General features: G+C 43.9%; 1 pseudogene; it reads right to left on the bottom strand.

Annotated features, from left to right (window-relative positions):
- Positions 1 to 34,895: 34,895 nt before the first annotated feature.
- On the bottom strand, positions 34,896 to 35,013 carry LOC126110083 (5S ribosomal RNA; annotated as a pseudogene).
- Positions 35,014 to 144,179: the final 109,166 nt, after the last annotated feature.

The raw sequence follows: 144,179 nt of genomic DNA, 5'->3' as shown, positions 1-144,179 counted from the left end.
GACGTTGGCGTCATTTGGACCGCAGATGCAACACGGCGAACGGAAACCCGAGGCCGCCGTCGGATCACCTGCTGCTCTAGCTGCGCGTTGCCCTCTGTGGTTGCCGTACGCGGTCGCCCTGCCTTTCCAGCACATTCATCCGTCACGTTCCCAGTCCATTGAAATTTTTCAAACAGATCCTTTATTGTATCGCTTTTCGGTCCTTTGGTTACATTAAACCTCCGTTGAAAACTTCGTCTTGTTGCAACAACACTGTGTTCTAGGCGGTGGAATTCCAACACCAGAAAAATCCTCTGTTCTAAGGAATAAAGCATGTTGTCTACAGCACACTTGCACGTTGTGAACAGCACACGCTTACAGCAGAAAGACGACGTACAGAATGGCGCACCCACAGACTGCGTTGTCTTCTATATCTTGCACATCACTTGCAGCGCCATCTGTTGTTGAAAATTGTAACTACTGTAATTTCGAAAGTTTGTCCGCCTGAAAATGTACTGTTGTCCCAAGCATATTGCAACAAACGGTGTATTTCTATCGCTGCTCGTTTAGTTTTTATTGCCGTTTCAAATATACCGGTCATTTTTGAAACACCATGTAGGTGTTCAATATGCCCCCCATTGAGATGCATGGCTTATGTCAAATGCGATATCAAATTATTCTCACACTGCAGCGAGCATGTCTTCAGTTACAGCTTCCACATCTGCTATTAAGCAATATCTCAGTTCATTGACTGTTGTTCGTAACGGAGGCATATAAATAGAGTGTTTTATAAACCCCCATAAGAAATGATCACATAGTCAAGTCCGATGACCTTGGAGGTCAGTATTGTAAGGCTGAATCATTTGGTCCAGTGCGACTGATCCGTCTTTCAGTAAACCTTTGATTTAAAAATTCCCGTACTTCCAAATGCCAGTGTGGCGGTGCCCCATCCTGTTGGTAATCAGTGTCCAACTGTGGGAAAAGTAAGCTCTATGGCACATCGAGGTATGTGCTTCACGTAACCAGAGCTCTCGCCAAATAAAAACGGATCACACACCTTTTCCCGTGTAAGTTCACAAAACACATAAAATTTTGGAGAGTCCCTCTCATATTATACGACATGTCGTTGTTTCGTACTCCATATTTCCACATTATGAGGGTTCACCTTTCCATTTAAATGGAATTTTGCCTCATCACTAAACACTAAGCAAACACAAAACTAGCTCTTTATTTACATTGAGTGCTATTGACAAGGGACTTCAGATCCATTCCGTATTTATGGATTTCCGGAAGGCTTTTGACACTGTACCACACAAGCGGCTCAGTGAAATAGCGTGCTTATGGAATATCGTGTCAGTTATGTGACTGGATTTGTGATTTCCTATCAGGGAGTTTAAAGTTAGTAGTAATTGACGGCAAGTCATCGAGTAAAACAGTAGTGTTGTAGGCCCTTTGCTGTTCCTTATCTATATAAACGATGTGGGAGACAATCTGAGCAGCCGTCTTCGGTTGTTTGCAGATGATGTTTTCTACTATCGGCTAATAAAGTCATCATAAGATCAAAACAAACTGCAAAACGATTTAGAAAAGATATCTGAATGGTGAGAAAAGTGGCAGTTGACCCTAAACAACGAAAAGTGTGACGTCATCCACATAAGTGCTGAAAGGAACTCGCTAAACTTCGATTACATGATAAATCAGACTAATCTGAAAGCCGTAAATTCAAATAAATACCTAGGTATTACAATTACGAACAACTTAAATTGGAAGGAACATACAGAAAATGTTGTGGGGAAGGCTAACCAAAGACTGCGTTTTATTGGCAGGACACTTGGAAAATGTAACAGATCTACTAAGAAGAGTGCCTACACTACGCTTGTCCGTCCTCTTTTAGAATACTGCTGCGCGGTGTTGGATCCTTACCAGATAGGACTGACGGAGTACATCGAAAAAGTTCAATGAATGGCATCACGCTTTGTATTATCGCGAAATATGGGAGACAGTGTCACAGAAATGATACAGGATTTGGGCTCGACATCATTAAAAGCAAGCCGTTTATCGTTGCGACGGAATCTTCTCACGAAATTCCAATCACCAACTTTCTTCTCCGATTGCGAATATATTTTGTTGATACCGAGATACATAGGGAGGAACGATCAACGCGATAAAATAATGGAAATCAGAGCTCGTACGGAAAGATATAGGCTGTTTAGGTTTTTATATTGGTAACGCCTCATAGCCCTCTGTATGAAAATCACTGGCTGTGCTGTGTGCAGTCTGTGGTTAGTTCGCATTGTTGTCTGCCATTGTAGTGTTGGGCAGCTGGATGTGAACAGCGCCTAGCGTTGTGCAGTTGGAGGTGAGCCGCCAGCAGTGGTGGATGTGGGGAGAGAGATGGCGGAGTTTTGAAATTTGTAAGACTGGATGTCATGAACTGCTATGTATATTATGATTTTTCAACACTATTAAGGTAAATACATTGTTTGTTCTCTATTAAAATCTTTCATTTGCTAACTATGCCTATCAGTAGTTAGTGCCTTCCGTAGTTTGAATCTTTTATTTAGCTGGCAGTAGTGGCGCTCGCTGTATTGCAGTAGTTCGAGTAACGAAGATTTTTGTGAGGTAAGTGATTTGTGAAAGGTATAGGTTAATGTTAGTCAGGGCCATTCTTTTGTAGGGATTATTGAAAGTCAGATTGCGTTGCGCTAAAAATATTGTGTGTCAGTTTAAGAACAGTCATGTATAATTGTTCTAAGGGGATGTTTCAAGGTGTTCGTTCTTTCCGCACGGTTACGAGATTGGAATAATAGAGAATTGTGAAGATGGTTCGATGAACCTTCTGCCAGGCACTTAAATGTGATTCGCAGAGTATCCATGTGATGTAGAAGCGTGGAAGAAAACTGTCATCCCCCATCTTGTTACCTTCAGGAAGAGCTTTGAGTAGGTAATTTTGTCTGATTTCATGTGCCAACGTCGACGCAACACACGCCGGGCGGACATCGGGGTCATGCTGTCGAGCTGCACGGCGAACGGATTTCTGCGGACTTCTTGTGAAACTATGGCGGATGCGTTCGACGTCTGTGTCAGACACTCGGGGACGGCCCGGCGATTTGCCTTCACACAAACAACCTGTTTATCGGAATTGTTCATGCCACCGTCTAATGCTGTGTGCTGTAGGAGGATCTACGCTATACATAACACGAAATTGACGCTAAACAGTACAAAAAAACCGTTTTTGTTCTCCAGACACCAGTTTTACTAGAACTGAAGACTGTTGTTACCTAGCGAGAACCACGTAAAACTCGAGAGTTGGCTCTTTCCAGCACTAAGTTGTTCACGCACGTATCTCAAATAACATAATAAATACGACTTTTCTTAAATCGGATGGTTCTTTTCGATACAATTTGTATTTTGGTTCTTACCCAGTTATTACGAGGGTGAGTCAAATGAAAACATTCAATTTGTAATAACAAAACGAAATTTAGCGCTGTTATCCTGTAAATTGGTAAGGGTGCTACAAACAGCGTGCAGAATGGCCTGTAGGTGGCAGCATTGTGCAGATGCACACATACCGTCGCAGTATTAGTATAAAGATGGCCGCCCCACTTGCGACTTGCACCAGGGAAGAACAGCGTTCTGTTATTCGGTTTTTGCGTAGTGAAGGTGTGAAACCTGTTGAAATTCATCGACGAATGACGGTTCTGTACGGGGATCATGTTTGTCACAGCAGCAAGTCTACGAATGGAGTAGGAAGTTCGCGAATGGTGTGACTGCAGTGGAAGATGCTCCTCGTCCAGGTCAGGCACAACGAGTTGTGACTCCACAGAACATTGCCGCAGTTGAAGCCATAGTGAAGGAAAACCGCCAACTGACCCTGAATGACTTTGCAGCATGTTTACAGATTAGTCATGGGTCAGCACACCCCATTGTGCATGATGAGCTCCAGTTACACAAAGAGTCTGCAAGATGGGTGCCACGGCAGCTGGCTCCTGAAATGACAGAACGACGTGTTTGTGAAGAACTTCTTCGGCGCTTTGAACGAGAAGGTGAAGACCTCCTTGCAAGAATCGTTACTGGGGACGAAACGTGGCTTAACTTCCACCAACCGAAAACGAAGAGAGCGAGCAAGGAATGGCGCCATTCCTCACCACCTGAACCAAGAAGTTTCGAACAAAACCATCAGCAGGGAAGGTTATGCTGACTCTCTTTTGCGACGAAAAAGGCGTCATTTTGGAGCATTACATGCCTAGAGGGACGACTGTCACCAGTGCACCACACACAGATCTCCTAAAAAATCATTTGCGGCCTGCAATCAAATCAAAGCGACATGGATTGCTGTCAGCAGGTGTCCTCTTGCAACATGACAATGCAAGGCCCCAAACGCCCCGTAGCAACAATCACAGACCTGAAAATTCCCGGCAGATTAAAAATTAAAACTGTGTGCCCGACCGAGACTCGAACTCGGGACCTTTGCCCTTCGCGGGCAAGTGCTCTACCAAGGGTCCCGAGTTAGAGTCTCGGTCCGGCACACAGTTTTAATCTGGCAGGAAGTTTCATATCAGCGCACACTCCGCTGCAGAGTGAAAACCTCATTCTGGAATCACAGACCTGCATTTTGAGTGTCTTCCTCATCCACCATACTCACCAGACCTTGCCCCAAGTGATTTCCATATGTTTGGACCACTCAAAGACGCAATGGGAGGAAAGAAGTTCCGTTCTGATGAAGAGGTACGCCACGCGGTGCATGAGCGGTTGCGTGGACTACCAAAAGAATTTTTTTCTAAAGGAATTTTTGCACTTTGTAAGCGCTGGAGGACTTGCATTGAGTGTGGGGGAGATTATGTTGAAATGTGATACAGCTTTGTACCACTCCTGCTCAATAAATAATATTTTTAAAAATATTTAATTTTTTATTTGACTCACCCTCGTAGTAAAAATTAAGAAAAAAATTAGTTGTTAGAGCCGAGACGAAACAAAGAAATATTGGTATCGGTATTAACCGGGCCGCGCGGGATTAGCGGAGCGGTCTGAGGCGCTGCAGTCATGGACTATGCGGCTGGTCCCAGTGGAGGTTCAAGTCCTCCATCGGGCATGAGTGTGTGTGTTCGGCCTTAGGATACTTTAGGTTAAGTAGTGCGTAAGCTTAGGGACTGATGACCTTAGCAGTTAAGTCCCATAAGATTTCACACACATTTGGACATCTTTTTGGTATTAACCGGTCGGTTTTTCCCACCACTACTTGTCAGCCGCCTCCACCACTTGTCAGTCGCCTCGGGGTGAGTCACAGTGCGGAGTGCAACCTAGGTCACAGGCGTGGCGCCCGCCCGTCGCTTTCCCACGGCGCGGTTCCAGCCGGCGCCACGCCGTCACCCAGGCACAGGTATGGGTATAGGTATAGCTGGAGGCCGGGTAGGGGTGGGGAGCAGCGCGTCGCGTCGGCTCTCCACGGCGCCAGCTCCGGTGTCGCCGACCGCCTGCCTTGTGCCGGGTCGCTGAACACGACGCGTGCTGCCAGCCGGGGTTCGCCTTCTCACAGACCCCCCCTCTGCTCTACTCACGCGTCCTGTCGCGCCCACGGTGGTCCACACCCGACAGCCACACTCAGTGCTCAAAATTCCCACCCGACACACGCAATGCTACTACAGTGTCCACAGGGACTCCAATAAGGAGTGCAACACATTTTTTTCTCGACCAATTTAGGTGGAAACTACGCGGAATTTGTAGTGGAATATTTCTGCTACTTTGCTATGCGTAACGTTAAAAATTGGCGTCTGTAACGCAGTTGCGTAGATTAAAAATGAAGAAACTACAAAAAGGTGCTAATTTAAGGAGATGGGACCTCGAAAAAACTGACTAAACCAGAGGTTGTAGAGAGTTTCAGGGACAGCATAAGGGAACAATTGACAGGAATGGGGGAAAGAAATACAGTAGAAGAAGAATGGGTAGCTCTGAGGGATGAAGTAGTGAAGGCAGCAGAGGATCAAGCAGGCAAAAAGACGAGGGCTAGTAGAAATAATTGAGTAACTGAAGAAATATTGAATTTAATTGATGAAAGGAGGAAACAAAAAAACGCAGTAAATGAAGCAGGCAGAAAGGAAAACAAACGTCTCAAAAATGAGATCGACAGGAAGTGCAAAATGGCTAAGCAGGGATGGCTAGAGGACGAATGTAAGGATGTAGAGGCTTATCTCACTAGGGGTAAGATAGATACTGCCTACAGGAACATTAAAGAGACCTTTGGAGAAAAGAGAACCACTTGTATGAACATCAAGAGCTCAGATGGAAACCCAGTTCTAAGCAAAGAAGGGAAAGCAGAAAGGTGGAAGGAGTATATAGAGGGTCCATACAAAGGCGATTTCCTTAAGGACAATATTGTGGAAATGGAAGAGGATGTAGATGTAGATGAAATGGGAGATACGATATTGCGTGAAGAGTTTGACAGAGCACTGAAAGACCTGAGTGGAAACAAGGCCCTGGGACTAGACAACATTCCATTAGAACTACTGACAGCCTTTGGAGAGCCAGTCCTGACAAAACTCTACCATCTGGTGAGCAAAATGTATGAAACAGGCGAAATACCCTCAGACTTCAAGAAGAATATAATAATTCCAATCCGAAAGAAAGCAGGTGTTGATAGATGTGAAAATTACCGAACAATCAGTTTAATAAGCCACATCTGCAAAATACTAACCCGAATTCCTTACAGCCGAATGGAAAAACTAGTAGAAGCCAGCCTCGGGGAAGATCAGTTTGGATTCCGTAGAAATATTGGAACACGTGAGGCAATACTGACCCTACGACTTATCTTAGAAGAAAGATTAAGGAAAGGCAAGCCTACGTTTCTAGCATTTGTAGACTTAGAGAAAGCGTTTGACAATGTTGATTGTAATACTCTCTTTCAAATACTGAAGGTGGCAGGGGTAAAATACAGGGAGCGAAAGGCTATTTACAATTTGTGCAGAAACCAGTTGGCGGTTATAGTAGTCGAGGACATGAAAGGGAAGTAGTGGTTGGGAAGGGAGTCAGACAGGGTTGCAGCACATCCCCTATGTTATTCAATCTGTATATTGAGCAAGCAGTGAAGTAAACAAAAGAAAAATTCGGAGTAGGTATTAAAATCCATGGAGAAGAAATAAAAACTTTGAGGTTCGCCGATGATATTGTAATTCTGTCAGAGACAGCAAAGGACTTGGAAGAGCAGTTGAACGGGATGGAGAGTGTCTTGAAAGGAGGATATAAGATGAACATCAACAAAAACAAAACGAGGATAATGGAATGTAGTCGAATTAAGTCGGGTGATGATGAGGGAATTAGGTTAGGAAATGAGACACTTAATGTAGTAAAGGAGTTTTGCTATTTGGGGAGCAAAATAACTGAAGATGGTCGAAGTAGAGACGGTATATAATGTAGACTGGCAATGGCAAGGAAAGCGTTTCTGAAGAAGAGAAATTTGTTAACATCAAGTATAGATTTAAGTGTCAGGAAGTCGTTTCTGAAAGTATTTGTATGGAGTGTAGCCATGTATGGAAGTGAAACATGGACGATAAATAGTATGTATAAGAAGAGAATAGAAGCTTTCGAAGTGTGGTGCTACAGAAGAATGCTGAAGATCAGATGGGTAGATCACATAACTAATCAGGAGGTACTGAATAGGATTGGGGAGACGAGAGGTTTGTGGCACAACTTGACTAGAAGAAGGGGTCGGTTGGTAGGACATGTTCTGAGGCATCAAGGGATCACCAATTTAGTATTGGAGGGCAGCGTGGAGGGTAAACATCGTAGGGGAAGACCAAGAGATCAATACACTAAGCAGATTCTGAAGGATGTAGGTTGCAGTAGGTACTGGGAGATGAAGAGGCTTGCACAGGATAGAGTAGCATGGAGAGCTGCATCAAACCAGTCTCAGGATTGAAGACCACAACGACAACAACAACAATCTGAACAGATAATATTGTGAATCATGTACCGTCAAGACCGACGTTCATCTTTAATGGATTAAAGTTAAGTATCAAACTAATTACGTCCGCTTTCTGAATTCTAATTACGAGGGCAGTTCAATAAGTAATGCAACACATTTTTTTTCTCGGCCAATTTTGGTTGAAAAAACCGGAAATTTCTTGTGAAATATTTTCAAACATTCCCGCTTCGTCTCGTATAGTTTCATTGACTTCCGACAGGTGGCAGCGCTGTACGGAGCTGTTAAAATGGCGTCTGTAACTGATGTGCGTTGCAAACAACGGGCAGTGATCGAGTTTCTTTTGGCGGAAAACCAGGGCATCTCAGATATTCAAAGGCGCTTGCAGAATGTCTACAGTGATCTGGCAGTGGACAAAAGCACGGTGAGTCGTTGGGCAAAGCGTGTGTCATCATCGCCGCAAGGTCAAGCAAGACTGTCTGATGTCCCGCGTGCGGGCCGGCCGTGCACAGCTGTGACTCCTGCAATGGCGGAGCGTGCGAACACACTCGTTCGAGATGATCGACGGATCACCATCAAACAACTCAGTGCTCAACTTGACATCTCTGTTGGTAGTGCTGTCACAATTGTTCACCAGTTGGGATATTCAAAGGTTTGTTCCAGAACCTCTCCTTCTTCATGTCAACGCAAGACCTCACACAAGTCTTCGCACCCGAGAGGAGCTCACAAAACTTCAGTGGACTGTTCTTCCTCATGCACCCTACAGCCCCGATCTCGCAACGTCGGATTTCCTTATGTTTGGCCCAATGAAGGACGCAATCCGTGGGAGGCACTACGCGGATGATGAAGAAGTTATTGATGCAGTACGACGTTGGCTCCGACATCGACCAGTGGAATGGTACCGTGCAGGCATACAGGCTCTCACTTCAAGGTGGCGTAAGGCCGTAGCATTGAATGGAGATTACGTTGAAAAATAGTGTTGTGTAGCTAAAAGATTGGGGAATAACCTGGTGTATTTCAATGCTGAATAAAACAACCCCTATTTCAGAAAAAAATGTGTTGCATTACTTATTGAACTGCCCTCGTACTTGTCATGTTCCAGACCTCACGTCAGTATAGTTCTTTCCTCCTCACGCCAGCCAACGTGAGCTAAAACGCGTGCATTTCGGCCTCAACTAGTAACACGGTGTTGGCTCTTCTGCCAACACAACAGACATGGTGGATTTGGACTAAGAGTGGGATGTGCGGAGGCGGCAGACACAGAAAGCAAGCATTGAGGCGATCCCGGAACACGAGGTAATCCCGCTCTGACACGGCCTTAGCCTTGTGATCCTGTGTGCCGTTGAGGCTGCCGCGCTCTTCAGAACGCCGTACGCGCGCAGCCTCTCCTGGCCCCGGCTGGGCCCCGCAATTAAAAGGATTTCTGTGTCCGCCGTATGGACAGGTAGCGGCGAGCCATCCCAGGGGACTGTGTGCTGTGCCAGCGTAGGAGGGAAGGGTGGGGGGGGGGGGAGAGGGTGGCCCAGCGATATGGCGACGGCGACGGAGACGGCGCCTGCGCCCGCGTGTCCCACGTCAGGGCCCCGTGTCTGCTGTCAGGGCGCAGCCGATAAGCTGAGGGCCTGCCCTCGAGTATCCAGGACGGCTATTAAAAATGACAGCGACCGCCGATCGCCGGTCATCGTGGTACAAACGAGCAAGCTCGGCGATCACCACTGCGGCGTTTGAGAAACAAAAGTTTATAAGAACCTCAGGGTACAATGTGTGGACCACTTTTATTACACCACTGGCCATTAAAATTGATACACCAAGAAGAAATGCAGATGATAAACGGGTATTCACTGGACAAATATATGATACTAGAAATGACATGTGGTTACATTTTCACGAAATTTGGGTGCATAGATCCTGAGAAATCAGTAACCAGAACAACCACCTCTGGTCGTAATGACAGCCTTGATGCGGCTGGGCATTGAGTCAAACAGAGCTTGGATTGCGTGTGCAGGTACAGCTACTCATGCAGCTTCAACACGATAACATACTTCATCAAGAGTAGTGACTGGCGTATCGTGACGAGCCAGTTGTTCGGCCACCATTGACCAGACGTTTTCAATTGGTGAGAGATCTGGAGAATGTGCTGGCCATGGCAGTAGTCAAACATTTTGTGGGTCCAGAAAGGCCCGTACAGGACCTGCAATATGCCGTCGTGCATTATCCTGTTGAAATGTAAGGTTTCGCAGGGATCGAATGAAGGGTAGAGCGACGGGTCGTAACACATCTGAAATGTAACGTCCACTGTTCAAAGTGCCGTCAATGCGAACAAGAGGTGACCGAGACGTGTAACCAATGGCACCCCATACCATCACGCCGGGTGATACGCCAGTATTTCGATGACGAATTCACGCTTCCAATGTGCGTTCACCGCGATGTCGCCAAACACGATTGCGACCATCATGATGGTGTAAACAGAACCTGGATTGATCGGAAAAAATGACGTTTTGCCCTTCGTGCACCCAGGTTCGTCGTTGAATACACCATCGCGGGTGCTCCTGTCTGTGATGCAGCGTCAAGGGTAACCGCAGCCGTGGTCTCCGAGCTGGTAGTCCATGTTGCTGCAAACGTCGTTGAACTGTTGGTGGAGATGGTTGTTGTCTTGCAAACGTTCCCATCTGTTGACTCAGGGATCGAGACGTGGCTGCACGATCCGTTACAGCCGTGCTGATAAGATGCCTGTCATCTCGACTGCTAGTGATACGAGGCCGCTGGAATCCAGCACGGCGTTCCGTATTACCCTCCTGAACCCACCGATTCCATATTCTGCTAACAGTCATTGTATCTCGACCAACGCGAGCAGGAATTCGCGACACGATAAACCGCAATCGCGATAGGCTACAATCCGACCTTTATCAAAGTCGGAAACGTAATGGTATGCATTTCTCCTCCTTACACGAGGCATCACAACAACGTTTCACGAGGCAACGCCGGTCAACTGCTGTTTGTGTATGAGAAATCGGTTGGAAACTTGCCTCATGTCACGTTGTAGGTGTCGCCACCGGCGCCAACCTTGTGTGAATGCTCTGAAAAGCTAATCATTTGCATATCACATCATCTTGTTCCTGTCGGTTGAATTTCGCGTCTGTAGCACGTCATCTTCGTGGTGTAGCAATTTTAATGGCCAGTAGTGTATTGTTATGTTTGTTGTTCAAATAACTTACGGGTTTGATGCCGGGTGACGTCGTCGACCACCGCCGATATTTTGACACCCTGTCATTCTCAAGGCACAACTGCAAGGAGGAAGCAATGTGCAAGGGAATTTAGTGCCTCGGTTCACAGAAACAAGGATGGTACCACACACAGAGCAAGTACCCGCAGAGTCAACACACAACCATATATAACCAGCATCCATCGATAGTAACTATTAATCAACAGGCAAGGTAGCACTGAATCTGTCCCTCTGTCTTTTGATGAGAGACAGAGCCGGATTCCAAGCAGCATTTAAACACAATCTACCATCTCTGTTTATAAGGTTGCTTGATAGTCTGATTTCGACAGCTTCCTTAATAACACTATCCCAATAGCTGGACGTACAAGCCAGACTCTCCGTGTTGTTGTATTCCATAGGATGACCGGTATCAAGGCAATGTTCTGCAATAGCGGATTTGCTCGGCTGTTGTAAGCTTGCGTGGCGCTTATGTTCAATACACCGGTCTTCCACAGTCCTGATTGTCTGACCAATATATGACATGCCACAGCTGCAAGGAATACGATAGACCCAAGCTTTACGCAAACCAAGATCATCTTTTACGGACGCCAACAGGGCCTTAAAAGGTGGTCGAAAAACACATTTCACATCATATTTCCGCAAAATACGGCCAATCCTGTTGGAAATGCTTCCCGCGTAAGGCGAAAAGGCCGTAGACTTAGGTGCCACTTCGTTGCTATCGTCACTGACCCGTTGCACAGAAGGCTGATAGCGCAACGCACGTTTGATCTGCCTCTCACTACAACCATTCTGACGAAAGGTGACTCCGAGATGTGATAGCTCAGCTGCCAAACTTTCAGGGTCTGAGATAACGTGGGCCCTGTGAACCAAGGTGCGAAGTACTCCTTCACGCTGAGCTGGATGGTGACAACTATCAGTTCGCAGGTACAAGTCAGTGTGAGTAGGCTTCCTATAAACAGAACGTGCCAACGTACCACCAGTCTTCGTTCTAACCAACACATCAAGGAAGGGAAGTCATCCATTCTTTTCCACGTCCATTAAGAACTAAATATTCGGGTGGATTGAATTCAGGTATTCCAAATACCGGTTTAAATTCTCAATACCATGAGGCCAAACAACAAAAGTATCATCTACATATCTGAAAAAACACGCAGATTTCAAGGTCGCTGACTCCAGTTCACGTTCCTCAAAGTCCTCCGTAAACAAATTGGCCACAGTAGGTGACAACGGGCTTCCCATTGCAACTCCATCAGTCTGTTCGTAGTACTGACCATTGAATAACAAGTAAGTGGAAGTCAGCACATGTCGAAACAAATTTGTTAACTCGACACCAAACTTAATGTCAATTGTTGTTGTTGTTGTTGTCTTCAGTCCAGGGACTGGTTTGATGCAGCTCTCCATGCTACTCCACCCTGTGCAAGCTTCTTCATCTCCCAGTACCTACTGCAACCTACATCCTGAATCTTTAGTGTATTCATCTCTTGGTCTCCCTCTACGATTCTTCACGCTGCCCTCCAATACTAAATTCGTGATCCCTTGATGCCTCAGAGTATGCCCTACCAGCCGATCCCTTCTTCTAGTCAAGTTGTGCCACAAATTTCTCTTCTCTCCAATTCTATTCAATATCTCCTCATTAGTTATGTGCTCTGCCCATCTAACCTTCAGCATTCTTCTGTAACACCGTATCTCGAAAGCTTCTATTCTCTTCTTGTCCAAGCTATTTACCGTCCACGTTTCACTTCAATACGTGGCTACACTCCATACAAATACTTTCAGAAACGACTTCCTGACACTTAAATCTATACTCGATGTTAACAAATTTCTCTTGTTCAGAAACGCTTTCCTTGCCATTGCCAGTCTACATTTTATATCCTTTCTACTTCGACCATCTTCAGTTATTTTGCTCCCCAAATAGCAAAACTCCTTTACTACTTTAAGTGTCTCATTTCCTAATCTAATTCCCGCAGCATCACCCGATTTAATTCGACTACATTCCATAATCCTCGTTTAGCTTTTGTTGATGTTCATCTTATATCCTGTTATCAAGACACTGTCCATTCTGCTCAGCTGCTCTTCCAGGTCCTTTCTTGTCTCTTGACAGAATTACAATGTCGTCGGCGAACCTCAAAGTTTAGCTGCAACGGATCAGGGAGAGGAACGTGAGTGAAAAGAGAAACCACATCAAAACTGACTAAAATATCAGAGTCATTCAAACGCAATCCCTGCAATCGACGTAAGAATTCTGCAGAGTTCTTAATGTGGTGTTCACACCTACCTACTTGTGGGCTCAACAAATACTGTGGTCGACGACGTACCCGGCAGCAAACCCGTAATTTATTTGAACATTCAATTCGCAGGGTAAAGTTAAGGTCTCATTGTGTTTGTTGCATATGTAAACTTTTCCCATTCTTAAACGTTCGTCTATCTCTGTGCTGCAATCTGAATTTGAATAGGGCAAGTGATGTGATGAAAGGAGATGCTACATTCAACTGAAACTGTACAACTGCACTGCAATAAATTTGTACCACTGAGGTGCCAAAAGTCATGGAATAGCGCTATGCACATATTCAGACGGCAGCAGGATCGATTACACGAGGTATAAAAGGGCAGTGCTTTGCCGGAGCTGCCATTTGTACTCAGGTAATTCGTGTGAAAAGCTTTCCCAACTGATTACCGCCGCACGACGTGAATTAACATGGTAGATGAAGCTACACTACTGGCCATTAAACACCACGAAGATGCCGTGCTACAGACGCGACAGGAAGAAGATGATTTGATATGCAAATGATTAGCTTCTCAGAGCATTCACGTAAGGTTGGCGCCGGTGGCGACACCTACAACGTGCTGACATGAGGAAAGTTTCCAACCGATTTCTCATACACAAACAGCAGCTGACCGGCGTTGCCTGGTGAAACGTTGTTGTGATGCCTCGTGTAAGGAGCAGAAATGCGTACCGTCACGTTTCCGACTTTGATTAAGGTCTGATTGTAGCCTACCGCGATTGCCGTTTATCGTAACGCGACATTGCTGCTCCCATTGGTCGATGTCCAATGACTGTTAGCAGAATATGGAATCGGTGGGTTCACGAGGGTAATACGGAACGCCGTGCTGGATCCCAACGGCCTCGTATCACTAGCAGTCGAGATGACAGGCATCTTATCCGCATGGGTGTAACGGATCGTGCAGCCACGTCTCGATCCCTGAGTCAACAGATGGGGACGTTTGCAAGACAACAATCAACTGCACGAACAGTTCGACGACGTTTGCAGCAGCATGGACTATCAGCTCGGAGACCACGGCTGCGGTTACCCTTGACGCTGCATCACAGACAGGAGCGCCTGAGATGCTGTACTGAACACCGAACCTGGCTGCACGAATGGCAAAATGTCATTTTTTTCGGATGAATCCAGGATCTGTTTACAGCATAATGATGGTCGCATCCATGTTTGGCGACATCGCGGTGAACGCACATTGGAAGAGCGTATTCGTCATTGCCATACTGGCGTATCACCCGGCGTGATGGTACGGCGTGCCATTGGTTACACGTCTCGGTCACCTCTTGTTCGCATTGACGGCACTTTGAACAGTGGACGTTCCATTTCAGATGTGTTACGACCCGCGGCTCTACCCTTCCTTCGATCCCTGCGAAACCCTACATTTCAGCAGGATAATGCACGACCGCTCTTTGCAGGTCCTGTACGGGCCTTTCTGGATACAGAAAATGTTCGACTGCTGCCCTGGACAGCACATTCTCCATATCTCTCACCAATTGAAATAGTCTGGTCAATAGTGGCCGAGCAACTGGCTCGTCACAATACGCCAGTCACTACTCTTGATGAACTGCGGTATTGTGTTGAAGCTGCATGGGCAGCTGTACCTTTACACGCCATCCATGCTCTGTTTGACTCAATGCCCAGGTGTATCAAGGCCGTTATTACGGCCAGAGGTGGTTGTTCTGGGTACTGATTTCTCAGGATCTATGCACCCATAATGTAATCACATGTCAGTTCTAGTATAATATATTTATCGAATGAATACCCGTTTATCATCTGCATTTCTTCGTGGTGTAGCAATTTTAATGGCCAGTAGTGTATGGCACCACGAAGGGGATTAACAGCCTTTGAATGCAGAATGGTAGTTGAAGCTACATGCATGGGACGTTCCATTTCGGAAATTCAGTATTCCGATATTCACTACGTCAAGAGTGTGCCGAGCGTGGTATCGATAGCTACGATGCCACAGCGTAGGTACAAGTTCTTAGGTTGGCACTACGACACCGACGACAGCCTTGGTGCTGACCTTACACGTCGTACACGTTGTAGATTTCCACCGAATGGTCAAAACACGGTCCTGTTGCACTAACTCTGGTCACTCTCTACACGGGTTGCAGAAGGTGGTAGATACAGCTCTCTCTCCCACTTCTGCTTACTTCCTAATTAAATTGGAACGATCACTTGCGCAAAGCTGCAGAAATGGCGGCAGTTGCAAGAGGCATGGGGACTATCTGAAATTTTACTGTAGCTGATAGGTTCGAGAAAGGTGACTCGTTTCGGATATGATTCACTAGCGGCTGTAATCATTAATAGACTTCTCCACAGGATCCAACGCAGGTATGTGGTTGAATGGAAAGACTTGATTCCAAATCATAGACATAATTTCTACCGGAAAGTGTATCACTAGAGATATCGAAAGCTAGTGTACATTTACTTACTACCTCAATCATACGCCATATACTGTAAGCGTAGGCTTCCGCGGCCGTTGTCATCTTCAATAAAATTCTTCAGGGTATCAGACCGCATCGTCATAATTTAAAATGTGCCAACGATGCGGTCTGATACCCTGAAGAATTTTATTGAAGAAGACAACGGCCGCGGAAGCCTACGCTTACATTTAACCAACCTGTATGGGCAGGAAATACACGGAAACATCAAGAAGTTAGAAGCACTGCGTCTGAAAAGATGTAAACTGCTGAATGACCTTGCTTTTTTGAAGAGATGCAGAGACACGAGTGTTGTGCCGTTTTCTTTGCGGTTGACGTCTCACATAAAAACGAACAAGGCGAGGAATATCTGTGCTAAAGCTAGTAAAGCATTGCTACGGGAAAGGATCCGCCACATCCGCACAAGTCTCGATGCTCACAACAGGAATTTGTGTGACTTCCACCTATTTCTGGCCGGAAAACTGCAGATGGAAGACTGGGATAAAGTCGACAGGTTAACCTTTCAGCAAGCATCAAGGACCAGCAATAGTATTACTAACCGCCAGATGAGAAAGTACGACAAACTACAACAGAAAGCCACGAACGAAACATTGACGCTGGATAGGCGACGGACAGTGGTCAACCTCTCCAGCCACACCTTGAGCGAAGCAACCACAGCAGTTCTGGCCAAGGGGATGAATTTCGCAGTCGCACCTAAGCGAGTTCCAAAAGAAGATATCATAGAATCCGTAGAGGCTTCGGTACGTCATCTGCCACAGGCCGAGGCGGAGAAGATCCGGCAGGAAACGGTCAGAGTCCTGAATAAAGCAAAGCCACCGAAGCAAAACATCAACGCTGAGGAATACCATGCCATCAAGGAACTCAGGGACAACCCCCACTTAGTAGTGGTACAGGCAGATAAGGGCAACGCCACTGTAGTCTTGGACACAACTGATTACAACAAACGAATGGAAGATATTCTCGCAGAACCTATCTACAAGAAACTTCAGGGAGATCCGACGGCCAAGGTGATCAAAACGACGCAGGCACTGCTCAAGCACTCTAGAATCAACTTCGACAAGGCCAGAAGATTCATCCCGCAAGTGACACAGGCACCAAGGATATATGGTGTACCGAAGGTACACAAAACCGACTTCCCCTTAAGGCCCATAGTAAACAGTATAAATTCGCCGACCTACTACCTAGCGAAAGAACTGGCACCTAGGCTCCGACACCTAGTGCATCAAACCGAGTCCTACGTTAAGGATTCCACTCACTTCGTGTCTCTCCTAAAGGAAATGCGAGTTACGGACCAAGATCTGATGGTTAGTTTCGACGTCAAATCCCTATTCACGAATGTCCCAGTGTCAGAAACTGTGAACATCCTAGAAGAACGCGTGGCACCTGATATATGTGAGCTTGTGCGCCACTGTCTGACGACCACCTATTTCAAGTGGAGAGGTCAATTTTATGAACAAACTGACGGTGTAGCTATGGGCTCACCCCTATCGCCCATCGCAGCAGAAATCTTCATGGAGGCATTTGAGGAAACAGCCCTCCAGTCCGCACCATTACGTCCAAATTGTTGGCTTCGCTATGTCGATGACACTTTCGTCATTTGGCCCCACGGAGAAGAGGAGCTACAGAACTTCCACAAGCACCTTAACCAACAGCATAGGAAAATTCAGTTTACAATGGAAACAGAGAAGAATGGGGTGCTGCCTTTTCTCGACGTGGAAGTTTATCGAAAACCTGATGGTAAACTTGGCCACAAAGTGTACAGGAAACCAACCAGTACGGACAGGTACCTTCACGCCTCCTCCCATCATCACTCCACGCAGAAGAAGTCCGCCCTGCATACGCTAACGAAGAGAGCGTACAGGATAAGCGACGAAGAACATCTGAAGACAGAACTTGAACGCCTCAGGTCCATCTTCGGAACTAATGGCTATGGGAAGCAGATGATAGACAGCACCATGTCGACAAGGGAGAAGACTAATAGGGAAGAGGAGAAGGAGGCACAGAGTATTGCTGTGTTACCATATTTACAAGGGGTCACCGAACGTATTGGCAAAATCCTACGAAAAGCCGACATCAAACCAATTTTCCGAAGCAGTAACAAAATATCAGACATGCTCGGTTCTACCAAGGATGCAGTTGACAAACTACACACAGCTGGCGTGTATGAAATTGGTTGTGCGTGTGGATTAGTCTACATAGGTGAGACGGGACGTCCGATTAGCACAAGGCTCTCGGAACATGAAAGATATATCCGCCTGAAACAACACACTAAGTCAGCAGTGGCGGAACACCAAGACGAGTGCGGGAAACCAATATTTTTTCAAGAAGCCCGCGTCCTGGCAAAACAGCCTCTCACTTTCAAAAGAAAGATTAGAGAGTCAATAGAAATAGCCAAAAGACCCGCCAACATGAATAGAGAGGACGGGTACAAGCTTCCGAGGTCTTGGCTGCCTGCTATAGCAGGGCTACGGAGCGGCGGCAGAGCCGTGGCGGCCCATGCAGACACGCGGAGAGCCGCAGTAGTGGTCGCGAGCACGCAAAGCAATGGCACGCCGCAGCCGATTTCTGGACAGCATGTAAACAGTGTGACGTCACAGCTATCACCTGTTCGCTATTCGTCCGTCTCCTCCAATGGGGTGGATTAATATAAAGACCAATAGAAAACAGCCATTTCAGCCAATGATAGATAATAAAGGAAACACCAATAAAGCATACCTTTCACCCCTCCTCCTCCCCCCTTCTACAGCCAATCAAGTAACGACACGGTTTTCTCGTGCAGCTATTTAAGGAATCAAGTGTGTTTCATTTAGCAGTTTAACGTAAGGCCCTGATGAAGGCTAGCTGCAACGCTGGCCGAAACGTTGGCACATTTTAAATTATGACGATGCGGTCTGATACCCTGAAGAATTTTATTGAAGACGCCATATACTGTTTGTGATCCGTCTCAATCAACCATTGCCTATAACCTAGTCGATATATCACTGAGCCTCTGTCGTAGCATCGAGAGAGTATGTGTTACAAATACTGGAGAAATATCTAGCGGTGGCATGGGGGAGTTGCAAATACCGGAATCATACCACGTTCCAGAATGAGATTTTCACTATGCAGCGGAGTGTGAGCTGATATGAAACTTCCTGGCAGATTAAAACTGTGTGCCCGAACGAGACTCGAACTCGGGACCTTTGCCTTTCGCGGGGAAGTGCTGTACCATCTGAGCTACCGAACCACGACTTACACCCGGTACTCACAGCCTTACTTCTGCCAGTACCTCGTCTCCTACTTTCCAAACTTTACAGAAGCTCTCCCGCGAACCTTGCAGAACTAGCACTCCTGAAAGAAAGGATATTGCGGAGACATGGCTTAGCCACAGCCTGGGGGATGTTTCCAGAATGAGATTTTCACACTGCAGCGGAGTGTGCGCTGATATGAAAGGCAAAGGTCCCGAGTTCGAGTCTCGTTCGGGCACACAGTTTTAATCTGCCAGGAAGTTTCATATCAGCGCACACTCCGGTGCAGAGTGAAAATCTCATTCTGGAACGTGGTATGATTCCGGTATTTGCAACTCCCTCATGTCACCGCTAGATATTTCTCCAGTATTTGTAACACATTCTCTAAGCCATGTCTCCGCAATATCCTCCGCAATACCGGGCGTGAGTCGTGCTTCGGTAGCTCAGTGGGTAGAGCACTTGCCCGCGAAAGGCAAAGGTCCCGAGTTCGAGTCTCGTTCGGGCACACAGTTTTAATCTGCCAGGAAGTTTCATACCACGTTCATTTACCGAGTCACTTTCCAAATTCGGTAATTTTATTACGAGGTTGCCCTGTCGGCGACGTGTAACTGCACTGTTGGCCAGGTAATACACACTCTGGCGATCACCGTCTATATTCAGTGTCGCGGTATTTGTATGGAAAAAGCACTACATTTGGAGGTAATGCCATACCTCGATTTATAAAGCCAATAAAGCTATTAAGATGGATACTTGTATGCACAACTTGACTAGAAGGAGGGATCGGTTGGTACAGTATATTCTGAGGCATCAAGGGATCACCAATTTGGTATTGGAGGGCAGCGTGGAGGGTAAAAATCGTAGAGGGAGACCAAGAGATGAATACAGTAAGCAGATTCAGAAGGATGTAGGTTGCAGTAGGTACTGGGAGATGATGAAGCTTGCACAGGATAGAGTAGCATGGAGAGCTGCATCAAACCAGTCTCAGGACTGAAGACCACAACAACAACTTGTATCCACCTGGAGAACCAAAAGCGCTTGTGACAGTACCATACAGTAGGTGTTGCGATCGTGTTTTTTAACATCTGGCCTCTCTTTCTAAGACACAGTGGTATCACTAGCAAGAAAAATTTATGAGACATGTCCACCCATAGTCCAGTATTATTTTGCATCGCCAGTAATGAGTTATTGGCGAAGTATTATACCTAGTAGCAGGGGATGCGTGATAGGTTCTCCTTGAGCATCAGGCCTGTAAAGTCTGTGTTTTGTTCCGACATGTGCAGAGGAAATGAGTATATCCAGTCGTAACGAAAGTACGGATCTGACGTGATCTGACTGTGATAGCAAAGGGAAGAGTATGTGAAGTCATAAGAATGGTACAGATATTTCTATTTCCAGAGCCACAGCCGTCAGCAGGGTGTATTTCCGATACTTCGCTCATTGTCGAATGTCGTTCAACTGAGACCACAATCGGAGCATTTAATTGTAAGTATAGCGTTCAAATATACAGGGCTATTACAAATGATTGAAGCGATTCCATAAATTCACTGTAGCTCCATTCATTGACATATGGTCACGACACACTACAGATACGTAGAAAAACTCATAAAGTTTTGTTCGGCTGAAGCCGCACTTCAGGTTTCTGCCGCCAGAGCGCTCGAGAGCGCAGTGAGACAAAATGGCGACAGGAGCCGAGAAAGCGTATGTCGTGCTTGAAATGCACTCACATCAGTCAGTCATAACAGTGCAACGACACTTCAGGACGAAGTTCAACAAAGATCCACCAACTGCTAACTCCATTCGGCGATGGTATGCGCAGTTTAAAGCTTCTGGATGCCTCTGTAAGGTGAAATCAACGGGTCGGCCTGCAGTGAGCGAAGAAACGGTTGAACGCGTGCGGGCAAGTTTCACGCGTAGCCCGCGGAAGTCGACGAATAAAGCAAGCAGGGAGCTAAACGTACCACAGCCGACGGTTTGGAAAATCTAACGGAAAAGGCTAAAGCAGAAGCCTTACCGTTTACAATTGCTACAAGCCCTGACACCCGATGACAAAGTCAAACGCTTTGAATTTTCGGCGCGGTTGCAACAGCTCATGGAAGAGGATGCGTTCAGTGCGAAACTTGTTTTCAGTGATGAAGCAACATTTTTTCTTAATGGTGAAGTAAACAGACACAATGTGCGAATCTGGGCGGTAGAGAATCCTCACGCATTCGTGCAGCAAATTCGCAATTCACCAAAAGTTAACGTGTTTTGTGCAATCTCACGGTTTAAAGTTTACGGCCCCTTTTTCTTCTGCGAAAAAGCGTTACAGGACACGTGTATCTGGACATGCTGGAAAATTGGCTCATGCCACAACTGGAGACCGACAGCGCCGACTTCATCTTTCAACAGGATGGTGCTCCACCGCACTTCCATCATGATGTTCGGCATTTCTTAAACAGGAGATTGGAAAACCGACGGATCGGTCGTGGTGGAGATCACGATCAGCAATTCATGTCATGGCCTCCACGCTCTCCCGACTTAACCCCGTGCGATTTCTTTCTGTGGGGTTATGTGAAAGATTCAGTGTTTAAACCTCCTCTACCGAGAAACGTGCCAGGACTGCGAGCTCGCATCAACGATGCTTTCGAACTCATTGATGGGGACATGCTGCGCCGAGTGTGGGAGGAACTTGATTATCGGCTTGATGTCTGCCGAATCACTAAAGGGGCACATATCGAACATTTATGAATGCCTAAAAAACTTTTTGAGTTTTTGTATGTGTGTGCAAAACATTGTGAAAATATCTCAAATAATAAAGTTACTGTAGAGCTGTGAAATCGCTTCAATCATTTGTAATAACCCTGTACATACATATATGTAAAAGACGCCACTCTGTGTTGGCTGTATTTACAAGTATCGAAAATAGCAGAAGGTTTCTTGGATGTGGTGAAATCGATAAACCGAAAAGACTCTAGGGCTTTTTTAAAATTGTAATTACAGCCTTTATTCATCGAAAAATATGTAATGGGGGGGGGGAGATTTTTTTGCAGTGCGAAAACTACACCCAGCTGGTGCAAGTGTGGACGTATCATAATTTTTTTTATACACCTATAATTGAGAGTCAGAAGTTATATTCTGCTGCTTGAACGTAAAGGCACCGTATCTTCCGACATACGTTTGTGGGAAGTAATCAAACTACTATTCACTTAAAAACAAAAAAACTACCTATGTCTAGTCGTAATGAAAGGACAGATTGGACATTGTGAATTGTGATTTCAAAGCACTGAGGAGTATATCCGAACTAAGTTGTGATATATTCATTTCGTAAACAGCGGCAAAAATAGCAATTCAAGTATTGAACTGTACCTCCTATAGTGTACAAACAGGACAGGCAATACGGCTGTAACAATACGTTACTTCATCGCCACCCCTCAGTGTACCTTCACATTTTCCTTGTCGTTCTATCGCTAGTGATGTTGGTTACAGTACACCAACCCTCGTCGGTGATGTCTTTCCAAGCATTACGTCCACGGGTGCGGTATTCATTATCACACACGGTGCTGGACGCCTGTTATTCCTAACACTTGTTTGAGAGAATCTTGGTAGGATGCAGCACCTTCCAGAAGCGCTGATTCGAAGACTTTGTCAGATAATTTCCTAGGACTGAGGAGATTCAAGACATATAGCCAGTGTGACTGTAGGAATACCATAATCTTTTCGGGCACTGTACAGATATAATTGATAGCTGCACTGTTTGTGTAAAATGTGTATATATTGCTGTGTAATGTTACTGTGGCTTATGTTGTGGCATGACCATTTAAAGTGAGTGTGTGTCCTATCGTGAGGGATTTATAGATTCAGTGCATCGATAACCGCGAGGGTATGACAGAGATTTTTCCGTGGAAGATTATGTGCGCTATAGATACTGGGATTCGTTCCAGAACCTCAGGCGACATTACCTGTACATCGATCGGAGTCAGACTGCAGCAGCAATCGTAATATTTAATTGTAGTTACACTGGTAAATATGTTCCTGGTCCCAATTATTCTTGTGAGTCTTATATGTAATTGATGATCTGCAGAAAACTTTTTCGGGGTTCAACTGTCAGTCCAATGTAGCAATCTGTACAAAGTAATTTTGCTGCTGAAAGTCTCGTGTGCAAAGAACAATTGTTGTAGGTGCTCCCACACCGGCAGCAGCAGGAGTCTGACGGGTAAATTCAGTGACGAACAGGCTGTCCCATTAGGATTGCTAGGAGCAATGCACTCTGTGCTATTCTGGGGAGCACTGGAACATCCCTCTCGGTGCTGGATCCACACCACAGCTGTGCGTCATCATGCCAGCAACAGTGCCTAGGTGAACACGTATTTCGACAGGAATTTCTCAGGTGCCAAGTATGAAAGAGATGCTGCTGCCTCATCCTTGCGGGACCCGAACTGACACCTGCACATCACTTGGCAGCTGATGGCCACATCATCACTTTGCGGGGTCATGTGTGGAGTCGGTGTCAGTGTTGGGTGTCGGGTGTCGGGTGGCAAGATGTGTTTTTAATCTGCGATCTTTTGTTTAAACTATATTACATCCACTTCAGTGACCAATAGGATGCCGTGAATTTAAAAAAAAACATGTGAAGAATATGGATTTAATTAATTTGCATACATTTCTTATATCAATGTCATGTTAATGATACTATAGTTAAGGAGAGGGTGTGTGTGAGTGGATGGCATGGAGTAGAATAGCAGGTTAAGTGCAGAACACTGCCTTAATTTGCATAATTTTAATGTGAAACACAGTACAATAGTTTAAGGGGCTGGATGGCAAAGAAGAATGCGCCATAAATGGCGTTCTAAAGCATGTCAAATTCGAAAAGCATTCCAGAAAATGGTGGGAGGACATAACTAATAGCTTAATTTGGTATCAAAGGCAGTACAATAGTTTAAGGAAATGGGAGTGACATCGTAAACCACTTATCGGAACAATAGGTTAAGTGTCGACAATTGGTTAAGACACCCAGAGTACAGTACTGAACATTGGGTTATTTAACTTGTTTGCCCCAGAGTTGTTTGCGTCTCTGCACATCAGTGTACTGTGTTATTTATGAGCAGTTTGCAGGCCTGTCGACTATTTACTGTGACCTCAAGCATGTCAGGATCAGTGTTTTGTATCAGTGTATTATATATATGCTATGTCTTATCCATCCCTAAATAAATTGTCCCAAAAATAAAGTACCCTCCTTCCTGTCTCCAGCAGCCCAGTACAGGCAGAGTCCTTTTCCCACCATATTTCCACTCCAAACCACCATCTTGGATTATGTCACAGGAGAGGTGATGGTGCCCTCTGGTGGCAGTACTGTATACTAGGTCAGTTGGACTCCACACCTTGTGGTGAACACACTTGATGGCAGTACTGCCTTAAATTGTTTAAATAAAGACTGAAAATACTTATGTTCATCCTATCCAGCACATGCTGAATTCTTATTCCACCAATTCGTAGGAGGAGGTGGTGGTTTGATGACTTAGGTTAGTGGAAGTTGCCCAAGTGACCAATTTTCCCACCATTTTCTTAGGTTAGTGGAGGTAGTCGTGGTGTGTTGTATTGTCCTGCTAGAATTTGGACTTCCTGCCATTTTCTAGAGGAGGGGTGATAAGAGTGAGAGGGGATATTCCAATAACTTGGACCTGAAAGTGTACCTGTAGCAGCGAGGGGGAGGGGTGGGTTGGATGTTTCCTAAGGAGGACCAGAGTGGGAGGGGGTGGGGGAACAATAGGTTAAGTGCCTGTCAAACAAAAGGAAGGATCCTTTTAGAAGAACAATACGTTGAGTACCTGTCAATCAAGGGAGAACAATTGGTTTTCCCCTGAGTGCCTACCCGCCCCTGATGTAGGCAACCCACACTAAAAAAAGGTGCTGAAATGAAGGTAGGTATACTGCTACTATGTGTACCAAATTTGGTTGACATCGTTCCAGGGATTTAGGATGAGCAATTTACCGTTGGGTTTGCTCGTGTACACACATGTGAAATATATTTGACATATATTTGAAATATGTCACCTAAATTTGTACACATATTTCACCTGACTGTCTAGTAAATTTCGCTCTGCAGTTTCATTTTTACGCGGTCAGTGCTTATGCTGTCTTATACTCTTAACTATGTGCTGTACAATGATACAATTTTGCAAGTACATCTAATGGCATATGTGGGTACTGTCTGCAAGATATATTGTGAATACAGTTTGTTGTAAGAAAGTAGTAAATTAAAACGTGATACATGATTCTTTAATTTTTCACACATCTCAGTGTTTACGACGTCATATATTCTGAAATATACATCGTACAATGACATAATTTTGCTGGTGCATTCAGTGGTGCATCTAAATACTGTCTGTAAAATATGTTGCGAATGCAGTTTTTAGTTTAGAAGTAATAAATTAAAACGTCATGTTCCATGCGGCAGATTTACTGCATGAATAGCGGAAATGCAGTAAGTGATGAGCTTCTTACTTTCAGCATTTTGTGGAGACCATCAGCGAGAAAAAGCTTCGTAAAGGCTTGAAAATACGTGAAAAGTTTTTTTTTCAAGTCTCTACGTGCTCTGGTTCTAAAATACTGGATGACAAAACTATGGGCGGTCACGTGTGGTAGGCTAAATTCTTTCTTCGACCCCTGCCCCCACCCCTTAGATAGGTGGGTGACCCCTGTCCCCTCATAAATTCTCTTCACACAGTAAGTGATATGTGTACCAAGTTTCGCTGAAATCGGTCCAGTGATTTCCGGGCAGATGTGAAACATACATACATGTATACACACGTACATCCAATATTATAATACACTCCTGGAAATTGAAATAAGAACACCGTGAATTCATTGTCCCAGGAAGGGGAAACTTTATTGACACATTCCTGGGATCAGATACATCACATGATCACACTGACAGAACCACAGGTACATAGACACAGGCAACAGAGCATGCACAATGTCGGCACTAGTACAGTGTATATCCACCTTTCGCAGCAATGCAGGCTGCTATTCTCCCATGGAGACGATGGTATAGATGCTGGATGTAGTCCTGTGGAACGGCTTGCCATGCCATTTCCACCTGGCGCCTCAGTTGGACCAGCGTTCGTGCTGGACGTGCAGACCGCGTAAGACGACGCTTCATCCAGTCCCAAACATGCTCAATGGGGGACAGATCCGGAGATCTTGCTGGCCAGGGTAGTTGACTTACACCTTCTAGAGCACGTTGGGTGGCACGGGATACATGCGGACGTGCATTGTCCTGTTGGAACAGCAAGTTCCCTTGCCGGTTTAGGAATGGTAGAACGATGGGTTCGATGACGGTTTGGATGTATCGTGCACTATTCAGTATCCCCTCGACGATCACCAGTGGTGTACGGCCAGTGCAGGAGATCGCTCCCCACACCATGATGCCGGGTGTTGGCCATGTGTGCCTCGGTCGTATGCAGTCCTGATTGTGGCGCTTACCTGCACGGCGCCAAACACGCATACGACCATCATTGGCACCAAGGCAGAAGCGACTCTCATCGCTGAAGACGACACGTCTCCATTCGTCCCTCCATTCACGCCTGTCGCGACACCACTGGAGGCGGGCTGCACGATGTTGGGGCGTGAGCGGAAGACGGCCTAACGGTGTGCGGGACCGTAGCCCAGCTTCATGGAGACGGTTGCGAATGGTCCTCGCCGATACCCCAGGAGCAACAGTGTCCCTAATTTGCTGGGAAGTGGCGGTGCGGTCCCCTACGGCACTGCGTAGGATCCTACGGTCTTGGCGTGCATCCGTGCGTCGCTGCGGTCCGGTCCCAGGTCGACGGGCACGTGCACCTTCCGCCGACCACTGGCGACAACATCGATGTACTGTGGAGACCTCACGCCCCACGTGTTGAGCAATTCGGCGGTACGTCCATCCGGCCTCCCGCATGCCCACTATACGCCCTCGCTCAAAGTCCGTCAACTGCACATACGGTTCACGTCCACGCTGTCGCGGCATGCTACCAGTGTTAAAGACTGCGATGGAGCTCCGTATGCCACGGCAAACGGGCTGACACTGACGGCGGCGGTGCACAAATGCTGCGATGCTAGCGCCATTCGACGGCCAACACCGCGGTTCCTGGTGTGTCCGCTGTGCCGTGCGTGTGATCATTGCTTGTACAGCCCTCTCGCAGTGTCCGGAGCAAGTATGGTGGGTCTGACACACCGGTGTCAATGTGTTCTTTTTTCCATTTCCAGGAGTGTATGTATATATTCAAGTAATCGGTAACTCTTAATTCAAAGAAGCTGTAAGGTGTGACACAAGCCGAAACGAAAGAAACTGTTGTACAAACAAAGATAAACTGTTTAATAAGTGTGTCATACAGCAGTGCTAAAGCAGCATTCACCCATATCCACGGATGATTCACGTAACGACAATCAAATCAGATATTTCTGTCGTGTTTGCCCGATACGTAGTAATCCTGGATAGCTGTATGTAAACAACGGCTGACAGAGAAATTAATTATGTGGATTAGTGGAAACCGTACGAACTGGAAAAAAAGTTGGGTCTTCTCTGTAGACTCTCTGTATTTTCATTCTGTCTTCCTTGGTGGTAAAGGAACGACCAACCACGTCACAGACGTGAAGAACGAGATAGTATCCGTCGCTACCACGCATAAACGCTCCAACAACTCCCTGAACTGAATGTGAAGAACATTTAAGACTGCAAAGGGGCACATGGAGGTCATTTTTAGGAGAAATATAGTGGATGCTATTGGTACAATAAACAGCTTTGCAACTTCAGAGCGTTACGACACATTGTCATGAAGTTTTAATTTTATTTCTTCTTTTCTTCAATCTTATGACTGCTTAGATGCGACCCGTCACGAATTTCTTTCGTGCACCAACTTCTCCATCTCATATAGTTGCACCTTACGCCCTGAATTATTTGTTGGGTGTATTTTGGTCTCTGTCTACCTTAGAGTTCGAGTGGTCGGCTTCTGTTTATTGGTAGAATTTTAAGAAAGTGTAGTTCCCTGTACAGCAGACCGCACAGAGGAAGCTAGTGAGACCTATTCTTGAGTACTGCTGAAGTGTTTGGGATCCACACCAGGTTGCATTGAAAGAAGACATCGAAGCAATTCGGAGGCGAGCTACTAGATTTGCTACCGGTAGGTTCGATGCAAGTGCTACGGATATGCTTCGGGAGCTCAAGTGGGAATGTCAGGTGGGAAGAATGTATTCATTTCGAACAACACTATTGACAAACTTTGGAGAACCAGCATTTGAAACTGACTGCAGAGCAAACTGACTGCAGAACATTCCTCTACAGCTTACACCGATTTTTGTAAGAGTTTCGAACAATCCTACTGCCGCAACATACGTTTCACATAGGGACCACGAAGATAAGATACGAGAAAATAGGGCTCACACGGAGGCATATAGATAATCGTTTTTCCTCGCTCTATCTGCGAATGGAATAGGAAAGGTAACGGCTAGTTGTGGTACATGGTACCCTCCGTACGGTGGCTTGAGGAATATGTATGTAGATGTAACATAGATTCAGTTTTTACTGTTTACAGCTCCCTCTAGTGGCATGGTGTGTACTACCTGATGTCTTAACACATGTATCCATTTTCCCCTCTTGTCGGTGTTTTCCATAATTTTAAGCCAACTCTGGAGTCTATCTTTCCGTCACTGCTTCTTCGATGCATAGACACTTGAACACTAGGAGCGAAAGACTACATCCCTGTCTTTCATTCATCCAACCCCTTCATTCTTGGTCTTCGAATCTTTTTGTTCCCTCATTGTTCTTGCAGATATTGCATACTTACCACATTCCTCTACAGCTTACACCTATTTTGGTAAAAATTTCGAACATCTTGCATAATTCAGAATAAGATTTTCACTCTGGAGCGGAGTGTGCGCTGATATGAAACTTCCTGGCAGATTAAAACTGTGTGCCGGACCGAGACTCGCACTTGGGACCTTTGCCCGGGCAAAGGTCCCCAGTTCGAGTCTCGGTCCGGCACACAGTTTTATTCTGCCAGGAAGTTTCAAATTCCAACTAGATGGTACACTCGCAAGAGAGACCCCTAAATTGAACGTCTTTTGTGTCATATCCCGGCGGAAAGTTTACCGGCGTTTCTTTTTCGGTGAAGCAACTGTGAGTGGTGTTTCTTATCTTGGTGTGCTAGAACTATGGGTCTTTCTCAGCTGGAAGAAGCTGAACCACAGAACTTCATTTGTCAGCAAGATGGTGCACCGCCTCGCTGACGTAACTCAGTAAGCGACTGGTTAAATGACGTTGTGCCTGACCGTTCGGCTGGCGCAAGGGCCCGGATGTCAAGAGCTTGTTTTTCATGACCTGCATGTCACACACTCTCTGACGCCATGCGATTTTTAGCTTTGGGTGTTTATAAAGAATCAGGTGTATTTGCCTCCGCGACCAACTGAACTACCCGATTTTACATACAGCGTTGTCGCAACAATTACTCCAGACACACTGATCAAAGTTTGGGAAGAACTCGACTATCGATTCGATGTTTGACGAATGGTGCTCACATGGAACACTCGTAGGAAAAACTGTTTGGATTGCTCTTTAATTTGATGTATTATTTGTAATTGTAAGTTGAATGTAACAAATGCAACGACGTCTTAAAACTCGTATATTTATTTTGAAACACCGTGTATTTTTCTCCGTGATGTATCTGATGTGTTTTGAATAGTATTAGAGCACCTTTGTAATAAATTTGCACTTCTAGTATACGAGAAGTGTGAGGAAAAATAATGAGACTGATTTTCTATGTAGGGAAATTTTTTTTTTTTTTCAAACAAAAATATTATCAAACTTCCTGGCAGATTAAAACTGTGTGCCCGACCGAGACTCGAACTCGGGACCTTTGCCTTTCGCGGGCAAGTGCTCTACCATCTGAGCTACCGAAGCACGACTCACGCCCGGTACTCACAGCTTTACTTCTGCCAGTACCTCGTCTCCTACCTTCCAAACTTTACAGAAGCTCTCCTGCGAACCTTGCAGAACTAGCACTCCTGAAAGAAAGGATATTGCGGAGACATGGCTTAGCCACAGCCTGGGGGACGTTTCCAGAATGATATTTTCACTCTGCAGCGGAGTGTGCGCTGATATGAAACTTCCTGGCAGATTAAAACTGTGTGCCCGACCGAGACTCGAACTCGGGACCTTTGCCTTTCGCGGGCAAGTGCTCTACCATCTGAGCTACCGAAGCACGACTCACGCCCGGTACTCACAGCTTTACTTCTGCCAGTACCTCGTCTCCTACCTTCCAAAGCACTTGCCCGCGAAAGGCAAAGGTCCCGAGTTCGAGTCTCGGTCGGGCACACAGTTTTAATCTGCCAGGAAGTTTCATATCAGCGCACACTCCGCTGCAGAGTGAAAATCTCATTCTAAAAATATTATCCCTTTCAAAGTAGTTCACTTCGACATCTATACACTGGCGGAGTCACTGTTACCAGTCTTGGTAGCACCGCAGAAAGCCTTCACCTGGTACGACCTTCAACATGTCGGACACGTTCTTTTTAATGTTCTCCAGAGTCCCAAAAATTACATATTTTTAAGACTTTTTCAATTTCGCGAAAAGATAAAAGTCACAAGGACTCAGAGCATGTGAATAGCGGGAGGGGGGGGGGGGCTGTAGAACAACAGGAATGCCTTGAGGTCAAAAATTCTGTAACTGAAGTGGGCCTCTAACATAGGGCCTTTTGAGGTCAAAAATTTCTGTCACTAAATTGGGCCTCTAACACTGACAATGATATAGCAGCATCAACTTGTCTGCAATGTCCTGTCTCATCCAATGCCCCCTTGCGCTGAGCCCTTCAAGGACTTCTTTATAAAACACTTGGTTGACAGTTTGTCCTCGAGGAACAGTCTCACAACAGCACGCACGCATTAGGTGTGTTCGTCAGTTTCTGAAGTTGGAGGTTTCTTTGAGTGAGGTTCATCACAACGTGTTCTTGGTCTTCCAAAAAATGATCTGTGGCACCGAAAAACTTGTGGTCTGGATAAGAAATGTTACCTACAGGTCTGTTTCAACTTTTCAGAGCTCACACTCCTAGATTCCCAAAGTTTAAAACATGAGTGCATAACGTAGCACTAAAATCCGCTGTTCCATTTCCGTAACACACGACAGAAACATAACTTCACTGATGGCTCTCTCAAAAATCACGTTATGGCGATGCGCAACTGAAACTCGGACTGAGCATCTGGAAGGGATGAACACACCGTCTGCTCAAGTACCATTACATCTCTAATACACCTCGTATGATCTGCTTTTGGCGTTATTCCTCACATGATCATTTTTTCCTGATGAATTCTGGAAGTTTTTTGATCTGATCCAAGAGATTTTCTTGTCATAAAGAATTCAGAAACGGCTAGTTGCTCCGCTATGCATCATAAACCCTCAAAGAATCAAATGTCACTATGTAGCCGAGGCAGAGACATAGTGGTTTCCGCTGAGCACTCTAAACGGTTCAGTTATTTACGGAGAGCTGTCGATATTTAAGCTGCTACAAATCTTGGCCAGCTTTATGGGACTTGAACGGCACAATTTCTCTAAAGCCTCTGTCCACAGCGATCAATTTCTGCCTCTTAGGATTACGCCTGCTCGGAATCTTATCTCTGTATCGTTACGTCTTCTCGTCACTACACCCTGCTGCCTAACAATCCATATCTACAAGTCCTTATGAAGAGTAAGGCCACATCGTCGGTAACCAGCCATGATCTATGAACAACGAAACAATGACAAACTTTACTATGACCATCTGTCAACATTTCTTTTATGTGAAAGTGGTGCCACTGACGGTAATGAGTGATTTCGATTAGGAAGTGAGATTTGGGCAGCAGAATAAATGACGCCAGTTAGAGGAGATATACACTGAAGCACCAAAGAAACTGGTATAGGCACGCGTATTCAAATACAGAGATATGTAAACAGGCAGAATACGGTTATGCGGTCAGCAACGCATATATAAGTCAGCAAGTGTCTGGCGCAGTTGTTAGAACGGTTACTGCTGCCACAATAGCAGGTTATCAAGAATTAGGTGAGTTTGAACGTGGTGTTATAGTCGGCGCACTAGCGATGGAATACAACATCTCCGAGGTAGCAATAAATGAGAATATTCCCGTACGACAATTTCACGAGTCCTCCGTGAATATCAGGAATCAGGTAAAACATCAAATCTCCGACATCGCTGCAGCCGGAAAAAGATCCTGCAAGAACAGGAAGAGAATCGTTCAACGTGACAAAAGTGCAACCCTTCCGGAAATTGTGCCCCCCCCCTCCCCAATAGTTGAGTGGTCAGCGCGACGGCCTGTCACGCCAAGGGGCCCAGGTTCGACTCCCGGCTATGTCGGAGATTTTCTCCGTTCGGGGACTGCGTGTTGTGTTGTCTTCACTATCATTTCAACATCATCAGTGGAAGGCAACTGGAAACCACCAATGGAATCACTTCCCTAGACGCTCATGCGGTGGACCTCTCTGATGAGGCTTGCATACCTCGAAGATGCTGATAGCCGTACCGCAGATGCAACCACAATCGAGTAAGGCAGAACACAAAGTTGAAGTTCCGCAAATTGCTTCAGATTTCAGTAAAGCGCGCGAACCATTCAATGAACCGTCATCGATATGGGCTTTCGGAACAGAAGGCCCACTCGTGTACCCTTGATGAGTGCACGACACAAAGCTTTACGCTTTGCCTGGGCCATCAACACCGACATTGGACTCCTGATGAAAAATGTTGCGTGGTTGGACGAGTCTCGTTTCAAATCACGGATGCACGTGTACGGGTATGGAGAATCCAGAGGCCTTGCATGTCACCAGCGGAATGTTCAAGCTGGTGGAGGCTCTATAATGGTGTGGGGCGTGTCCAGTTGGAGTGATATGGGACCCCTGATTCATCTAGATACGACTGTGAAAAGTGACAATTGCGTAAGCATCCTGTCTGATCACCTGCATCCGTTTATGTCCAGTGTGCATTCCGACGGACTTGGGCAATTCCAGTAGGACAATGCGACACCCCATACTTCCAGAATTGCTACAGAGTGGCTCCAGGAACACTGTTCTGAGTTTGAACACTTCCACTGGCCACTAAACGTTCCTTACATGAACATTATTGAGTGTATCTGGGATGCCTTGCAACGTGCTGTTCAGAAGAGATCCCCACCCCCTCGTACTCTTACTGATTTATGGACAGCAGTGGAGAATTCATGGTCCATCCAGCACTACTTGAGACATTAGTCGAGTCCATGCCACGTCGTGCAGCGGCACTTCTGCGTGCTACGTGGGACCTACACGATCTTATGCAGGTGTACCAGTTTGTTTGGCCTTTTAGTGTAAAAAAATAACACCGAAGGGACGGCTCCAGGTGTTCCATTTTATGACATAAGTGAGCGGCGGAAATCCCTCAAACCTTCAGTCAGAAGGAGAACATAGAGGAACAGAGTGTGGTGCTGCAGAAGAATGCTCGGGATTAGTTAGGAAGATCGGTTAGCTAATGAAGACGTTTAGCATCGAAGTATAAAGATGTATATGACACAACGTTCATTGTTCTTATCCTAAAGCATCAAGGAATAATCAGATTGGTAATGTGGGGGTTTAAGTTTGTAGAGAGAAACCGAGGTTTGACTGTGGGCTTTCTTTTCATAAGTCTTCTGACAGGTTTGATGTGACCCGCCAAGAGTTTCTTTCCTGTGCCGGCATTTTCATTTCAGAGTAGCAATTCCAACTTACGTCCTCAATTATTTGCTTGATGTTTGTAATCTGTACCTTGCTCTAAAGCTTTTGTCCTATACAGCTCGCTTTGTTACCTTTAGAGGATACTCTCTGAAGTCTTGAAAGATCATCCTGATAGGGTTTTCCGTATATTCCTTACCTTGCCGATTCTATGGAGAACTTCCTCATTACTTACCTTATCAGTTCACCTAACTCCCAACATTCTTCTGTAGCACCACATCTCAAATGCTTCGATCCCCTTTTGTACCGATTTTCCACAGTCCATGTTTCATTGCCATGCTATGCTCCTAGTGCACAGTCACAGAAATTCCTTCCTCAAATCAAAGTGTATCTTTGATACTAGTAAACTTTTTTTCCTTTTTTCCAGTGCTAGAGTGCTTTTTATGTCCTCCTCGCTTCTTTCATCATAGGTTACTTTGCTGCTTAGGTAGCAGCGTTCCTTACCTTCGTATCCTTCGTGACTTCCAATTGTGATGTCAAATTTCTCACTGTTCATGTTTCCGCTAATTGTCATTACTGTGTTTTTTCGATTTACTCTCAATCCTTAATCTGTACTCATTAGACTATGCATTCCATTCAACAGATCCTGTAAGTCTCGGTCACCTTCACACAAGATAGCAATGTTATCAGCGAATCTTATCACTGGTATGCTTTTACCCTAAATTTTTTCACACTGTTTCATCGTTCTGTTATTTCCGTCACAGCTTTTTCTATGTATAGATTGAGCAGTAGGAGAGGGAGGCTACATCCTTGCCTTACACCCTTTTGAATCCTTACATTTCGTGCTTGATCTTCCACTTGGTTACAGGAAGTAGGTCCAAATCGATGCTGCGTGATGTAATAGACTGTGTAATGCCTACATATATAGAAGGATGTGAGTTCGAATGCAGTCAAGTACTCCGTCGTCAGGCCACAAGTGGCCCATCGGCACCATCCGACCGCCGTGTCATCCTCAGCTGAGGATGCGGATAGGAGGGGCATGTGGTTAGCACACCGCTCTCCCGGTCGTTATGATGGTTTTCTTTGACCGGAGCCGCTACTATCCGGTCGAGTAGCTCCTCAATTGGCATCACGAGGCTGAGTGCACCCCGAAAAATGGCAACAGCGCATGGCGGTCCGAGTGGTCACCCATCCAAGTGCCGGCCACGCCCGACAGCGCTTAACTTCGGTGATCTGACGGGAACCGGTGTTACTACTGCGGCAAGGCCGTTGCCAATGCAGTCAAGTACTCTAAATATATTTTTATTTTTAAATTTTTATTGAAATAACTTTTATTGTTATTTTTATCCAATTAATTGGTTTAAATGTAATCTTTTTATTTCTGTTCTTCGGTCACATCATTTTAATCACCATATTAACTTCTTCATCTGCTCTCAATATTTTTCCAGGCGTTCTTTTGACGCTTGAAATATTTCTTCATGTGGTTTTAATTATAGCTATACGTTAATTTAGATTTAATTTCTTTCGTTTTATCCTTCTATTTTTTCATGTATGTCACTGCATTAATTATTTCAATTCTCATTTTGCTTGAATTTCATTATACTTATAATACCTTCTTTCATTTCAATCTTCATCTGCGTTATTTTGTCCATAGCGCAGAAGAAATGTTCAAATGTGTGTGAAATCTTATAGGACTTAACTGCTAAGGTCATCAGTCCCTAAGCTTACACACTACTTAACCTAAATTATCCTAAGGACAAATACACACACCCATGCCGGAGGGAGGACTCGAATCTCAGCCGGGACTAGCCGCACAGAGCGCAGAAGAAATTTAGGATAAATTTTAGAAGTTTCTATGACAATTACCATAAAAAATGCATATCTTGTAATGAGAAATACTTTTTTTGACACTACTGCATAGTCAATTTAGATGGGTTATTTATCTTTTTTAAAAAAAAAATCGAGGGATTGGCTTTTTCAAATATTCAAATATTGTAATAGATAAATACACTGAAATTCACATTCACAAAAACTCCGATTTGAAAAATAACGATAGGAAGAAACTGAGAGCAAATGAAGAAGTTGATCAATGATTAAAATGACGTGGCAATGGAATAGAAATAAAAAAAATACATTTAAATCAACTTAATATAAATAATGATCGAAAAACTTTCGATAAAAAAAAAGTAAGACGCCCAGTGAGATTCGAACCTACAACCTTCCACTCATAAAGCCTTCACTCTATCCATTACACGACACAGTTTGCAAACTCTTTTTTAATACTTTTGAGTGCCACGTAAAATGCCGAATTACTTTTTCGCCAATTGCTCGCAAACGAAAGCCCACCAGGGTGAATGGCTGCAGGATACGATGCCTGGAATCTTAACCTACATCATTGTATAGGAGGTTTCAAAAAGTCGAACCCTCCACTGGTTCCGTGTTGGTCCGACATACTGTAACAACTGATCAGGAAATTTTACTGTGTCCCTTCCCACCAGGAACCACATTCCATCTGCTTCTTTTTAGTCAGGAAAAGCGTTGGAAGTCCACTCAGCTGCCTTTTAATTCTATACGTACCCAGGTTCTTTCTACGACGATGTCCTTTCCTACTGGCGTACTTTCCCATTAGCTACTACTTCCCTTAGAGGAGCAACAACTGTACATGTTTAAGACTGGCTTATATCGACCGGTATTACTCGCCATCTGTCAGCAACAGTAATCCGCTCATCAGTCACTCTTGCAGTCGTATCTGTCCAAATGTGCTTTGCACGGGCACTATCGGAGATTATGCTGGTAAGACCGCCCAACACACAATCTTTGCTCAGCTTATAATCGTCACTCTGCCTCACTTCAACTTCAGTGCAGGACACTTTACAGCATCAATGTGTTGCAATGTTTGCATCTACAGCATCAACGTGTTGCAATGTTTGCATCTAGATTGTATTTATTCGTGTATTTTTTATTTTGTCACTGGTATTTATTTCAACATGCTATGCTGCAGCCATCTGCATCACCACACTTATCTAGTCTATAGCCAGCTGTCAATCTTTTCCCAGAGAGACATTTCTCCAGCATATTGGTCCAAGACAGTGCTAGATGTACCGCATGAGGCCATTCCAGTTTGCAGATTTGACACAGTTCACTAGCCTCCAGTTTTATTCACCAATACGACCTTAGCGTTCTCCCTACGAAGATTTGTCACAGGCAAATTTTTCTGTGCGCCTGTGAACAATAGCAACGATTCTGAAATTCTAATCGTTACAGAGCAGAAGCGCTGTAACAATCAGCTAGGGACATACGGTAAAGAGTTTTTGTAATTTGAAGCCATATAAATTATTAATCGACCGTGACTGTTTCAACAAAAATGAAAAGGTTTTCATACACCGCTACCAATCACAAAATTGGTAACAGTATTTGAAAAGCTCTTCATAAAAAGATTTGGTTTAGCCCCGACAAGCGGCCATTTGTGTAGCCATTCGAGCACTTGTCTTACTGTAGCTATGTTACCGTATATTAAGCAAGGTTTAAACGAAGAACCCGAGCTAGCGTCAAGGCAAATTGTGCTAATTGATTAAGTCCCTTCGTAAAATACGTTAATTAGGCTGAAATTAATGCTCAGATAATGTCACCACCTGTTTTGCACGGTTCGGAATTTACGTGCAAAGACACGTTTTCTGTTACTCTTTTTACGGGCGCCAGTTATGTGTTTCAGAGTAGTGGGAATCGATTCAAATTTTGTAGGAATGTAGGGAAATTCATAGAATTAAGAGTGATCCTGTTGTTTTGTGAAAGCTACACCCGTTGCCCCAATATAAATAACGTGGTTCGAAAAATAAAAAGACCTGTATCGGGTCAGCCGTGGCACGGGTCAACAAATGTCCACATCGGTCGCCAAGCTATGGCGCTCTAATGACAAAATTATCGTAGAATAAAAGTTGGGAACCAGAATCAAAAATGGTTCTATCATAGCACAAAAATGGCTAATATGTGGGCAGAGTTATGGATTAAAAGGAGGGATCTAGCTTTTGTCACAGCTTCAAAGAGATTTAAATCAATACAACTGAACATATTCACGGTTTTGTACGAGTTAACCCTACTTCCTCAGCTCAGTGAGCACACTTTGCTGCAAAGTGTTGGCAGGCCTGTATCTTCCAATTTATTGATTGAAATCTCTGATCTTGTGCCGAAGAAGAGTAAGTAAAATATAATATCAGATAGCTGTAGGGAATGCATGTCATAGCTAAAAGCGTTTTCTGGAGGGACTTACGTGACATGGGTACTAATAGTAACAAGTAAAAAAGCGTGAATACCTCAAAATGTTTTGATGTAAATGCCTTAGAAGCTGCCAGATAAGTATAAAAGCTAGTTCCCTTTTTTTACACTCCTAACTCTGCCCAGAACATATTCGCTTTTTTTGTCCTATGATAGGACCGTTTTCCATTGTGGTAAATCATATAATCAAGAAATTTTGTACCGTGGATGGATAGAGGGTAGTACGTTTCAGGAATCTTGTTTTCCACAAACTCTGCTTTATGACAAGATGTATTCTCATCCTGATACAACCAGTGTCTCCGAACATGAGGTCGTCATTAACTGGACATTTGCATAATACGTACAGTATTACTAAAAGGTATCCGAAGAAAAACAATGTATCGTTAAAAAATCCAAGTTTATTACATTAAAATACTGATTATGGTCACTCGTGAAAAAAAGACGGTGAAACATTTAACAAATGCTATCTGTATGAACTTACTAGTATTAGGTCATTATGGACAGCAGTGTTACTCAACTACCTACAAAAAGTCGCACCCTGTTAATTCAAATCCCGATCTGAGACTCAAATTTGACCCCAAGAAATCCTAATGATGTCTGCAAGTTTGTTTACTGGTGAATCAGATCATACATTCAACACATGAACGTTGAACCTGAGGCGGGCAGTCATATGAAATTCCACAAGAACGCAGCAAAGTGACGTAACTTGCTAGTGCCATTTCTAGTGCTTACCGTAAAATTTCTCATTTTCCGCTGGTATCAATATGGCTTCCCAGAGAAGACAGGGGTATGGCGTGAAGCTCTCGACTGAAGTCCGTGATCGAAATCAGAATTGGAAAACTCTCGACCAGGGTCAAAAATGGTTCAAATGGCTCTGAGACCGATGGGACTCAACTTCTGAGGTCATCAGTCCCCTAGAACTCAGAACTACTTAAACCTAACTAACGTAAGGACATCACACACGTCCATGCCCGAGGCAGGATTCGAACCTGCGACCGTAGCGGTCGCGCGGTTCGAGACTGTAGCGCCTAGAACTGCTCGGCCACCCCGACCGGCTCTCCACCAGGGTTTCCAACCATATCCTCAGACTCTTACCTTGCCTTTACACTTCTAAGCTACATCGGATAGCCGAAGAAACTGGTATACGCATGCGTATTCAAATACAGACATATGTAAACAGGCAGAATACGGCGCTGCGGTCGGCAACACCTATATAAGACAATAAGTGTCTGATGTAGTTGTTACATCGCTTACTGCTACTACAACGGCAGGTTATCAACATTTAAGAGAGTTTAAACGTGGTGATAGGACACACAGCATCTCCAAGGTAGCGATGAAATGGGGATTTACCGGTACGACCATTTGACGAGTATATCGTCAATATCCAGAATCCGGTAAAACTTCAAATCTCCAATATCGTTGTGACCGGAAAAAGTTCCTGCAAGAACGGGACCAACGACGACTGAAAAGAATCGTCCAACGTGACAGAAGTGCAACCCTTCCGCAAACTGTTGTGAATTTCACTGCTGGGCCATTAACAGCGTGCGAACCATTCAACGAAAAATCATCGATATGGGATTTCGGAGCCGAAGACTCACTCGTGTACCCTTGATGATTGCAGGACCCGTCAGCACCGACATTGGACTGTTGATGGCTGAAAAGATGCTGCCTGGTCTGACGAGTATCGTTCCAAATTGTATACAGCGGATGGACGTGTACGGGTATGGAGACAACCTCATGAGTCCATGGACCCCGCATGTTTGCAGGGAGCTGGTGGAGGCTCTGTAGTGGTGTGGGGCATGTGCATTTGGAGTGACATGGGGTCCCTGGTACGTCTAGATACGACTCTGACAGGTGACTCATATGTAAGCATCCTGTCCGATCACCTGCATCCATTTATGTCCATTGAGCATTCCAACGGACTTGGACAGTTGCCGGCCGCGGTGGTCTAGCGGTTCTAGGCACTCAGTCCGGAACCGCGGGACTGCTACGGTCGCAGGTCCGAATCCTGCCTCGGGCATGGATGTGTGTGATGTCCTTAGGTTAGTTAGGTTTAAGTAGTTCTAAGTTCTAGGGGACTGATGACCATAGATGTTAAGTCCCATAGTGCTCAGAGCCATTTGAACCATTTTGAACTTGGACAGTTGAAGCAGGACAACGAGACACCTCTCAGGTCCAGAATTGCTACAGAGTGGCTCCAGGAACACTCTTCTGAATTTAAACACTTCCGCTGGCCACCAAACTCCCCAAACATGAATATTATTGAGCATTTCTGGGATGCCTTGCAACGTGCTGCTCAGAAGAGATGTCAACCCCACGTACCCTTACGGATTTATGGACAGCCGTGCAGGACTCATGGTGTCAGTTCCCTCCAGCACTACTCCAGACATTAGCCGAGTCCATGCCACGTCGTGCTCTCGAGAGCTCTACACGATATTAGGCAGGTGTACCATTTTGTTTGACTTTTCAGTTTATGTTCTCCTCCGAATAGTGTCTGTTGGCAATAGCAAAACTAGAAAAACAATGCAGGACAATAGAGAGGTTTCCCTCCAGAGTGCAGAGTGCTGACGAAACAGCGCCTCATTTTCTATGGCTCTGAGCACTATGGGACTCAACAAATGGCTCTGAGCACTGTGGGACTTAACTACTGTGGTCATCAGAGCCCTAGAACTTAGAACTACTTAAACCTAACTAACCTAAGTACATCACACACATCCATGCCCGAGGCAGGATTCGAACCTGCGACCGTAGCAGTCGCGCGGTTCCGGACTGCGCGCCTAGAACCGCTAGACCACCGCGGCCTGCTGGGACTCAACATCTTAGGTCATAAGTCCCCCTAGAACTTAGAACTACTTAAACCTAACTAACCTACGGACATCACACACATCCATGCCCGAGGCAGGATTCGAACCTGCGACCGTAGCAGTCCCGCGGTTCCGGACTGCAGCGCCAGAACCGCACGGCCACCGCGGCCGGCCTCATTTTCTAGATGCCAGTCCGCCGCTCGTGGTCTCGCGGTAGCGTTCTCGCTTCCCGAGCCCGGGGTCCCGGGTTCGATTCCCGGCGGGGTCAGGGATTTTCACCTGCCTCGAGATGACTGGGTGTTTGTGTTGTCCTCATCATTTCATCATCATCCAGGAAAGTGGCGAAATTGGACTGAGCAAAGGTTGGGAAATTGTACGGGCGCTGATAACCACGCAGTTGAGCGCCCCACAAACCAAACATCATCATCATCATCATCATCTAGATGCCAGTCCTATCTCAAGACACTCCCCTGCTACAAAGAAACATCCATGCCAGCTCAGACGTGAACAGACCAATCCGGTGTTAGCGTCGTATTCGACAGCCACAGAAATTACGACATGCTGCTCACGATGCTGGTCCATTATTTTGGCCACCTCGTGTTTTCGAAAATGGCTGATGACTGTCTACAAAGCAGGCCTGCGTATTTCCTTTTCCGTCCACAGTAGAAGACAGCAATTCCGAAACTCGCTCGCGTTTGTAACACTAATCCCCTTTCTAAACGCGTGTACAGATGAAGGCGCGCATCGTCGAATCGCCCACGGATTTTTAATTACTACGCGCAAATCCGTACTTTTGTTTCAATTTCTTTATTTTGGCTTTGGGTTACTAGTACCTCACCGACCACGACGCTTCTGAAGTGCCAAAGAAACCTAATCACAAAAAAAAAAAATGAAAACGGAATAGCACAAAATTACGTTAGTATACAAGCACACTCTTAAATTGAAATAAAAGCGCAACTAAACAAACAGCAGACAGCCGCCGGCAGTGATGACAGTGGCACTGGAGCGGAATTACAAATCGCTCTATATGACAACATTATGAAAAACGTGTGTGCTGTTATAGAAAAAGACAAAACATGAAAGAGCAAACACCGCACATCATACAATAAATACGACAATAGCTGAAGAGCAAAATTGCAAATTACATCATATAACAATGTGAGAAGTGTAGCATACAGTCAGGCGCATTTAAAATAAAAGAAAAATGCAAAATGACAAATGCAATACAATCAACGCAATAGTGCTAGTAGAACAGCGACACAAAATACACAAGAGACCAATAATGAAAATTTAATGTGGAAATGGAGGTTTGTACGCAAATTAAAACACGAAATTATTCACCCAATTATGAACCATGCTGATGCCATGTGAAAATGAAGACCTCGACAACTCATTAATTAAATCTGGACGATGGTGACTTTCAAATAGTCTGCAAGCAAGTCATATTTATGAAAACGATGGGATAAAAACAGTGATACTGGTGGGGAAGGAGTAACTTCTCACAACAAATTTCTTATACTAGTCTCACTGTGCAGTTGCATACTTGGAACTTGCCAGTATTATGGGTTAAGGTCCGCTACTGCTGTTGTGTCCTCATGGCAGTGTCCAGATGTGAATAGCCTCATGCCAATAACAGAAGTCACATGATGTCTACGATCCTGCACCGAGGCGAACCATGGTTGAGAAGCAAATCCGTATTTGTTTTGGGGCGTGTTTTGTGTGTGACTAATGGACAGTAAAACGCAGCATCTTTCAGAATTTTTATTACTTGCTGTGGAAATAAAACTGCGTTCAAATTTGTAGACAGTATGGAAGGCAAACAATATAAGTAGGTACATATGAAAATACAACAATTTATTTATGAGAAAAATCAGTGTTTTTGAGCAGGAGGTTCATTATCATCAATATTCGATGCAGTTTTGTGAACACGTTTCTTTTTCATCACTTTGGACTTGGCTTTAATATTTTTAACAGCACTGTCAAAGTTTTCATTACTGTGCTTTCTTCTCGATTTATTGGAAGTTTTAATTGTTTCCACACAGCACAACACAGAGATGTTCCCTATCTCCAATTGGACAATCACACTTTACTAGTTGGTTGGTTGGTTGGTTTGGGGAAGGAGACCAGACAGCGTGGTCATCGGTCTCATCGGATTAGGGAAGGATTGGGAAGGAAGTCGGCCGTGCCCTTTCAGAAGAACCATCCCGGCATTTGCCTGGAGTGATTTAGGGAAATCACGGAAAACCTAAATCAGGATGGCCGGACGCGAGATTGAACCGTCGTCCTCCCGAATGCGAGTCCAGTGTCTAACCACTGCGCCACCCCGCTCGGTCACACTTTACTAGTACTTTGATGAAGTAAGTATTGTCATGCACTTATATAGTATCTTCAGTACTGCTATATGCTTGACAAAATTTTTCATACGCTAACGTAAGATTTATTGCTCTCCCACGGGAAAACTGGATCAACCTTTACTTTTGGTATGCTTGAAAGGTCTTCGCCATGAACTCCACTAACGCGCACATGTTAAACACACCGTTGCAATTTTACGTCTTTAAATATTTGCATTGAGAATTCACTAATTATTTATGTTATTGCCCCGAGCTAAGATTGGTTAGATGGTTGATTCTGCGGAGGTGACCAAACAGCGAGGTCATCGGTCCCACAGGATTAGGGAAGGAAGTCGGCCGTGCCCTTTCAAAGGGACCATCCCGGCATTTGACTCAAGCGATTTACGGAAATCACGGAAAACCTAAATCAGCATGGCCGGACGCGGGTTTGAACCGTCGTCCACCCGAATGTGAGTCCTGTGTGCTAGCTACTGCGTCACCTTGCTCGGTCCCGTGTTAAGACACTGGTGCGATACGCTGAACACCATTCCTCACGCCGTCCTCAAAAATGTGATAGATATTTTCCTGTGTTTTTATTTTTCTTCACTTTTTCCTAAGTTAATAAATCAGACATTGATGTCGGTTCTTACATTAATGTAAGCATTTTTCTCACATTCGGCCGGCCAGTGTGGCCGAGCGGTTCTAGGCGCTAGAGTCTGGAAGCGCGCGACTGCTACGGTCGCAGGTTCGAATCCTGCCTCGGGCATGGATGTGTGTGATGTCCTTAGGTTAGTTAGTTTTAAGTAGTTCTAAGTTCTAGGGGACTGATGACCTCAGAAGTTAAGTCCCATAGTGCTCAGAGCCATTTGAACCATTTTTTTCCTCACATTCCTCAATTATAGCAACTTTATGATAAGATTTAGCTGCTGCTGCTGTCATACCACCTTCAAAATACAGATGGCTTCATGTGACTTTAGAACAATGCAGCAGACTCAATGCTTAGGCGACATATCTCGATGTGAATCGTTATAGTTCATCGCCTTCAGGACAGTCAGTGTACATCTCATTAATGGTTCATTTTTAAGGTACTCTTACTTACTTTTAAAAACGTGACTCCTCTACTTGCTCTACAATTGAAGTTTCTAGTGGTGCCTTTCTTTTTTCTTTCTTTTTGTTTCGTTCCGAAAGATGACAATTATATACTTTCCCAAAAACACGTTCCTGCTACTAACAACGTCTCATCTTAATCCAATTTGTTTGAGTTGACTCCGCAAATTTTGCAGTGAAATAACCACGCTTTGCGTCGTATTAACATTGAAAAGCTAAAGAGCATCGACTATTACATTGGTAATTATCATTCTCTTAATTATATTTTACAGTTTCAAAATTGTCCACAGTACTGCCAAATATATCATTGAAAAGTGCCTCATCAGCTGACAGCACACACTAAAAACGTAACATGCACAGTGAAAAACAAATGTGACTGACGGACAAAATGCGACAAGCGCGAAATAACCACGAGATCTTCATGGCCTAAATCACGTCGTAGTATCGCCCTTTTCCTGTTACTTTTTCTCTTTTAGCGCAAATGTTTATGCGTAATTATTTCTGGTTCGTGATAGAAAAGCTCTGTGGATATGCTACGGAATATGACGTGTGCTGTGAACTTACTTACTTGTGATTCAGCAATCGCGAGAGTATTATCGCAGCGGAACTGTAATTATCGGTACTGTTGGAAGCTGCCACTTTGAACACTGAATGTAATTTGATTAAAAGGCTCTGAGCACTATGGGACTCAACATCTTAGGTCATAAGTCCCCTAGAACTTAGAACTACTTAAACCTAACTAACCTAAGGACATCACACACACCCATGCCCGAGGCAGGATTCGAACCTGCGACCGTAGCAGTCCCGCGGTTCCGGACTGCAGCGCCAGAACCGCACGGCCACCGCGGCCGGCTAATTTGATTAATTATGATAACATGTCATCTCACATAATTGGATGATATATCCTGAAATGCAGTTATGAGGATCATTTATGGGAAAATATAATTCCTTGAATGAAAAAGGTACGTTTATTTGGGGTGTCGTAGTTCGTAGGGAACTTTGTATCGTGAGAAATCAGTAGAGCTTGCACCACGGTCGTTTATGCTGTATTTTGAGAGATTAATTTCTGGATTATTATCGAAATACACTCCTGGAAATGGAAAAAAGAACACATTGACACCGGTGTGTCAGACCCACCATACTTGCTCCGGACACTGCGAGAGGGCTGTACAAGCAATGATCACACGCACGGCACAGCGGACACACCAGGAACCGCGGTGTTGGCCGTCGAATGGCGCTAGCTGCGCAGCATTTGTGCACCGCCGCCGTCAGTGTCAGCCAGTTTGCCGTGGCATACGGAGCTCCATCGCAGTCTTTAACACTGGTAGCATGCCGCGACAGCGTGGACGTGAACCGTATGTGCAGTTGACGGACTTTGAGCGAGGGCGTATAGTGGGCATGCGGGAGGCCGGGTGGACGTACCGCCAAATTGCTCAACACGTGGGGCGTGAGGTCTCCACAGTACATCGATGTTGTCGCCAGTGGTCGGCGGAAGGTGCACGTGCCCGTCGACCTGGGACCGGACCGCAGCGACGCACGGATGCACGCCAAGACCGTAGAATCCTACGCAGTGCCGTAGGGGACCGCACCGCCACTTCCCAGCAAATTAGGGACACTGTTGCTCCTGGGGTATCGGCGAGGACCATTCGCAACCGCCTCCATGAAGCTGGGCTACGGTCCCGCACACCGTTAGGCCGTCTTCCGCTCACGCCCCAACATCGTGCAGCCCGCCTCCAGTGGTGTCGCGACAGGCGTGAATGGAGGGACGAATGGAGACGTGTCGTCTTCAGCGATGAGTGTCGCTTCTGCCTTGGTGCCAGTGATGGTCGTATGCGTGTTTGGCGCCGTGCAGGTGAGCGCCACAATCAGGACTGCATACGACCGAGGCACACAGGGCCAACACCCGGGATCATGGTGTGGGGAGCGATCTCCTACACTGGCCGTACACCACTGGTGATCGTCGAGGGGACACTGAATAGTGCACGGTACATCCAAACCGTCATCGAACCCATCGTTCTACCATTCCTAGACCGCCAAGGGAACTTTCTGTTCCAACAGGACAATGCACGTCCGCATGTATGCCGTGCCACCCAACGTGCTCTAGAAGGTGTAAGTCAACTACCCTGGCCAGCAATATCTCCGGATCTGTCCCCCATTGAGCATGTTTGGGACTGGATGAAGCGTCGTCTCACGCGGTCTGCACGTCCAGCACGAACGCTGGTCCAACTGAGGCGCCAGGTGGAAATGGCATGGCAAGCCGTTCCACAGGACTACATCCAGCATCTCTACGATCGTCTCCATGGGAGAATAGCAGCCTGCATTGCTGCGAAAGGTGGATATACACTGTACTAGTGCCGACATTGTGCATGCTCTGTTGCCTGTGTCTATGTGCCTGTGGTTCTGTCAGTGTGATCATGTGATGTATCTGACCCCAGGAATGTGTCAATAAAGTTTCCCCTTCCTGGGACAATGAATTCACGGTGTTCTTATTTCAATTTCCAGGAGTGTAGATGGACAGCTTGGACAGTGATTCCAATGCGGCAGAATGAGTACGTCATAGAAGCCAAGATGGCTTCTCCACGGCTTACGATTGTGCATCTGACTATTTTAAGACTTTTTCAGACTCGACGATCGCCGGAAATCTGCAGAGCCACATAAATTTTATTCCAGTTGCTGACTTCGCCATCTAGACGCAGACAGAGTATGATTTCAAACAGGAATGAAATTTGTGGGATATATTTGTGTTAAAATATTGGGGAAGCGACTTCTCTCAGCCAAAGTTTCCATTCGACAACCAGATATTATTTAGTCATCATAATTTAAGTTCAATTTAATGGGGAGAGAAGTTAAAACGTGTTTGGAAGAACATTTGAGTTTCCATCGCGTGCAGGATTGGAGGACGTGCGCCTTGAAATGAACGCATACTTACATTTTGCGCTATGATCCAAAGCGGCGTGGTGGGCGAGACGCAAGGCGATGTATCAACTGCGAGCTGCAGAGCACGGAGTAGGGTACACGAAGGGAGAAGCGAACTGCGTAACCAGAGTGGCAAAAGTAGTGCCATCTGTTGACAGGGAGGAGAACGAGGGGCCAACTAGCTCGGCCGTTCACAATTTGAATTAGTGATTTACATTCGTAATGAGAAATGAGAAAAAAGAACCATTACATACAAAGTTACATGTAAAGTGTTAAAAACGTACAATGAGTGGTAAAGGAACATACTGAACAGAGGCAGTACAGCACTGCCGCAAAACTAACTGGAAGCCGACAACATAAAATTTGACAAACTGCCTATTGGCTTCTGTCTCGGATTCTTCGGCCGACGTTCATCTAATGATTTTTCTGACGTTTCGCCAGCACGAGTGGCTGGCATTGTCAAAGCTTCACCCTCCATTGCCGGTGGTGAACTGGAGGCGAACTCGCGGCCGCAGACTATATGTACCTGGCGCGCCAACGTCCGAGGGCTTCTCCGCGGTCATTTCCGGTGCGGTTCTCCTCTTGCTACCTGCGACGGTCGTTCGCTGCAGTACGGGAAGCCAGGATCCGTTTACCTTAAGGCTTTCCTCTTTCTTGTTGAAACTGTTCGCGTGTTTTTGGATTTCTACAGCTTTTCTGAACAAGCGCGTGTGATAGTGCTTCTCTACAGCCAGAACTTCCGTGTCGGCGAATTTTATTACGTGTTCGGTCTCATTCAGTGCGTGCTCTGCCACGGCCGATTTCTCCACCTGCCCCAACCTGCAATGTCGCTTATGCTCTTTGATCCTGGTGTTAATGGATCGTCCAGTTATTACGACATAATCTTTTCCGCATGTGCAAGGTATACGGTGTATTCCCGACATTCCAAGTGGGTCTCTTTTCTCCTTCGCCGATCTAAGACACTCTTTGATCTTCCTTGTCGGTTTGAAAATCGTCTTTACGCCGTGTTTGCGCAATGTACGGCCGATTCTGTGCGTCACTCTGGGAATGTATGGCAGAAAGGCCGTACCCGACATTTCTTTTTCTGGTTCCTTACTTCGCCGAGTGTTTGGCTCTGTCCTGTCCTGTCCTGAGGAGCAATGGGTACTCCACAAATTACATTAACAATTTTGTAACATAAAATTTGTGTACAAACCCAAACAAAATTTTGCCCTTTCCGCCAGTGGTATGCAAGTTTTTAATTTAGTGCGGATGTAATTTGCGACGTAGGACAACATGCCACAGTCTTGATTTAAAAGAACATACGCGTGTGACACTCCTATCAAAAAGCATCTCCCTACTGAACAAAATGGAAGGTAGCAAAACTTAGTCCATAAACTACTATACCAGTTAATAGCTAGCAGCAACGGCTCTAAAGACACACATTAAACGCAGGATCAATTTAAAAGCTGCTAACTAAAAGCGGAGGACTTAACGAGGCTTATACACGGTGAAAAGTATTTAAACCGACAAACTCTGGGAGGTTGTAGGGGACATAAAAACAAATATTTTTCCCTACTGTCACTTTTTTCTATGAAGAATATTTAAAGCGGTTGAGGAAGATTTCTCTGGCGGCAAATTAACTAAACCAACAAACACTTTTCCATTTTTTATGACCAAGAGACGACACATAAACACAACCCAATTTCAAATACAGTAGATTTTCAAAAATGCCTCCATTGACACGTAAACAAAGGTTACAGCGTTGGCTCATGTTCTGCCTGACACGGGCAAAAACCCCACGAGTATCCTGAATTGTTCCTGCTGCTGCTACTATCCGGGCAACTAGATCCTCTTCTCGTGCAACAGGAGTTGCGTAAACAAGGTTGCGCATCTCTCCCCACACAAAAATGTGGGACATATCTGGGGACATATCTGGGGACATATCTGGGGACATATCTGGGGATCGAGCAGGCCGTAGTACAGGACCACCTCCGCCAATCCAAGTTCCTGGGAACCGTCGGTCCAGGAATCGACGCACACGACGACTGAAGGCCCGCATCTCGTGGTCGTGCGGTAGCGTTCTCGCTTCCCACGCCCGGGTTCCCGGGTTCGATTCCCGGCGGGGTCAGGGATTTTCTCTGCCTCGTGATGACTGGGTGTTGTGTGCTGTCCTTTGGTTAGGTTTAAGTAGTTCTAAGTTCTAGGGGAGTGATGACCATAGCTGTTAAGTCCCATAGTGCTCAGATCCATTTGAACCATTTGAACCACGACGACTGAAATTTGCCGGCGCCCCGTTATGTTCGAACCACATGCCTTGTCTTGTAGGGAGCGAGACGTGTTCCAGCAATTCTGGCAATGCTCTGGCGAGAAAATTGTAATAGTGCCTGCCATTTAATGGCCTAGGTAGCAGATACGTCCCAATTAAACGGTACCCAACAACACCGACCCACACATTAACGAAGAACCGCACTTGATGAGCGCTAGTAACTGTGGCATGTGGGTTATCCTCACTCCAAACATGCGAATTGTGCATGTTGAAGACTCCATCACGCCCGAACGTTGCTTCATCGGTTAACAACACACAGGATGGAAATGTAGGATACATTTCACACTGTTCCAGGCACCACTGCGAAAACTGTGCTCTGGGTGGATAATCAAAAAAAAAAAAAAAAAAAATGGTTCAAATGGCTCTGAGCACTATGGGACTTAACATCTTAGGTCATCAGTCCCCTAGAACTTAGAACTACTTAAACCTAACTAACCTAAGGACATCACACAACACCCAGCCATCACGAGGCAGAGAAAATCCCTGACCCCGCCGGGAATCGAACCCGGGAACCCGGGCGTGGGAAGCGAGAACGCTACCGCACGACCACGAGATGCGGGCGGGTGGATAATCAACTGGTTCCAGATTGAGGACACGTTGTAAGTGAAATGGACGTAACAATTGCTCTCGAAGGACTGTTCTTCCATTCGTCTGATTCGTCCCCATGTTACGTGCACTTGCACGAATGCTGATTGAAGGATCCCGCTCCACATACCGCAAGACAGCTTCCTCAAATTGCAGCGTTCTTACCGTGCGAAGGTGTCCCTGTCTAGGTAATCTGCTAAATGACCCGGTCTCACGCAGATGTTGGTACACAGCAGCACAGGTCGTATGATGCGGGATACGGCGATTGGGATATTGTTGTTAATAAACCGGCTGTGCAGCACGTCCGTTGTGGTGCGCTATGTGGTACGCACCAACCATATCAGTGTACTCACTCCAGGTGAATCGCTCCAATAGTAAACAGAGACAATGCACTACTACACTGGTGGACAGCAGTTGCTGAAGAGCGTAATACGACCTCCACCGGATTAAATACACCTCATAGTAAAAAATGACACTAGGGAAAAATATTTGTTTTGTTGTCCCCTACAACCTCCCAGAGTTTGTCGGTTTAAATACTTTTCACGCTGTATAAGATCTGAGAAAAACAGGTAAATTTTAAATTAGTGAGGATATAGATAATGACGCACAATAATGCGCCGCAGTCATAGCGTAAAAAATTAAAAATATGGAAACTTCTACTAAAAAAGGCCATTTTACAGCTATGTAAAATAAACTGGGTGGACCTTGTCTTGCAGACCTCACTATATGAGACTGGCATATGCAGTTTAGCCGCTAAGCGTAATTAAGGGATACCAAAGCAATAGCGAAAAACACTGACCAAGTTATGAAGTATACGTGTGTGACGTACAGTAAGAAGAAACCAGAAGGTGAAGGAAATGAGGCTGGACGCTGCTTCAGAAAAGCAAAGCTATCCAGTAGACTGCGTGCTTAGGTGCAGTTTGCTCATTGAAAATGCCCGATGGATCACGGTTAATGCTGCGGATAATATCTATTTCTTCTGAAATGTTTAAAACAGGGCCCTTGTGTTGAATATGTAGAATCCTGAAAATCGGCCGGCCAGTGTGGCCGAGCGGTTCTAGGCCCTTCAGTCTGGAACCGCGCGACCGCTACGGTCGCAGGTTCGAATCCTGCCTCGGGCATGGATGTGTATGATGTCCTTAGATTAGTTAGGTTTAAGTAGTTCTAAGTTCTAGGGGACTGATGACCTCCGATGCTAAGTCCCATAGTTCTCAGAGCCATTTTAATCATTTGAACCTGAAATTCATGTATGTATTTCAAATGAAATGATTATGATCCTTCAGTTGGGTAGGAAGGGCGTATTTAGAATTGCTAAAGTCCTGATGCTCTATGAACCGTATGCTAAAGGAGCGGCCAGACTGACCGATGTAAGCGGAAGGACACTCACTACACTGGATGCGATAGGCACCCCATTCTGCATAGTGATTGTCTTCTCTGTCAGTGGTGGATGTTCCTCCGACATGATTGTACCTCTTCAGTATTTACACTGAAGAGCCAAACAAACTGGTGCACCTGCCTAAATCGTGTAGGGCCTCAGTGAGCACGCAGAAGTGCCACAACACGACGTGCCATGGACTCGACTAATGTCTGAAGTAGTGCTGGAGGGAACTGACGCCATGAATCTCGCAGGGGCGTCCATAAATCAGTAAGTATACCATGGGGTGGAGACCTCTTCTGAACAGCGTGTTGCAAGACATCCCAGATCTGCTCAGTAATGATGATATCTGGGTTCCAATGGTTCAAATGGCTCTGAGCACTATGGGACTTAACATCTGTGGTCACCAGTCCCCTAGAACTTAGAACTACATAAACCTAACCAACCTAAGGACATCACACACATCCATGCCCGAAACAGGATTCCAACCTGCGACCGCAGCGGTCACGCGGTTCCAGACTGAAACGTCTAGAACCGCACGGCCACAACGGCCGGCTATAGAAGATGGGGCCCCTCCACGCCCGCACCAACGTGGTGACCAAACCAAAAGTTCTACTGTCACCTCCGTAAACATGTTAGTTATCTAGTAGGTGGATCACAGGATGCTGGGCTGTGATGTTGTCCGTGCGTCTGGGTAAGGCTACGCATTAACACGGTCCATCAGGTGATAGATAGTGGACGAAACGCGAGTGAGGGTAGCGATTTGAAGAGCAGAGAGAAAAAAGTGCCATGGCTCGTGCCGTGGGAAAAAAACCTCTGCGACAGTGGGATGGGTAGTAAGAGCAGTAGTGGCTTACTAGCTGCGATAGCTCATGCAAGGTTGGATTTGTTAGTATAGGTATCATGCATCATTACCGTGACAGGCGATGGCGATGTGTCCCAGTTGCTGCGGCTGCTACTTTCCTGGAACAATCAAGATCGTTATACAGTAGTGGGAGATCGGCCATAGATCATCTCACTGTGTGGGGGATGTGTGGAGCTTGTTTGCATGCAGTGTACGGTACGGATTCCCTGTGTGGTGCCAGTTATTCGGCAGTGTATTTCAGCTGGATATCCAGTAAATGCGTCTGATTAACAGGGGCTCGCCTGTGCCGTTATGTTTGCGTAAGCTTGGCCATAGATGTTATGTCCTTGCAAGTATGTCTTTTGGTCTTTTATGTTTCCATCTATGGTTGTGGTCGTAGCTCCCCAGATTCAGAATAAACGGGTTCTGCGAATGTCTGGAGTTTCTGTATAGTCTTGTGGTGAGTTTGTGGATTACCTCCGTGAGAGTCTCAAGTCGATATTCCCGGTGTAGGTCCGCGATGCGTGTGTATCGTGGAGCATTGCTTATGATTTTGAGTACCTTGTTTTGTATGAGCTGCAGACGGCGCAGGCGTGTAGGCGCAGCGTATCCCCAGACGGGAGCTGCGTACGTCATCAGGGGTCGGATAAGTGTCATGTACATGGACCTCGACACCCTTCTGTTCAGTGTGCTACGCCTGTTGAGCATAGGATAGAGCTGTTTGAGCCTCGCGCTAGCTCGGTTGGTCATGTGTTGTATGTGGTCCCCCCAGAGTAATTTCCGGTCCAGCCAGACACCGAGGTATTTGACTTTCTCGCGGAAACGTATTGGACGTGCATGTAGAGTTATTGGTCTGCAGTAGCGGTGTTTGCGCAGTTGCTTCGGTCTTCTCGTGAACAGAACGGCTTCGCACTTGTCGACGTTTAACACGCCATTTCTCCAACCAAGGCTCGGCCACTCTGAGTGCAGTCTGTAGGCGTGACGTAATGTTTGATGGTTTCCAATCTTGCGCAAGGATGGCTGTGTCATCCGCGTAGATTGCCATCATTGTGTTGTGTGTGGTTGGGAGATCGTTTATGTAGAGGTTAAACAGTAGGGGCCCTAGGATGCTTCCCTGGGGTACTCCCGCGTGTATACCGTGTCGTGTTGACTGTTTTCCCTGCACGTCAGTGTTGAAACTCCTGTCTGTGAGGTATGAGTGTATTAGACGCAGCAGCCCGTCGGGGAATCCCGCGTCGCTGAGTTTGCGGATGAGGCCGTTGTGCCATAGACGGTCGAAAGCCTTTTCGATGTCCAGGAACACTGCCCCTGTAGCTTTGTTTATGTTGAAGCCATGTGTTATGTGTTCAACGACCCGTAGGAGTTGTTGTGTTGTGGAGTGGTGATTTCTGAAGCCGAATTGCTCCGGTCTCAGGATGTCATTTGTTATGCAGTGCCTAGTGATGCGTTTGAGAATCACCTTCTCAACAATCTTACTGAGCGAGCTCAGAAGGCTGATGGGTCGGTAATTTTGTGGGAGGCTGTGGTCTTTCCCCGGTTTCCTGAACATCAGGATCTTGGCCGTCTTCCAAAAGACGGGGAAGTGTTGGTGTTTTAGTATGGCATTCGTTATGTGTGTTAGGTACTCAGTTGCTTTATCCGTGAACTCCTGGAGGACACGGTTTTGAATGCCATCATGACCAGGGGCTTTCCTAGCAGCGGAATGCATTATAGCCCAGGAGACTTCGGCTGTGCTAGCATGTCGAATGTCGTCGCGCGATGGTTGGGCTAGAATGCGTGTAACCTCTTGGTCAGTAGCAAGTGTGAACGCTGGATCTGATGGTACCAGGTTCGGTGTGAATGACGCTGCGAGTGTTCGGGCCATTAGTTCTGCTTTCTCTTCCGCTGAGTATTCAGGTCCGTCGGGCCCTTGAAGCGTTGGGGTGTATATTTTCTCCCTGGTGAAGTGTCGGGCTAGTTGCCACACGCCAGGTCGTGCTGTGTCCAGTCCTTCGAGTTTTTGGTTCCACTGTTGTGTTCTGTGTGTTTGTATTTTATCGCGTATGATGCCCTGTAGCCTGTTAATGTGCCGTTTGAAGTACGGACGCCTGGTGCGCTGCCATTGTCTCCTGAGGCAATTCCTCATTGAGATTAGGCCCAGGATTTCCTGGGGCAGGGCCGCACTACGTTGTTGTGAGGTGCGATCAGGTATGGTGCCTGCCATTGCGTCCTGGACGGCGTTAGTGAGGGTTTCTACTGCCTCGTCAATTTGTGCTGTTTCATTAATTTCGTGTATAGGTGGGATGTGGCTATCGAGCGTTTGCTTGAACCTTGTCCAATCCTCACGCCCGTAGTCCAACATCTTACGTTGTTCCATGTGCTGCAGTGTTTCCTCAATGTATAGTATTACAGGTTGGTGGTTTGAGGGCAGATCGTTTTCAGCGGCAACGTTGAGTGTCGATGTAATGCCCTTGATGAGAGCCATGTCTATCACGTCTGGCCTGTGTCCCCTCTGATAGGGAATGTGCGTCGGTTCAGTCGGCGCTAGTATAATGTAGTTTCTGCCAAGTGAATGTTCGTACAGTTTTTTGCCGTTGGGATTTCGTATGCGTGAATTCCATTCTGGGTATTTTGCGTTCAGATCTCCAGCGACTATTACTCGCGGTGAAATGTTGAGTAATGTGCTGATATCGCGTGTTGATATCTTGGGAGTGTGGTGTTCAGCGGAAGAGTTTAAATTCAAAAGAGTGTTCCTGGACCACTCTACAGCAATTCTTTACATGTGGGGTGTCGAATTGTCCTGCTGGAATTGCTCGAGTCCCTCGGAAGTTCAGACTAGCAGTTCTAGGTTAAAAATAGAGAAATAGTTTTTTTTTCAGAGATGCTCCCCTAACCGTCTCAAAATCAGAAACAGGCGTTACCAGTTATATAAATTCGAACAAGCTTCTATCGCAGTATATGCCCTTGATTGTAGATACGAAAGCATAATTATTTCCGATGTTTGCTAAAGTAAATTGAACTCTCAATTTCTGCATCCTTGGTTCTCAATTAAGCATTTTTACCTCAGGCTTTTAAGTGCTGTATCATGTAACTACCTTGATTAATTGTAATCTGAAGAATTGAAATAATAGAAGCTCTAAGTGCCATTACAAGGAAATCTGAAGATATGTATAAAATGAGATCCATGTGCCAAGCCCAATAATGTATAAAAGGCTGAAACTGCCACACACGAAAATTTAATACCAAATGCAATCAACAGACGGCATACGGTTTGAAAGTCACTGCTGTTAACGTAACAAGGGAACTGCACTGAAGCGCCAAATAAATTGGTACAGGAATACGTATTCAAATATATGAATAAGTATTCACATATGTAAACAGGCAGAATACGACGCTGTGGTGGGGAACGCGTATATAAGACAAATGTCTGGCGCAGTTGTTAGATCGGATATTGCTGTAACAGTGACAGGTTATCAAGATGTGAGTGAGTTTGAACGTGGTGTTATAGTCGGCGCACGAGCGATGGAACGCAGCATCTCCGAGGTAGCGACGAAGTAAGGATTTTCCCGTACGACCATTCACGAGTGTACCGTTAGTATCAGGAATCCGGCAAAATATCAAATCTCTGACATCCCTGCGACCGGAAAAAGATCTTGCAAGAACGGGACCAAAGACGATTGAAGAGAATAGTTCAACGTGGCCGAAGCGTAACTTCCCGAAAATTGTAGCAGATTTCAGTGCTCGGCCAACAACAAGTGTCAGCGTGCGAACCGTCCAATGAAACATCATCGATATGGGCTTTGGGAGCCGAAGGCGCACTCAATGGACATCAGTGGATGCAGGTGATCAGACAGGATGCTTACGTGCGTGTCACCTACCAGAGTCGTATCTACTCCTATCGGGGGTCCCAATCACTCCAATTGCACGCGCCCCACGCATTATAGAGCCTTCACTAGCTTGAACACTCCCATGCTGATGTGCACGGTCCCCATGCATTCATGATGTTTTCTCCATACCCGTACACGTCCATCCGCTCGATACATTTCGAAACGAGACTCGCCCGACCAGGCAACGTGTTTCCAGTCATCAACAGGCCAATGTCGGTGTTTCGGACCCGTGTGTCGAGGAGTCATCAAGGGTAGTGGGCCTTCGGCTCCGAAAGCCAATGTCGATGATGTTTCGTTGAAAGGTTCGCACGCTGACACTTGTTGATGGCCCAGCATTGAAATCTCCAGAAATTTGTGGAAGGGTTCCACTCCTGTCACGTTGAACGATTCTCTTCAGTCGTTGTTGGTCCTGTTCTTGCAGGATCTTTTTCCGGCCGCAGCGACGTCGGAAATTTCATCTTTCACCGTACTCCTTATATTCACGGTACACTCGTGAAATGGTCGTACGGGACGATCCCCACTTCATCGCTACCTCAGAGACGCTGTGTCTCATCGCTCGTGCGCCGACTGTAACACAACGTTCAAACTCGCTTAAGGGGCTCCGGAAAGGCTCAAAATCATGAAAAGTTCAATTTTTACTTTTTTGCGTTTTCTGAATCTGCGGACTATTACCTTTTAATAGATATATAATTTATTCAATTCCGAAGACTAACTATTTTAAAATTTTGAAATGTGTTCTACATGGGCGTGACCCACTGTGGCGCTGTTAAACTGCTGTCAAATGGTGTTATTATTAACGTCCGTGTTCATCAGGTACATTTTAGTGATGTGAGATAAAGTATGTGTTGTGGCTAACCTGTGATGGAGGTGATAAAACCTATTTTCAGAGACTTAGTAGCACCTGAACTGTTGAAAAAGTGTATTCACGGAAAAACTCAAAACCCCAATGAAAGTGTAAATAGTGTTATAAGGTCGAGAATCCCCAAGACTGTATTTGTTGGACTTGAAACACTTCACTTTGGTGTGTATGATGCTGTTGCGACTTTCAATGATGGCAACATTGTAAGGTGCAAGGTATTTAGAAATATCGGAATGAAGATAGGTTCTAACATGGTACGAGCGATGCTTGCTTTAGACAAGGAACGCCTTCGGGCTGCAGACAGGGCTGTAAAGAGTCTAGAAATACAAGCAAGAGTAAACAGGAGGAGGAACAAGAGGAAGCTGGAGGAGGAGTTTGCAGAGGATGAAGATAATCCATCATATGGACCTGGAATGCACTAAAAAGTTAATCCAATCTTTGTCGCTCGATTCCCAAAACTTTTATTTTCTCATACTAATTACATGTTTTCCAAGGATCTTCCAAACATATTTGTTTCAAACTTTCAGTAAATGTTACACAGTACCTTCTGCATAATTTAACACAGCCTTTTTGCAAAAAACTGTATATTTTTGAATATATAAATAAAAAATTGCAAAAAAATGTTGTGAATTTTCATTACAATTGAAAAAAATCATCTTTAACAACTGAACTAAAATTTTGTAAAATCCCTGTGTTAAGTTGTGGCCCATATTCCAATAAATAATCTGTAAAAAGTTCAACTTCCTACCTCAAATACTTTGTGAGGAAAGATGTAATTTATAAGCGTTATTTTAACATTGCAAGTATAGGGCCTTCCGAAGCCCCTTAAATCTTGATAACCTGCCATTGTAGCAGCAGTAACCGATCTAACAACTGCGGCGGACATTTGTCGTCTTATATAGGCGTTGTCGACCGCAGCGCCGTATTCTGCCTGTTTACACATCCCTGTATTTGGATACACGTGCGTATACCAATTTCTTTGGCGCTTCAGAGTAGTTCAATTTGCACAAACACTACATGTTAACGCATATGTTTGATGTCGCTGAACAGAAATATGAAGTTAGATCTTGAAAATTCAAAATGGCCGATCCAATATGGCGGACCAAAAATTATGATTTGACCAAGTTTTTTCCAAAAAAGTGTTTTCGTTACTTACGTTTAGTAGTCTATGCAACTCCATGACCGTATATCAACCATTCCTCTAACACGAAGTGTTCCTGAAAAGCAATTTCCTCGTTATTCTTGACGAGAAAAGACGATCTGGCTCAGCTGGGTATGTTGGGCTCGGCGGCGTGCACACGCTCGTCAGCTTTTTCGGCGAATATGTTTGCATCCATACTGGAATCAAAATTATTTTGTGAACGTGCGTCACCTCATGACAAGATTTCTACCTGAGCCAGGCGTCCCACGGAGGCCGTGACACTGCTTCGAATAACGGGCTGTAGAAACTTTTGTAGCGTACGGATTAAAAAACATTTTCGTTCCACCATTCTAGACACACATACCTTTCAAAAAATGCAATAAAATCGAAGTTTCGAACATTTCAAATGAGAACCTGGCCTCAATAAGGGCCACCAGTCTCGCTTTGGCTAGCGGTCACAGCATTAAACATTAACTTGTGAGTACCTAGCAGATAATGAGCGGTTTTTAACGCCTTGAATCACTTACCTTTACACGAAATCTCATCCATAAATGAACATTAACGCAATTTGGGTACTTTTAATGAATATGCTGTAGTGAACTATCTTTCATAACCCAATGGAATAATCTGAAGGTTCCCGGGTCGTAGTTTAATGGTTATAATCGCTGGTTCTGGATCACTGACGTCTCGGCTTCGACTCCTGGCCAGGTTAGAGATTTTCTTCAGCCAGGGAACGCGGTGTCTATGTTTTCCTCACGATTGCAGCTCATCGTCATCATAAAGATACACATGTCACCGAAGTGAGGTCAAACAGAAATTCTTTCACTAGGCGCCCGAGCAAGAACAGACAGGTTCTCCTGACCAATAATGCCATTCCATTACTTCATTTCAAGTAAAAGGGGTATTCGACATAAGTCATATGAGGGTAGACTGGACCCATGGTTTTCTTTTTTTTTCTGGACATGTGTCCATCAGAAAGAGTAAATTTGTAATACTGGATATCAGGAACTGATATATATATATGATGACTTTTGAATATTATTAAGGTAAATACTTTGTTTGTTCTCTATCAAAATCTTTGATTTGCTAACTATGCCTTTCAGTAGTTAGTGCCTTCAGTAGTTAGAATCTTTTATTTAGCTGGTAGTATTGTAGGAATTATTGAAAGTCAGATTGCGTTGTGCTAAAAAAAATTAAAAAAATATTGTTTGTCAGTTTAGTGTCGATCAGAATAAGTAAAGAGAGAAAGGGTCAATGGAAAAGTTTCGGGAGTTCCGTCGCCACAAAACTCTGCGACACATATTTACTTTCTTAGCTAAAAATTTCATTTAAAATAAGAAATTCTATCTCTGTCTAAGGCAGATGGTGTTTCAGTATATTTCACTCAAATGTGCTTCTATCATATACTGTGTTAAAGTAACATGTGAGGGTTTCAGAGTAATAAGGAGGAAATTATTACTTGGAATAACAAAAACACAACAGGGAGATGGCCTATCACTCATTCTATTTAACACGGTTTGGAAGAAAATAATCAGGACATGGGACAAATGAGTCAATGGAATACAGATGGGGAGATATAAGGATATAACCGTCAACATAAAACGTCTGGCCTTTGCCGACTATATATCTGCCACAACAAATAACAGAAAAGGAGCCAAGGAAGCTCTATAGACACTATCTGGAATCTCAGCCAAAACAGGACTACACATCTCATATGAAAAAGTGAAATACATGGACACAAAATCCACAGACAGACATCCACTGGTAGCAAAGCATGGAAGGATAACACAAGTAGAAGGTTTCAAATACGTGGGAGGGATTACACAGAAAACTGCACTGAATCGACCTCCAGTGAACAACGGATCACAAAACTACAAAAAGCATACAAACTTATAGGAAACCATTATAACAAAATAAGTATTTCCACGAATGACAATTTAAGACACTACGGCACAGTAGTCTTACCAGAGGTCTTGTATGCCTAAGAAACAACATTAGTCAAGAGAAGAACGAAAATCAAGGAGATGGCAAAACAGGAGAGGCAAATAATGAGAAAGATCTATGGGCCAGTTCAGAAAGATGGGATCTGGATAAAGAGACCAACAACAGAACTGTACCGACAGACAGAGACGAGTACAAACAACATCAGGAAAAGAAGGGCAAAGTTGTAGGGACACATACATACGATGAACGAAAATATCAATTATTCAAAAACAGTCTTAATCGCATTTATTATTATTATACCGGCAACCGGTTTCAACCCGACGTAGGGGTCATCTTCTGGGCGTTTATACTGTGAAATTATAGATATCTGTCAGAAAGATTCCGTTATACAACAGCTAAAATTACAAGGAGAAGAGGGCGTTGTAGTCCTTCCATATTAGCGGTTTTAGTAAACTGACCCAATGTTTTCCACGTAAATGTACGAATAGATATATTATAATACAAGGCGACACCAGTTTTTGTGTGTCACAAATTGTTTTACTTTATATTATGGCACATAATTTGATATACTTTTACGAATTTTACGAGTTGACTACGGAACATTTGTTATTATTTTATAATTAACACTATAATTGTAACTCTTTTTAAATGGAATGGTTCCGTTTTCTGATATTTACTGTCACTTAAATTTATGTTAAATCAAGGTGACTACTAATTACATATAACAAACTGTATTTAATGCCGTTGATCGCCGCTGGGGGTGTTGCCGTCTATTCACGTGACCTCAGCACGCTATTTAAGCCCATACGAAGGGTTAGTGTCGCATAGTTTCCTGCCGTTATGTAGACAGGAGTGACACCACCAGCAGTCGTCCAATGGGTAACATATTTTAAATTTACGTAATTTTAGCTCTTGTATAACGGAATTTTTCTGACGGTTATCTATAGTTTCACAGTTTAAACGCCCAGAAGATGACCCCTACGTCGGGTTGAAACCGGTTGGCGGTATAATAATAATAAATGCGATTAAGACTGATTTTGAATAATTGATTAATCATACTAATCGCTGCTTCATCTCCAAAACCATGCTGTCCAAAAAAAATGAACGAAAATAAATTGACCAACAAATTTTTTTTTACCTAGTGTCAAGTAATACAGTGAAAACCAACAGGGTAAAGAAAACCATGGAAGACCTCAAGAAACTGAATATCTCCACAGAAGACATGGCAGACAGGGAAAAGTACAGAGGAAAAATCAGGAAACAGAAGTTTCAGCAAACGGCCTAAGAGGAGAAAACAGGAAAGAAGTCGAAAGAAGATGAGGTTTGAAACTTCCTGGCAGTTTAAAACTGTGTGTCCGGCCGAGGCTCGAACTCGGGACCTTTGCCTTTCGTGGGCAAGTGCTCTACCATCTGAGCCACCGAAGCACGACTCACGCCCGGTCCTCACAGCTTTACTTCTACCAGTATGTCGTCTCCTACCTTCCAAACTTTACAGAAGCTCTCCTGGAAACATCCCCCAGGCTGTGGCTAAGCCATGTCTCCGCAGTATCCTTTCTTTCAGGAGTGCTAGTTCTGCAAGGTTCGCATGAGAGCTTGTGTAAAGTTTGGAAGGTAGGAGACGAGATACTGGCAGAAGTAGAGCTGTGAGGACCGGGTGTGAGTGGTGCTTCGGTAGCTCAGATGGCAGAGCACTTGCCCGCGAAAGGCAAAGGTCCCGGGTTCGAGTCTCGGTCGGGCACACAGTTTTAATCTGCCAGGAAGTTTTATATCAGCGCACACTCCGCTGCAGAGTGAAAATCTCATTCAAGAAGAGGTTTGTTTAAACAACCGCCTCGGTGTAGTTCTGCCTACACGCCTGTAAGAACATATGAACTGCCGCGAGTGTGTTTACTTGTAACGGAAATGTACAAAAGATCGCTGTTTATAGCCTAAATATAGATTTGCAAGAATAATAAAAACTTATGGGATTGCGATTAGTTGTTGTATGTCTCTCCTTTCTTCAATCTTCAAAGGCCTTCTGTAGAACTAGGCCTTGTCACTTGATCCTCACCATATTACTATCACGCGCCTCTCTGGGCTCTCCTCTAACGATATATGGCTTTGTGTGTCAGCCGACCTCTAATTGTCTGATCTAATTTTAGTTTTAGCTTTTAATAGATTTCGGCATTACTCTGACCGGTCTGGCGGGTTGTTAACTCGCCTTCCCACTCGGGTCCGACCGTTGTTTCCTCTGCCACCAACATTCTCTTATTATTGTATCCTATTAAATGTTGCTAAGTTTAGACATGGATACATTTACAAAGCCACTTCATTCAGTTGTAAACTTTTCATTTGTTGATGTATCCAGCAACTGATTTAAACCAAAGTTTTTTAAAATTCTGGATTTTGTTTCCTTTTACATTTGTTAAATTCATTAACTTTACCACTACAAATAATTTTAAATTTCAACTAGAAGCGTATACCATTTATGAGAAATAATCCAAACAGTTGTAGTAATAAATGAAAAGCGCTGTTTGCTTTTGTTCTACAGTATTAATTTATTGTGTTAACCGGCTTTCGCTTTTCAGGGCCTTCATCAGTCGTTTACAGACTATTGTCGGCAAATACGTCGCAACGTTTGTAAACGACATTGGAAAAAGAGTTACACATCTAGACTGAAACACAAACTCACAGTAAATGAAATCTTTGACGATATGGTAGTAATACAACGATCAGTAAAAAGTTGAATGACAAATAAATATAAAGGGAGTAAACAGGGAAAAAACTCTAACGCAAAACAGGAAAATCATGCATACACAACAGTTTATACTAATAAAAAAATGGTTCAAATGGCTCTGAGCACTATGGGACTTAGCTTCTGAGGTCATCAGTCCCCTAGAACTTAGAACTACGTAAACCTAACTAAACTAAGGACATCACACACATCCATTCCTGAGGCAGGATTCGAACCTGCGACCGTGGCAGTGGCGCGGTTCCGGACTGAAGCGCCTATATCAATATACAAAACCAATAAAATAAAATAAAATCAGTATTTGAGAAGACTACTTCAAGAGATATGAAACAGGGAGAGTGGTACGCGATCTGATTAAAATAAAGAATTATCATTTGAACTACACAATGTATGGAAAATTTTAGCAGTATGAATAAGGTCAACAGAAATGCATAAATGCAGTAAAATTGAGGAGTGTGTGGGAACATACAGTAAATGCCATCTTTGAGAGTGTGATGGTACCGCATTTTAAAAACTAAAAAGTTGACCAATATACAAATATAAAGGGAGCAAACAGGAGAAACATTAACTCAAAAACCGTGTCTATATAACAGCCTGCACTAAGTAAATGAACGAAGCAAAATAAAAACAGTACCTGACAAGAAAGCTTCAAGATGTATTAAACGTGGAAAATAATGCAAGTAACAATTAAAAGAAAGATTTCACGATAGTAACTCAGACTATGTGGATGGCAAAGGCAATTTCAATAAAATAGAAGAACTCAATGAATACAAGAAAATGAAGGAATATGAAGGAACAGACAGTGTCGGAAGTAATGAAAAACTGAAAGGAATATGTGACATTGAGAAGAGGGGACGAATTAAGCTGTGCCTAGTCATTTAAAATTAGACCTGAGCTGTGAGCTAGATGCTTGTTAATTTCCAGGGCTTTCAGCAGATTTAGTTTTAGGCCTCTTTTGCTAAGTGGAGGACGTGGTACTCTGGCTGATAGTTGTGACCCTCACTCAATACATGCTCATCAAATGTCAGAATTCTGCAGCCTCCACATGCGTTCATGTTCAGCCAGCCTAGTTGTTACGTCTGTGGTCTGAGAGACCAACGTAAGATTGTAGAACAAAAGCAAACTAGCGCTTTTCATTTATTATAATGTTGTTCTACCAAGAACTGACAAGAGATTCAGTTAACACGAATTCTGTGATCTGGTGCATAAACCTGATAACCCCACTTTAAAAAAGAATGAGTTAATACAACTGAGTGACTGCTGACGTCATCTGTTGTCATTTGCTAAATAATGCACTTCATATTTGTTTCCATTTTTACTCCACAGAGTCCACTAGTGGTTGTGTGTATTTGTAACTAAGCATTCCCTTGTGCAAGAAGCTGACAACCCTCAGGAAATGGCTGACCAAAAATAAGAAGAGATTTTCTGCTGCAATAAAGCTTGATTTAGATTAGATTAGATTAATTATTCATTCCATAGACTCACAAAAGAGGGGATCCTGCTGGATGTGGAACATGTCAGATAAAGACATTACAAAAATGAAATTAGAAAAACTTGAGTTTCATTAATTTTAATTATCCTCAGTCAATAAACAGTAAAATTATGTACACGAATTAAAATTAAACTTCCACTATTTACAGACTTAACACTTACATCTGCTTTCCATACATCCATCATTCACACAGTAGGTAGTTACTTGGCTGTTACAACCAAGTATAGTCAAAAATTGGTCTACTGCACTTGTTAAGAAATTCATGGATGGAATAGAAGGAGTTGACTTTTAAACATTGACGAGTTCGAATGAAGCGGGTAGTCTACTTTGCGTTTAATATATTTAAATATATTATTAATCGGATAAACGTGTGGATATATTCATTGTGAAATCAACTGATTTAATTAACATAACAGAAGGTGTGTACTTTGTCATCACTAGCGCCAAAAGAGAACGAATTAGTGAAATTTAAATATTAATGGTGCTTACATTCTATTTTCCATATTAACTTCAGGTGAGACAACATCTAAAGAAGGAGGAAGAAAGCGTAAGCGTGACGAATCATCTTGGCAGAGGATCAAACAAGCAACGAATCTAGTGAAGGAAAGAAGTACAAGACATGTTGCTGAATTTAGAGAAAGTAAACCATGTAACAGCTCGAAGAAATGATTCCAGAATATTCAAGAACACATAAGGTCCAATATCCGGTCTCAATATTGCAGCCTTCCCGAGGCCAACATACAGACATTATTTCTCTCTAAACGTTTTTTGCCACGAATGAGGCCTTATTGCAGTAATCCACAAAAATACAGAACCATCAGTGTACATTAGCCTGTCTGTAACCACAGAAAACATTGCAATTTGCAAACAAGCTGCAGCCTGTCTGTAACCACAGAAAACATTGCAATTTGCAAACAAGCTGCAGCCAGTTTTCTAGGAATTAAAATGGCAAAAGTTAATTATACAATCGATATGATGAAAGTCAGTGGAACACCGGCAGAAGATAAAAAGGGAAAATACCAATCAAGACCAAACAACGTGTCTGAAGAAAGAAGGAATATTGTTCAAGATTTCATTAACAGAATATCCAATTATAGGAGTCTTTACACAAGGGGGCATAATTCTAATAGGAAATACCTGTCTGCAGAACTCTCTGAAACACTGCTGCTGAGGCGTACATGGAGAATTGTACTGGTAACGCACAAGAACCTACAACGTTCACCTTCTTTACACACCTTTTCAAAACAGGATTTAATTTACATTTTGCTCAGGTTTGCACACATATAAGCAATGCGACCTTCTAGATATCACTGTAAGAAGTACTAATTCAAAAACAGAGAAAAGGAGCATCCTAAGAGACAAAGAGATGCACCTTTGGAAAGCTGAAAACGCCCAAATACAAAGGAAAATATATTTTGAGAATGGTGTCGGAAGTGAAACACTTTGCACAATAGTATCTGATGCGCAGCAAAGCATACCAACTCCAAATATACCACCAGTGTCACATGTTATTCCAGGGAATAGTGTACACAAAACCTTGGAGTCAATGACTCTAAGGGACAATCTCACAGACATATGTGGTCAGAGAATACTGTGATCAGGAATTACAAGAAGCCCTATCATGGTTATTTGCATATCTAAAACGATTAGGCACTTGATCACCTGGTCAGATTCATGAGGCTAGAACGAAAATGTTAATTTGGTATCTTCTTTGTACTACGTTGTTCATGTATGGAAATTATTCCATGCAGTGAAAAACATATTTCCTGTACCTGAGCATAGTTTTTGTCCTGTGAGGCGTGAAGCTAAGGGACCTAATGAAACAATTTACTCACGAAGAACATTGAGAATTTTATGGTTGACGCCTTGAAAAAACTACGGGTCAGACAAGCGATAGATCAACAAAGAGCAGCTTCATCAGTGACAAAGCGACAACTCTCTCAGACTGAAAATGAGACAGAAAATTCATGGGATGATGAAGGTCAGGAGCAAAAAAAAAGGTTATTGTGGTTTATAACGTTCATACAGTGAAATAATCAAATTTTGTGGGATGCATTTTTTTTATTTTTTTCGTAGATACAACATTAAGGTATGTTGTAAAAAATTGTGGCTAATTAGTTTGAATTGTTAATTTTGAAAAGGGAAATATAAATTAAATTTAATTCAATCGTAACCTGCAAAATATCATCAGTTTGCGTTTGTATTAAATAACTCAAAAGTAACATAATGTATGTTATCAGGTTCATGCGCCGGGCCACAGAATTGTGAATAACGCTGTTTTTGCTGCTCCTTGCGTCCACCATTCCACTCCACAGCCGAGTGTGCTGAATACTAATGCAGTTTCTTCAATTTAAATCTTCATGTACATCTACACGGATACTTCGCAAATCACACTTAAGTGCCTTCCAGAAGTTTCATCGAACCACTTTCACAATAAACCTCTGGTACTCCAATCACGAACAGGGAGCGGAAAAATTGGAACACCTATGTCTTTCTGTGCGAGCTCTTATTACCCTTATTTTATTACGATGATAGTTTCTTCCTATGAATGTCAGCGTCGACAAAATATTTTCGCATTCGGAAGAGAAACTTGGTGATTGAAATTGAAACGTCCCCTTAGAACAATTGTACACGACTGTGCTTAAACTGACACACAATATTTTTTTTTTTTAGCGCCACGCAATCTGACTTTCAAAAATCCCTACAAAAGAATGGCCCTGACTAACATTAATCTATACCTTTCACAAATCACTTACCTCACCAAAAATCTCCGTTACTCGAACTACTGCAATACAGCGAGCGCCACTACTGCCAGCTAAATAAAAGATTCAAACTACGGAAGGCACTAACTGCTGATCGGCATAGTTAGCAATTGAAAGATGTTAATAGAGAACAAACAATGTATTTACCTTAATAATCATAATATACATAGCAGTTCATGACATCCAGTTTTACAAATTTCAAAACTCCGCCATCTCTCTCCCCACATCCACCACTGCTGGCGGCTCACCTCCAACTGCGCAACGCTACGCGCTGTTCACATCCAGCTGCCGCTGCCCAACACTACAATGGCAGACAACAATGCAAACTAGCCACAGACTGCACACAGCACAGCCAGTGATTTTCATACAGAGCGCTACATAACGTAAATCTTTCATTTGCTAACTATGCCTACTAGTAGTTAGTGCCTTCCGTAGTTTGAATCTTTTATTTAGCTGGCAGTAGTGGCGCTCGCTGTATTGCAGTAGTTCGAGTAACGGAGATTTTTGGTGAGGTAAGTGATTTGTGAAAGGTATAGATTAATGTTAGTCAGGGCCATTCTTTTGTAGGGATTTTTGAAAGTCAGATTGCGTGGCGCTAAAAAAAAAAAAAATTTTGTGTGTCAGTTTAAGCACAGTCGTGTACAATTGTTCTAAGGGGACGTTTCAAAATTTCGTGAGAAGATTCCGCTGCAACGAGAAACGCCTTTGTTTTAACGATGTCCACGCCAAAAGCCTGCACCACGTCATTTACACTCTCTATCCTATTTCGCGATAACACAAAACATTCTGCCCTTCTTTGAACTTTCTCGATGTACTCCGTCAATCCCACCTGGTAAGGATTCCAGACCGCGCAGCACAATGCAAGAGAGGACTGATAAGGGAGGTGTAGGCAGACTCTAGTAGATCTGTAAAATTTTCTAGGTTTTCTGCCAACAAAACATAAACTTTGGTTTGCCTTCCCCGCAACATTTTTCTGTATGTTCTTTCCAATTTGAGTTGCTAGTAATTGTAATTCCTAGTTATTTTGTTGAATTTATGGCCTTTAGATTTGACTAATTTATTGTGTAACCAAAGTGTAATGGATTTCTTTAGCACAGATGTGGATGACCTCACACTTTTCATTGTTTAGGGGCAATCTCCAGTTTCAACACACACAGCTATCTTTTCTAAATCGTTTTTGCAATTTGCTTTTATCTTCTGATGAGTTTATTAGACGATAAACGACAGCATCATCTGCAAACAAACTAAGACGGCTGCTTAGGAGACTATAACACTAGCTTGGGTAACGCCAGATATCACTTCTGTTTTAGTCAATAACTTTCCGTCAATTACTACGAACTGTGATCTGTCTGATAGCAAATCACGAATCCATTCACATAACTGAGACGATATTCTATAAGCACGCAACTTCGCTACAAGCCACTTGAGTGGTTCCGTGTCAAAAGTCTTCTGGAAATATAGAAATGGGAAATCGGGTTGAAATCTCCTGTCAGTAACACTCAACATTTAGTGCGAGTGAAGAGTTCGTTGTGTTTCACAAGAATGTTGGTTTCTAAATCCGTGTTGACTATGAGTCAATAGACCGTTCTCTTCAAGGTAATTCATAATGTTCGAATACAATATATGTTCCAAAATCGTGCTGCATATCGACGTTACTGATAATGGGCCTGTAATTTAGTGGATTACTCCTACTACCTTTCTATACTGGTGTGACCTGTGCAGCTTTCCAGACTTTGGGTACGGATAGAGCAGTTAAATATTTTTCAGGTGACTTACATTTTATCTATCCTGTACAAGCTTCAGAAACTTTCAGCACTTCAGATCAACAGCTGAAGACCATCCTAAAAGAAGGTTGTACGTCACAGTTTGCTAATTTCTCAGGAAGTAAAAATAACTGTTTTTTCTTTGGTATTGTTTATTTATACGTTCTATTAAGTATGATCCAGTGATACAGTATGTACTATAGAACAGCAACATATATTTAGCATATTTTACAACATTCAGAAAGTTATCTTAACTTTTACACAGCTTTCCCTGTACGAATGTTGCATAACCTGCAATAGTGTATTGCGAAATAACCTTGTATAAAAAGAATATTAATTTTCTGTTGCAGTTCCGTGTAGGACAGGAAACAATGGCAAGGAAAAAAATTAGGAAAAGAGGAAAAGTAAATTGAACTTTTCATTCAGAAGGCACATTCACATACAGTTCTCTTTATTGTGCGTCGAGGTTTTTACACATTTCGAACGTCTCCTTAATTTTGTCAGCTGATAGAGGAAGAAGCTCTTTATGCCAAAAAGGAAGCCTGATGACACATAGAGGCATATTACCTTGACGATGATTTTCTCTTTTGTTTTCAGCCAAGGTTGAATGACATTATGCCTAAGACGGATATACTGCGTTTGGGTCATCTGTATTGATATTCAACCATGGAACGAGTCGTTTTCAGACTTAATAATTCCTTCAAGAGCATTGATAGCAACAAAGTCATTCCTTTGTAATGAAAGGTGGACTTAAACAAGCATCAGATATTTCATACCTCCATTTACAGGTAATCATGACATCCATTACTCTTATTTTTTTCTCAATTAATGCAAAAGTATGGTCCCAAGGTAGAAAGCTATGCCACAAAATAGTAATCTTATGCTCTGCTGTTCTCCAATATGCAGTAGTGGGAAAGTATCGTAGTCCAGGGGTTGTTCCCCCGATATCAACGGCCAGACCAAGCAAATTATTCCAATGTTCAATTCCTACTTTATATCGATATGCAACATGCTTGTATATACCACATTTAAAGTAGTTTTTTCTTTTTTTTTCAGACACAACTTTAACAGCTGTAGAATTATAAGATTTTCCACCGGTCATCCAACTTTTATTGACATTCTGCTTCCGATTTGATGGTCGGTTTTCCTTTCTATGCCTTTATTTAACGATATTCTATCCTTCGGACAGAAACTTAACATCAGTCACGTCCGTCCCATTTTGATCGACATACAACGTTCTTCCAGGATGGTCAAATTTACAAATAGAAATACCTCATATTGTAAACAGGAGAAAAGACATCCGTTGCTATGGTAGCATGTCCCATGTGATGTAACACGTTATTCCAGTGAAATATCAGCTTTGTAAAAATGTGATATACAATCTTATTTGAGGGAGGTTTCCACTTTTACTCCAGAGGGTACACAACATGCCTGGTACGTTCGGGAAGACAATCTGTAACCTTGCGAGTTACCTTAATAAAAATAATATGATTGCTGTTATTCATTAAAGATTTACTTGCAGGAACCTTGAAAGTTATCTTATTTTTAATATGATTATTGTTTTTCATTAAAGGTTTGCTTGTAAACTTTTAGCTTAGGTCGTAAACTTTGAACATAATAATTCGACTGCGAAAAATTGTTGCAAAATCTGACTGTGAGAAACTAACTCGAAAGTCTTGAAAGTGTCTTTGTGGTTCTCTGTCTAAGAATTCGTATTGGCAGGAGTACTGACTGAATTCAACACTGTGAATCATTAAACTTTTACACGGATAAACTGGCACTGAAAAATGTCAATGTTCCTTTTTTATTATTATTTAACTCTGGCTAACCTGTTACACATTGGGAACACCACGCCGGCCGCTGTGGCCGAGCGGACCTACGCGCTTCAGTCCGGAACCGCGCTGCTGCTACGGTCGCAGGTTCGAATCCTGCCTCGGGCGTGGAAGTGTGTGATGTCCTTAGCTTACTTAGGTTTACTTAGTTCTAAGTCTAGGGGACTGATGACCTCAGATGTTAAGTCCCATAGTGCTCAGAGCCATTTTTTGGAACGCTGCTCTTGTCTTCAAAGCGGATCGTTATAACTAACAACTGAAATGCGCCTGGTGTAATGCGGTCTCTTTTTTAAAAAATGGGTGAAGCACACTTGGTTCATAACAATTCCGAACAATTAAAAAAGGATGACTCATATTTTGACGTGGACTTCGGATACGGACAATGACTTGGGATAAATATCAAATGTTGTTAGTTTTCTAATTGGGAAAGTTCTATACTAAAAAAGTTACCTCTTTCTTTGCTTCAGAAACATAAATACATAAAAAATTACAGTTCTTGAGTGGACAAACGTAAGTTTTCTATAACATCAAATGAGGTCTTTTCAGAAATTCAACTCGTAAAAATGACGTTAAATATTCAAGAGTTAGACGTATCCCCCAAATTGAAACTGAAAATTTTGCATGGCCGTTTATCTTTCAAAAATATGTTCAGATGTGTGTGAAATCTTATCGGACTTAACTGATCAGGTCATCAGTCCCTAAGCTTACACACTACTTAATCTAAATTATCCTTAGGACAAACACACACACACATGCCCGAGAGAGGACTCGAACCTCCGCCGGGACCAGTCGCATAGTCCATGACTGCAGCCCCCAAGACCGTTCGGCTAATCCCGCGCGACGTTTATCTTTCCCTATACTCAAGTTTCTGGACGTTTGAACAAAGAATACGTAACTATAAGCTGCCGCAATAAAGTACAACATCTAAAATCAATTACCTTAAATTAAATCGTCTTGTATTTCTCCATCAAAATAATGACAAAAAAATTCTTTTCTAAATGATTCTAATGCTATTTTGTCTAAAACTGACATGGTGATACCGCGGCTGTGTACAATTTATGTAGTTTAATTCTTACAAAGAAGAAAACAGCAACCGGCCACTATTAATACTGCTATTTATTTAGGTAAATAGCGCCGTTACCGGTTTCGAACTGGCAAGTTCATCATCAGACGGCTGTTCACACGATTTTCAAGATAAACTTTACATTATCGTCCGTTTTCGATTTTTATTATTCCACTGTGGCGGAGTATTTTTGGTGTGTTGTTGCCGTCGAAAATTCCGCGCGATTTTGTTGCGAAGTTGCAGGATTGTATTTTTCGCATATTCCTAAATATATCCAGCACTTAGGTAACTTGTACATCACCATATTGTGCAAAGCACCACCAATGTAAAGTGTATCTTGAAAATCATGTGAACAGCCGTCTGATCATGAACTTGCCAGTTCTAAACCCGTAACGGCGCTATTTACCTAAATAAATAGCAGTATTAATAGTGGCTGGTTGCTGTTTTTTTCTGTGTAAGAATTAACCTACATTGATTCTATCTATTTCCTCACCTCAAATAATTAGTCATTTAATGGACATGTTTCCCTTCCTCAGAGTATAACTGCAATAGTACCATTTGGCCTTTACCGTATTAATACTCTTGAAACATCACTACCAACTACTGTCTCATCACCTCACGATTCACAGTGCGCCTTAAGCCCCGCGCATATTGCAAGTCAGAGATGGTCTCCATGGAACACAGACCTAATGAACTGAGCGCTTATAATTTCGAACAGTACAAAGCCGCTTACGGTTGCAGTTATATCCTCAGGAAGTGGACTATGTCTATTTACTGACTAATTATTTGAGGTGAGGGAAGACGTTGAATCATTTCGAGAAGAATATTTTTTACGATTATCCAAATACTGGAGGAATTCCTGAGATATTATCTACAGCCCTCTGTCACAACTCCTCGGCAACTTCGGCCAAAATTTTGCAGAGTGAGATTTGGAACTGACAAAAGTTGATCTGCAAAATTCGTTAACGAACTTAAAAACTTTCTAAGTACTACAATCATGATGAGAAAATACGTGATTTAAAATAATACAATAACGTAACAATAGTGATTACAAAAGGAATAAAGCCGTTTTTTGAAGGACATCATCTTCACGCCAATGCCTTTTTTTTTTTTTTTTTTTTTTTTTTTTTTGACATCAGTCTACTGACTGGTTTGATGCGGCCCGCCACGAATTCCTTTCCTGTGCTAAACTCTTCATCTCAGAGTAGCACTTGCAACCTACGTCCTCAATTATTTGCTTGACGTATTCCAATCTCTTGTCATCCCCTACAGTTTTTGCCCTCTACAGCTCCCTCTAGTACCATGGAAGTCATTCCCTCATGTCTTAGCAGACGTCCTATCATCCTGTCCCTTCTCCTTATCAGTGTTTCCCACATATTCCTTTTCTCTCCGATTCTGCGTAGAACCTCCGCATTCCTTACCTTATCAGTCCACCTAATTTTCAACATTCGTCTATAGCACCACATCTCAAATGCTTCGATTCTCTTCTGTTCCGGTTTTCCCACAGTCCATGTTTCACTACCATACAATGCTGTACTCCAGACGTACATCCTCAGAAATTTCTTCCTCAAATTAAGACCGGTATTTGATATTAGTAGACTTCTCTTGGCCAGAAATGCCTTTTTTGCCATAGCGAGTCTGCTTTTGATGTCCTCCTTGCTCCGTCCGTTATAAATTTTTATTACACTATTGCAATTTCGGGCTTAGGCCATTATCAAGGGTGATATTATGGGTGAAGCCATGGCAACGTAATGTAAGCTGAGACATTTGTATGTCGTTGTCAATACTGTTAAATACATTCGTGACTTTGTTACACAGTGCGAATGTGTTGACGACGACATACAAATGTGTCAGCTTACATTACGTTGTCGTTGCTTAAAGCCATAATATCAGCACTTGATAATGCAAATTGCAATAGTGTAATAAAAACTTATAACAGTCACTGGCGTGAACATGATGTCCTTCAAAAAATTTTTTCGGACTGCGAGTCCCAGCTACAACAAGAATAAAACCATTGTTCAAAGATGCTCAAACATAATCGTAAACATTAGTGTCCATGAAATACAAGTTAACAAATGTGAAAGTCTTCATGACATAGAAATGCCAGAGCTCGTATTTTATTTTATTTTTTTTTTTTGGTCCAAATTCCTACTAGTTTGTTTTCATAACAATAGTTACTGCAAGAAAACATAATCCGTGAAACTTCTTGCTAAGAAATTAGTTTCGTCACAAATGTTAGTTTTGCACTGCACTAGTTTTTGTAGTGTCTTGAATAAAGAGCACTGTCATCAGTAAAATATATGCAACAGAATTCGGAAATAACATCGCTGTAGACGGTACTGTAAAACAGACGGTAGTGTAAGACACAAATTATTTTCATTCCTCTGACATTGACAGTCGTAACACAAGCAGATTAGTTCATATGTGAGTAGGCTAGGAGCAGACTCGAGGAAACTGCATCAATCAATTAAAATCTCCACTGACAACTTAAAGCCAAATATATCTCACAACCATGCCGCTGAGCGTCGAGTTGCTTTTTTGTAAACAAGAGTATATTTCCAGTGTAAATGAAGTGAGCTATGCTGTCTCTGTTGTGAAACCGTCTGTTTTTTTTGCTTAGTCCAAGAATAAATCTTAATCATATGTAAAATCAAAGAATTACATAGAGGAAAATGTAACATATTAAACACGTGGTCAAACATAAATTTGCACAATCAGTCAACAGCGCTTAGTCAGAGTTTTATAAATCCTAATGGTAAACAAATGCCGTAATCACATGTGCAATACACAGTAAAAATATGTAACTTCGTTTCTTATCGGTAAAACAAAATAATCCCAGTAAATGAGCATTGACATATAGTCATCATCAGTGAAAAATCGTGTGACAAATCATAATGTATCTGTCTTAATATGAATTAATGTTTTTCAGCTTAAAACTGTTTTACACTCTCTCAAACACATATACAATAACTGTATCTAAGAAATGAGATTTTTGCAAAATTTTAGGAGCTCGCCTAACTACTGCGAAGGAAGGTGGATGAAAAAGAAGAAAAAGGGTTCATTTTGTTGTGCGTAGTATGCTATTTGTTTCTGTTGGAAGAAGCATGTTATTATGGAGTCAGTTGTCAGTCTGTCAAACATAACACAAGTAAAATTTATGGTCACAAGGGTATACACGGTGAGTCACCTAACGTTACCGCTGGATATATTTCGTAAACCACATCAAATACTGACGAACCGATTCCACTGACCGAACGTGAGGAGAGGGGCTAGTGTAATTGTTTAATACAAACCATACGAAAATGCACGGAAGTATGCTTTTTCCCCGTTAGTTTTGTTAGCACATCTGAACATATAAACAAATACGTAATCAGTGCCGTTTGTTGCATTGTAAAATGTTAAATACATCCGGAGATATTGTAACCTAAAGTTGACGCTTGAGTACCACTCCTCCGCTGTTCGATCGTGTGTATCGGAGAGCACCGAATTACGTAGGGATCCAAAGGAAACGGTGATGGACCTTAGGTACAGAAGTGACAGGAACAGCACATTACGTCCACATGCTAACACCTTTTTATTGGTCTTTTTCACTGACGCACAAGTACATTACCATGAGGGGTGAGGTACACGTACACACGTGGTTTCCGTTTTCAATTACGGAGTGGAATAGAGTGTGTCCCGAGATGTCAGGCCAATAGATGTTCAATGTGGTGGCCATAATTTGCTGCACACAATTGCAATCTCTGGCGTAGTGAATGTCGTACGCGCCGCAGTACATCTGATGTAATGTCGCCGCAGGCTGCCACAATACATTGTTTCATATCCTCTGGGATTGTAGGCACATCACGGTACACATTCTCCTTTAACGTACCCCACAGAAAGAAGTCCAGAGGTGTAAGATCAGGAGAACGGGCTGGCCAATTTATGCGTCCTCCACGTCCTATGAAACGCCCGTCGAACATCCTGTCAAGGGTCAGCCTAGTGTTAATTGTGGAATGTGCAGGTGCACCACCATGCTGATACCACATACGTCGACGGGTTTCCAGTGGGACATTTTCGAGCAACGTTGGCAGATCATTCTGTAGAAACGCGATGTATGTTGCAGTGCTCTCCGATACACACGATTGAACAGCGGAGGAGTGGTACTCAAGCGTCAACTTTAGGTTACAATATCTCCGGATGTAATTAACATTTTACAATGCAACAAACGGCACTGATTACGTATTTGTTTATATGTTCAGATGTGCTAACAAAACTAACGTGGTTCCATTTAAAAAAACATGGGTTTGTGTTAAAAAACATACTTCCGTGCATTTTTGTATGGTTTGTATTACACAATTACACTAGCCCCTCTCCTCACGTTCGGTCTGTGGAATCGGTTCGTCAGTATTTGATGTGGTTTACGAAATACACTCCTGGAAATTGAAATAAGAACACCGTGAATTCATTGTCCCAGGAAGGGGAAACTTTATTGACACATTCCTGGGGTCAGATACATCACATGATCACACTGACAGAACCACAGGCACATAGACACAGGCAACAGAGCATGCACAATGTCGGCACTAGTACAGTGTATATCCACCTTTCGCAGCAATGCAGGCTGCTATTCTCCCATGGAGACGATCGTAGAGATGCTGGATGTAGTCCTGTGGAACGGCTTGCCATGCCATTTCCACCTGGCGCCTCAGTTGGACCAGCGTTCGTGCTGGACGTGCAGACCGCGTGAGACGACGCTTCATCCAGTCCCAAACATGCTCAATGGGGGACAGATCCGGAGATCTTGCTGGCCAGGGTAGTTGACTTACACCTTCTAGAGCACGTTGGGTGGCACGGGATACATGCGGACGTGCATTGTCCTGTTGGAACAGCAAGTTCCCTTGCCGGTCTAGGAATGGTAGAACGATGGGTTCGATGACGGTTTGGATGTACCGTGCACTATTCAGTGTCCCCTCGACGATCACCAGTGGTGTACGGCCAGTGTAGGAGATCGCTCTCCACACCATGATGCCGGGTGTTGGCCCTGTGTGCCTCGGTCGTATGCAGTCCTGATTGTGGCGCTCACCTGCACGGCGCCAAACACGCATACAACCATCATTGGCACCAAGGCAGAAGCGACTCTCATCGCTGAAGACGACACGTCTCCATTCATCCCACCATTCACGCCTGTCGCAACACCACTGGAGGCGGGCTGCACGATGTTGGGGCGTGAGCGGAAGACGGCCTAACGGTGTGCGGGACCGTAGCCCAGCTTCATGGAGACGGTTGCGAATGGTCCTCGCCGATACCCCAGGAGCAACAGTGTCCCTAATTTGCTGGGAAGTGGCGGTGCGGTCCCCTACGGCACTGCGTAGGATCCTACGGTCTTGGCGTGCATCCGTGCGTCGCTGCGGTCCGGTCCCAGGTCGACGGGCACGTGCACCTTCCGCCGACCACTGGCGACAACATCGATGTACTGTGGAGACCTCACGCCCCACGTGTTGAGCAATTCGGCGGTACGTCCACCCGGCCTCCCGCATGCCCACTATACGCCCTCGCTCAAAGTCCGTCAACTGCACATACGGTTCACGTCCACGCTGTCGCGGCATGCTACCAGTGTTAAAGACTGCGATGGAGCTCCGTATGCCACGGCAAACTGGCTGACACTGACGGCGGCGGTGCACAAATGCTGCGCAGCTAGCGCCATTCGACGGCCAACACCGCGGTTCCTGGTGTGTCCGCTGTGCCGTGCGTGTGGTCATTGCTTGTACAGCCCTCTCGCAGTGTCCGGAGCAAGTATGGTGGGTCTGACACACCGGTGTCAATGTGTTCTTTTTTCCATTTCCAGGAGTGTATATCCAGCGGTAACGTTAGGTGACTCACCCTGTATAATCTACGTATGTACTGACTAAGAAATCTTGTCTAAGAAGTATCTGCTTTATGTACTCCAAAAATACGTATGTGGGGTAGAGGGTAAGGACGCCGTTGTGGCCGAGCGGTTCTAGGCACTTCAGTCTGGCACCACGCGACCGCTACGGTCGCAGGTTCGAATCCTGCCTCGGGCATGGATGTGTGTGTTGTCCTTAGGTTAGTTAGATTTAAGTAGTTCTAAGTTCTTGGGGACTGATGACCCCAGATGTTAAGTCCATGTTGCTCAGAGCCATTTGAACCATTTGGTGGAGGGCAAACATCAAAGACTTGGTGTACGAAGATTAGTGCTAAACATCATGGAATAAACAGAAATCATATGAAACACAGTGGTACTGACTTGCTGTGGAAAACAGCTATAAAATTAGGAACACGAACACAGGTAAAATCCCTCACAGCAAGAGTGAACAAATAGTTATTTAGAGGGAAAAAAGAAAAAAATGTCGTTCGGAACATCATGACAAATATACTGTAGCATCTTCTCCACAACATTAGCAACAACCTCCGTTTTTAATACATACGAAAGGCCTATGATAGGCAAAAAAATTACTAAACCTGAAAAATTGCGAAGTTTGCATAGTAAGCAAATCGCAAGTTCCCTAACCGTATTCGCAGCTCCCTATACATTATCAACACATCGCTTGGAAATATATCGCATACGGTGTGCGGGACCGTAGCCCAGCTTCATGGAGACGGTTGCGAATGGTCCTCGCCGATACCCCAGGAGCAACAGTGTCCCTAATTTGCTGGGAAGTGGCGGTGCGGTCCCCTACGGCACTGCGTAGGATCCTACGGTCTTGGCGTGCATCCGTGCGTCGCTGCGGTCCGGTCCCAGGTCGACGGGCACGTGCACCTTCCGCCGACCACTGGCGACAACATCGATGTACTGTGGAGACCTCACGCCCCACGTGTTGAGCAATTCGGCGGTACGTCCACCCGGCTTCCCGCATGCCCACTATACGCCCTCGCTCAAAGTCCGTCAACTGCACATACGGTTCACGTCCACGCTGTCGCGGCATGCTACCAGTGTTAAAGACTGCGATGGAGCTCCGTATGCCACGGCAAACTGGCTGACACTGACGGAGGTGGTGCACAAATGCTGCGCAGCTAGCGCCATTCGACGGCCAACACCGCGGTTCCTGGTGTATCCGCTGTGCCGTGCGTGTGATCATTGCTTGTACAGCCCTCTCGCAGTGTCCGGAGCAAGTATGGTGGGTCTGATACACCGGTGTCAATGTGTTCTTTTTCCATTTCCAGGAGTATAAATATATATATATATATATATATATATATAGGGTGTTACAAAAAGGTACGGCAAAACTTTCAGGAAACATTCCTCACACACAAAGAAAGAAAATATGTTATGTGGACGTGTGTCCGGAAACGCTTACTTTCCATGTTAGAGCTCATTTTATTACTTCTCTTCAAATCACATTAATCGTGGAATGGAAACACACAGCAACAGAACGTACCAGCGTGACTTCAAACACTTTGTTACAGGAAATGTTCAAAATGTCCTCCGTTAGCGAGGATACATGCATCCACCGCCCGTCGCATGGAATCCCTGATGCGCTGATGCATCCCTGGAGAATGGCGTATTGTATCACAGTCGTCCACAATACGAGCACGAAGAGTCTCTACATTTGGTACCGGGGTTGCGTAGACAAGAGCTTTCAAATACCCCCATAAATGAAAGTCAAGAGGGGTGAGGTCAGGAGAGCGTGGAGGCCATGGAATTGGTCTGCCTCTACCAATCCATCGGTCACCGAATCTGTTGTTGAGAAGCGTACGAACACTTCGACTGAAATGTGCAGGAGCTCCATGGTGCATGTTGTGTCGTACTTGTAAAGACACGTGTTCTAGCAGCAAAGGTAGAGTATCCCGTATGAAATCATAATAACGTTCTCCATTGAGCGTAGGTGGAAGAACGAAACTAAAATGAGCTCTAACATGGAAATTAAGCGTTTCCGGACACATGTCCACATAACATCTTTTCTTTATTTGTGTGTGAGGAATATTTCCTGTAAGTTTGGCCGTACCTTTTTGTAACACCCTTATATATATATATATATATATATATATATATATATATATATATATATATATATATATATATATATATATATAACAACTCCTCCAAAGAGACGTAATCTGATCTGCACAAGTGACCAACCTCACAATTTCCATGTAAAAAAAAAGTTATTACATTGTTCTCGCACCTGGGAATTCGTTTCTTTCTAATGTGTTTACCATCTGTTTCATCTCCATTTCATACAGTAAGGAAGACTCTGTAACACCCCCTCAATATCGAGAGCTTCAGACAACTCTCCGAATTTTTCGCTCAGTCTTTTCAACCAATCAGCTGCAAGAGCAGAGCACTGCTTCCACTAATAACATTCATCTGAACGTTTACGAGGTCTGTTCAAAAAAATTCCGAAACACTCGTAATTTAGCGCCAATGGTGCGTTGGAGCGAAATGAGGGTGACATGCCTTACACTCGCCTGTATTTAATGTGCAATCGACGGAAGTTTCCCTGTTATCTGTCTGTCAGTTATTGTTCAGTGTCGTATTGAGTAGAACGTTATAGCGCACAGTTTGCGAATTTCTAGATGACACAGTTAGGAGAGCAACGCGCCTGCATTAAATTTTGCACGAAAGTCAAGAAAACCTTTACAGAGAGACACAAAACGACATAGGATGCCTACGTTGATGAGTGATTAAGCCGCACACGGTTTTGCGAATTGTTCACACGGTTTAAAAATGACCGGACGGAAGTTAAAGACGGGCCTCGTTCAGGGCGCCCTTCCACGTCTACAGAGGACGCTCATAGGCGGAAAGTCTACGAAACCGTACGTACCGCCCGAAGGCTGGCTGTCCGAGAGATAGCAGGAGAATGTCACATTTCAGTTGGATCATGTCACGAAATCATTTTGGGATGCATCGTGTTGCCGTCAAGTTCTCCCCTTGGTTCACGACTCACGAGACCAGAAAGACCTTCGCATCGCAATCTGTGAAGAGCTTTCAGATCGCACATATGAGAACGAGGTGTTCCTTAACATGATCATAACTGGTGATGAGATGTGGGTCTACGGTTATGATGTTAGGTTCAATCTTGACAGTGGTTCAGGAAAGAATCTCCAAGACCAAGAACAGCTCGCCTGGACAGGTCAAATGTCAAAGCCGTGCTGATAGTGAAACGTCTCTGTGAAGTCGTTTCATAAGACGCTTGTCGAACTCGGTACAACTTATTCATTTTACTACCTAATTTTAGCTCAATTCGTGAACTCTTCCAGAAAGACTGAGCACTCAAATAAGGCGTATTGAATATTATATGTCTGTTTTAATGTGGGGTTTCGGTTTTGTTTCGTGGGAAGCGCTGAGTTGGTCGTCTTTTGTTGGGAGCAGACGATGTTGCTTCTCGTTCGACACGCCCGGGTTCCCGGGTTCGATTCCCGGCGGGGTCAGGGATTTTTCTCTGCCTCGTGATGACTGGGTGTTGTGTGCTGTCCTTACGTTAGTTAGGTTTAAGTAGTTCTAAGTTCTAGGGGCCCGATGACCATAGCTGTTAAGTCCCATAGTGCTCACAAGGGAACCTCCCCTCAGATTTAGTTATAAGTTGGCACAGTGGATAGGCCTTGAAATACTGTACACAGATCAATCGAGAAAACAGGAATAAGTTCTGTGGAACTATGAAAAAAAAAAGCAAAATATACAAACTGAGTAGTCCATGCGCAGGATAGGCAACATCAAGGACACTGTGAGGTGAGGAGTGCCGTGGTCCCGTGGTTAGCGTGAGCAGCTGCGGAGCGAGAGGTCAGTGGTTCAAGTCAGTCGGCTCTCAGCCGTGCTAGCGTGCGGAGCTGCTCCGCGCGCCGTCCGACGCTCCGCTCTCGGTGGTGTTTACTTCCGCGTCGCGGTGTTTGTGTCTATCGAGTCCAGTACTAACGTGCACCATGGCGCACTCGTACCGCCGTGCAACGATCAAAGTAACGTTTCAAGCCGAACATCCACGACCCAGAGCTTTCGAAGTCGAACAGTTTATACGTGAGGATCTACGTTTGAACCCCAGGACGTAATCGGCATACATTTTTCCATCACTGGAAGTGTTGTCTACATTAAGATGTCGACGGAGGAAATTTGCAATGACATAATTCACCGTCATGCCACCGGACTGAAATTTAAACACTCTGATGGACATATGGGTGCTGTGACAGTCGCCCATGCTGGATTCGGTCTCCGGACATTGCGGGTGTTTGAGCTCCCGTTCGAGGTGCCTCAGGATGTGGTCATTGCCGCCTTCCAACCATATGGCACCGTCTTAGGTCACGTCGCGGAGAAGTGGCAAACATTTACGACCTACCCCGTATTAAATGGCGTCCGGCAAATAAAAATTGAGCTGACGAAACATGTCCCATCGTACCTGCTGATTGGCGGTGTGAGGGCCATCGTCATGTATGATGGACAGCCACGAACGTGCGCAGGATGTGGCCAGGAGGGACATGTACGTTCCGAATGCTTACACCGCCGTTTAATACAGACGCCGTTACGTGAAGAGACCCAGGCTTCGACGGTCACGTCCTTACCCATCACCTACGCCAAGGTTGCACAGGACCCCGTCGTACCAATCTCGATTGCGCCAGCAGCTTCGTCAACGCCACCCGCCGCAGCACAACGCGCCGAGGACACAAGCACGGCGTCGCCTCCAGTGCTCGCTTCAGGACCGTCCGGTTTGCAGACCGAAACCGATGTTCCTGTTGGAACCATGGACGTCGACCTCGGTGTCGTGCCGACGTCTGCCTTTGTCCAGACGGGTTCGGCGTCAGACGACGGGCGACCACATTCTGATTCAGAAGGCCACATCAGGAAACAGCGGTCGCCTCGCAAACACAGGAAACGACGACGAACGCCTTCCGATGACGCCCTCTCTCAGACGGCCCCACGAGATGTCGACCTGATGTCTGACGGTGATCTCCCACATTGCGTCCAGTCACGCGATGTGGCAGCAACAGGCGCCCCTCCTGTGACGCCTACTCTCCCGGCCAGGGACGTGTCCTCGCCGTTGTCAACGAATGATGACGGCGATCCCCCTGCCACTCATGTTCCGGAATCCACAACACCCGTTCCGGAAGTACGTGACCGTCACATGTCCACGTCGTCAGCTTCCTGGGCCGATGACGTTGAAGAAGAAGCGGAACAGACTGCCAGCGTGTCTGCACAGGAGTCCACCTCGGCGACACTGGGGCAGGCGTCCCGCCAGTAATTATCACCACTGCGGGACCACCGGCGGGTCTCCACCTGCCGGCTACTTCTACCGCACGTTCTGCAAATACTGAGGATGGCCGCACACAGCAATATCGTATCGCCACGATGAATCTTGCCACCATTCGTGCCCCCCATAAACTGGCCATGTTCAGAGAGACTATTTACTCTGCGGATGTGGATATAGCACTCTTACAAGAGGTGTTTGTGGCTGACTTCCTCGTTCCCACCGGATACAACGCCCATGTTTCCCCCGCATCCGATACCGGTAGCGGCGTCGCCATCCTGCTACGCGACGGCCTCCCTGCAGAGGACGTCATCTACCTCCCCACTGCGCGAGGTATGGCCCTCACACTGTTCGGCGTGCGTATTATTAATATCTACGCACCGTCCGGCACTGGCCGCCGTCATGACCGACAAACTTTTTTTGCCGAAAGCGTCACGCCCCTTTTCACTGGTCCGCAGGACGATTTGGTACTCGGTGGGGATTTTAACTCGACACAGGAGCCCGCGGACCAACTCCCGCGACATTCCCCTTGTGCATCTCTCTCAGTGGTCATCGACCGTCTCCGACTTGTTGACACATGGCGGAAGCTCCACGGACTTCAACCGGGCTATACATTCTACACCTCTCACTCGTCAAGCCGCATAGATCGCATCTACGTTACCCGCTCCCTTGCTGATGGCACACGTCATGCGGAAATCTGGCCCTTGGCCTTTCCAGACCATGATGCGTACATCTGTGACGTCACTCTCGCCCGACAGCAAGTGTGGCATAGTCGTGGTCTGTGGAAACTCAATGTCGCTCACCTGACCTCCTCAGACTGTCGCCGTATGGTCGAAGAAGCGTGGGCACGCTGCCACCATCGTCGAGAAGCCTATGCCTCCACCTTATCATGGTGGATCTCCTGTGCAAAGCCGACCCTCCGGAAGACTCTGATGAGTTATGGGAAGGAATTAAAGGCGTGGCAAACTAATACCCTGCACTTCTACTACACCATTCTACGTGACTGTACGACGATGCCTTTCTCGCCAGCCCGGCAGTCGATGGTCCATCGCACGAAGGCGCAGATCTCCATGATCATGCGGCGTAACTTGGAAGGCACTGTAGTCCGTTCTCGAGCTTCTAATCGAATCCCTCAAGAACGTCCGTCGATGTACCACCTCCTTCAGGAAAGACAACGACGACGACGAGCTCTGATCCAAGTCCTCACTGATGTGGAAGGGCGCCGGCACGACACCCAACAAAGCATCGGTCGTGCTCTCCATGCTCATTTTGCCGGGCTATACGCAGCCGTACCGCATTCTGCAGCACTGATCACAGAAGTCGCTCAGCTTACTACGACCACTCTTCCAGAGGATGCAGTGCACGACCTCCAAGACGACGTAACCACCGATGAAGTGCTAGACGCTATCAAGGCGGGTTCCGATAACAGATCTCCTGGACCTGACGGTATCCCCATCGAATTTTATAAAAGTTTTCACTATTTGTTGGCTTCCACGTGGACGGCAATCGCACAAGAGCTGATGTCACCGATGACAGTGGTCCCGAGCGCCTTTCTAGAAGGAATTATTATCCCCGTACATAAACCGCGTGGGTTATCGAGGGTCCAGGACTATCGACCAATTACTTTGCTCAACAGCGACATGAAAATATTCACACGGCTACTGGCATCGCGTCTCAAGAAGGTCGCACGTTACGTCACATCCTGCGACCAGACTTCCCTAGGAGGCGACAACAACATCCGTACGGCCCTTTGCCGTTACAGAGACATGATAGCATTAGCGCATCATCAGCGTCTCCCTGGCGCCTTGGCTTCACTGGACTTTAGCCAGGCTTTCGACCGTGTTGACCACTTCTATTTACGGACAGTTCTTCAGCATATGGGTTTTCCTGGCGGTATTGTAACGGTGATTATGCGCCTGTTGAGTAGTGCAACCTCCAAAATCATGTACAATGGTCGTCTTACACCGTCCCTGGTCATCGCACGATCTGTACGACAAGGATGCCCTCTTTCCACGATTTTGTATGCTTTCGCCTTGGAACCCCTGCTCCAGGGCATGCGCCAACGTTTGGAAGGCATGGCTGTGCAAGGCCACCGTTTTTGTTGTACAGCCTACGCAGACGACATAGTACTATATCTGCGCAGTGAAGATGAAGTACGAGCAGCACTGGCATGGGTGGCGACTTACGGCGAAGCGTCGGGGAGCTGCCTCAACGTGTCAAAATCCAAGGTCCTGCTCATTGGTGAGGGCTTGCCGGAGAGATGCGCTGCCCCGCTTAGTGTCTCCGCCACCATACGGTGTCTTGGACTTGATTTCACAGCAGACCTGCGCCGCTCAGCGACTATCAATGGTAGACGCTTGCTACAGACAATCAGAGCAAATCTCGCAGATCACCGGCTACGAGCTCTCGACATTATCCAACGCGCGCAATACGTGAACATGTATCATGCTTCCCGTATACCACACGTGGCTCAAGTACTACCAGTCCCAAATCTCCTGGCGCGACGACTGTTGATGGCTTTCGGCTCCTTCGTCAGCTCGGGGATGTTATTCAAGGTGCAGTATGAATCCCTTGCACTGCCACGAGATCGTGGCGGTTTGGGACTCATCCACGTACCGACTCGTGTCAAGGCACTATACGTCAGCTCCCAACTAAAACTTTGGCATCGTTGCCCGCAGAGCCTTACTAGCCTCCTGCTTCACAACTTTGCACCGGCCTCCTTGTCCGCCCCAGTACTGGTATCGACCATTCCAACCCCCTTTTATTACATCCAACGATTTTTCCTGGAGTTCAGTTATATCTACCGGTCCTTACCACTTACACGTTTGTACCTCACGAAAACAGTCTCCGAACTGTTACAACAGTGCCGCCCGTCCAACCCCATCGAACGTAAGTATCCACAGTACGTGTGGAGACACATATGGAAGGCGATCCATGCGCGTTTTCTCGACTCAGACGTTCAATCAGCGTGGTACATCACCGTGAATGGCAAACAAGTTAACCGAGATCGTCTGCACCGCATCCATCTCGCCGATTCATCCCTCTGCACCCACTGTGGAGTGGATGACACGGATGTCCACCGGTTCCACTGTGGCACAGCGCTAGACGTCTGGACACTTGCGCGGCGAATTTTGGCGTTTCTTACTCGCCAGACACCGGCTCAGATCGACGTCCACATGCTTTTGCACCCCGATAAGACTTTCTACCCCTCCGCCAAAACTAACTCTGTGAATTGGATCTGTGGCCACACGATCCGCTATCTTTTTACTTCTGGCGACAAGTCTACGCTAGGATATTGGACTTATCTCAACGAACGACACTGCGTCCTGATACGCAACCCACGCTATAAACAATATTTTTCCAATTTCTTACGGAGCACTTTCGATGACCCACCTAGTAGCTGGAACGTCCAAGCCATGAGAAGCTGAAAACTGTATAAAACGAACCGAACTGAATAGATCTGCTACCCGGAACCCACGCCTACGCCATGAGAAGACACGTTTGGACGAGCTGGCATGCTGTAGGCGGACACTTCAGGAGCTCCTGTAAGAACTGGACTTTAACTACAAGTCGCACGACGACTTAAAACGCTTTTCCTTATTTATTCTTCATAGTTTGTTCTTAAAGGAACAAGAAATTTGATTTTGAATTTGAGAAACTTTTTTTGTTCCAAAAGATTGCTTCTTCGCCAACAAGATGAAGGAGAATCATTTTTGTTTACTGGAAGGCGAAACCAGTATAATTGGAGTCTTTGTTTTCTTTTGAAAAAAAAAAACAAAAAATTTCCTTATTTATTCCTCACAATTTGAGTTTGGCTTTGAGAAACTTTTTTTGTTCCAAACGATTGCTTCGCCAATAAGACGGAGGCGACTCATTTTTGTTTACTGAAAAAAAAAAAAGAGAGAGAGAGAGAGAGAGAGAGAGTTAGCAGCCCTCAAAAAAAAAAAAAAAAAAAAAAAAAAAAAAAAAAAAAAAAAAAAAGGGGGTAGCGTCAAAAAAAAAAGTCTTCGTTCAAATGAATATTTTAATTTCTTTATTTTCGCAAAGTTATGATCTGTCCGTTCATTCATTGACGTCTCTGTTCACTGTAATAAGTTTAGTGTCTGTGTTTTGCGACCGCACTGGAAAACCGTGCGATTAGTAGACGAAAGGACGTGCCTCTCCAATGGGAACCGAAAACATTTGATCGCAAAGTCATAGGTCAACCGATTACTCCACAGGAAAACACGTCTGATATATTCTATACGACACTGGTGAGGGCATGGGCTCCACATGACAGGAATATGTTGTCGACCCACCTAACTTGTACACTTGGTGAATTGGTAAAAAGATTCTTCTACCCTTCCCGATTTAGGTTTTCTTGTGGATGTGATAATCACACCCAAAAAAGTGATGAAAACATAAGAGTTTGTCACATAAACTGCAACAAATGAATGTAACAGTTTCACAGTCGCACAGTTTTCCCTGTGCTCTGTCAAAACATATGTTTTCAACGTTTTCAAATTTTTCTGTGTCCAGACCGTCAAATCCTGCATATGTCCAAGCAAATCTGAACATGTCCTGGAATTTTGGAGAGCGAAGTTGATTATGTGTGAGTGCCTGAACTTTGATAATTGTCTGAAAACAAAAAATTAAACTTATCACTCGAGGGAAGACTTGAACCAAAGACCTCTCGCTCCGCAGGTGCTCACGCTACACACGGGACCACGGCGCTCCTATGCTCAGAGTATCCTTGATGTTGCCTATCCTGCACTTGGACTACTCAGTTTGTATATTTTGCTTTTTTTTCATAGTTCCACACAACTTCTTCCTGTTTTCTCGATTGATCCGTGTTCAGTCTTTCAACTGTGCCAACTTATAACTAAATCTGAGGGGGATACGATGGGGAGGTTCCCTTGTCAGAGCCATTTGAACCATTTCTCGTTCGAAGGAAAGCACAGGATGACCAACCTAGGTTCCCAATACCTGAACAGAGAGGTTTACCCATCTTAGTAGAAGGCTGTTTTTGTGTGAGAGGTTGGTGACGGAGGGCTACCCCGGATTGTAGCTCTTAAGGGGGGTTTCAGGTGATAGGAATCAGGTTGAGTTAGGACTTCGTTATGTTTAACTGGTAAAATAGTTAAGAATTTCAGCTTAACTGAACCGTGTGAAGCGAGTTATTTTTTTTTTAATGATTTTTTTTCTTATATTTTGTGGAAATTGCTTTTGTCTTTGTGTGTCGATTTTGTGCCACGTGTTTGGTAATCAGTGACCCTTCCGGTCCACCACGGCACCGCAATAGGCTTTATTTTAACAGTTTGCTTGTTTAATGAGCTACAATTTCTGCAAGAATATCTGTTCTCTCGTGCGCTTTCTACAAAGCAGCACAACAGTTTGATTCGGAATGCACCACGTGCTCTAGTTCGGCCGTTTGCAAGCAGCAGACGCAATTAGTATGTTGAATAATTATCGCACAACCTCGTGCATTGGCTATACCTATGTCCAGAATAGTGCATGCGTAGAATCGTAATGCAAATCTCACTGAGATATTTTTATGGTATGAATGCAAAGGAGATGATAGTATAATTATCTCTCATCCCCGTCTTCTGTGTTTCTTCTTGCTGTAGTTAAATTGTGCTCTGTTTCATTCTCACGTAATTCTTACTTAAATATTTCGAGTCAGGCACCAGTTATGTGTAGTTAGGATGTGCAACCAAATATTTAGTTACAATAAATAATCTACGTGTAAGATAAATTCTTTCGTGTCGATCTTACCCCCTTGCTCCGATTTTCAATCCTGTGTTAATCAAGTTGCTTCATGCACGACATGGAGTGCTATTTATCTGGCTGCTTAAAGAAATTTGCGTACTTGTAATTAAATTATTAAAGTAATTAAACTAATAATTTTCCAGCTCCGTTTCTTTCAAAATGGTTAGGACGGGCTTGGGCTGGTGGCGACCCTGAATTTTTATCATTAATTGTGTGAGACAAGCAGCTAGAAATGCTATATAAAGTATCGATACGTTATAAGTTTTCTTCGACTTTGAAGGATTGGTTCATGATGCCTTCGTGCCACAGGGACAAACTGTTAACGGGACCACATCCGGCCTATCTAACCCATGTTAATTTAGGCAAGTATTTGACCCATTTCTGAACACAGTATTTGATGCAGGACCTTAATATTTTTACTGTATGTTACATGATGCTAACAGAGTCAACTGTACCAAAATCTACTTTATCCATTTTATACTCTTTAAGAAATACTTTTTAAAATTTATTAACAAAAAATATTAAGTTTTTTCTGTAGAAAATATTTTTTGTGAACCTCCTAATGGGGGATTATTAATGAATGTAGTACCAGAAGTGGCTTTTTATGTTATGCAGAGTCACTGAAAATTTCATTCATTTATCTACGATAGTTTCTGATATAATGGGGCATTTGTACTGAAAATCTTATTTTGTGGGAAAGTGACTGTAAAGAAAAAAACTTTTGAAATTTGTTACTTACAGTTAATTAAAAACTGCCCTGCTACATATGATGGCCCTTCTTTGGCCTCTAGCAGGTCTTCCAGCTTCTTTTTCACCTTCCTGGATGTTTGTCTTGCTATCTTGGCCATATTAGATGCAGACCTGTCTGCATCGGCTATCCTCATTCTATCGCAATGTTGCAGCCCAGTGATCATATTTTCACCAGGATTAATTCCCAGCTTTTTCAGTACCCAACACTTTTCAATATTACCACAAGTGAATGTAATAACAGCACCATTAACTCCTAGTTTCATTGTATGCATGCCTACAAATACAGTTTTAGGAAGGCAGTTCCAAATTATGCTGTTGAAACCTTCATTTTGCTTCTGTCTCTGCCCATGCAGACATTTCCTTAGGAGTCAGGATAAGCCAAGTCTCTAAAAAGCGGTTTAATTGCTGTAATAACAGCAGCAGGAAGAGAATGTCGGTGAGAATAAGATTCTCCAGTTGCCTGAGCCCTGTTGTATTTGCACCACGAATTTTCTCCTGACGGACACAATCCATAACATGGCTTATCATGAGTAGAGGACTTATGGAAGAATATGGCCCAAACATGTCTCTTCATTCCCTCCAGATTTTCTTTATTTCTCCTAATTGCCTGCCCATAGTATACCTGCAAGTTTTCTATTTCAGTCTTAGTTAACCGACTCTATCAGGTCAACAATTTTCCATCTAATTTTTTTCCTCTCATATCAACAGTTAGTTTTCCCAGCCTTGTTCCCAAACGTTTCTGAACATGGCCTACACATACTATTTTGCTAATAATGGCATCTCCATATGACTTAGAGTTGACAGTGCGTGGGATTAACAGTGGGTGACAGAAAAGTGGGCGTGGCACATAAACTCACGTGGTAGGAAAATGCTCTTTAAATGATCGAAAAAAAATTTTTTCAGCAAAATCCTTTTCAGAGTACTTAAACCTTAATCTATCGAAATATGATGAAAACCGAAAATCGATTTTTTTGGACCTGAACCACAGTTTGGTCCCCTTAATCGGGACGTGTTGCGACGACTGCGAGAAAGTGTGTGAATGAAACGGCCTGAAATGCGGCGAGACAATTCATGGCTCTTGCTTTACGATAACGCAATCGCATATTCATCCCTGCTGGTGCGTGACTGTTGCACAAAAAACGAAATCACTATGTTGTCTCATCGTCCGTACTCTCCAGACCTGTTCCCTGCGGACTTACTTTGAAAGTTGAAAACCGCATTGAAAGGACGACGATTTTCAACGATAGACGAGATAAATTCGTAAACGGCGCTTCTCGCGATCGAGCAAGAGGCGTATCAAGAATACTTCCGGAAGTGGAAACGGCGTTAGGGGCTGTGAATCATTTGTGGAGTAGAGGATTTCGAAGGAGACCGTGCACAAGTAAAACGTAAGCATGGAAAAAAGTTGTGAACAAAGTTCCGGAATTTTTTTAACAGACGTCATGCTGTTGTTGTTGTTGTGGTCTTCAGTCCAGAGACTGGTTTGATGCAGCTCTCCATGCGACTCTATCCTGTGCAAGCTTCTTTATCTCCCAGTATCTACTGCAACCTACATCTTTCTGAATCTGTTTAGTGTATTCTACTCCTAGTCTCCTACGATTTTTACCCTCCACGCTGCCCTGGTGATGTCTCAGCATATGCGTTACCAACCGATGACTTCTTCTAGTCAAGTTGTGCCACAAACTCCTCTTCTCTCCAATTCTATTCAACACCTCCTGATTAGTTATGTGATCTACCCATCTAATCTTCAGCATTCTTCTGTAACACCACATTTCCAAAGCTTCTATTCTCTTCTTGTCTAAACTATTTATCGTCCACGTTTCACTTCCATACAAGGCTACACCCCATACAAATACTTTCAGAAACGACTTTCTGACACTTAAATCTATACTCGATGTTAACAAATTTCTCTTCTTCACACACGCTTTCCTTTCATTACCAGTCTACATTTTATATCCTCTCTACTTCGACCGTCATCAGTTATTTTGCTCCCCAAATAGCAAAGCTCGTTTACTACTTTAAGCGTCTCATTTCCTAATTCCCGCAGCGTTAAATTCGACTACATTCCATTATCTTCGTTTTGCTTTTGTTGATGTTCATCTTATACCCTCCTTTCAAGACACTGTCCATTCAGTTCAGTTGCTCTTCCAGGTCCTTTGATGTCTCTGACAGAATTACAATGTCATCGGCGAACCTCAAAGTTTTTAACGTCATACGAGGCGTGTTTTTTAAGTAAGAACCGTTTTGAAATTAAAAAAAGACGTGCTAAGATATCTCAATAATTTTAATTTTACATGAAAGCCTGTACCTTAATCTACGCACTGACGCCATTACAGTCTGATTGTTCCTTGTTTACGTTGTGTACTGAGTGTTTAAGATGCCTCCGATAATCGTGAGTCCCGCCGACTGTGAAGGACGGGCTGTTATAAGATATCTTTGTGCTGAAGGCCTAAAAGCGATCGATATTCATCGTGAGATCTGTGCAGTTTAAGGAGAAAACATTATGTGTGATGGAATGGTAAGAAAGTGGGTGAGAGCGTTTAAAGATGGCCGCACAAATGTGCATGATGAACAACGGAGTGGGCGTCCTTCTGTCGTTAATGAAAGTTTGGTGCAGGAAGTGGACAATAAGGTGAGAGAAAACAGACGCTTTACGATTTCCTCCTTGCGGGATGACTTACCTAATGTTTCTCGTTGTGTTTTGTATGGCACTGCGACCGAGCGATGAAATATGGGTGGCCTACGTCGCACCAGAATCAAAGCAACAGTCCATGGAAGTTGGGCAAGGGCATCGTTTTGCTGCAAGACAATTCCCGTCCGCATGTGGCGAATCAGACCAAAGATCTCATCACATCTTTTCGATGGGAAACACTATATTATCCTCCGTACAGCCCCTATATTGCGCCCAGTGACTACTATCTGTTCCTGTACTTTGAAAGGTGGCTACACTGAGTCACAGCGCCAGAGATTGCATCAAAGAGTATTATTCCGCAGCCTCCACTGGCGCAGTAGTTGTTCAGAGAATGTCGAGGGCAGTTGTAGTTCAGAGGTTGCCGTGGGCAGTGCTTGTTGAGAGGATGTCGAGAGCAGTACTAGTTGAGATCATGTCGTGTGCAGCTATTGTTCTGCTGGGCGAGAGAGTAGATGCTGTTCGGTTGGTGTAATGTATAGATGGAAAATGTTGCAATGATCACAGTGTATTTTTCGTCAATATATATGGAGGTAGCCAGAATGAAATTTTCACTCTGCAGCGGAGTGTGCGCTGATATGAAACTTACTGGCAGATTAAAACTGGAAACATCCCCCAGGCTGTGGCTAAGCCATGTCTCCGCAATATCCTTTCTTTCAGGAGTGCTAGTTCTGCAAGTTTCGCAGGAGAGCTTCTGTAAAGTTTGGAAGGTAGGAGACGAGATACTGGCAGAAGTAAAGCTGTGAGTACCGGACGTGAGTCGTGCTTCGGTAGCTCAGATGGTAGAGCACTTGCCCGCGAAAGGCAAAGGTCCCGAGTTCGAGTCTCGGTCGGGCACACAGTTTTAATCTGCCAGGAAGTTTCATATATGGAGGTAAGAAAAATATTTTTTTATTTCAAATCTTGGTCACAAGTTCAGTCAACAAATCATTTGGCTCGTGTTCATGCATTAGACTTGTAATTCTGGTTTCTATGTGCAATTATAGTATTTCTGGTTTTTCAATTAGTTCACTGTAAACGGTGTTTAAAATATCTTGTCGTATTGAGGAGAACCGTGCCAGATACGTGTACGTTGAATCACACTTCTACACACAGAACAGTTACACTTGTGCTTTGTTGTTTCGTAGCTTTTATAGTTGCAGTTGACTTAATTAATCAATTGTGTTAACGGAAATTTGCTTTCATTCTTTATTGTTACTTTATGCAGCCAGATTGCGTACTAATACTAGCCAGGGCCAACCGCTTACGAGACTTCGTAACCGGACACACAGCTACTAAAATTATCGCATTTGCATTTTAAATAATTAAGCCCCCATGCAACTTGAAGAGGCACCTGGGCGGTCAGCGTCTTCAAGGCGATGACGAAGTCAAAACAGTGGTGATGCAGTGGTTAACAAGTCAGGCGGCAGACTTCTATGAGGAGGGTATTCTAAAACTGGTACAACGTTATGACAAGTGCCTCAGTATTGACGGAAATTATGTAGAAAAGTAGATTAAGGTACAGGCCTTCATGTAAAAATAAAATTATTGAGATATCTTAGCACGTCTTTTTTTAATTCCAAAACGGTACTTACTAAAAAAAACACGCCTCGTATTACGGAATGCGCACTTCCACAGGTAAGTACGGGGAGTTGTCCGCCACTGTTTCTCCGTTCCAGCACGAAACGGATGGCGCTGCTCGCCCGTTTCGGACCGCGGTGAGCCGACAGGCCGCGGATGTGCCCGTCTCGCCACGTCAGCCATGTAATCCCAGTCAAAGCGGTTAAGGCGTAAAGCGAGAAATATGGTTTCGAGTAAGGATGCAGCACAAATTTTCACTGTCTTCATTCCGTTACCCAGGCGATGGTTGTTCGTATTCGCAACTCTGAATACATTACACGTAGTTGTGTAAGCGGCTGTTAATACGAGAGTTGTCCAGAAAGTAATGCACAGCACTTTTTTTTTCAACAATTCTTTATTGAAGATATTGAGAATCACACACACGAAAGAATAATGTTTTATTTACACACCCTATTTTTCCACGTGATCTGCATCCCGTTCTGTGGCCTTCCTCCAGCGCGAAACACTAGCGTGCATGCCCTCTCGGTACCAAGCATTCTCCTGGTGGCTGCGCCAGTGCTTCACTGTGTGAATCACCTCCTCATCGTCCTCAAAATGTCTTCCACGAATGGCATCATTAACGGCCCAAGCAAGTGAGAACTCGCTGCAACATGTCAGGTGTGACAGCCGTGGATGGTCTCCCCAATCGCTGCAAATCGTGGAGCTCCCGCGAACCGCTTTCTGATGACCTCACCCTCTGTTCCCAGCGGCTAACTGTACTTCTGTCGACAGCAGATGCTCCATAGACAAGCGTTTGCAAATATTCTCCACACTTTCTTGCTCTGCAGTGAGAAATCCAATGTCAGCACATTGCTTGTAACGTACATCACCTACCGACGCCACTTTGAAACTGTCCTGCTGCTAAGCTATCTGTGGAAGTGACGAAAACTTGGCGGGGTCACTCAGAAGGCTTCAGATAATACGTAAGTAACGTTTCGCTTTCGTAGCATTGTTTTCGACTGAGGAAAAGAAATGCGGAGCTTTACTTTCTGGGCATCTCTTGTAATAAAATCAGCATCGTGCCTTTCTTACTTGTTTGACCTTTTCTGCCCACGTCCCGTTCCTAATGCACTACATACAGAAATATTTCTATATGTAATTCTTGCATTCACACTGCCAGATTTTCTCCTGGTGGCCAAACTTGGAACTACCTTTTTTTCCGAGCATAAATCGGTTCTGCATTGACGCATCAGAATATCTACCAAGGTTCTCTACCGTAAGACTATTATAGCTCATACTGCACCTCCAGGAGTACCTAATCTTTAATTACAACTGTGATCAATTACATACGGAATTATTTCCATATGTCACTCCTGTGTTCACAGTGCCAGATTTATTCCTGGTGGCCAAACTTAGAACTAATTATTTTCCGAGCATAAATGGGTTCTGTATTGATGCTTCAGAGTGTCTACCAAGGTTCTCTACCATAAGACAATTACAACTCATACTGCACCTCTGTAAGTAGCTACTCTTTAATTACAACTGGGGTCCATTATACACAGAAATATTTCTATATGTCCGTCTTGCATTTACAGCGCCAGATTTACTCCTGGTGGCCAAATTTGGAACTAATTTTTTTCCAAGCATAAATAGATTCTGCATTGACGCATCAGAATATCTACGAAGGTTTGCCACCATACGACGATTACAGCTCATACTGCAACTCATTGAGTAGCGGCTCTTTAATTACAACTGGGCTCCATTACATACGGAATTCTATCTATATGTACTTCCTGTGTTCACAGCGCCAGATTTACTCCTGGTGGCCAAATTTTGAATTAATTTTTTTCCAAGCATAAATCGCTTCTGCACTGACGCATCAGAATATCTACCAATGTTCTCTCCCATACGACGATTATAGCTCATAGTGCAGCTCCATGGGTAGCTGCTCAATGATTACAACTGGGCTCCATCACGTACGGAATTATTTCTATATGTCCTTCCTGTGTTCACAGCGCCAGATCTACTCAAATTTGGAACAAATTTTTTTCCAAGCATAAATCTGTTCTGCATTGACGCATCAGAATATCTACCACGGTTCTCTACGATACGACGATTACAGCCCACGCTGGACCTAGGTGAGTAAGCTGCTCTTTAATTACAATTTGGGACCGGCGACTGCGTGGGCACCGCCGCGTATCGCCCGTTCCTCCGCGCCCGGGCCGAGACTTCCTCAAGAGGTTGGTGGCCCGCGCTATCAGCCGACCTGCCAGGTGGGGGCTCCGCCGGCCAGATAAGCACACAGTAGCAGCGCGCCCCGCGGCCCGGATTATCCCGGCACGCTTATCTGCCGGCGGCGGGCCTCGCGGTAATCCATCACGGCGGCGCAGCCTGCAGCACCGTGCACAGTAGCGAGGCGATGTGAAGCGAGGCAACCAGCGTGCAGTGCCGTGCCGTGCCGGGCCACGCCGCAAACTGTCCAGTCAGCCACTCCAGGCTCCATCACACTTCTCCGGCTAGCGGCCAAACACGTATTTCAGGACGATAGCATACTCATTTTTAGGGTGCTTAGACTAGAGGACTAACCCCACGTCTTGATAAACACCCACGCACCATTACGTTGTCACCAGCGTACTTAAGGGTCGGTGCCTGGCACTTTTTGACGTCCGTTTGGTGTTTTGCTCGAGGTATACATTGGACGCATACAATTGAACCCATGAGAAAAAAATACAGGTTGTCTCTAAAGTCACTGTCCATTTCAATGAAGGAAGACAACGATTGAAAAATTATTTTTGCTGTATAGTTTTACACATACACTACTGGCCATTAAAATGGCTACACCACGAAAAAATCCACATGACAAACGGGTAGTCATTGGACAAATATGTTATACTAGAACTGACATGTGATTACATATTCACGCAATTTGGGTGCATAGATCCTAAGAAATCAGTACACAGAACCTCTGGCCGTAATAACGGCCTTGATACGCCTGGGCATTGAGTCAATCAGAGCTTCGATGGAGGGTACAGGTACAGCGGCCCATACAGCTTCAACACGATACCACAGTTCATCAAGAGTAGTGACTGGCGTATTGTGACGAGCCAGTTGCTCGGCCACCATTGACCAGACGTTTTCAATTGGTGAAAGATCTGGAGAATGTGCTGGCCAGGGGAGCAGTCGAACGTTTTCTGTATCCAGAATGACTCGTACAGGACCTGCAGCATGCGGTCGTGCATAATCCTGCTGAAATGTAGGGTTTCAAAGGGATCGAATGAAGGGTTGAGCCACGGGTCGTAACGTCCAGTGTTCAAAGTGCTGTCAATGCGAACAAGAGGTGACCGAGACGGTTAACCAATGGCACCCCATAACATCACGCCGGGTGATACGCCAGTATGGCGATGACGAATAAACGCTTCCAATGTGCGTTCACCGCGATGTCACCAAACACAGATGCGACCATCACGATGCTGTAAACAGAACCTGGATTCATCCGAAAAAATGACGTTTTGGTATTCGTGCACCCTGGTTCGTCTTTGAGTACACCATCGCAGGCGCTCCTGTCTGTGATGCAGCGTCAAGGGTAACCGCAGCCTTGGTCTCCGAGCTGATAGTCCGTGCTGCTGCAAACGTCGTAGAACTGTTCGTGCAGATGGTTGTTGTCTTGCAAACGTCCCCATCTGTTGACTCATGGATCGAGACGTGGCTCCACGATCCGTTACAGCCGTGCGGACAATATGCCTGTCATCTCGACTGCTAGTCATACGAGGCAGTTGGGATCCAGCACGGCGTTCTGTATTATACTTCTGAACCCACCGCTTCCATATTCTGCTAACAGTCATTGGATCTCGACCAACTCAAGCATCAATGTCGCGATGCGATAAACAGCAATCGCGATAGGCTACAATCCGAACTTTATCAGTGTCGGAAACGTGATGGTACGCATTTCTCCTCCTTACACGAGGCATCACAACGTTGCACCAGGCAACGCCGGTCAACTGCTGTTTGTGTATGAGAAATCGGTTGGAAACTTTTCTCATGTCAGCACGTTGTAAGTGTCGCCACCGGCGCCAACCTTGTGTGAATGCTCTGCAAAGCTAATCATTTGCGTATCACAGCATCTTCTTCCTGTCCGTTAAATTCCGCGTCTGTAGCACGTCATCTTCGTGGTGTGGCAATTTTAATGGCCAGTAGTGTATTATCTGCCCTTCTTGACGAACGCCATCTGAATCAAAACAAATATTCCACCTTTCAGTAGTGGAACGAAATGTAAACCTTAAAATTTCAGCCGTAATGTGGCCTGCAGCTTCCCTGGTACGATTCCGTAGATCAAGTTGACCACTCACTCACTTTGCTTGTGTACGCTTTGAAATTAATGTAACCCCTTGCAAAAAAGTCCAAAAGAGTGAATGGGAAGCCCACAGCCGTGGTGACCCTCTGCCTATCCCTGGGAAGGTTCTGTTCAGGCAATCGCGGACGCAGACGCACCATCTTGCTGAAACATGACTGTATCTCTTATGCTATCATCCTCAAACTGCGGTTCAAGGAACAGTTCTAGTATGCCGAGGTAGCTGTTGTTATCGACCGTCCGGCAAAGAAAAATGGACCATACAGTTTTGCTTTTGTCATACGGAACCAAACATTTTCCCTTCGATGTATCACGTTTCCACTCCAGTACCTCATGTGCTGCTTCACAGGCCCGTTTTCGGCTGTTGCGTCCGCGCACTTTGCCATAAACGTGGTTTCATTCATTAAATTCTCGCTCTCTGCAGATTCCAGGAGGCCGTAACACGTTTTTCCGCAATGAGATTTTCGCTCTGCAGTGGAGTGTGCGCCGATATGAAATTTCCTGGCAGATTAAGACTGTGTTCCGGATGCAGACTCGAACTCCGGACGTTTGTCTTTCGCGGGCAAGTGGTCTACTGACTGAGCTACCCAATCAGGACTCAGGACCCGTCCTCGCAGCTTTACTTCTGCCAGTATACCTCGTATCCTACCTTCCAAACTTCACAGGAGCTCTTCTGCGAACCTTGCAGAACTAGCAGTCATGGCAGAAAAGATATTATAGTTCCCGCTGCAGAGTGAAACCGTAGAGAAACGCCTCATCGTAGACGGCCGTTGTGGCCGTGCGGTTCTAGGCGCTTCAGTCTGGAACCGCGTGACCACTACGGTCGCAGGTTCGAATCCTGCCTCGGGCATGGCTGTGTGTGATGTCCTTAGGTTAGTTAGGTTCATGTAGTTCTAAGTTCTAGGGTCTGATGACCTCAGATGTTAAGTCCCATAGTGCTCAGAGCCATTTGAACCATTTGAATTTTCGTCTCATCGCCAGTTAGGATTCTCTTACGAAATATCTGATTCTCATTTGCGTGATCTAAAAGCTCTTCACAGATCGCGAGGCGAAGGCCTTTCTGCTCTTGACCCATGAGCCGTGTGACGAACTTGGCGGCAGCACGAAGTGTTAAAAGATGCTGTGTCACAGTTTCATGACATGATCCAGTTGAAATGTTCCATCCTCTGCAATCTCTAGGGCAGTCAGTATTCGATTGGCACACACAGTTTCGTTGAATTTTCTGACATGAGCGTCGTCGGTGGGCGTCGAAGGTCATCTTCAGCTTCCGTCCGGCCATTTTTAAACCGTGTGAACAATTCCTAACACCGAGTACAGCTTAAGCATACATAAAAAAAAGGCTCTGAGCACTATGGGACTTAACTTCTGAGGTCATCAGTCCCCTAGAACTTAGAACTTCTTAAACCTAAGGACATCACACACATCCGTTCCCGATGCAGGATTCGAACCTGCTACCGTAGCAGTCGCGCAGCTCTAGACTGTAGGGCCTAGAACCGCTCGGCCACTCCGGCCGGCTAAGCACTCATCACCTTACGCTTTCAATCTTCGTACATCCGTATTTAAGGTGGATGATGGTGGGACACAGCTGGTATAATTTTTATTAAAAATGGAACTCCTCCAGCTGTACTTAAGATTTTATATTTATTTGGCTACTAGTTTCGACGTTGCGTCAACGCCATCTTCAGGCCCGTACACTTTTACGAAATCAATTGTGTGTGGCTGAGTACTAGAAGTCCGCGGTGAGACCAATACGTGCTCCACATGGATGGCGGGCAGTAACTTGCGCTTTCAGCATCATTTGGTGTGTCTCTGTAAAGGTTTTCTTGAGTTTCACGTAAAATTTAATGCAGACGCGTTGCTCCTCTAACTATGCCATCTCGAAATTTGCAAACTGAGTGATACAACGTTCCACTCAGTACAGCACTGAACAAGAACTAACAGGCATACAACAACGAAACTTCCAGCAGTTACAAATTAAACACAGGCATGTGCAAGAGATGCCAACCGCATTTCGCTCCAACACACCATTGGTGCGAAGTTACGAATGTTCCGGAATTTTTTTGAACAGACCTCGTATTTTTGAACTAGTAGCATGTATACTTGCATTGTTAAGATATTCAACCGCAGCGGCGTGAAGCTGCTAATGGAGTGACACAGTTTTGTTAGTGTTGGTTTGTTGTGACCGCATGAAAATTGTGTTGACGGCGTAACATCGCAGGTACAAAATACTTTTGAGCTGTACTGTGTACATCACACTCATACTTCTCCTGCATTTGCAGCGATTTTCACGCTGTAGTTTCATCTGAATCCTGAGGATATATATCTGTGGTATTCAGCCGTGTGCCATGAACTTGGACCTCGAAACACGCTGACAAAGTTATTAATTTTAATTTTAATAACCAACAGCCTCAGTTGCACCGTTTAGCTAGAATTTACCTAGGTTTCAGTTGGGATAACCCAACCTTCTTCAGAATACCAGTAACTACCGTTTGTCCATGGTGGACGTCGTCAAGCTAAAACTGCGAATCTATAAATTATCGTCAGACTGTAAAACTTATCTGGAACTGCCTCGGCGGCACTTAACGACAGCGATGCAGGAACCACGAGTGCTGTACTGAGTTCTAGTGCGGCCGAGGCAGTTCCACATAAGTTTTATAGTCTGACGATAATTTATGGACGCGTAGTTTTAGCTTGACGACGTCCACTATACTGGTTGATAATATTTTTATGAACAGTGCTCAGGCTGAAACAATTAGTATTTTCGTCAGGTTTGTTTCCGTCAGAAACGTATGCTCCACGACACCATTAATGAGATCTGTGGTAGGAGGAACGATAGTATCTGTGGTAAATTTTTAATCTGTTTATTGCAGATCCATTTCAGCTGCTGCGTAGATACATGACCGTTTCTTATCTATAATGTCAGTGTGGTACCACATGAGATTTTATTTACGGTGTGTCATAATAATTTGGATATAACTGCACTGAAGATAGCTACACAGTAGCTGAAATCGATCTGCTATAAACAGATTAAAATTTACGACCGATGCTGCCATTCCTCCTGTCTTAGATCCAATTAATATATACCCAGTTGTTAACGGTCTATCTGACCATGATGCACAATTAATGGAAACTAGTATGGTACCTTAAAGCCATGAAGCAGGTTCATCAAAAGCAGTGAGACTTATTAATGGGAACAGGGTACAATTAAGAGTACAGAAATTTGTATAGTCAAGGTCGCTTACAAAAATGATTTTTATTGACTGCAGTCTAAAAATGGTTCAAATGGCTCTGAGCACTATGCGACTTAACTTCTGAGGTCATCAGTCGCCTAGAACTTAGAACTAATTAAACCTAACTAAGCTAAGGACATCACACACATCCATGCCCGAAGCAGGATTCGAACCTGCGACCGTAGCGGTCGCTCGGTTTCAGACTGCAGCGCCTAGAACCGCTAGGCCACTCCGGCCGGCTTGACCGCAGTCTGTAGGTAAATCCATCATTCTCACGTTTTTAAAAACTTTGTTTTTTGTTCAATTGTGCGTTCATTACTCATGCCACGTTAACTTTTTAGTGGAGAATTTGTTGCACATTCTGCATCAGTTTCTCGAAAACAGAGTTACGAACAGGTTTGTCACAAGTAAAAATATAGGCCTACACAGCTTAAATCGCACCTTGTTGAACTTGGCATGTCTACATACGAAACACTCCTTTGATGCTTCTCAGCTGTTAAAAATCCACAATATACAGTAAAAGTGCACATTTATACCAATTCACATAACGAGTGAAACACATCTGTGAATCTCGTCACTCGAGAGGTAGTTGCACTATATGATTCTAGTGAAAGGCTCCGTTCGTCATGTAAATGTAAACATTGGTGTAAATGTACATTTTCACTATATATTGTGGACTTTCACAACCGACAAGCATCAAAGGAGTGCTGCAGATGTAAACGTGCCAAGATCAACAAGATACGATTTTATCTGCGTGTGTTTTTTTCTTGTGACAAATCTGTGCGGAATGTGCAAAATACTCTCCCCTTAAATGTTACCGTGGCATGAGTAATGAACGCACAATTGAACATGATGTTCAAACAAAAAAGTTTTTAACAACCTGAAGATGATAGTCATACGTGTCGAAAGCAGTCGATATAAAACCAGTTTTGAACGCAGTCTCGGCTATAAATAATTTCTTTAAAACACATTGAAAGGTGGCTACACTGAGCCACAGCGCCAAAGATCGCGCCAGAGAGTATTGTTCCGCCGCCTCCACTGGCAGTGATTATTGAAAAGTAGCGGCAGGCAGTTCTTACCGAGAAGTAAGTGGACACTGCTTGTCGTGAAGTCAAAGTGAGATGTGGTAGTGGAGAGTGTTGTTCCATGTTTTTTGCAGTGGTTTGATGGGAGAGATATCAGATGTTGTTCTAATGGAGATATTGTAATGGTCAGAGTGCATTTCGTCAATATATATGGAGGTATTTTCTTTTATTCTTTTATTCTTTCAGTGACCTGAATAATGTGTCATTACAGGTTCAGTCAACAAAGCATCTGGCGTGTGTTCTTGTATTAGAGTGTAATTCTCGTTTTCTTGCACAATTATAGTATTTCTAATTTTCTTTATCACGTCAGTATAATTGGTATTTAAAAATTCTTGTCGTGTTGAAGAAGAACCGTGCCAGATGTGCGTTGAGTCATACTACCACATACAGAACAGCTACACTTGTGTTTGTTGTTTCGTAGGTTTTATAGTTGCTGGGGACTTAATTAATTAATTGTGTTAATGAAAATTTTCATTTCATTCTTTGTTGTTGTTTCATGCAGTCAGATTGCGTAATAATACTAGTCAGGGCCAGCCGTTTACGAAACAGCATAATCGGACATACAGCGACAGAAAATTAAAAAGTATTTGCATTGCATTCTTATATCTTTATTTTAATTAAGCCCCCATGCACGTGGCGACCCTGCCAGGATCGTCCCTTGGAATTCTTCTGATTGTAAAAATAGTAGACAGTGGTATTGTTGTAGTAATTTGTAGTTCAGTAATTGTAGGCTATATTGCATGTGTAGATTTGGTAATTGGCATTCTTCTAATGGTATTTTTCAAAATTTAATTTTTATTGCCTTGTATACGCGTTTGACGATTTGGTGCAATTATTTCAATTGTTCGATTAATCGTGTTTGAGGGAAATATTTCGTGTGAATGGTATTGTTGAAGATAAGGAGTCATTGTGTGTAATTTTCATATAGTGACGAGTTTTGTATGTTTTGTAAATGATTACGCGATCGATGAAAAAGGCAAAAATGATGAATAGTGAGAATGACGAAATTGTTAACATGGCGAACTCGCCAACAGAGGAAAACAGTATGATGGATAATGAAGTGGAAAACAATGTAATAAGTCGGGAAAATAGTCCGGAACCATTTCAAAATTTTTCTCAATCAGAAAATTCACAGAATCCGAGATTAACGACAGAAGATTCTGGAATAGTATCGAACACAGATGGCCTTATGGCTATGCAGAAGGAAGTTAGTTTTGCGGGAAATGTTAGGGGCGAAAATAATTTCGAACCGGCTAATATGGAGCAGTTGATGGGTGCAATATTAAATCTGGGATCACAGTTGGAATCTAAGTTTAAAACAGAGATGGGAACTTTGCGATCTGAAATTAAAACTGATATGGGAACAATGGGATCACAGTTACGATCTGAATTAAAAACAGATAGGGGAACAATGGAAACACGGTTAGACTCACTGGGATCACAGATGGAAACTTTGGCAACACGATTAGAAACTGATATGGAAACAATGGAAACACGGTTAGACTCACGAATAGGGACATGTTTCAAAAATATGAAAGATGAATTAAAGAAAGAAATCAGAGAAGAAGTACAACCGATTTTGAATTCTCACAATAATAGATTAATTGCAGTAGAGATTAGACAAAGGGAACAGGATAGAGAACAGGAAGAAAGAGATCGCGTGATAGTACAGAAATTTTCAGAGTTAAATTTACAACGTGCAAAGGATAAGGAAGAAATATTTGAGAGAATCGAGGAATCGGTACCAAATGACAGATTAAATAACCTAACACAACAATATGAACAGCTAGCTACCAAATGTGTCAATACTGAAACCCGAGTCGCGACACTTACGGAAGACGTAAATAAACAGAAAGAACAATTAGGTGACTTATCGGAAAGAGTTGAGGAAATTTCAGATAAACTGACAAATCTTACTGTACATGGGGACAGAGATTCGGATGATACAGCACCATTGCCATTTGCAGAAACCGAAGAGTATCAGAACATAAATAAACATGTTAAAAATCAGGGAAAATTTAATGAACGCGTTAAAAAGGAATTTGAGACATTAGGAAAGCAAGTCAAACAAATTGAAAGCAAAATCGTAGGAAAGGACGGTAGAAGAAATTTGGAATCACCGATAGCAGCGGGTTTTGAAGAAAATAATTTGTTTCATTTACGGGATGCAACAAGAGAGCGCCAGGCGCGCGAACTTTACAATAATCGACATTCGGACAGGGACAGACGCGGTAGGTCTTTGTCGCCACGAGGCGAAAACTTTGACTATAAACACTTTTTGACTGTTCGGAAATTTAAGATCTTCCGCAATTCTAAGAATGACATACATCCATGTGCATGGTTAGCTCAATTTCTGTACGCACTTCCGCCAAATTTGCCACTAAGGCACAAACTGAAATTTATGTGCGGCTATTAAAGTCCTCAGGGGATTCACTACTCTAAGTGAATATGTGCCGTAGCGAGCATAGGGCCCCGAGCTGTAGTGGTGCTATTTCCCTTTTAGTTTTCTGTACCGCTGCCTACTCTTTTACTATTCTTTGCATCTATCGAAACAACTCTTCAACTATCAATCTATCTAGAGAGTAAGTAAACAATAACCAGATATGACGATTTTACCCAAAAGTGATTTCGGAAATTACCGTTTGGACTTACTGTATCTTCAGCAGCATTCATTCGTAGCCTAAATGAAATTTTACCTGTTTATCTTCGTGACAATATTACTTCATATGTTGACGACATTCTTATTGCTAAACATTATTGGAGTGAACACAACAAAATTTTGGATTCATTATTACGTATTTTTGCAAGAGTTGGCATTACAGTGAACTTAGAAAAATCTGAATTTGGTCGTTCTCAGGTGAAATTTCTCGGTCACATTATTTCTACAGAAGGTATTCTTCCTGATCCAGAAAAACTTGACGCTATTCGTAATTATGCTGTTCCTACCACAAAACGTGATGTTCGTAGTTTCCTTGGTGTCTGTAATTTTCTTAGACGCTTTGTTAGATTGGACAATTTGGCCACACCTCGTTTTTGCGATCTATCTGGAAAGTTCTTTTTAAACGAAAATCGGTCGACAACTCTGTTTGGTTAGTTTGTATTGCTGATGAGTGGGTTAATAAGCTGATTTGGTATACGCATTTCAGTTATGCACACTTTGGCCCCAGAAAATGCTTTCATAAATTACGAGAAAATTGCTACTTCAATAATATGGAAAAACGTATTCGATTTGTTCTTGCCAAATGCAAATTATGTCAAAAGGCTAAGCCGCCAACAGTTTCTCACAGAGCACCGTTGTTTCCTATCATTCCAGCGAAATTAAAGGACATGGCTGCAGTCGATTTGTTCGGTCCAGTGGTTCGTTCTACTAATGGTTTTGCATACATTTTCGTAGCAGTGGAGTTGACATCAAAACATGTGTGTTTTACACCGTTACGCAAAGCAACGGCTCGTTCAGTATCTAACGCTTTCATCAAACATTTCTTAAAGAAGTGGGTCATGTTGATAAGGTTATATCAGATAATGGATCACAGTTTCGTTCTAAAATTTGGCTTCGTACTCTACGGCGTCGTAAGATTAAACCAATTTTCATTTCACTTTTTCACCCTCAATCTAACGCTTCAGAGAGATGGATGAAGGAAATCCATAAATTGTGTCGTCTTTATTGTCATCAGAATCACAGAACTTGGGATCAGTATCTTCATATTTTTCAAAACATTCTGAATGAACTTCCTAATGACTCAACTTCTTTACCACCTATACTGATATTAAAAAATAAAGCACCGACAAATCGCATTTCTGAAATCGTTCCTTTTCCGCCTTAACGGAAACTGCGGCATTCTGAAGTTGTGAATCTGGCTCTACAAAATATTGCATCTGCGGCTGCTAGAAGAGAGAAATCATCTAAGCATCCTGGTTGTTTAAAAATCTTGTCAGTTGGTCAGAAGGTGTTAATTAAGTCTCACCGTTTGTCTCACAAAGGAAAAGGCTTGTGTCGCAAATTTTTCTGCTTTATAACGGTCCATATAAGATTCGCAAAATTATTCATGATAACACTGTTGAAGTAGAAACTCTTAAATCACGACGCTCTAAGGGAATACATCATATATCAAACGTTAAAATTTTTGTGGAATGACATACTTGTGAGAAACTAACAGCTAGATATAAACATGCGGAGAGTACAAAGGATACCGCGCTGTGTTTTGGCGGCGGCATATACTCAAAGCAACAGTCAAGTCTGCGCGCCGCACAAGGCAGTCGTTGACCGCAAACAATTACTTTCTACGTCACGCGCCTACAGCTGATCGAGCGCTCAGTGCGAATGCACTGACAGCCGTAAACAAATACACAGTCTTTCTCCGAATAAAATCAGTATAAAGCTATAGTGACTTGATGAATTATGTTATTAACATTCAGTATTTTTCAGGATACGGTTCTATAAAATATTTAAGAACTTCAGGTAAATTCTGTGTGTGTCCAACGTTAAGACGACTTGCTATCGAGAAATTTTCAGGAAGAATGTAATTTACAAGAAGAAACTAATAAACTAAAAAAGGTAACTATTAATTGAGTTTATTTTTCAGGTAACATATTTCCACTTAGGTATGTACTTTAGACGTAATTTACTGCTCGCGATTACGTGATTCATACTTTGTGCTAATTACATGTTCTATGAAATTACTTGTGAAGCGACGTGCTTGCGTACGTTAACTGATTTTGAGAATGATTATTAATGAACTGAGTTGTAACTTGTGTATATTATGCATCGCTTGGCTGCACTGCTTATTCACTGATGTCATATTTTTTAATTATGTGCCTGCTGTGCTTATTTATTTAAATTATAATTGTCACCTGATTAATTGTGCTGATGTGGTTAGGTATGTAAGTTATACTTTGTGATTTATCTGCTTGCGCCTTCATGTTTACTTATTTGCTTGCGCCTTCATGTTTACTTATTAAGATTACATACTAACATTATTTGCTTATGATGATATGATGCTAATGACCTGTTTAGTACGTAAGATATATGTTTGCTGCTATGCGTATGGATTGCATATTTATACATTTCTGTTTGTCGTCACAACCACTCTTTAATGTGGTATATAGCAATGCTGATGTACAGTGTACGAACATAGAGTTTAGGGTACACTATGGTATTAGTTACAGATTGTTTGCTTGGCAGAGCCTCGTTGTAAGAATTGTGCTGCATCCACTTGTTGACATTCTGTTCACTACTGGTATATTTACTCGCTATTGCTTGTTTTGCTTACGCTCAGTGCTTTATATTTTAACATAAGAAAATGAACTGCAGTAATTCGACGAGCGACTTTAGTACAAGAAACATCATAGAAGTCACATGAGCTGGAGGTTTTATGGAAGCTGTATAAATTTATGCTAATAGGATGGAAGCTAACGATATGACATACCAAAACTAGGTTTAGACCATTGACAGTTATTACACTGCATTTTTCGTGAGCAACTGAAATAGGAAGTGACACTTGACACAAGAAATTCTCCACATGTTTGCTTCTGTTTGCCATAATTCTTGAAGTGGTGTCCACACTGTGAAAAATTAGGATCATTCACACTCCGTAATCGTACTTAATTACTGAGAGTTATTCGAACTAAGTCTGTTAGAGGTCATGTATGCATTATTTGTTTATAATTCATAATGAGTAGAAGATTTTGGTCAGATGGATTACACAGAGGTTGTGTGTTGACAGTGTGTCTTCGGATTGTATGGGATGATGAGGTTTGCATTAGGATTTTATCTGTACTTATTCGAGGAGACTAGAGGAAAGAGTTGTTATGGAAGTGAAATGATACTGGCAATAAGGTTTATATGTATCGACGTATTGAAGATGTATTATTGAGGTATTGAGATTATATGAAGTTGATTGGAGTTTTGGTGTATAAGAGGTAAAGTAAGTGAGGTGCATATATTTTTTTTTTCTTTGTTGGTCTATATGGAACAAGGAGGATGAAGATAGCAGACTAGAACACTAAAATGGAAGGAAGATTGTCTACACACACTTTGTTAAATCACTAAGCAGTATGTACTTTTTTTTTTTGGAGAGAGGAAGCATTTGCATATCTTGGCTCACTGACAGTTGTTCAGCAACTGTACATTTTTATTTGGCTTGGCAAACATTGGTCTTGACATGATGACTATGACGTTGACTTAACTATTATTGACTGTTATACATTGCTGCCACTATTACTTGATACACATGATGAACATGAAATTTTGACAGAAGTGCATGTACACAGTTAACACTATTCAATTACACAGTAGTACTTAATGTGGATGAAAGATGAGTGAGTGTGTTTTGTGTGTTTTCCTTTCCTAATCCTACCCACCTATCTCCTAAATACTATTTTATTTGTTTGTAGTGGCTTGCACTGACACTCATAAATATTATAGGTTTACTGATATTTGAGTATTTGTAATAGTAATATGACAATTATCTGATATCATTTGTGTGTTTATTAGAATTTGTATGTTTAGTGTAAGAGCATTGTAAAAGCATTTGTATGTGTATTCAAACTATTGTTCATGCTTGAACTGTCTGAGTAGTGATGGTGAATATTATGAACTGTTACCTGCACTTTTCAACATGATGTGTGACACTCAGAAATGTTTAATTTCTGCTGATGAACTGTGTGATCAGTGATAGTAAATATTATGGACTGTTACTTGTACTTTTTCTACATGATTGGTGCCACTAGGACATGTTTAATTTCTGCTGATGAACAGTGTGATCAGTGATAGTGAATATTATGGACTGTTACTTGTACTTTTTCTACATGATTGGTGCCACTAGGACATGTTTAATTTCTGCTGATGAACTGTGTGATCAGTGATAGTGAATATTATGGACTGCCTTCTGCACCTACTTGACATTGCTGGGTGCCACTGATGGACTGCTTCCACTGAAATGATGTCACCTGTTGGAGTCTGCACCTATTCCACAATGCTGGGTGCCACTGATGGAACTGCTTCCACTGAAATGATGTCACCTGATGGTGTCTGCACCTGTTCCACAATGCTTTGTGCAACTGATGGAACTGCTTCTGGTGAAATGATGTCACCTGATGGTGTCTGCACCTGTTCCACAATGCTGGGTGCAACTGATGGAACTGCTTCTACTGAGATGATGTCACCTGTTGCTGTCTGCACCTGCTCAACATTGCTGGGTGCCACTGATGGACTGCTTCTACTGAAATGATGTCACCTGATGGTGTCTGCACCTATTCCACAATGCTGGGTGCCACTGATGGACTGCTTCTACTGAAATGATGTCACCTGATGGTGTCTGCACCTACTCAACATTGCTGGGTGCTACTGCTGGAACTGTCAACCACTTGTTGTGAAAACATTTTATGTGAATATTTGTATAAACTGATTTTTTGTGTATTACTGTTTGTGAAAAGTTATGAGACTCTTACCTGTACATATTCGTCATTGCTGACGCTATTGATTGAACTGTTTAACCACATAATACTTGTGTAAACTATTATGTAAAGTCACATGTATGAAAGAGTTTGTATTGCTTAGTGTATTTTATATATTAGGCTATTGAAAGGTCAGTGCAAAGCCAAAATTTTATCTAGTTATATGATATTTACGTATTAATATTATCTTTTATTTTTGTCTGTATTTTTTTTGACGAATTTGGTGGTATTTTCACCACCAATGCTGGCAAAAATACCATCAAATTCTAGCCCGTGGAGGAAGGGCATATGAAAGGTGGCTACACTGAACCACAGCGCCAAAGATCGCGCCAGAGAGTATTGTTCCGCCGCCTCCACTGGCAGTGATTATTGAGAAGTAGTGGCAGGCAGTTCTTACCGAGAAGTTGTGGTGGACACTGCTTGTCGTGAAGTCAGAGTGAGATGTGGTAGTGGAGATTGTTGTTCCATGTTTTATGCAGTGGTTTGATGGGAGAGATAGCAGATGTTGTTCTAATGGAGATATTGTAATGGTCAGAGTGCATTTCGTCAATATATATGGAGGTATTTTCTTTTATTCTTTTATTCTTTCAGTGACCTGAATAATATGTCATTACAGATTCAGTCAACAAAGCATCTGGCGTGTGTTCTTGTATTAGAGTGTAATTCTCGTTTTCTTGCGCAGTTATAGTATTTCTAATTTTCTTTATCACGTCAGTATAATTGGTATTTAAAAATTCTTGTCTTGTTGAAGAAGAACCGTGCCAGATGTGCGTTGAGTCATACTACCACATACAGAACAGCTACACTTGTGTTTGTGTTTCGTAGGTTTTATAGTTGCTGAGGACTTAATTAATTAATTGTGTAAATGAAAATTTTCATTTCATTCTTTGTTGTTGTTTCATGCAGTCAGATTGCGTAATAATACTAGTCAGGGCCAGCCGTTTACGAAACAGCGTAATCGGACATACAGCGACAGAAAATTAAAAAGTATTTGCATTGCATTCTTATATCTTTATTTTAATTAAGCCCCCATGCAACATTCAGAACGCTCCTTCTCATTTCTCGTAATGAGAAATTTTTGTTTTTGAGAGTAACTAGAAGAGGTGAATGGCAAATAACTAAATTTTGCTTTTTATGCGTGTTCAATAGTTGTAGGAGTTTTAGGGAAATACTGGGTGCGAAGTACACGGCTGCCGCCTCTGGCAGCAATGGTAGCTCTATCACAGAATGGCGTAACGTGACGTGAGTTGTTGAGAAATGTGGCTCAAATGGCTCTGAGCACTATGGGACTTAACATCTGTGGTCTTCAGTCCCCTAGAACTTAGAAATACGTAAACCTAACTAACCTAAGGACATCACACTCATCCATGCCCGAGGCAGGATTCGAACCTGCGACCGTAGCAGTCCCGTTGTTCCGGACTGAGCGCCTAGAACCGCTAGACCACCGCGGCCGGCGAGAAATGTGGGACGTCATTCTATTCTGCTTCAACTTACGCCAGACATCATCACTGCTAATGGCTGGCGAGTAGTGGTGTGCGAATCTCTCTCAACCCGTGAGCAGATGTTTTCAGTTCCTGAGACATCTGGAGAACGTATAGAGCGCAAGAGTCGAACGCCTTCTGCTTCGAGGTATGTTATGACAGGACGAGCAACTTAAGGTCTTGCGTTATCTTGTTGAAGGATAACACCACGGAGGCACAAAAAAAAAGTGCCCCACCAGGGGATTGTGGGAATTGAACGGAAAACGATATATGATTACAATTTCAGAAAAATTAAAGCATTTATTCAAGAGAAACATCTTCACGAACTGGGGAAATCAGTAGCTTGTTGGTCCACCTCTGGCCATTTCTGGTCTGATGCGGCCCGCTACGAATGCATCTCCTATGCCAACCTTTTTATCTCAGATTAGAAATGCAACCAACGTCTTCAATTATTATCGGTACGTATTTCAATCACTTTCTTTCTCTGCAGCTCCCTCTAGGCCAGCATAGAAGCTATTCCCTGAGTAATATTGGTTCCATTCCATAATGGGCGCCTGGTACAGCAACTGGTTGTGAATCTCTTGAAATAAGACACTCGGTTTGCAAAGTCCTTTTTATTTACAGACCTGTTGGGACATCTTGCGGTTCTCCACATTAATTGTTTCGCGAATCTGATGGTGCCCCAACAGGGCGAAACGCGTCATTGTCTGTAAATGAAAAGGATTTTGCAACAGAGACTTTTATTTCAAGGTTTTCCCTGAAATCTTAACAAATGTCGTATCATACAGTCCATTCTTCTTGTCGGTGTTTTCCATATGTTCCTTTCCTCGCCCATTCTGCCGATAACCTCCTCTTTCCTTACCTTACCAGCACCGGATTGTCGACATTTTTCTGTAGCCCTACAGCTGAAATGCTTAGCTTCTCTTCAGTTTCATTTTCCCCGCAGTCCGTGCTTCACTACCATACAATGCTGTGGTCCAAGCGTACAGTCTCAGAAATTTCTTCCCAAAGTTAAGGCCTACGTTTGATACTAAAACACTTCTCTTGGCCAGGAATGCTGTTTTTGCAGGTACCACTCTGTTTTTACATCTTCCTTGCTCCGTCTTTCACAGCTTATTTCCCTGCGTACGTAGCAGAATCGTTTAACTTGATCACCTACGTAATCCCCAATTCTGATGTTAAGTTTCTCGCTCTTCACTTTTCTGCTGCTTCTCACTACTTTTGTCTTTTTTCGATTTTTCTCTCAATCCCTATTCTGTACTCAATATACTACTCATTCCATTCAACATATCCCGTAATTCTTCTTCACTTTCCTAGGATAGCAATGTCATCAGTGAATCTTATCACTGATATATACTCATGCTCATAAATTAAGGATAATTGCAGAATGTGGTGCCACACAACGTGGCACTACACAAAACTGGCGCTAATAGCAAAGGCACATAGGGAACACACACGACATAGGTCTGTAAGTCCACGGTATTCGTGATAAGTTGAGAAAACCGTCCCAAAACACATGTGCTACAAAACGCCACTGTTTCCTGCGCATGTACCCCGCAATCAATACGGGACATGATCACCATGCACACTTACACAGGCCGCACAATGGGTTTGGCATACTCTGGATCAGGTGGTCGAGCAGCTGCTTCGGTATAGCCTCCCATTCTTGCACCAGTACCTGTCGGAGGTCCTGAAGTGTCCTAGGGGTTTGAAGACGTGCAGCGATACGTCGAACGATAGCATCCCAGACGGGCTCGATGGGATTTAGGTTTGGAGAACAGGCAAGTCACTCCATTCGCCTGATATCTTCTGTTTCAAGGTACTCCTTCACGATGGCCGCTCGGTGGGGCCGTGCGCTATCATCCATCAGGAGGAAGGTGGGACCCACTGCACCCCTGAAAAGGCGGACATACTGGTGCAAAAATGACATACCGATACACCTGCCCTGTTACAGTTCCTCCGTCAAAGACATGGAGGGGTGTACGAGCACCAATCATAATCCCACCCCACACCATCAAACCACGACATCCATAAAGATCCCTTTCAAGGACATTCAGGGGTTGGTATCTGGTTCCTGGTTCACGCCAGATGAAAACCCGGCGAGAATCACTGTTCAGACTATACCTGGACTCTTCCGTGAACATAACCTGGGACCACTGTTCCAATGACCATGTACTGTGTTCTTGACATGAGGCTTTACGGGCTCTCCTGTGACCAGGGGTCAGTGGAATGCACCTTGCAGGTCTCCGGGCGAATAAACCGTGTCTGTTCAGTCGTCTGTAGAGTGTGTGTGGAGACAACTATTCCAGTGGCTGCGATAAGGTCCCGAGCAAGGCTACCTGCAGTACTCCGTGGCCGTCTGCGGGCACTGATGGTGAGATATCGGTCTTCTTGTGGTGTTGCACACTGTGGACGTCCCGTACTGTAGCGCCTGGACACGTTTCCTGTCTGCTGGAATCGTTGCCATAATCTTGAGATCACACTTTGTGGCATACGGAGGGCCGTGCTACAACCTGCTGTGTTTGACCAGCCTCTAGTCGCTCTAGTATTCTACCCCTCATAACGTCATCAATATGTGTTCTTTGAGCCATTTTCAACACACAGTCACCATCAGCACGTCTGAAAACGTCTGCACACTTACTCGCTCCACCGTACTCTGACATGCACCAACACAGCTCTGCGTATGTGGACTGCTGCCAGCGCCACCGTGCGACGACCGCAGGTCAAATGCACTGCATGGTCATACCCCGAGGTGATTTAAACCCGCAAACCGCCCACCAGAGCGTTGTTTCACCATATATCAGCATTATCCTTTTTAATCCGAGCACTACGTTCTTCGTCTCCCAGTCTTCTTGTTCCCTCTTGTTTCTTGTACGTTTGTATATTATCCGTCTTTGCTATAGCTTACCCTATTTTTCCCAGACATTCCTGCACGATTGTCGAACGTTTTTTCTAGGTCGACAAATCCAATGAACGTATCTTCAATTTTCTTCACTCTTGCTTCCATTATCAACCGCAACTTGACAACTGACTCTCTGATGTCTTTATCTTTCCTAAAGTCAATCTGGCCGTCATCTAACATATTCTCAGTTTTCATTTCCATTCCTTTGTATATTATTCTGATCAGCAACTCATATGCATGAGGTGTTTAACTGATTGTGCGATAGTTCTGGTACTCGTCGCCTCTTGCTACCTTGGGAATTGTGTGGACGATTTTTTTATTCCGAAACTCAGATGATATGTTCCCTGTCTAACACATTCTACACGCCGACTTGAATAGTCGTTTTGTTGCCGCTTCACCAAATCATCTTAGGAATTCCTACTGAATTTTATCTATCTCTTCTGCCATATTTCATCTGATGTCGTCCGAAGCTCTTTTAAATTATGACACAAACACTGGAGGCCTCATCTCTTCCCAATCGCCTCCTGTTTCTTCTTTTTTCACATCATCCCGACAAGTCTTCCCCCCTCCCCCCCCCCCCCCCCCCCACCTAGAGGCTCACTATGTACTCTTTCGACCCATCCACTCTCTCCTCCTCCGCATTTAAAAGTGGAATTCTCATTGCACTCTTAAATTTACCATCCTTGCTTTTAATTTCGCCGGAAGTTGTTTTGAATTTAATATATGCTGATTCCGTCCTTCCGACAACGATTTATTTTTCGACTTCGTACAATTTGAAACGTCCCCGTAGAACAATTATACAAGACTGTGCTTAAAGTGACACAATATTTTTAGCGCAACGCAATCTGACTTTCAAAAGTCCCTACAAAAGAATGGCGCTGACTAACATTAACCTATACGTTTCACAAATCACTTATCTCACCAAAAATCTTCGTTACTCGAACTACTGCGATACAGCGAGCGCCACTACTGCCAGCTAAATAAAAGATTCTAACTACAGAAGGCACTAACTACTGATAGGCATAGTTAGCAAATGAAAGACTTTAATAGAGAACAAACAATATATTTACCTCAATAGTGTTCAAAAGTCATAATGTATATAGCAGTTCATGATATCCAGTATTGCAAATTTCAAAACTCCGCCATCTCTCTCCTCACATCCACTACTGCTGGCGACTCACCTCCAACTGCGCAACGCTACCCGCTGTTCACATCCAGCTGCTTTTATTTAGCTGGCAGTAGTGGCGCTCGCTGTATTGCAGTAGTTCGAGTAACGAAGATTTTTGGTGAGGTAAGTGATTTGTGAAACGTATAGGTTAATGTTAGTCAGGGCCATTCTTTTGTAGGGATTTTTGAAAGTCAGATTGCGTTGCGCTAAAAATATTGTGTCAGTTTAAGCACAGTCTTGTATAATTGTTCTAAGGGGACGTTTCAGATTCACGCAGCCATTTTGCCTTGCTTCCCTTCGATTCCTATTTTTTTCATTGTTGAGTGAGTTGGATGTCTGTATTTCTGAATTTTCCTCAACATTTTTTTACTTCCTTCTTTGGACCATCAACTAAAGCACCTTCCTTACACCTACGGTCTTATTCTGTGGCTGCACTTTTTAGAGACGTCCACTCCTCTTCAGCTGAACTGCCTACTGAGCTATTCCTTACCGCACGACCTTTAGCCTCAGAGAAATTCAATCGTATCTCGTCCCTCCTTAATACTCCCAAATCCCACTACCCTGTGCATTGACTGTTCCTGACTTGTAAACTTCAACTTCTGGCCCTTATGCAAACAGTTATTCGGAGTGGAATCTCAATGAATGGAGCAGAACTGTCTTCAGTCAGGATTCCTGCTTGGAATTGCGCCTGGGTGATCAGCGAACACGCCCTGGACAGCGATGGGATTCCAGCCTGACTGTCGGACGCCATGCGGCCCGTCAACCACGAGTTATAGTGTGGGGTGCCATTTTATTTCATATCTGGATCCCTTTGGTTGTCATCAACGACATCCGTACGGCCCAGAGGTGCGTCGGCAATATTCTCCACTCCGCTTTGTACCTCCCATGATGACAAGTCATACCAGGCTTACATTTCAGCAAGATAATGCCTGCCCGCAAATGACTATAGTTTCTACCGCTTGTGCCTATGCCAGTCGCACCCTATCTTGCGCAACAAGGTCTCCAAATCTCTCTCCATTTGCGAACGTTTGGAGCATTATGGGCAGCGCCCACATACCAGCTACGGGTTTTGAGAATCGAAAGCGCCAATTAGACATCCAACAACTCTGTCATCGGTGCCAAGCCGAATAGCTGCTTGCATACAGTTCAGAGGTGGACCAACCCCATACTGACATGCTCAGTTGCTGGAGCTCTCTCTCTTTTTTTTCTGAAATTGCAGTTCTTTGTTTGTCAGTACATTAAATCACGTCTGCAGATTTCCGTCCCATTCAGATAATGTGGGTATTTTAATGGCGGCATAATACGAGGTGCATTCAAGTTCTAAGGCCTCCGATTTTTTTTTCTAATTAACTACTCACCCGAAATCGATGAAACTGGCGTTACTTCTCGACGTTATCGCCCTGCAGACGTACACATTTTTCACAACGCTGACGCCATGATTCCATCGCAGCGGCGAAGGCTTCTTTAGGAGTCTGTTTTGACCACTGGAAAATCGCTGAGGCAATAGCAGCACGGCTGGTGAATGTGCGGCCACGGAGAGTGTCTTTCATTGTCGGAAAAAGCCAAAAGTCACTAGGAGCCAGGTCAGGTGAGTAGGGGCATGAGGAATCACTTCAAAGTTGTTATCACGAAGAAACTGTTGCGTAACGTTAGCTCGATGTGCGGGTGCGTTGTCTTGATGAAACAGCACACGCGCAGCCCTTCCCGGACGTTTTTGTTGCAGTGCAGGAAGGAATTTGTTCTTCAAAACATTTTCGTAGGATGCACCTGTTACCGTAGTGCCCTTTGGAACGCAATGGGTAAGGATTACGCCCTCACTGTCCCAGAACATGGACACCATCATTTTTTCAGCACTGGCGGTTACCCGAAATTTTTTTGGTGGCGGTGAATCTGTGTGCTTCCATTGAGCTGACTGGCGCTTTGTTTCTGGATTGAAAAATGGCACCCACGTCTCATCCATTGTCACAACCGACGAAAAGAAAGTCCCATTCGTGCTGTCGTTGCGCGTCAACATTGCTCGGCAACATGCCACACGGGCAGGCGTGTGGTCGTCCGTCAGCATTCGTGGCACCCACCTGGATGACACTTTTCGCATTTTCGGGTCGTCATGCGGGATTGTGTGCACAGAACCCACAGAAATGCCAACTCTGGAGGCGATCTGTTCAACAGTCATTCGGCGATCCCCCAAAACAATTCTCTCCACTTTCTCGATCGTGTCGTCAGACCGGCTTGTGTGAGCCCGAGGTTGTTTCGGTTTGTTGTCACACGATGTTCTGCCTTCATTAAACTGTCGCACCCATGAACGCGCTTTCGACACATCCATAACTCCATCACCACATGTCTCCTTCAACTGTCGATGAATTTCAATTGTTTTCACGCCACGCAAATTCAGAAAACGAATGATTGCACGCTGTTCAAGTAAGGAAAACGTCGCCATTTTAAGTATTTAAAACAGTTCTCATTCTCGCCACTGGTGGTAAAATTCCATCTGCCGTACGGTGCTGCCATCTCTGGGACGTATTGACAATGAACGCGGCCTCATTTTAAAACAATGCGCATGTCTCTATCTCTTTCCAGTCCGGAGAAAAAAAAATCGGAGGCCTTAGAACTTGAATGCACCTCGTACTGTACTCGTCAGAACAGATCAATGGAGGGGAGGTCACCTTCTAAATGCAATGACCAAAGCCAAATTTTTTAACAACAGTGCCAACTTTATTTATTTGGCGACCGTGCCAGGATACCCAACAAGCTACTCGAGCAGACTTAATTCGTCCTCGGCGGTCTTTCTGCGCTGCCTGTAGGGCCCTGCAGCGGAAGCAGCCGCACCGCTCGCTGCTTAAGCCCGTGTCAAGCGGAAGGCAGACAGCACGGGCCTGTCTGCTGGGCTGACAGCGGCGTGGGTCGTAAATCTCGCGTCCAGATACGGCTGAACTGACAAGTTTACTCAGCAGATAGCGCCCAGCCTCACAACCTCCTAACAAGTCTGATCCCGCGTTACGAACCGATAGACTCTCACTCGCCTTCTCCCAAATATTCAACAAGTTTCACATATGGTATGCTACAAAGATCAGTTATAATAAATACACTACGTAACCGAAAGTTACCAGGCGTTCATATGTAATGCGAAATTGGTCTTTAGCTATCAGGAGAGACGGACTCGCCAGTACAGAAGGAGAAATACTTCGTTGTCATCGGAAGAAAGGTTTCGTCCTGAGACTTCGAACATGTGTAACGTATTACTATCTTTACGACATTTCTCATCGAGCCATATACGTTATCTCGCATTTCTAGCTGCCCTTCTCTCACACAAAGAATGATAAAAATTCAGAAATTCATGGTCGCCACCAGCCCAAGCCCTTCCTAACCATTTAGAAAAAAACGGAGCTGGGAAATTATTAGTTTAATTACTTTAATAGTTTAATTACAAGTATGCAAATTTCTTTAAGTAGCCAGATAAATAGTACTTCATGTCGTGCATGAAGCAACTTGATTAATTCAGGATTGGAAATCGGAATAAATGGGTAAGATGAACACCACAGAATTTATGTTTGGACAAGGAGAGAATAGAAGCTTTCGAAATGTGGTGCTACAGAAGAATGTTGAAGATTAGGTGGGTAGATAACGTAACTAATGAGGAGGTATTGAATAGGACTGGGGAGAAGTTTGTGGCACAACTTGACTAGAAGAAGGGATCGGTTGGTAGGACATGTTCTGAGGCAAAAAGGGATCACGAATTTAGCACTGGAGGGCAGCGTGGAGGGTAAAACCCGTAGAGGGAGACCGAGAGATGAATGCATTATGCAGATTCAGAAGGATGTAGGTGGCAGTAGGTACTGGGAGATGAAGAAGCTTGCACAGGATAGAGTAGCATGGAGAGCTCAGGACTGAAGACCACAACAACAACAACAAGTATTTGGTTGCACATCCCAACTACACATAACTGCTGCCTGACTAGAAATATTTAAGTAAGAATTACGTGAGAATGTAACAGAGCACAATTTAACTACAGCAAGAAGAAACACAGGAAACGGGGGTGGGAGACAATGATACTATCATCTCCTTTGCATTCATACCACAAAAATACCTCAGTGAGATTCGCATTGCGACTCTACCCATGCACTATTCTGGACAGAGATTTAACCCATGCACGAGGTTGTGCGATAATTATTCAACATACTGCGTCTGCTGCTTGCAAACTGCCGAACTAGAACACGGGGTGCATTCCGAATCAAACTGTTGTGCTGCTCTGCAGAAAGCGCACGAAAGAACAGATATTCTTGCAGAAATTGTAGCTCATTAAACAGGCAAACTGTTAAAATAAAGCCTATTGGGGTGCCTTGGTGGACCAGAAGGGTCACTGATTACCAAACACGTGGCACAAAATCGACACACAAAGACAAAAGCAACTTCCACAAAATATAAGATCATTAAAAATCATACTCGCTTCGACACAGTATTACACTCGCGTACGGTTGAAGTGATCCTGACCAGCTTTTCCTAATCACATTTAGTCTTTGAAATTCTACTTCATCGTTGTTCAAAATGAACAAAGTAACTTCCACACTTTTAACTCAAACACCCAAAAATCGCCTATTTGAAGCAAATATAATTATGGTAGATTCGGAAAAATAACTCGCTTCCCACGCTTCAGTTAAGCTGAAGTTCTTAAGTATTTCAACAGTTAAACATAACGAAGTCCTAACTCAACCTGCTTCCTATCACCTGAAACCCCCCTTAAGAGCTACGATCCGTACTCACCAAGCGTTCACCGAAGAGTGTCCCTTTCTCTTTCGAGATTACCCAGCTCCCCGTGCAGCGGAAGCTACCAGAGGGGTAGCCCTCCATCACCAGCCTCACACACAAAAACAGCCTTCGACACAGCCTTCGAATAAGATGGGTAAACCTTTCTGTTCAGGTACTGAAAACCTAAGGTCGTCATACTGTGCTCTCCTTCGAACGAGAAGCAACATCGTCAGCTCCCAGCAGCCGATGACCAACTCAGCGATTCCCACAAAACAAAAACGAAACCCCACAGTACAGCACACATATCTGAGTGCTCAGTCTTTCTGGAAGAGTTCATGAACTGAGCTAAAATCAGGTAGTAAAGTGAATAAGTTGCACCGAATTCGACAAGCGTCTTATGAAACGACTTCACAGAGACGTTTCACACGGACTAGCCATTGGACATCAACTGGCTTATAGATGAATGAGGGTTATTTCAAATTGTCTAAAGCTGTCCAAGTCGATCGATGGCTATATTATTTTGAAATACGAAGGAACAGCCACAGCTAAAACAAAACCAAGCATGTCTCAAGCACTGATGGACAGGGACTGTGGAGGGTGTTGTAAAAAATTCCATGAAATCAGAGAAAGGGAGAAAGGAGTCATTCGAGAGTTCCTAAGTACTACCAGCATTCCAGCTAATGCACTGAGCATGAGTACTTAGTTATTTTTAACAGCTTCTCAACTCTTCAGCAGTTGCTCTGTACTCCTGCTAGCCAGCTTTGACGCTCATAGCAGTCTTCCTCTTCAGAATGGTTCAAATGGCTCTGAGCACTATGGGACTTAACATCTGAGGTCATCAGTCCCCTAGAACTTAGAACTACTTAAACCTAACCAACCTAAGGACGCCACACACATCCAGCCCGAGGCAGGATTCGAACCTGCGACCGTAGCAGCCGCGCGGTTCTAGGCTCTTCAGTCTGGACTGAAGCGCCTAGAACCGCTCGGCCAGCGCGGCCAGTCTCTTCCTCTTCCAGATCTCGCTTCCTCGCCATTGCAATTACTCCCGCTCTCAATGTTGGCCGTCGACACTTCGCTCTTCCAGGATTCCTATTCGCCATCGTCCTTGTTCCGTTCGCCGTTCAAAATGTGCAAATGTGTGTGAAATCTTATGGGACTTAACTGCTAAGGTCATCAGTCCCTAAGCTTACACACTACTTAACCTAAATTATCCTAAGGACAAACACACACACCCATTCCAGAGTCTAACAACCCTACCACAACAAAGGTCATAAATTAATCATGATTGTGGTGTTGCTCACGCTGCTAAATAATGCATTTTCGGGCAACAACAAACTTATATTATGTGGCAGGTGTCATTAGAGCACAGTTAGTAAAGTCATTTCATGAAACAATGGATAAACTAGGCACTCATCTTTTCGTATTTCCCACGCTGGTCTCGTTGTAAACTCATGGCTCAATCGTCGAAAATCTAGGTAGTGATGATACCAAGCTCGGATGCAAAGTGGCCTAGGTGTTTGTTATTCTGCGATATTCAAAAGTTTTATAGATGTGTTTCATAAACCATTCTTGAAGACTAAACTTTTGCTAGTTAGCACAATGGTGACGTAAAAAAGAAATCAGCACTCCGAATTTAAGTTACACTTCTTTTTTATTACTTTTGTTGCAGTATCACGTTACACACAAAACATCACATTATAAAACATACTTGAAAACATCTTCCTCACTGTTAAAGTTCGCATTTTATAAACTGACAACAATTTGCGTCTTTTCAACAAGACGACCGAGACTTGACTTTCTCAAGGTCCGACTCTCTAATAACGTAATAACCACTTACGCGCCCAAAAGTCAGAGTTACAAGTACGTCAAAGATCATAATGACAAAAGAAAGAATACACATAAGAATAATATCATTGCAATATAAACATATCGATGTATCAAAGTACCTCTACATTAATGAAATCAAATCTGAATGTTGTCTCAGAGATATGTTAACTACTTTACAGAAACACAGTAGAATGTTACTGATATCGAGAGGTTGAGTTGAGGTGCCGTAATGGCTACGTAATTCAAGTACCATTACACGAGGGAGGACTCGAACTTCCGATAGGACCAGCCGCACAGTCCATGACTGCAGCGCCTGAGACCGCTCGGCTAATCCCGCGCAGCCGTGGCCGTACATGGCCACGCCACTGAAGAGCTCTACTCTCAGCTCTGTAAATGAATGGTTGTGTCATGTCCATTATCTCCCTAATTTCTTCATCCCTTCTGTCCTGTGTCCTGGATATCCTGGCTGCCTTCCTTATTCCATCTACCTCTGCTTCTTGTACCCCACTTCTTTGCCGCTGCCCCAAGGGCCATCCTTCTGCACCATATGTTAGTATAATTCCAACAACTGTCTGCAGAATTCTCTTCTTTGTTCAGTTCGACATTGCCCGTCTCCACAGAACTCCCTTTATCATTTTAATCGCTCCTCTCGCCTGCTGCATCCTGTGTTCTACACCTGCATCACAGCATCCCGAGGAACGGATAATCGATCCTACATAAGTTTACAGCTTCGATAGTTTCTTGCAGCAGTACTATATCCCTTCCGTGTCCTCCCACTACTAGGTATTCTGTTTTGCTCGTATTTATTTTAAGCCCACATTCTTCAAATGATTCCGTTAATTTCTTTACCATAAATTTGACAGAGCACTGAAAGAGCACTGACAGAGCACTGAAAGACCTAAGTCGAAACGAGGCCACGGGAGTAGACAACATTCCATTATATAAGGCTGCTAGTTCCCGGCAGATGTCGAAATTTGATCGCTTGGTGCCACAACAGCCGACGCCACAGGAAATAACTGCACGACGATAGTTCAAAATGGTTCAAATGGCTCTGAGCACTATGGGACTTAATATCTATGGTCATCAGTCCCTAGAACTTAGAACTACTTAAACCTAACTAACCTAAGGACAGCACACAACAGCCAGTCATCACGAGGCAGAGAAAATCCCTCACCCCGCCGGGAATCGAACCCGGCAACCCGGGCGTGGGAAGCGAGAACGCTACCGCACGACCACGAGCTGCGGACTTAACTGCACGACGTTCCGTGGTTAATTTCACGGAGAAGATTTTAGACGATGCGACGCTGTCGGTTTAGGGCAAAGGTCTTAACTTTGCACCTACACCAAGTGCAGTACCTCTTGTAAGTTTCGTAAGTGGTGTTGAACAAGCTGTACGTCGCCTTCCTACGGACGCTGCTAAAGAAATAAGAAGGGAAACTGGTCGGGTCCTTCTGAAAGCTCCTCCTCAACGCAGTAATATAACCGCTGAAGAAAGGGCTGCACTACGGAACCTTCGATAAGATCCGGAAATAGTGGTGCTGAAGGCTGATAAAGGTAACTCTACCGTTTTGTTACCTCGTGGGTTGTATTTGGAGAAGATGTATAGCCTACTTAGTGATACTATGTATCGGAGAATTGATCAAGATCCAACAGCACGTGTGCTACAGAAGACGTTGTGCACTTTTGAACTCTTCCTCGCTAGCTCCAGAGACTATCAAGCGATTAAGACCACATGGCAGCGTACCACCGAACATGTATGGTCTTCCTAAAGTGCATAAAGAAGGTGTTGTGGATTGGCAAGACAGCCAACCCACTATGAGGAAGCCGAAAGGCACGCGTTTAAGCTCACGCAGGCTGGCGTGAGGTCTGGAACAGGACAAGGAATTGAGACTAGTAAAAAACGTACGTTCAAAATGGTTCAAATGGCTCTGAGCACTATGGGACTTAACATCTATGGTCATCAGTCCCCTAGAACTTAGAACTACTTAAACCTAACTAACCTAAGGACAGCACACAACACCCAGCCATCACGAGGCAGAGAAAATCCCTGACCCCGCCGGGAATCGAACCCGGGAACCCGGGCGTGGGAAGCGAGAACGCTACCGCACGACCACTAGATGCGGGCAAAAAAAAAAAAATAAAAATAAATAAATAAATAAATAAATAAAAATAAAAACGTACGTATCTTCTGGAATACTTGACTTTAATCCATAATTGATGAACATCGCTCTTGACGGTACATGTTTTACAGCATCAGTAGTAACTGGTAATGGCGCCTTGCTAGGTCGTAGCAAATGACTTAGCTGAATGCTATGCTAACTATCGTCTCGGCAAATGAGAGCGTATTTGTCAGTGAACCATCGCTAGCAAACCATCGGTTGTACAACTGGGCGAGTGCTAGTAAGTCTCTCTAGACCTGCCGTGTGTCGGCGCTTGGTCTGCAATCACTGATAGTGGCGACACGCGGGTCCGACGTATACTGACGGACCGCGGCCGATTTAAAGGCTACCACCTAGCAAGTGTGGTGTCTGGCGATGACACCACATATTCCATTAGAACTACTGACAGCATTGGGAGAGTGAGAACATCAAGAAAATCAAAACGAGGATAATGGAATGTAGTCGAATTAAGTCAGGTGATGCTGAGGCAATTAGATTAGTAAATGAGACACTTAAAGTAGTAGATGAGGTTTGCTGTTTGGGGAGCAAAATAACTGATTGTGGTCGAAGTAGATGGTTGAAGTGGCCCTGAGCACTATGGGACTTAACATCTGAGGTCATCAGTCCCCTAGAACTCAGAACTACTTAAACCTAACCTAAGGACTGCACACACACATCCCTGCCCGAGGCAGGATTCGAACCTGCGACCGTAGCGCTGTTCATAAATCCGTAAGAAGGAGCGGAGATTTCTTCTGAACAGCAGATTGCAAGACATCCGAGATGTGCTAAATAATGTTCATGTCTGAGGTGTTTGGTGACCAGGAGAAGTTTTTAAACGCAGAATAGTGTTCCTGGAACCACTCTATAGAAATTCCGGATGTGTGGGGTGTCACATTGTCCTGGTATGACAGTAGTAGTAGTTGTTGTGTGCTTCGCGCCTCAATCTTTTTACAGACGCACGAATTTCTACTAACTTTTGCCTGTCGTCATTTGCGTTTTCTCTATAGAACCGAAAGTGCAACAGCCTTTCCTTCCTCAGCATTTTCCAAGTTTCGTTGTTAGTCCGTGGCATGTCGTTTCCGGCCTTAATCCACTTACTCGACACATGCTTCCCCAGAGTACAATTTACAGCCCATTTCAACTCTACCCTTAATTCCCCTACGTCCATTATGCTGGAATTTAATTACGTCTACCTGCTTATCTGCCCCTTTTTCTCTAGCGGAAATTCTATTCTAGCGTTCTCAACGTGTTAATATTGGTAACCATAGTCGCTCTGATGACATCATTGTCACTAATTCCTGTCTGACACCGTCGGTATGGTCCTATTTGTAGCTACACGAATTCGTGCTCTGCGCTCGCTGGTTGTACACCGCATCCTGTACTCGTCCATCGTGGCGTTCGGGATCACAATATAAAGTTAGCACATCTAATGATGGACATGTCATCGTCCGAAACCGGACTCGCTTTAAGCACTGGAAAACAAAAAAAGACCTTACAACAGAGGCGGTATTTTCAACCTCTGCTGTAGCTTCAAGGTCAAAAAAAATTCCCGTTGCGCGTGGGCTGTATAACTAGCTGCTCAGGACAGTTTTCGAAAAATGTGTTCAAAAGTACACTACTGGGCATTAAAATTGCTACACCAAGAAGAAATGCAGATGATAAATGGGTATTCATTGGACAAATACATTATACTAGAACTGACATGTGATTACATTTTCACTCAGTTTGGGTACATAGATCCTGAGAAATCAGTACTCAGAACAACCACCTCTGGCCGTAATAACGACCTTGATACGCCCGGGCATTGAGCCAAACAGAGCTAGGATGGCGTGTACAGGTACAGCTGCCCATGCAGCCCCTTCATCAAGAGTAGTGACTGGCGTATTGTGACGAGCCAGTTGCTCGACCACCATTGACCAGACGTTTTCAATAGGTGAGAGATCTGGAGAATGTGCTGGCCAGGGCAGCAATCGAAGATTTTCTGTATCCAGAAAGGCCCGTACAGGACCTGCAACATGCGGTCGTGCATTATCCTGCTGAAATGTAGGGTTTCACAGGGATCGATGAAGAGTAGAGCCACGGGTCGTAGCACATCTGAAATGTAACGTCCACTGTTCAAAGTGCCGTCAATGCGAACAAGAGGTGACCGAGACGTGTAACCAATGGCACCCCATACCATCACGCCGGGTGATACGCCAGTATGGCGATGACGAATACACGTTCACCGCGATGTCGCTAAACACGGATGCGACCATCATGACACTGTAAACAGAACCTGGATTCATCCGAAAAAATGACTTTTGCCATTCGTGCAGCCAGGTTCGTCGTTGAGTACACCACCGTAGGCGCTCCTGTCTGTGATGCAGCGGCAATAGTAACCGCAGCCACGGTCTCCGAGCTGATAGTGCATGCTGCTGCAAACGTCGTCGAACTGTTCGTGCAGATGGTCGTTGTCTTGCAAACGTCCCCATTTGTTGACTCAGGGGTCGAGACATGGCTGCACGGTCCGTTACAGCCATGCGGATAAGATGCCTGTCATCTCGACTGCTAGTCATACGAGGCCGTTGGGATCCAACACGGCTTTCCGTATTACCCTCCTGAACCCACCGATTTCATATTCTGCTAACAGTCATTGGATCTCGACCAACGCGAGCAGCAATGGCGCCATACGATAAACCGCAATTGCGATAGGCTACAATCCGACCTTCATCAAAGTCGGAAACGTGGCGGTACGCATTTCTCCTCCTTACACGAGGCGTGACAACAACGTTTCACCAGGCAACGCCGGTCAACTGCTGTTTGTGTATGAGAAATCGGTTGCAAACTGTCCTCATGTCAGCACGTTGTAGGTGTCGCCACCGGCGCCAGCCTTGTGTGAATGCTCTGAAAAGCTAATCATTTACATATCACAGCATCTTCTTCCTGTCGGTTAAATTTTGCATCTGTAGCATGTCATCTTCGTGGTGAAGCAATTTTAATGGCCAGTAGTGTACTTCGCATGGCTGTCTGCTGTACCCCCAGCTATGAATCCATAAACGTCTCCAACTAATAGTTCATTATCTGGCTCTTTCTGCGCTACTGACTATAGACTATCTTGGAATGAGTCTAAAACTGTCACAGGCGAAGCAGTTGGCCGGTAAAAAGCAGCCAAGAATTAAGATTGAACCCTGATCTGTTAGACGCGACCAGATAAAATCTCTCCCACACTCAAATTCGACCTCAATAGAGGCATTATTTTTGTCAACTATTGCGTCTAATCTGTCAATGTACGTTCCAGTAGTCGCTAAATGTCTGAGATCTTTCTGCTTCGGGTTTCAGTCAATTCTCTGTCCAGACGATAATTTGAGTGTGAGATATTTACTGGGGTGTAGTAAATTCGAGAACTTTGTTATGAATACTTCAACAATGTACTGATGAAGTTTAGAATGTCGAAATGGCTTTACTCTGAAAGCGGTCTGACTTTCCTTGCTGCATACCGTGCAAAGAGTGCTCACCTGAGTACCTTGGACTACCGCCTACCTTAAAAAAAAAATGGTTCAAATGGCTCTGAGCACTATGGGACTTAACATCTATAGTCATCAGTCCCCTAGAACTTAGAACTACTTAAACCTAACTAACCTAAGGACATCACACAACACCCAGTCATCACGAGGCACAGAAAATCCCTGAGGCCGCCGGGAACCGCCTGCCTTCAAAACACCCACGCGCACTCCACAAGTACTCTGCTACCCGAGTAATTGCTTCCTTTGTGTAGTGCTCCACTGACCTGTCCAGAAGAGCCCTACAATTCCCCACCTGATAACTCAGGTCCACAAATCTGCAGCCAATCCATTCACAGATTCCGCAAAGCCTTTAGTTGAGACCCTCCGCCGGCCGCTGTGGCCGAGCGGTTCAGGCGCTTCAGTCCGGAACTGCACTGCTGCTACAGTCGCAGAGTCGAATGCTGCCTCGGGCATGGATGTGTGTGATGTCCTTAGGTTTAAGTAGTTCTAAGTCTATAGGACTGATGACCTCAGATGTTCAGTCCCATAGTGCTCAGAGCCATTTGAACCATTTGAGACCCTCCAGTCAGCTCCAAACCAAAGGACCCCGATCGACTCTGGGAACAATGCAGCAAACTGCGAGCTCCGCATGCACCCTGTACACGAGACCAGCAGCCTTTGTCACCTCCTCCAGCCGCCTTTAGGAGCTGAGGACAGTCTCAGAACCTCTGCAACGGGTATCTTTGGTACCATCGTGAGCTACAACTTGCAGACGACTGCACCCTGCATGCGCGATAGTCGCAGGCTGGGCCTCCTCCTCGTCTCGGATGTGGCCGCTGGGTAGACACACCGAGTGCACATTGGCTGTCTTTCCAGCTCTGAACACTGGCTTGCTAAAGAGCTCCGTAAAGCATCTAATTTTGAAGCGCCGGATAACTAACAAACCCCTGCCCTCGTGTACCTGCCCGGACAGTGTTGAAGCCACCTGTCCACACAAAGGGCAACTGGCCGACGCCAGAAAACTGGTTTCTACGAGGTGCATTCAAGTTCTAAGGCCTCCGATGTTTTTTCTAATTAACTACTCACCCGAAATCGATGAAACTGGCGTTACTTCTCGACGTAATCGCCCTGCAGACGTACACATATTTCGCAACGCTGACGCCATGGTTCCATGGCAGTGGCGAAGGCGTCTTTAAGAGTCTGTTTTGACCACTGGAAAATCGCTGAGGCAATAGCAGCACGGCTGGTGAATGTGCGGCCACGGAGAGCGTCTTTCATTGTTGGAAAAAGCCAAAAGTCACTAGGAGCCAGGTCAGGTGAGTAGGGAGCATGAGGAATCACTTCAAAGTTGTTATCACGAAGAAACTGTTGCGTAACGTTAGCTCGATGTGCGGGTGCGTTGTCTTGGTGAAACAGCACACGCGCAGCCCTTCCCGGACGTTTTTGTTGCAGTGCAGGAAGGAATTTGTTCTTCAAAACATTTTTGTAGGATGCACCTGTTACAGTAGTGCCATTTGGAACGCAATGGGTAAGGATTACGCCCTCGCTGTCCCAGAACATGGACACCATCATTTTTTCAGAACTGGCGGTTACCTGAAATTTTTTTGGTGGCGGTGAATCTGTGTGCTTCCATTGAACTGACCATCGCTTTGTTTCTGGATTGAAAAATGGCATCCACGTCTCATCCATTGTCACAACCGACGAAAAGAAAGTCCCATTCGTGCTGTCGTTGCGCGTCAACATTGCTTGGCAACATGCCACACGGGCAGCCGTGTGGTCGTCCGTCAGCATTCGTGGCACCCACCTGGATGACACTTTTCGCATTTTCAGGTCGTCATGCAGGATTGTGTGCACAGAACCCACAGAAATGCCAACTCTGGAGGCGATCTGTTCAACAGTCATTCGGCGATCCCCCAAAACAATTCTCTCCACTTTCTCGATCGTGTCGTCAGACCGGCTTGTGCGAGCCCGGTTTGTTTTCACACGATATTCTGCCTTCATTAAACTGTCGCACCCACGAACGGACTTTCGACACATACATAACTCCATCACCACATGTCTCCTTCAACTGTCGATGAATGTCAATTGCTTTCACACCACGCAAATTCAGAAAACGAATGATTGCACGCTGTTCAAGTAAGGAAAACGTTGCCATTTTAAGTATTTAAAACAGTTCTCATTCTCGCCGCTGGCGGTAAAATTCCATCTGCAATGAACGCGGCCTCATTTGAAAACAATGCGCATGTTTCTATCTCTTTCCAGTCCGGAGAAAAAAAATCAGAGGCCTTAGTACTTGATTGCACCTCATACATTGCCCCTGACTACGAGTCACGCAAACGGGGTACCATCCTCTGCTTGTGTGGGTGGATCCACAGGTCTTAGTGAACACAGGGTTGTCGTAGCGAGATTGAATTTTGTAATCCCGAAGTCCCCGAAAAATAAGCGAAAGATATACCTATTCAAAAAAGCAGATAAAAATTCTTTTGACGCCTTCCTGAGAGACAATCTCCTCTCATTCCAAATTAATAATCTAAATGTAGACCAGATGTGGATCGAATTCAAAGAAATAGTATGTGCAGCAATTGAGTGATTGAAACGTCCCCTTTGAACAATTATACATGACGGTGCTTAAACTGACACACAATATTTTTTTAGCGCAATGCAATCTGACTTTCAGTAATCCCTACAAGAGAATGGCCCTGACTAAATTAGCCTATACTTTTCACAAATCACTTACCTCACAAAAATCTTCGTTACTCGAACTACTGCAATACAGCGAGCACCACTACTGCCAGCTTACTAGTGTTCAAAAGTTGTAATATATATAGCAGTTCATGACATCCAGTCTTACAAATTTAAAAACTCCGCCATTTCTCTCCCCACATCCACCACTGTTGACGGCTCACCTCCAACTGCACAACGCTACGCGCTGTTAACATCCAGCTGCCCGACACTACAATGGCAGACAACAATGCAGACTAGCCACAGACTGCACACAGCACAGCCAGTGATTTTCATACAGAGCGCTACGTGGCGTTACCAATAAGAAAACCTAAACAGCCTCCTTACATAGCCCCCAAACTCCCCATAAAAAATTTTACAAATTGTTTTGGGCAGTGGCCAATAATGATTTGATAAAATTTTTCATAATTACAATAACAAAGAAATCAAATGCACACACTTATTGATACAATGTTGGTCAAAAGCTAAAATTTTCTCACAGGCCTTAAAGACAGTCCTGATCATTCATCACAGTAAAATTTGGGTTTTTTTTTTCTCAAAGTCTGAACAGTAAAAGAAAATGCACACGGAAGTAGTGGATTTCCATTCAGTCTTGAAGAAGTAGTGTCGTCCTTCCAACGGAAAGACAGTGCTGACTCTTGACATGCAGACAGGTAATGGGCCACAACAGAGCAAACCCACAGCAGAGTCAGTCGAAGTTTTGAAGAATATTGGTAGGTAGGTCATCAAAGAGCAGACCCACTGTAGTTCTGGTAGAAAGTATGGGTTTGGTGAGCCATCAAAGGTGCAGACCCAGTGCAGTCCTTGTAGAAATAATGGTATTGGTGGGCCATCAAAGATGCAGATCCACTGCAGTCCTTGTAGAGACGGCCAGCAGCCAACTGTTGCGACTGTGCAGGTGCACAATCACCATCGAAGAATCTTGCGGAAAATATAGCAAGTCCATAAACCACCACTTGTGTACTCAAAAAGTTTTTGGACAATCTTCGTTACTCGAACTACTGCAATATAGCGAGCGCCACTACTGCCAGCTTACTAGTGTTCAAAAGTTGTAATATATATAGCAGTTCATCACATCCAGTATTACAAATTTCAAAACTCCGCCATTTCTCTCCCCACATCCACCACTGCTGGCGGCTCACCTCCTACTGCTCAACGCTACGCGCTGTTCACATCCAGCTGCCCAACACTACAGTGGCAGACAACGCAAACTAGCCACAGACTGCACACAGCACAGCCAGTGATTTTCATACAGAGCGCTACGTAGCATTACCAATAAGAAAACCTAAACAGCCTACTTACAAGATTTATACCAAATAAATTAACAATCGACGGAACTGATCCTCCTTGGTACACAAAACGAAACACACACCGAAACAAACATGCCAAATTTAAACAAACTCTAAATCCCCAAGATTGGCGATCTTTTAGAGAAGCTCGAAAATTAGCGCGGACTTCATGAGAGATGCCTATAACAATTTTCCACAATGAAACGTTGTCTCGAAACCTGGCAGAAAATCCAAAGAGATTCTGGTCGTATGTGAAGTATGTTAGCAGCAAGAAACTATCAATGCCTTCTCTGCGCGATAGCAATGGAGTTACCATCGAAGACAGTGCTGCCAAAGCAGAGTTGCTAAACACAGTCTTCCGAAATGGCTTCACAAAAGAAGACGAAGTAAATATTCCGGAGTTCGAAACGAGAACAGCTCCCAACATGAGTAACGTAGAAGTAAATATCCTCGGAGTAGTGAAGCAACTTAAATCACTTAATAAAAGCAAGTCTTCTGGTCCACACTGTATATCAGTTAGGTTGCTTTCGGAGTATGGTGATGCATTAGCTAAATATTTAACACTCATATACAACCGTCCGCTTGACGAAAGATTCGTGCCCAAAGACTGGAAAGTTGCACACGTCACACCAGTATTCAAGAAAGGTAGTAGGAGTAATCCACTAAATTACAGGCCCATATCGTTAACATCAATATGCAGCAGGATTTCAGAACATATATTCTGTTCGAACATTTTGAATTACGTCAAAGAAAACTGTTTATTGACACAGTCAACATGGGTTTAGAAAACATCATTCTTGTGAAACACAACTAGCTGTTTATTCGCATGAAGGGTTGAGTGCTACTGTCAAGGGATTTCAGATCGATTCCGTATTTCTGGATCTCCGGAAGGATTTTGACACTGTACCACACAAGCGGTTCGAATTGAAATTGCGTGCTTATGGAATATCGTCTCAGCTATGTGACTGGATTTGTGACTTCCTGTCAGAGAGGTCACAGTTCTTAGTAACTGACGGAAAGTCATGGAGTAAAACAGAAGCGATTTCTGGCGTTCCCCAAGGTAGTGTTATAGGCCTTTTGCTGTTCCTTATCTATATAAACGATTTTGGAGACAATCTGAGCAGCCGTCTTCGGTTGTTTGCAGATGACGCTGTGGTTTATCGACTAATAAAGTCATCAGAAGATCAAAACAAACTGAAAAACGATTTAGAAAAAATGCGAAAAGTGGCAGTTGACCCTGAATAACGAAAAGTGTGAAGTAATCCACAGGAATGCTAAAAGGAACTCGTTAAACTTCGGTTACACGACAAATGAGTCAAATCTAAAAGCCGTAATCTCAACTATATACCTAGGTATTACAATTACGAACAACTTAAATTGGAAAGAACACGTAGAAAATGTTGTGGGGAAGGTGAACCAAAGACTGCGATTTATTGGCAGGACACTTAGAAAATGTGACAGACCTACTAAGGAGACTGCCTACACTTCGCTTGTCCGTCCTCTTTTAGAATATTGCCGCGCGGTGTGGGATCCTTACCAGATAGGACTGACGAAGCGCATCGACAAAGTTCAGAGAAGGGCAGCACGTTTTGTATTAGCGCAAAATATGGGAGAGATTGTCACAGAAATGATACAAGGTTTGGGCTGGACATCATTAAAAGAGAAGCGTTTTTCGTTGCGACAGAATTTTCTCACGAAATTCCAATCACCAACTTTCTCCTCTGAATTCGAAAATATTTTGCTAACACCGACCTACATGGGAGGAACTATCACCACGATAAAATAAGGGAAATCAGAGCTCGTACGGAAAGGTATAGGTGTCCATTTCCGCGCGCTATACGAGATTGGAATAATAGAGAATTGTGAAGGTGGTTCGATGAACCCTCTGCCAGGCAATTAAATGTGACTTGCAGAGAATCCATGTAGATGTAGATGTAGATGGATGTAGGCCACGTCGAGTAAACTAGGGTGGGCCTCGGTTGCAGAGCCCATCGGTGAAACAGGCGATACCTGCGGTGTCCAATCTGATGTGCCAGATTCTGCGCTACCCTACTTCCCAATGCAGCGGACTGAACACGCTTGACCATAGCCAAAAGTGCATTCAGCTGCTGGAAAATTGCTGCCAGCTCCTCCTGCGTCTGCACACAGCAAACATCCTACCCATCTTAGTAACTCAAGAATATATGCATATTATAAAAATGTATGCTTGTATGTACAGTCGTGGACAAAACGAGCGAGACCCCTCGCCTTTTCGTTAAGCTGATCCGCACGGCTTTAAAGTCTGCTACACAGCATAACCGGCAAGGCGACGAAGTGCTACCAACATACTATGCACTTGCGTGAAATTGACAAACTATCTGAACTTTTTTAGGCTGTTTTCAATAATTTGTAAGACTATATTAATGCTGATTAGTGTGTTAAATACAACACCTAAATATAAGACAGAACTGAAAGAAGAAACGCTAATTGGTATGAACTGTACCAATAAAAATGAATTTCAACTTATCGAGATAACATAATTGTTTTAGTAATACAAAGAACGCCGGATCGTTACGAATTAGCGAAATATTATCCGCTTTTGGCCGCGAAACGGTCTGTGTCAACGATCAGACCAGTCATACTGGATTACCGTTGCTGACCTACCATGAAAGTGTGCAAATTTAACAATGCGTGAAGATTCATAACGAAATTCAGTTAAAAATCATTCAGTGCCACACTTAAGTCAATTCCATTATTGACAGAAGCGGAAAAAGTAGGTAGTAACATGTATGAAATTCTACAAGAGTGTCATATTGACATGCACAGGGCGCCAGTACAGAATAAAGGTAGCGATAAAACGTATAGGGGCCGCGAGAATTTCTTAAAATTGCTTTACTGATATTCTACCTGCCTCCATCGAGATTAGAACCGAAAACAAACCAGACCTTCCATTCACTACGCTAGCAGACAACCCATGCAGCCCTTTATTATTACCCCAGACATGAATAAGCCACCAATTTCGCAATGAAAATGGCAAAATGATCTGCAGTTTCTGTTGCATAGAGCTTTCTGGACTCAAAAACCTGAATTTTCTTCCTTTATGTCACCGCTTATGTGACAACCATTCGGGATGTTCATCGAAATAGCAAAATACTGTTATTAGAGAGTAAATTTTGTAGGATATTTCTGCACCACCCCAGGAAATAAACGGCTACACAGCTGCCAAACGTATTCTACACTGTTTCGAATTCTCCACTAGACTCGCCACAGCCGCAAAACGTTCATTAGCCTAAGTGTTTCTTAAGGTAGCTAGCAATGGGAATGTTCGCACTTCTAATACGCGGTAGCATTAATACTGGGATGTGAACTACCACGTGTATAGGCAAATGGATTCTATTTGCATTCCTGTAAACGTGATTTGGATCGAAAGCGTAGCTACGATTAATATGCTGATGTATCGACTTCAACTAGAACATTTCGAATAAAGAGTAGGGGGTGTTATTTATGCAGCCCTCATCTTCAGTATCTGTCGTAGCTGTTTTCGTTGTTAGGATTTCGTCACCTAAACCGGTAAAAACGGAACCCTACTAGTCTCACTTTCTTGACCGTCTATCGGTCTACCCAACCTTTAAAACCCGTTTACCTCCAGAACGGGTAGACATAATAAGCGGAAATGTATCGCACTTCCTATGGTAACCGGTCCCTTGGTGGTGTAAAAAAGTGAGCTTCTATGTCAACGCAATCTAAAGATACGGCCGTTTATAAAAAAAGAAAATTACGTGAAAGGTCAAAAAATGGCTCCAAGAACTATGCGACCAAACTGACTTACGTCATCAGCTCTTAGACCTAGAACTACTTAAACCAACCTAACTTAACACACATCCACGGCCGGGGAAGGATTCGAACTGACGGCGCAAGCAGCCGTGCGATCCGCGATATGACGCCGTTGAAAGCACGGCTAACGCGCGCCGGAAAGCTGTTAATATCATCTGATGTTGCTAACAAGTTATTTACTTCTGGTGAATGATTTTCTGCGCAGTTCATTTAAGATAGAATAACTAAAATATATTTGATGTTACGGAAGACGAAGGACGCCTAATTCGTTTCCCTCTCTTTACTTATGATGTTACATTCGCAATCTGAGCATACATATTATCCATAACCACACTTTAGCGCCACACAGATACGTGAATGAAACACATTGGCGTACAGTTTTAGACATAAAAACTGACCGCCGGCCGCCTGCCACAGAGACTAAGTCCGAGTCTATTCACTTAACGTAGCCAATAAAACTGACCGGCCATCTGCACAATCTGGCAACACTGTAAGATGTGGAAGCGTTAGGAGGAAGTGTTGCCTACTTCCGAGATGTTCTCGGATTGTGTGAGCCTGTGGTCTAGTGCTAGCCGGCACGGTAGCTCAGCGTGTTCGGTCAGAGAGCCGGTAGGCCTCTGTAATAAAAAAACTGAGTGGAAGGATCAACCACCGAACTTGAACAGGATGTCCTGCGACGTCCGCAACGAACAAACACGACGATCAAAAATGAACAATAAGAAAAAAAAGAAAAGAAAAACGGTAATCGTCATGCATTCTAAGCTTATGGTCGCCTGTTCGTGTCCAACTATTTTTTTATTTTTACCACATTTCGGTCTAAAGTTATGATTCTGATTGAGCATCGAAGATAATTCGCTTAACATTCTACCCACTAGCAATGACAAGTATTCCAGAAACAACTCCGCAGGACAGCTCGTGGCTGCGCCGCGATCATAACAGCTTACGCTCGAGCGTTTCCTCACGCTGCAGCGGCTACCGGCCACCGGCCAGACGCCACACGCCGCCTGAAATCCGGCGCCGCCAATGTGAACGCGGCGCCACGCTGTCAGTGTATGTATCAACTGTCATTTTCGAATTTGAAGTTCTAGTTATCATCTTGCAGTTAAACATTCGATTTTGCATAATTGAAAATCATGAACTACAGTTAAGCATTGTAAAATTGAGTCGCAAGTGGAAAAAGGTGTAACACCTGAAACACAACGTTTACTTTTGGTATAACAGAGGGGTGAATGCAGAGGAGGCAGCTAGAAAGATTTGAACTGTGTTTGGAGCGAGTGCTTTTGGTAAAAATACGCAGAAAAAGATATTCGTGTTTCAACAAAGATCGTTCTGGCATGAATGATTTTCCACATTAAGGAAGTCTCGACTACTGATATATGTGATAGATTACCATTTAACCATCATGCGACATTTGCATTCAACAGGCAAAGTTCAGAAGTCTGGTGTAGGAGTACTGCATGCTCTAATTCGAAACAACAAAAATCAACGGAGTGACTATTATTGAACGTCATCAGGTCACTCATCGAGCATTCCTTAACGGTCGGAGTGTAAGAAAATCGAGCAACAAAACTACATCACCTGTTCTACTGTATGATAACGCACTATAATGATTTGAGAAAAAAACAATCCAGGAGATTGATAGAAAAGTCGTCTGTCAGGCACTTGTATTGATAGGGAAGTCCTCTCTCAAGCACTTGTCCCTCTCGTCATATATTTGTAAAATTTTACCTTTCCCGCTCTTGATTGATCAACCGTCAAGGCAATTCATTTCTACACGGAAATACCCTTAAAACTACTCTGGTTTAATGACATCGTTAGAACCAGTAGGTTTCCACAGGCGTAGAATTTGTAAACAACTTTAGCATTGTCAGATCGTTTTAGATATCGTGAAACAAAATTATGCTGCTGATTAATTTCTCTTTGATAATTACTGTTGCGTTTAGTAAACTAATGGAAAATGCAATTAAAATATTCACTGTACTAATACAAATTAAATTCATCTTACTACAGAAACATCACGACGGCAGTCTATCTTAATAAAGCTTTAAGTGTCTGTGAGACGATTGAACCTATTTTAACACGAATTAGTAGGATATTACCAACTTTTGACTTCGAAACGATCTGTATTTATTTCATTTCCTGTACCATTCGCAAGTATTATGAAAATGTGACATTTCATAGATAAAATTATGTATTCACAACAACAAAAAATATGTCGGCAGGAAACAAAAGTGGCATTATGAATTTGGCAGTACCGTAAGGTTTTCGCTCTGACACTAAGAGTTACTGAAAGTAGCAAGACGAATTTTGCTCGAGCGTTGTCTTACGATTCCCTTATTGAGTTTTTATCAGCCTGCTTGTAGCTGTGCTACAAAAGAATTAAAAATCTGGCTTTCAGCGAGTCGCGAATGGCGAACGAAAGCAGCTTGCACCTGTTAGCTAAGCATGTTATCTGGGAACTGGTTTTTTCCTAAACTGGGAAGACGTCCTTTTGTGGTTGAATTGTTGGCAAATGTCAGTCAGACGTGTGCCGTTGGTCTAAGCGTTTCGGTGTGTTGAATTTGTGCCAATGATTTTTCTACAGGTTTCTTCTGTTCCAAATAGAGAGTTGAAGTCTCCCACTAGTATTTTCACGTCATCCTGATGAATTTTGCTCATAGTATTTTCGAGTGTGTTCCAGAATTTTTCGACATTTTCGGCGTTTTTCTTATTTTCGATGTTGGTGGGGACACGTGCATTGATGAGCGTATATTTTTTACTGTGGCTCTGAACGAGCATAGTCATAAGTCGCTTGTTGATGGGCCGGCCACGGTGGCCGAGCGGTTCTAGGTGCTTCAGTTCTGAACCGCGCGACTGCTACGGTCGATGGATCGAATCCAGCCTCGGGCATGGATGTATGTGATGTCCTTAGGTTAAGTTAGGTTTAATTAGTTCTAAGTTCTAGAGGACTGATGACTTCCGGTGTTAAGTCCCATAGTGCTCAGAGTCATTTGAACCTTTTCATTGTTGATGGGTGTGATTTCTTTGACAGAGTTGATGATAGACCTGTGTTCGAGAAATGCAATGCCGAAGATTGGTACGCCTTTCGCTACCTTTTGTTGTATTTTGCTTTTGAAGACGCAATGGTTTCCCTAATGCAAGGTTTCATTGTCAGTTAGCCGTGGTTCTTGAAGAGCAAGGATGAGAATTTTTTGTCGGTGGATTTCTTTTGTGAGATTATTTAGTTTTCGCGTTTGGATCAATGTATCGAAGTTTACTTTTAAATGCATGTTTCTTCCTTGTAGGGAAATTTACCAGAGATCTTCGATATTCTCTGCCGTGCTAACCTGGACTCCCCAGAATCCGAAAATCCAACTGCCGCCTGTCGACAGCCGGGTTGTGTACCAACTGGGGTAAAGTTGACTTTGCTTGCATAGTTCATGTTTGCTTGTGTTTCATTGGTTTGGCTTGGGTGACATGAGGACCGGACAGGACCAGAGGGTGTTGAAGCCTTTGAAAGCAAATATTTTCAGTCAAGCTCATTGAGCTAAGAGACGGTGACCAGAGTAGCGGTGATTTTCACTCAGACGTGTCTGGATTTTGGGTTCAACGGATTTGGTAGCCGTTCAGGATTGTTTTAGTGTTTGGTTCACCCCTAGTATTTGATTTCCTCGGTACCACCCATATGGGGGAGGGTTTCCCCTATCCACCACACGCGATTATTATTATTATTATTATTATTATTATTGTCATTATGTCATCAGCAAATCCGATATGGTGTATCTTCCCACCACTGAAATAGATGTGTATTGTTCGATTCAGTATTTCCATCACATAAATGTGGGTTATAATTACGTTACATTGCTGCTAGAAGACATATTTCTCACTTTTTCTTAGACAGTTGCTACCTGTTACTCCATCATAGGAATTTATGTGCGCAGCATTGTTGCAATACAGATGTTCAAATTATCCGATTTCTGTAATTTCGTTTCGATACCAGATAGTTCTAATCGGATTCAGCTAGGCAGTCTTAATGTGGATATCTGACTACGACTCTCATCATGTGATAGACTGGGCAAATCACATTCTTAATCGGACTGTTGAATATAGATCACTTATCTATGACAGGGCCTGAATTCTTAAACACTGTGGAAAATAATAATCCAATGTGCTTATTACAAATACGTTATTTAAATATAAATACATGGACTAACGAGATAATAGTTTATTTACAGGAGCAGAGCCCCATCCATCATAGCAGAGCAGTGCGAGATTGGTTTCAGGCCCAAGAGAGGATAAAGCTGTTGCCGTTTGTTCCACGATCACCAACCATCAACCAGATAGAGAATATGTGGGCAGAGGTAACAAGGCCATTGCCACGTGGATCTACAAAATCAAGCGACCTTTGGACAAATATAGAAAATATATGTTGGGAAGTAAACCATCACGCTACACTGTCGACGACTTAATGAAATCAATTCCCTAAGCCTTCAAGAAATCTTACGTAATGATCGTGGGTGGGTTGGTTACTAAAAGTATAAAAAAATGTTCAAATGTGTGTGAAGTCTTATGGGACTCAACTGCTAAGGTCATCAGTACCTAAGCTTACACACTACTTAACCTAAATTATCCTAAGGACAAACACACAAACTCATGCCCGAGGGAGGACTCGACCCTCCGCCAGGATCAGCCTTGCAGCCCATGACTGCAGCGCCCAAGACCGCTCGGCTAATCCCGCGCGGCTACTTAAAGTATACTCGTCCACAAAACCCATGTGGACAATTATCTGATTATCGGTCAAGCTTCGCTTTGTCGCAGCTGTTTAGCATACAAGACCATTTACTTTCAGGCTCCTCCTTATAATTCTTGCAATGCAAGGTAATTGAAAAAACTCATCCACTCGACGCCAACTGAGGAACTGACTGGTGCATGTGTTGTTCAACACACAGTAGTTGTCAGCCTCACTAGAATCAATGACTGTGTGTCTGTGTGTGTGTGTGTGTTTTCGTGTTCATGAACAATCTGAATCAATACTATTAACATTAGAGAGACAACCAACAATAAATAATTCATCAAATATGACTGTAAAGTATTTTAATTCGATGGGAAGTTACTAACTGAATTTTCACCCAACCCACGTCCTCCATATTACGTTAAGTAAGATGTATTAACTCCATAGTATCGTTAGCAGAGACAGTGCGCTCTTGTTGTCGAGGCTCGCGACAAGCGCAGCGATCAGCAGTGCCCAATGCCACCGCGATTTGTTTATGTTGGCTGAGCGTGGACACTGCAGCAGACGCTTCGCCATAAACAGAAAGAAATCACCTTGTCTCTGACCGCAGTGAGCGGATATCACTGCCTGCGTGTTCTTATAGTAACCAACGTGAGACTCTACTCATAGGAGCCATGGAGCAATTGCAACGGGTATCATGTCATTAGTCATCAGAATATTAACCAGTGATGAAATGTCCACTCTATTTGAATCCCAAGAAAATAGGAACCATCTCACAAAGAAATGTGAGGTGATATCAAAATTTATCCAACATACAAAAATTAACTGCAGGGCTTTCATGTATGCAGTAGTAGCACACAAGGAAATATTATGTCTTGGAAGCGTATATTTCATTTCCTCTTCTCATTTTAACGCCCTTGTTTTAGTATGAAGTGGGAAAATAAACACGAAAAACTTAAGTTCCTGAGAAGCATATAAGTCATTTCCTCTTCTCATATCATAACTTTTGTTTTAGTATGAGGTAAAAAAATAAACAGTTTAGGGTTCTGAAACATAACATGACACCAGATTCTTATCGTAGGCGCTATCGGAAACGCAAAAAGCAGGGAGCTGTCCATTGTTTTGTCCAAAAGTCTGTTTCCTTTCATGCATTACTCACGTTAGGAGATTCTTATTTAAGGACTTGTGGGCATCAAGTTCTTCAGCAGAACAAACCTTATGCTATTGTGCTTATTACGGTACGGAAAAAATGCAACAAAGAGGAGTTCCCCTGGAGCACATGTCTGTATTCAGCAATGACCGCCAGCTGCCACAACACTTCACAGAATCCTTGCGGCGGGCAACACAACTGTGCGTGCACTTCAGACTTCATTCAGTAAGACGTCAGGAGATGGATGGAAACGTCAAATTAACGTTTCTTTCCGAGTCGTATTCAACCCAGAATGAGGTGTTATTAAGGTAGTTGAAAGTTCTAGCAATTACACTTCTATAATTCCAATATGAGTATTCAGATAGCCAAAAGAACCCGTTAGTGCGAAACAATCTGGAACTGCATTAACATCAAACTGCAAGAACTTGAGACAATACGTGGACTCTTCTCTTCGCTAGGTGACCTATTACTGATATTTAGGATTCTCTCCGTCCTAGGCGTAATGGAAACGGAACTTCAGAGGCGCTTTCCGCTATTCTTGACAAACATGAGAAACTTGTAATCACTGCGAGTTACAACTGCGTGATGATAATGGTTCAGGTTGTCAGTAGTTGTGGTGGTGTTATGCTGTCAAACTGCTTACAGCAACGTTAATGGTGGCGCACATAATTTAGCGCTGACTACCTACTTAAGTAAAGATAGTGTTGTGGCGTCGTCGCTTGTCTTTATTTGGCCTCAGCTTGAGTAATCCGATTTAACGAACATAGTACTACATTCGCGGGCTGCTAATGATACAGTATGACTACAGAAATCATCGTGCGGGTATTACATTAAATCTGCAATGAATTGCTTAAAAAATGTTACCCTCAGCTATGCAGCTGGAATGACTCATTACACAGGTACTCTATGTTGCACTTGGTTAAGTGATCAGTTCGCTGCAATCCTGCTTCTTCTTTTTGTAAATGCTTGTATACGTCAAAAATGGTTCAATTGGTTCTGAGTGCTATGGGACTTAACGTCTGAGGTGGTCAGTCCGCTAGAACTTAGAACTACTTAAACCTAACTAACCTAAGGACATCAGACCTATCCATGACGGAGACTGGAGTCGAACCTGAGACCGTAGCTCTCGCGCGGTTCCAGACTGTAGCGCCTAGAACCGCTCGGCCACCCTGGCCGGCATACTTGTATACTGACCATTCGTTATTTGACTAAATATGAACTACAATCTAATTCGCATGTATATGGCATGGGTTAGCTCCGGCACGAAGGTATGACTAAGGATTGGTTTCCGTTGGAGTCCCGTTATTTTGATGGCAAGACTAATGTTCGCAAATCACCTCTATTGCCTCAAAAAACAATTGCATCTTAAATATCGAAGGACCGACGTCCGCACTGTCACAGCGCGTTGAAATACAGCAACGACAGCAGATGAAAATTTGTGACCGACTGAGCTTCGAACCTAGACCTGCTGCTTACTAGACAGACGTGCTGACCACTGCACTATTACTTTTTTTTAAAGTCTGAGAAGAATTTCAGCACCAGGTAGGCGGAGGCAAAGAGGGCAGGGGTCGAAAATCCGAGGCCTGGCCACAGGGCCTCCCCCATTCCTGTCACTGAGCAGCTGCATTATTCACATGTATTCCATGCTTGCACCCATATATTCCTTTAAATTGTTGAACAAAATTGAAGTAGTAATTAAGGTAAAATAAATTAAAGATTGTCGCCTCCAATGGCGTGCGTTCCTCTCAAGCTCAAAAAAAAAAAAAAAAAAAAATGGTTCAAATGGCTCTGAGCACTATGGGACTTAACTGCTGAGGTCATCAGTCCCCTATAACTTAGAACTACTTAAACCTAACTAACCTACAGACATCACACACATCCATGCCCAAGGCAGGATTCGAACCTGCGACCGTAGCGGTCGCGCTGTTCCAGACTGTAGCGCCTAGAACCGCTCGGCCACCCGGGCCGGCGCCTCTGAAGTTCCATTTCCACTACGCCTAGGACGTAGAGAATCCTAAATATCAGTAACAGGTCACTTAGCGAAGAGAAGAGTCCACGTATTGTCTCAAGTTCTTGCAGTTTGATGTTAATGCAGTTCCAGATGGTTTCGCACTAACGGGTTCTTTTGGCTATGGGAATACGCATATGGGAATTATAGAAGTGTAATTGCTAGAACGTTCAACTATCTTAATAACACCTCATTCTAGATTGAATACGACTTTGACGTTTCCATCCAACTCCTGACGTCTTACTGAATGAAGTCTGAAGTGCATGCACAGTTGTGTTGCCTGCCGCAAGGATTCTGTGAAGTGTTGTGGCAGCTGGCGGTCATTGCTGAATACAGACATGTGCAAATATCCTCACTGCTCCAGGGGAACTCGTCTTTGTTGCATTTTTTCCATACCGTCATTAGTACAATAACATAAGGCTTGTTCTGCTGAAGAACTTGATGCCCACAAGTCCTTAAATAAGAATCTCCTAACGTGAGCAATGCATGAAAGGAAACAGACTTTTGGACAAAACAATGGACAGCTCCCTGCTTTTTGCGTTTCCGATAGCGCCTACGATAAGAATCTGGTGTCATATTATGTTTCAGAACCCTAAACTGTTTATTTTTTTACCTCATACTAAAACAAAAGTTATGATATGAGAAGAGGAAATGACTTATATGCTTCTCAGGAACTTAAGTTTTTCGTGTTTATTTTCCCACTTCATACTAAAACAAGGGCGTTAAAATGAGAAGAGGAAATGAAATATACGCTTCCAAGACATAATATTTCCTTGTGTGCTACTACTGCATACATGAGAGCCCTGCAGTTAATTTTTGTATGTTGGATAAATTTTGATATCACCTCACATTCCTTTGTGAGAAGGTTCCTATTTTCTTGGGATTCAAATAGAGTGGACATTTCATCACTGGTTAATATTCTGATGACTAATGACATGATACCCGTTGCAATT

Source organism: Schistocerca cancellata, chromosome 12 (genome assembly GCF_023864275.1).
Source record: "Schistocerca cancellata isolate TAMUIC-IGC-003103 chromosome 12, iqSchCanc2.1, whole genome shotgun sequence".
NCBI lineage: Eukaryota > Metazoa > Arthropoda > Insecta > Orthoptera > Acrididae > Schistocerca > Schistocerca cancellata.
The sequence above is the reverse complement of the archived record's forward strand: the minus strand, read 5'-3'. Positions and strand labels throughout refer to the sequence as shown.